The sequence below is a fragment of the Pangasianodon hypophthalmus genome, chromosome 20 (assembly GCF_027358585.1).
Source record: "Pangasianodon hypophthalmus isolate fPanHyp1 chromosome 20, fPanHyp1.pri, whole genome shotgun sequence".
NCBI lineage: Eukaryota > Metazoa > Chordata > Actinopteri > Siluriformes > Pangasiidae > Pangasianodon > Pangasianodon hypophthalmus.
This window is the reverse complement of record NC_069729.1, coordinates 9424500-9568678: the sequence shown is the minus strand read 5'-3', so window position 1 is coordinate 9568678 and position 144179 is coordinate 9424500. Positions and strand designations below refer to the sequence as shown.

Below are 144179 nucleotides of genomic sequence, written 5' to 3'. Positions count from 1 at the left end.
GTCTAGGCTGAAAACATATTTGTTTAGTCAAGCCTTTTGTGAATAGTTTTCTTATGTACAGGGGCAGGTCTGGAGGGTTTCACAGGCATAGAGTGTTGTGGTGAACTGGGATGTTTGGATGCTGTCGCCCCCCCACTCTCACACGTTCACTCAGGTTTGTCGACGGTGGACTGGCTGGCTGCCTTATGTCCCAGGGTGCCCTCATGTCTGTGTTAGCTTCTGGCTCTCCCTTTTAGTTATGCTGTCATAGCTAGTCTTGCCAGAGTCCCTGCTTGCACTCTGCATGCAAAGTACATCATGCTTAACCATTAGAGGACAAAAGCTCACCTAACAATCACTTCCTTTCTCTCCATCTCTCTCTCCCTCACTCTCTGTCGAGCTACACATGCTACTTCTGAGATGCCAGTGATGCCAGTGATCCTGACCCCTTCTCCTCCTCCTCGCTGCCTGACCCATCCTGATGCCCTACTTCTGGTTGGAGTTCTCATCGGTTGAGTTCACTCGCTGCTGCTGGGGGTGGCCCCATATGGATTGCCTGAAGAACTGTTTGGATTGCTGGGGATGGCGCCACCTGGGGGCTGTGGAGATGGCATGGGGATCACATATGGGGAGCTATACTGTAATGGCTTGGGACTGCGATTGCTGTAGTGGCTTTGGGGCTGCAGTTGCCACGAGCAGCTTCGTACTCAGGACTCCATCATTGGACGGTGGATAGATTTTAACCAGCCGGACTTCTTGCAAAAACTGATGAATTTATTGGTTGCACAATTGCACTATTTGTCCATATAGTACACAATAATAGAAGGGATTTATTTATAATCGCACAATCCGTTGCACCCAGATGAGGATGGGTTCCCTTTTGAGCCTGGTTCCTCTCAAGGTTTCTTCCTCATATCATCTCGGGGAGTTTTTCCTAGCCACCGTCGCCACTGGCTTGCTCATTAGGGATAAATTCACAGTGATAAATTCAAATATTTACAATATATTTTTGTGAATCCATTTATTTCTGTAAAGCTGCTTTGTGACAATGTCCATTGTTAAAAGTGCTATACAAATAAAATTGAATTGAATTGAATTGAAGATATCTGATCTCAAATGGTCAGGAGTTCAAGCATTTTATTGAAGAATTGAATGTAAGATCGGACGTAATATGTGTTCAAGAAACTTGGATGAAATGTTGTTTAGATTTTGTTCTACAAGGGTATACTATAGTACGTCACGATAGGGAAGAAGGGAATGGTGGAGGGTTTGCTACATTTATTAAAAGAGAAATATCATATAGAATACTGGGAAAAGGAAGAGATCAAGAATATATTGTTGTGGAGATTTGGGGTAGAGGACAGGAAATATTTATCATAAATTATTATAACCCATGCAAAAAATTTCTAGTTAGATAAGTCAAAAGAAGTACAGGGTCAAGACAGTCATAGAATAATATGGTGTGGGGACTTAAATGCACATAATACACTATGGGGAGGGAGATACATAAATGCAAATGGACAAGTGGTAGAGGAATTAATAGAGGAAAGGGGGCTGGTTTGTTTAAATAATGGGAGGGGAACAAGGATAGATGTTCATACGGGAGTGGAGTCTGTTTCGGATGTGATGCTAGTTTCTAACAATTTGGCTAGTAAGTGTAATTGGGAAGTATGGGGGGAATCTAGCAATGGGAGTGATCACTACCCAATAGTTACAACGTTGGATGTAGAGATAGACAGAACGATAACACAAGGAAAAGGAAGGTGGATATTTGAAAAAGCAAACTGGGATAATTTGAAGAAATTTGTGAGGAAAGAATGGTAGCAATTGAGTCAACTCAAGAAATTGACATCCTTAATGAAAAAGTCTGTGCCACAATACTTGAAGCAGTGTCCAAATCAATTGCGAAAAGTAAAGGAAAAATGACAAGGAGAGCCGTTCCATGGTGGACAGACAAGTATAGTAAACTTGTGACAGATAGAAATAAAGCTTTTAAACTTCTTAAGAGAAAACATAATTTTAACCATTTAATATCATACAAGAAAGCTCAAGCAGTGGTGAGGAGAACTATTAGGCAAGCTAAAAGAGAAAGCTGGCAAGGATTTTGTAATGAAATTGAAAGAACAACTCCAGTAGGTGATGTGTGGAGTATGATAAAGAGAATGGAAGGTAGTAAGAAAGAGTGGGAATATCGGTCAGAAGGAGAAATAGCTGTAACGGATAAGGACAAAGCAGAAATGTTGGTATAAACATTTGTACAGCTACATGGGTCAGGGAACTTAAGTGAGGAAGGAAGGAGGAGGAGAGAAATAACAAAGAGGAAAAATCAAGGAAAGTTGGAAAGGAGTGGGGGAAAGGAAGATCAGCCAATTAACTTCCCATTCACGATAAATGAATTGAAAAGACCAATTTGTAACTCAAATAAAACATGTTCGTCTCCAGGAAAGGATCAGATCGGTTTCTATAATGCTGAGACATCTTAAAGATGGGGCTGTGGGAAAATTTTTAGAATTATATAGTAGAGTGTGGGAGGAAGGAAGACTATGAAAAGGTTGGAAAGAAGCTATAAAAATTCCTATAAGAAAGCTGGGAAAAGACCCTTCAAAGCCCTCTAATTACAGACCAATAGCCCTCACATCGAATGTTTGTAAAATTATGGAAAGGATGATTACAGAAAGGTTGACATATTTACTGGAAAAGAAAGGAATAATATCTAAATACCAAAGTGGTTTTAGAAAAGGAAGAGGAACAATGGATCCTATTATATGTTTGGAAAATGAAATTAGAAAAGCACAGATAAATAAAGAATCAGTAATAGCAGTATTTTTCGATGTCGAGAAGGCGTATGATATGATGTGGAGAGAGGGACTTTTGATAAAACTAAAAATGATGAATATAGGTGGGAGAATATATAATTGGATGAAAGATTTTTTAGCGAACAGAAGTATCCAGGTAAGAATAAGGAATGAAGTGTCAAATATATACCAGACAGAAAATGGAACTCCACAAGGGAGTGTAATAAGTCCATTAATTTTTTCTATAATGATCAACGATGTTTTTAATCAAGTAAATCAAGGTATAGGGAGATCTCTTTTTGCAGATGACGGGGCTCTCTGGAAAAGGGGAAGGAATATTTTATATGTTAATAGGAAGATGCAAGAAGCAATTAGAAAGGTAGAAGAATGGGCATATGATTGGGGATTTAAATTCTCAGTGGAGAAAACTAAGACCGTAATTTTTTCTAGGAAGAGGGTTGCCCCAGAAGTGAGTTTGAAGATGTATGAGAGATCGTTGGAGAGGGTGAAGAGTTTTAAATTTTTAGGTGTTTATTTTGATATGAAACTTACATGGGCTGAACATATAAACAAAATGGTCGAGAACTGTCAGAAGGTGTTAAATGTCATGAGATGTCTAAGTGGAGTGGAATGGGGGGCAAGTTTTTCTTCAATAAAAACTATTTATGTAGCAATGATCTGGTCTGTATTTGATTATGGTAGTGTGGTATATGATTCAGCATCAAAAAACCTGTTGGAAAAACTCAATAAAATACAAGCTCAAGCTATGAGACAGTGTTGTGGAGCAGTAAAGACGACACCCATTCCAGCTTTACAAGTCTTGTTAGGAGAGATGCCACTAGAAATTAGAAGGAAACAATTAATGATCAACTACTGGGCTAACCTCCAGGGGCATAAAGAAGAACATCCTACGAAAATGGTCTTACAGAAGTGCTGGGAACAAAATAAAAGGTGTAGAATAGGTTTTGGGTGGAGGAGTAAAATATATGTAGAAGAAATGGAGGTAAATAGTATCAAGATAAGCCCAGCAGTTTTAATTCCGGAATATGAACCATGGGTTTATGTCACACCTCAAATAGATTTGTATATGTTGGAAGTCAAAAAAGCAAAAAGAGAAGTAGACCTGTCATCTGCATTTTCAGTATATGTTAGAAACCAATATACCCAGTATATACAAATATATACAGATGGATCAAAAGATCCAGAGCATCAGACAACTGGGGCTGCTTTTTTAGTTCCAGGCAGTGGAATCAAGGGAATAAAGCGAACTTCAAATCATTTGGCAGTCTATACTGCAGAAATGGTAGCAATTCTTTTGGCATTGCAGTGGGTAGAGGAACATAAACCTGAGAATATTTTAATTTGTTCTGACTCAGTATCAGTCTTAAAGAGTTTGAGATCTTTTAAATCTAGCCACCAAGATATTCTCTTTAGTATTTTACAAATACACTCAAGAATTGTTCAAAATAATATTTCAGTCAGTTTTATATGGGTTCCTGCACACATAGGAATAAAGGGAAATGAAGAAGTGGATAAATTAGCAAAACAAGCGTTACAGAGAGAAATCATAGAGATTCAAGTTCCGTTAAGTAAGTCAGAGATTAAGGTTTTAATTTGGAGTAAAGTGATTGAAGAATGGCAAGTAAAGTGGAATAATGGGGAAAAAGGTAGATTTCTTTACAGCTTAATTAATAAAGCAAGTCAAAAGATAAAATGTATAGGTAAATCAAGGAAAGAAGAGGTTATTTATAATAGAATAATGTTAGGTCATTCAAATTTGAATAGCACACTTTAAATTATAGGGAAACATCCAAATGGGTTATGCGAACAATGTCATGTTGAAGAAACAATACCTCATGTGATTCTTGAATGTATTAAGTATGAAGAAGAAAGGAACAATATGATAGAAGAAATAAAGAAAAATGGAATTCAAGAACTAAATTTTAAGGTTTTAATAAAATGGTCAAGTGAAATTAATAGTAAAGCTTTCTTTGATTTTATTAGGGAGACGGGGCTGATAAATAGAATATAAATCTCTGTCTATTTCACACTCCGGAGCAGAAGGTGGCGGTAAAGCACCTATTACGCTGGTTGCCAGCCGCCGTTAAAAACCAAGAAGAAGAAGAAGAAGAAGAAGAAGAGTCTTTGCTCAGTCTTTGCCTTGGTTTTGGCTTTGTGTAAGTCTCTGCCCTGCTCTTCTGCTTTTTTTTTTTGTCATGTTTGACTACCTTGCTAGTTTTTTTTATGGACTGTGACTGATAAAATCCTGCCTTGGATCTTTGCCCTGTTTTTTGTATTTTGTTGGAATTTTTGCCCTAGCTTTTGTGTTTTATTTTTGATGGCTTCTGAGCGTTGCATTGTTTGAGTTTTTTTGCTGGCCTGTTTTTTCCCATTTTTTTCCCTTTTGGATTTTTGCCTTTTGCTACTAGTCACCCTGCTGACAGTCCTTGTCATTTTTGTGCTTCCCCTATTAAACCATTCAACCTACTCCTATACCAGCCTCTGCGTTTGGGTTCTCTCATCTGTGTTTAGCTCCATCAGTAGAGCATTAGACCTGTACCCAGAGATCCTGGGTTCAAATCCCATTCTGGTCCTGATAGATGTTGCTTTGGCAAATAAGACCTGATTGTAAAGCTTGATTGTTTTTTGCATATGTTAAAACTTTCATTTAATAAATGCAAAATGCACATTCTATTATGGGAAAAAGATGTTATGGACAGGAATTAATAATAAATTGTGCATGTGAACCTCTGTATTATAGTGCATCTTAAATAAAACAAGAATATTATGTGGGCCAAGTCTTGCTGTTTTAGTTTTTGAGTTGATCAATCCCTGGTGTAGGACTGAGTATTGGTATGGCTTCCAGTGGAACTGGTTCTCCTGTATTTATTGATGATGTGACCACTGACAAAAGCAGCAGGATGAATTCTGAAGTGATGGACAATGAACTGAAGCATATTTCAAAAGTGTAGACCTTGGTGTGTGAGGGTGCAGAGGAAGCCTTGGCAGTCATATGGAATTTTAGTTGTGTTTATTCAGTTTATTTAGTTGTGTTAATAAACTTGTTTATTCAGTCCACACTTTTCAGTGCACTTTCAAAAACTCAACAAAAAAAGGACAAATCAACAGAAAAGGGCCCATCACAGCCTCACGGATTGCACTCCGTCAATTCACTCTCCCCGGCAAGTTTATGGGTGTGTGTGCGTGCGTGAAGAGGCGAATTTAATGATTTGGTGGCCCTATTCAACTGCACACATTTACCTCGATTATCCTTGAGCTTCCTTTCTCTGTTGTGATGCTTACTGCTGCACAGTGGTGTCCCCTGTTTGTGTCTGAAAAGAGAATGTTTAACAACATGTTACATTAAGAACACAATCTGGCTACCATAAACTACAATACATACAAATACACTACCTTTTTTCTGTCTCCCTCTTTCTTTAATGCACCTTTCCTCCATCAACTTGAACTTGAACAAACTACAAGGTACAAGGTATCTAAACTAACTAAAACTTGACCCTGCGATCCTTGACTTCAGCAAATCTTGTTATCAAAGACTCCATGTCTACTGGTTTTCTAATTTCACATTCAATGGAGAGAATTGCTAGGGCAGACAGCCTGTCTTGTGACATTGGTGACCTCAAGTACGTTTTCATACATTTCAGAGATGAAAAGCTTCTCTCACTCTATGCTACTGTCACAGGAACTGTGAGGAGGAGTCTGAAGCTGTACGCAAATTAAGATATACATCAAGGACATTCTCATTTTATATATAGTCCAGCATCTCAGATGGTGATGAGATGTTGGGGGAAAGCCCTGACTGTACCTTTCACCTCCATTTTCAGATCATCTGCATCCATATCATGCTCCAGTCTCTTGCAGCACTCATCGAGTTTACCTTCTTTCTCTCTGAAACGCATCATATCAAGAGAGTAGAGAAAGCCATGAAGATCAAAGAACTTTTCCATATTTGAAAATCTTTCCTGTAAGGTGACGAGAGCTATATCTATTAGGGGCAGAAAAAACTCCCTCTTGAAGTGCTCCTCTGCTGTTGACTAAGTTTGCTCTTTTCCCTCATAGAGAAACTGTCTAGCTGCTCTTTGCTGATGCACTTCTGGCAAGCCCATTTCCACATCAAGTTAATCTGCTTGCTCGCTGACATCCATTTTAGCAGAGGGAATGCCACTCTCACGATACTCTTGCAAGTAATCTGTCACTCCCTTGATTTCATTTCACAATGTCTCAGTTGAAACATTTGGCCTCTGCAGAATCTTACTAACTTTGTTAATCTGGAATAATACATCATACCACACTATGGTACTTATCATAAAAGGCCAAGTCTGCATCTCCTGATCGATGCTTCCAGCTGTTGAAGCAACAACTGCTTCTTTTTTTCTCTGTAGCGTACTCCTTTAAGGCAGTCAAAGCCTTAAGTTTCTCAGCCATTTGAGGCACACAGCTTTAACGCTGTCAACCCTACATTCCCATCTGGTTGACATGTGTTTACCACACTTGTGTGTTTACACACAAGAATGGCCCAGAGATGTATTGAGGAACTAAACAGGGTGTAAAGCCCAGAGAAACTGATGGATGTCACAGATGAATTGGCTGCATCACTGAAAACAAGGTTAAGTGTATAACTCCCACAAAGTACACACAATGCCTTATTGTTCAGTTCCAGTACTCTCTTCAGGACACCTTGCTTCTTACCAAGCATATTGCTACCATTATCATATGATTTACCATGGCGGTTGGAAATATCCAAACCTACAGTTTATAGGTGACCTAGAAGGGATTCAGACAATCTTTTTTCCTGTGGTGTCAAGCTCATTAAGAAAGCCAACAAAGTGCTCATGAATAGAGATGCCTTTTGATGTTTTACTATCAACAATTCTAAGCAATCCTGAGAGCTGCTCCTGGTGACTCACATCTGGTGTGCAATCTGTTATCACTGAGTAATATTTGGCTCTCTTTACAATCTCTGTGATAGCATCTGTTGTACACTTTGCCATCAGGCATATTGTTTCATTTTGAAGATTCTTGCTGAGGTAGATGTCACTTATTTATTCTGATTTAATTCTCCTCAGATGTTTGCTCATCATGAAGTGAGTCAAACTGGGCCATTAGTTCAACTTGCCGTAAGAAATTTCCATTTCCTGGTTCAAACAACTTGTCTAAGTAGCCACGGAAGGCCAGATTGCATTCTGACAAAAAGCTTATAATTTCAATAAGTCTTTTCAGAACCTCTTTCCAGTGGTTTGCAAGAGCTAGAAGGTTTTGGTTCACCTTCAGCTATATTTGTCCTAAGTCTCTCCAGCAGGTTGTGCCAGTGATCCATGTTTGTAATGTGTTCAGCAGACCTTTCATGTTTTAAGTGGGCTGATACATTTTTCCAGTTATTGTAGCCATTTCCACTTAATGCTGTTTTTTGCCATTGGTTGGATGTATTGAACGAATATGACCCTTACTTTGAGTCTGAAGGAGTGAACTGGTACTTGCAGTTCATGAACGAAATGAACGAACTGGTAATTTTCGTTCATGAACGAAATGAACGAACTAGGTGAACGTAAGGGAATCTGCTGTCTCACTGATGTCGGTTCGCCACCCTTTCAACAAGAAGAGAAAGAGGGCGGAACAGTGCATTTGAAAAGTGTGTAGCACTAAGACAAGCCTTATGTGTTGTGTTGTTCATAGCGTAATCCGCTATACATGAATGTGCAAAAATGACTGATGGATATTTTTTTAAATTACTGTAGCATTGAAAACTACTTCATACAAGATGTATCTTTTTCCTCATTCATGACCACTCTCTCAAAACTAGCCTGCACTGACTAAAATGTCTTTCTTGAAAATAAATTCACCAGACCTTCTCTTTGTGGATTGGATGTGCCAATTTTAATAAATCATAATAGTAAAACTGAACGGTTAATGGAATCAAAAGATTTGAGTCACTGGGATTAATCGAAATTACCACTGCTTTCGTGCTGTCCGCACTTGTAATGGAATACTCCATTACAGCACGAGGCAGGGGAGAGGGCTTGCATTGATGCTGCTGAAATAACAGCGATATGAATCATTTCAGTGTTTTAACATCGAAATGTATATATTCAGCATAGGTTATTTAGCATTAATAATTAAAAATAAATAATTTACATTTTTAGGGGGCCCTTGGCTTCTGGGGTCCCAAGGCAGTTACCTACCTTTGCCTAGTGCTAAGTCTGCCTCTGCGTGCGTATCTCGCAAGCTCTGCCTAGCTATATCACACACTCACTCACGGGTGCGCGCTCTCTTGTTACGGGGGTCACTGAAAGCACAAAGAGACACAAATAAGGAGAATGGCGGTAATAAGACACAGGTGAGAATCATCACGCATTACCTGTTGGTTCAACCTACCTCCTCTCCGTCTGCAGCTGACCCTCAACCATGCCCCCGCAGCCACAGAAAGCAACCAGAGACATTCCAAGAATTGGAATGTTCTGCAATCACCTGACCTGACTTGTCAATAGCCTGACCTGAATCCAACTGAGAATGCATTTACTGTAATTCCTACACTGTTCACCCGATTTGGATGTAAATAAAGCTGAATAAAGCCCTTAAAGCTGATAGGCACTGCTCATATACATTAGTTAATTTTAACTCCAATATAATAAATACAATAATAAAATAATAATAATAACCTTGTCAATGTCAGAATATTTATGGACCTGACTGTATATGTAGATGAACAGAGTGAAGCAGTTTATTAAGAAATTCTTTAGGCTGTTAGTGTTCCTGTTGCTGCCACTGTTGTAGAAAAGATGGGTAATGTGAGAAATCGACATGGTTAGAAGATGGTATACTCTCACCAAACACTTTATTAGGAATATTATGCTAATACTGGGTAGGATATATTAAATATTGGATATTAAAAAGAACATACTCAGGAGCCAGTAACTGATTAAAATTAACGTCTTCAAGGCTTGGCCAATAAAAGACCCTATATACTGTATGCACAAACCAATTTTGAAGAGGGGTGGGGGGTTGGAGGGGTATAGCACAATGAACATGCTTGTTAACACAACTTAAGTATCTTGTTCCCTTGTGTTACTAAGTCGTGGCCAAAACTCAACTATCTCGTTCCCACATTTTACTTTAGTAACTTATTAACTTACAGCCATACTTTAGGATCTCGTTCCCACATATTTTTAGATAGAATATGCTGGTCTAAACTCCCTTGTGTCCTTGAAAAATACATTTAAGATAAATTAAGAGAATTTTTGTCTAGCCATTACTTAATATGGAATATTATTTCCAGAATCTTTTTTGTCCACAATCTTTTTTTTTTTAATGCAATTACATCTATTCAATTAAGGAATCCAATTGCCAAATCCAATTAGTCCTAATCTATGATCATAATTTTTCGTTGGAATAACCTAGATAATTAATTTTGAAATCTATTCCAAAACAATAGCACACTAATACCAATAGTTTATTAGTTCCTCTGCTCTTTAATGCAAAAGAGTTTTTAAATAATTAAAAAATAACTGTGGTCTCACCATTAGACACTCAGAGTTTATTGTTCACACTGTCAGACACTGAAATGTGTATGCCAAGCAGAGCAGCGACTATGGAAAGCAAAAGCGTCATGCAGATTAAAATTGCTTTTTTTTTATAAAAATTAAGAAATAGCAATGCCAATTGTTTTGTTTTTGTTATACATTGAACATTTGGGTTTGAGATCAAAAGATGAATTTCAATATTTCAACTTTCATTTCCTCATATTTACATCTAGATGTGTTAACCAACTTAGAACATGCACTGTTAACCCAAAAGTTGTTTCTGCATGAAACCTCTGAGTAAATATCACTTAAAAAAATGAGTTTTATTGCATTACTTAAACGGTATGAGTATATGAGGCAATTACTAGGCATATTCATTTTTGTAAGTTTTAAAAACCTAAACTAATTTACCTAGGGCCGCACCACTGATTGTGATTGGCCAGTTCACTCAACATTAGCCTGGGCTTGATTGCTGAAGGATACTGATAAATTTGTGCTTTTTTCTTATTTTCATAGAGTAAATTTTGTGTTTTCTGCAATTCACATTTTCCTGGGACATATAGATTTTCTGTCTGGGTCTTATCTGCATTAACAAGGCGAAAAGACACCGTTCGCATTTTCTGTTTTGCCAAGTGCGGATTATGGTAACCAACAGTTAACTGCAGTTAAGAGGACGCCATTTTTGCTCACGGTCTGTTTTTCACATTCTGGAACCTGGTGAGTTGTCTTCTATGTTCAAGTAGTAGAAACGAATTATTTTAACACTGTAGAAACATTTCCAGGTAGAAAAAGTGAATGTGTAAATTTGAGGTTGACTCCAGTGCGTCGGAACAATGGAAAATAACAACATTGCGTTTTCATAGCATTTAGCTGCTATCAATTATATTGTTCCACTTAATATTTTGCGGCGGTAGCGGTAAAATTCTGATTTTTTTTATTGAACTTTTTTGGGCACTAAAGCTAATGTAATTTAGTCAGTAAAAATAACTGCTTTACTTCAGAAAAAAAAATCGATGCCCAGTTTTAACGTTAGTCTTATTACCCTACTATTTTTTGTTCAAAGACACCTTAAAATGCTTTGGAAATGCAAGTACTGTCCTGCTATCTGTGAGAAAAGAGGACAGCTTATTCCAGAACTGAGCCCTTTCCCCGCCTGCATGAGGAATGCCTGTGTACATTCAGATCTCTCAATGCATGCCATACTCATTTATCCTGCTTTCACGCCAGAACCATGGATCAACAGCAAACAAGACTCACAAATTAAGTTTCACTGTCATGTGAGTTTCTTGAGCCCTGCTCTGAAACTGAAAACTTTGCACATCTGTGGAATACACACTTAAAAGTAAACCACAAAGTTGATTGTCCATATAAAGACTGTAATTTTCAGAGCAGTGTATGCTCCACTTTCAATGCACACAAAAGTAAAACACACAGAGAGCATACTTGGAAGAATTTCAAGCCTGAAATCACTGACAGGATCACTAGTGACGCTTGTGATAAAGTAGCCCATGAAGGTCAGGGTGAACAAGAGCAGATGACAACATCTGACACAGCGGATTTAGAGGTCAGTGAAGAAGCCAGCAAAAATGACCTTCCTGATTTAAGAAAGCAGCTTGAACACAATCTAGCATCTCTGTTATTGAAAATGCAAACTATTCTGCATATCCCTGAGAGTGCTGTACAAGAAGTGATACAACATGTTTGCCAGATACATAGCATGTCCCAGCCACTACTGCACAGTAAAGTCAAGGTAATACTTCAGAAATATTCAAATGTGGATGAATTAGTTGTAAAAGAAATAATCTGCGCTATTTCACAAAGTAATGTGATAACATCATTGTGTAGCAAAGGTGGATCTCTGGGAACTGTTAAAAGGAGAGCAGCCTATGCGCAGAAAGAGTTTCCATTAGTAATGCCCATAGAATATGTTGTTGAAAAAGGTAAAAAACCTTTTGTATATGTCCCCATACAGCACATGCTCCAGAAACTGTTGAACAAAACTGACATTTTAGAAAAAGCAATGTCAGAAAAGGTGCATATTCCACATGAATACAGATCATATGCCAATGGCGAGCACTTTAAGGAAAATCGTCTTCTTTCTGGGGATGAGTTCACAATTGCACTCATACTTTATCCTGATGACTTTGAAATAGCCAATCCTTTGGGAACATCAAAACAGAACATAAAATGTGTGCAGTGTATTGGGTTATTGTTAATATACACTATATTACCAAAAGTATTCGGTCACCCATCCAAATGATCAGAATCAGGTGTCCTAATCACTTGGCCTGGCCACAGGTGTATAAAATCAAGCACTTAGGCATGCAGACTGTTTTTACAAACATTTGTGAAAGAATGGGCCGCTCTCAGGAGCTCAGTGAATTCCAGCGTGGAACTGTCATAGGATGCCACCTGTGCAACAAATCCAGTCGTGAAATTTCCTCGCTCCTAAATATTCCACAGTCAACTATCAGCTTTATCATAACAAAATGGAAGAGTTTGGGAACAACAGCAACTCAGCCATGAACTGGTAGGCCACATAAACTGACGGAGAGGGGTCAGCGGATGCTGAAGCGCATAGTGCAAAGAGGTCGTCGACTTTCTTCACAGTCAATTGCTACAGAGCTCCAAACTTCATGTGACCTTCAGATTAGCCCAAGTAAAGTACGCAGAGAGCTTCATGGAATGGGTTTCCATGGCCGAGCAGCTGCATCCAAGCCACACATCACCAAGTGCAATGCAAAGCGTCGGATGCAGTGGTGTAAAGCACGCCGCCACTGGACTCTAGAGCAGTGGAGACGCGTTCTCTGGAGTGATGAATCACGCTTTTCCATCTGGCAATCTGATGGACGAGTCTGGGTTTGGAGGTTGCCAGGAGAATGGTACATTTCGGACTGCATTGTGCCGAGTGTGAAATTTGGTGGAGGAGGAATTATGGTGTGGGGTTGTTTTTCAGGAGCTGGGCTTGGCCCCTTAGTTCCAGTGAAAGGAACTTTGAATGCTTCTGGATACCAAAACATTTTGGACAATTCCATACTCCCAACCTTGTGGGAACAGTTTGGAGCAGGCCCCTTCCTCTTCCAACATGACTGTGCACCAGTGCACAAAGCAAGGTCCATAAAGACATGGATGACAGAGTCTGGTGTGGATGAACTTGACTGGCCTGCACAGAGTCCTGACCTGAACCCGATAGAACACCTTTGGGATGAATTAGAGCGGAGACTGAGAGCCAGGCCTTCTCGACCAACATCAGTGTGTGACCTCACCAATGCGCTTTTGGAAGAATGGTCAAAAATTCCTATAAACACACTCCTCAACCTTGTGGACAGCCTTCCCAGGAGAGCTGAAGCTGTAATAGCTGCAAAAGGTGGACCGACATCATATTGAACCCTATGGGTTAGGAATGGGATGGCACTTAAGTTCATATGTGAGTCAAGGCAGGTGACAGAATACTTTTGGTAATATAGTGTACCTGTAAAATATAGGTCAACACTCAACTCTATCCAGCTTGCTCTACTCTGCAACATCTCCACAATGAAACAATATGGTTATGAGAAAGTGCTGCAGCCTCTTATTCATGATCTTATCTCTTTAGAACAACATGGTGTTTATGTAGAACAGCTAGGTGCAGGTGCAGGAACAGTGTTGTTTGTAGCTGCTGATAACCTTACTGCCCATTCACTTGCAGGATTCCATGAGAACTTCACAGTGGACAAATTTTGAGTCTGTATGGCATCCAGAAGTGACACCCAGCAACAAGAGGTACGTTCTGGTTTCTTTCAACTCAGAGACAAAACCGGTCATGACAGGTATGTGCAGTGAGGTGATAAAAGACCCACGCTTAAGTCAAAACTTTGGTGTCAAAGGGGCATGTCCTCTTACTGAAAATCTGAAACACTTTAATGTGGTCACCGGTTACCCTCCTGACATTTTACATGATGTCTTGGAAGGCATTGTCCCAGTTGAGTTGTCTCTGTGTCTGTCAGCCCAGATTGCAAAGAAGTATTTTACCCTAGATACACTAAATCAGGCCATCAGATCTTTTAATTACACATTTACTGACAAGACTGATCAGCCTCAGACAATTGGAAAAGGATTTTCTTCCAAAGGGACCATTGGTGGAAATGGGCATGAGAACTGGTCTGTCATGAGACTGCTTCCACTTTTCATTGGTCACTGTGTCCCTGAGGGAGACAACACTTGGGAAATTCTCATGCTTCTCAAAGATATTGTGGAGCTTGTTGTGGCACCTAAGCATACTGATGAGACACTGTATTTCCTGGACTGCAAGTTGGCAGAGCACAGAGAGCTGCTGCAGTCAACCTTTCCAAGTTTTCACTAACGACCAAAACATCACTATGTGGAACATTACCCTCACCTGATAAAGAAATTTGGTCCTTTGACTGATGTTTGGACTATGCACTTTGAGGGTAAGCATAAGTTTTCAATCAGAGACTCCCAAAATTTTAAAAATGTGGCCATGACACTTGCCACTAAACACCAGAAAGCACTCAGTTACTATTTAGACTGCAGCTCATTTTTTAGGCCAGAAGTTGAGATGACAAAAGTTACGATGGTTTTGGTCACATCTTTTCCCAGTGATGTTCAAAGAGTGCTCCCTCAAAACATAACCATGTCTGGGTCAGTACTTGTTACATCATCTGTCTGCATCAAAGGAATCAAGTATAGCACAGATATGATGCTCTGTATTGGTTCTTGTTCAGGTCTCCCTGATTTTGGTCAGATTACACACATTGTTGCAGCTAACCCAGAAATTATGTTTGTCTGCAAAAAAATGACAGCATGGTACCAAGACCACTTTCGGTCCTACCAGCTTTGCTATGCTGATGGCCCCTCTATGTGTGTGGTTAAGCGGTCGGATTTAAATGATGTCTTCCCACTTTCAGCATACAAAGTACAAGGGGAGCTTATGGAAACTCTCAAGCAATTTGTTATTTACTAAAACTGTCAATGTTTTTCCTCAGATGACTACAAAACAGAAACTGGCGATGAGAGTTATAGTTTGTGAAGGGGACATAAGGAAGATGACCATGACTGCTCAGCCAAATACAGGTGAGGATTTAATAGACTGGCTCAAGAGATCAATTGGAGCTGATTACAACTTCACTTTACAGTATGAGGACCCTGAATTGAATAATGCGCTGTGTAACCTGACAGACATTTCTGACCTCCCAGAGAAACCAACCATCCAAATTATTCCTGTCCTTGACCTCAGCCCAGTGACTCAATGTGAAATTGGCAGTGAGACAAGCAGCTAGGCAGACACAGAGATCTTGTCTATCTCATCCTTAGACAGACGCAGAGAGTGGCCTGATGTATTTGAAATTCCAAAGTTTTCTGTAGATGTGGAATACAGACTACGTCAAAGCAACCTGATGTATCTTCATGATGGAACTTACCTCAAAGTGACAAAGGAGCTGAAGCATGACATTCTTGAGAAACTGGCAGAGACAATCTATGGCTATAAAACATACCCAACAAATAAGGAGTTTGAAGTTGTTGCAAATGCCTTGGTAGCAGAACACCCCTGTCTTAAAGAAAGAGGCTCATCATCTTGCTGTGGGGGATGGAAGAACAGTCTGAAATTCAAAATGGGTAATTACAGAACTAAAATGCACCAGTTGGGTCGGCTTGATATCACAGTTAATGGTGGTAAACGTGGAAAAAACAATGCTGATGGTGAACCTGCACACAAAAACATAAAGAAGCCAAGGAAAGGTGAAATTAATTACCAGATTTCCCAGAGGGAATGGATGGAACTAGCCTTGAAGCTGTTCGAGAGGTCATGGTCAAAAAAATGATGAAGAAAAACCCAGATGATGCTCTTATTAAAAGAAACATGGACATCACATTTGCCCTTAGAAGAGACGAGGTTGTAAAGGATAAGCCTGACATTAGCCAGATGGTCCGACGTTGGCCAGCCCTTTTTACAGAAAGCCAGGTTTGTGGCACTTTCCACTGAAAATGTGTTTTTTCTTACTCGAATTATATACAGTACAGATCATTGTATAACATGTTCATAAAGGTTGATTTGTGTTGTTATAAGTAATTTTGTCTATACACCAAAATTTGGCTTGTTTTTTATTTTTCAGGTTTACTTGGAGTTTAACAGGGTTGTTGGAAGAAATCTTTGGTGTGCTTGATGCTTTATGTCCAAGCTTGATGGAAATCTTCAAAAAGAAGACAGGTTGGATAGGCCAGATGTTAACAGACCTACTACAACAGACAAAGGTGGGTTGATATTTCTAGTTTACGTTGTCATTTTTCTTATGATACTAATTGTCATTTGTTTGATGGTTGGTTCATTTATATTACAAGAACACATTCTCTCACCTGCCCTTGTGGTATCTCTCTATGCATTTTTAGTTTACTGTGTCTTTGAAATTTGTGCCTCAACACTAATACAGTGGAGACAAATGGACTTTAGCTTGTGGTACTCACAACTTTGAAAGATGGCATTTAACATTTCCTTTGTCATCTGTTTCCTACAGTACTACTCTGGATAATCTACACGCACAGGAAATATTTACTGTTGGAACATTGTATATTGTACTGTAGAAGTAGTTCCTGTGAAAACTGTATATACAGTGTGCCCTGTGGATTGTATAGTAACAGGGACACTGTTTGTGGTAGTATTACTGCTGTTAGCTTTTTAAATTAATTGTCAGTGCTTGAGCATTACAAACCTATCTATCTATCTATCTATCTATCTATCTATCTCAGCAAAGTAAAGAAAGAAAATATGTTAGTTTTTTCTACATTTAAGTGTATGCTATACCTCCCTGCAGAGCACTGAGCCAACAGCCACTAGTTGCCTTGTCCTGAGGGTACTTCCAGTCATTCTTGGAGATGATGCATCTATGTTCTTTAAGAGCAGCTCTGTGAGTAATTTTGCTTGATTTTTATTGTTAGAGTTATTACTGCCATTATTACAGTTTTTGCTGTATGTTTTGTATCATTTGGGATGGTGGGTGATAATTAGCATTTATGAACATGTTTCATTAAATTTAACTTGATTTTAAATTAATTTGTCTGATAATGTGCCTTTCCTGTTACCAAGATGTAATACATTATTGCAGTTTATACTGCATAAATTTAGTAAAACTTCTGTTTACACATTACAGAAAAAAATACAACCAGCATGAATTATAAAACTAAAATACATTTGGATAAAATTTGGCAACTACCAAAACTAAAATAAAACCATATCACTGCCTCATGGGAAAGCTGCTGAATGAAAAAAGTTATATATGTTTTAGTTTAGAGGGCTGAGCAAGCAGGATCTGGAAGACGAATGGGATATACAAAATCTAAATAATCACAGGTGGACAAAACAAAAGTCTAGCAATATAACTCATAGCACAAAATCTAAGAATATACATATAATCAGTACTGTGTTCAGTGTGAAGTTGCAGTACTGCATGGCTGATTGAACTGCACAATTTCTGAATATTAAGGGCTTACGACTAATTAAAGGCAAATCACAGTTGACCTGAATATCCTCTTTTTTCTTGTCTCTCACACTATATAGGATGGAGTCTCCTTGGAGTGGGTATCCTCTGCTTTGAGGACAATAGAGCCGCAAGTCCAGCATCACCACAACTGAACCCCTCAAGAGTGGGAATCATCCTAGAGGGCAGCCTTGTCATGGATGAACTCACCAGCTTGCGTCAGGCAATGTGCCTCTTGTTTGGCTTTAACTATGCACTCCACCTGGAGTACCCAAAGTGCATGAAAAACACTTTTACCTTCATTCAGCAAGTAATGATGAACTTAGGTCAAAGTGGGCTACCACCAAAACTTCAAAAGCTGAAGAATGAGCTTGCAGTGTGTAGCACTTTTACTGCATTGTTCATGTTCATGCCTGTTTTGTTATGTGGCACCATTAGATTGTACTGATTGGAGCAAATAATTTTGCAGTTGCTCCTTTTGTATACTGTATGTGTTCAGTATTGTTAAAATGTTTGTTTTACCAGACTTGAAGTTGTTATACAGAGAACACATTTTACAAAATTCCAGTTTTATAATCTTGGAAATATTTTCCTATAAACAAAATGGTTTCAGGTTGAATGTTGTAAGATGTTGGGTGGTTAAAGCCAGCTATCCTACAGTTTTTCGTAGTTCTATAAGTGCCTGGTTTTTTGTGTGGCACAACTAAACTGCACTGAGAGGAATAATTAATACTGCCTTTTTTCCTTTTGTATACACTTATATGCTGCTATCTGTCAGTATTGATAATTTTTTAAATATTATATATATATATATATATATATATATATATATATATATATATATATTTTACCAGACTTTTTTTGACAGAGCAAACATTTTAAAAACTATGTTTCCGTTTTTGTATTAGGAAGGAAGTAGTTTGTATTTCAATACACGTTCTACTTGCAACAACAAAGAAATGTAGTTGGGTATTTCAAAGAAATGGTCAGAGAAAATGTCAGTGTGGCAAAAAGTAAGAATTTAATGTAATAAGTGATGGCATAAAACCATTTTGGTCATTTTATGAAAACCAGTTCTTACTGTTTAAAGTAAGTACTGTTTTATTTTGGAAAAATGGTTTTACATGTGGTAGTTCACAAAGAGCGTCACTGTCAAAGATATTTGTTGCTTTGTTGCATGTTTTCAATAAAATTTAATAAAATGTACTGCATTATGTGGTCATCCAAAAAAGAAAAACAAACTGAATTATCATGAATTTGGAATTTTCCTATCCCAATTATTGCAGTACAAATATGGTTTTAAGTGTATTTGACTTAAAATATTAAGTTTTGGCCATTTTGCGTTTAAGTTGATTCTACTTAAACAAATTAATTTGTTCTACTGTCGATTACTTAAACCATTTGAGGCAATCACTCGCCTCAAATGGTTTAAGTACAATCAACTTATCCGGGTTTACAGTGTGGCACCTTTTGTTTGAACCCACCCATTTGTCAAGTTATCAAAAATATTGGAACATGTGACTGACAGGTGATGGCAGAAAAATTGTGAGAGCTATGAAGAAAAACCCAAAAACAACAGTGAGTGACAATATCAACCTCCACCGGGCAGCGGTAAAGGTATCACAATCCACCATTCGAAGAAGACTTCGAGAGCAGAAATATAAAGGCACAAGATACAAACCACTCATCAGCAGTAAGAATCAGAAAGCCAGATTGGAATTTGCAAATAAATAAAGAGATGAGCCACAAAAGTTCTGGAACCAAGATTAACCTCTAACATCATCAGGGGGAAAAGTGAAAGGCTTTCAACTGGCCGAGGCAATCACCAGAGCTTAACCCAATTGAGCATCCGTTTCACCTCCTGAAGAAGAGACTGAAGGGAGAAACTCCTCAAAACAAATAACAACTGAAAAATGCTGTGGTACAAGCTTGGAAAAGCATTACAAAAATGAACGCAACAGTTTGGGAAAAAAGGGAAATGCAACCAAATATTAAGTGTTATTTACTTTAATTTATATTAAGACTATCTGTTCCTATAATTTTGCTCACCTAGAAATTGGGTGATCTGCCACCAAAGGTGCTATGTTCTAAGTTGTTTAATGCATCTAGATATCAGGAAATGAAAGCTGAAATTCTCATATAACATCTTTTGATCTCAAACCCAAATGTCTTCAGTGTATAGCAAAAACAATTGGCCTTTCCAATACTTTTGGAGGGGACTATATGCATTCTAATTTTAATAACTGATAAATTAATTATTAATATTAATTTAACTTAAAGATATGTATTACTTAAAATTATACAGAGCATTAATGCATTATCTAGCATTGTAGGCATTATCTATTAAATATCAATAGAATATTAATTATTATTATCATCATTATCTAATGATAGAGTTTGCAACATACTGCAGAAGCTGTCTTATACTGTCTGTGTATGTGGTATAGAAAACTGGGTGGTAAAGAAACTTTAATAATTTGCACACACTTTTTTGTCCAGTGTGTCAAATATTGAACAATTATATTGCTCAACTATTTTAGAATTACATGGTAAAACTTTTCTTTAGACTATATGGTTACAAACTCGCCTACATACCCAGCAAACAGAGAACATCCCTCGAAACTTTCAGGGACGTCCCTATTTGGGCATTTTAATAACATTCACTATCAGACATTCCCAGGACATTATAAATGTTTGCAACAGGTACTATTTTAGTCCTGCAGGAACATTTGCAAACATACATTTAGAGGACTTTTACCAACGTCCCCACATGGTCCCATATGAAATGTTTATATTCTCTTTAGCAAACATTTGTGCAACGTCCCAGTATGGTCCTGTATGAAACATTAGTTATGTTCTCTTTAGCAAACTTTCAAGAACATCTGCATTTTGGTCCCCTACCTGACGGTCATTTATTGCTGGATGTGAACAACAGTCAGATGTTTATTTTCAGCACACTGTTACCGCACTGGTTTAGAGGATACCCTTGACTATGCTATTAGTCAGAAGGAAGCTCAACTATTGACCGTATCTGCTGATGCTGATGTGGCAGGAGAGGTGACTACTCTCCTTGCTAAGTTTTAGCCATTCGAAAGACGCATTGGAGGGTATAAAAACTGAAAGGGTATGTGGCTTCATATGCGTCATCGACGCGCTATTGTTGTTGTGCTGGAAATCGCTGGTGGACACGAGAGACATTTATTTTAGGGGGCTTGCATGTTCAGGCGACGGATTGCATTTTATCTCGCCCTAAAGAAGCTTGCTGTCGCAAAGGCTGAGTGTTACGCATGCCTGGGTGCTCCGGCTTCTGCGTTCTACATTCTACACCCGCATTCTACATAAGGGTTCTACACCAGTGTTTTGAGCGTTCTTTAGAAGTGTTCCGCATGGGAGTGCATCACCTTCCAGCTGACATGCTGCCTTAGTGCATGTTCTGCTACCTAACCAACCCGCGGATTGAGTATGATCAAATTTAACGTGCTCGATAAATAAATGTGAATTGGCACGTAGGCTTTAAAAAGCGAACTCATTCTGTTTGTGCAAAACCTTTAATAACCAGTAGCTGAGTCTTAACGTTCTTTTTAATGTGCTTTTATTTCCAGTAATAGTGTTGACTGTTCTACATTGTTTTCTTCTTTGTTATTATTGTTAAGATTATTGTTGTATTAATTACAGAAAGTGAATTGTTCTATTCCATTTGAGAACAAGAGCCTGTCCTTGTCTGTCTTTGTTAAGAGATGCAATCTTAGATGTTTGGGCGTGTAGTGTGAAATGAATGAATGAACATTGTAACTTTTCAATTTAAATAAAATATTTTTTTTTATATGGGAACCCACTGCTTCTGACCCTATGTGACAAGCGAACTTATTTTCTTGGGCGGTGCCCAAGTGGCGTAGTCGAAAATTTAAGGTTGTTTTTCATCTTTAACTACATTGATTCTAATAGGAGGTCGGTTTGGTAATATAACTACCTCATCTACACTTGAGGTTTTTCTTCCTTCCCCCCACTGGCGCCACACTGATTAGACATTTAATATGCGACACAACATGTGACACAACATTTAAAGCAGGGGTTTCCAGTCTTATCTGCAAAGGGCCATTGTGGTCGCAGGCTTTCATTACAGCCAAATTGGAGGCACACTTGATAGTTGATCGGAGACTAAGGTGAACTGATTAAACAAGTGAAATCAGGGGTGGCTCCTGCTTGGTTGGAATGAAAGAAGCCTGCAACCATACCAGTCCTTTGTGAATTGAATACCCATGACTTAGAGCATAAATCATGGATCAAATAACTAATGCATATTATAACAGCTTCTATACAATCATAATTTTATTTGTGGTAGAACGTGGAATAGTCATTATCGTTATTAACAGCCACACATACATAATAGGCCTCAACAATACCCATTGAACAATCCGTTAACTGTGTTGCAAACTCCTGCAAAAGCTCTCCATTTCTTCTGATTCATAGAAGAGGCCTAGCAAACATGCCCACATTGGTCCTGTTAGGGCCCGATATAGGCACCACATTGAGGATTTGAACATGGGCAGCCCATGATGGGCCAATGTGGGTTGCCCATGGTGCCCACATCAAGCCCTTACTGGTTCGATATAGGCAGCTCACACTGAACTGGTGATTTTCTCATTGGTGTGACATTGGCCTCATGACATTGGCCTGACGTGGACTGCCAATAAGTGGCTAATTTTGCATGAATGTGCAAAATGGGCCCTTACTGGTCCGATGTGGGTAAAATTAAATGGAGAGCATTATTCCAGGAAGACCATATTTGGCTGTCCATTTGGCTGACCATCATTAACATTTAGGTAGTTGGCTGACATTCTTCATTTGGCTATGTTATCACAAATAAACCTGAACACAATTTGAGATAACTAACAGAATTTAATATATTAATAAATCTATAAGTATATTTAATTAATAAATTAATAAAAAAATAATTTATTTTTAACCAAATATCAAATAATTTTGAGCTGTTGTAGACTGATAATACATAAACAGCTTTGTTATTTTTCTATTTGTTATTTAACATTTCTAAACATAATAAAGGTGGAATACCTTTACCATGAATCTATGAGTAACAAATATGTGCACCAATTAAGCCCAATTGCCCTTTAAGACCACTTTCAATTGTCAAATTTAAAAAAAAAAAAAAGAAAAGAAACCAATAACATGCACTATTGGTTGTTTTAGCCAGCTTTACTAGATTAATGTTTTTGTTGCATGCAAATTTCAGATTAGTCAGTATTGAATGAAGACCTACAATGTGCATGCAGTCCCTGGTGACCTTGAACAGTCACAACAATTGTTTTGCAGCTACTCAAAATGTAAATTTTCAGCTACAGTGGATATAAAATGTCTACACACCCCTGTTATACAATAGATTAAATATACAATATACAATAGATTTTTGTCATATGCAGAGGGTAATCAGTACTTGTCAGATATTTCTGCATCTCCTTTAATGTTGCCGTAGGTCTATTTGCAGCTTCCCTGGTAATTTTTTTGTCTTGACCTTTTTTTTAGGCAGGTAGTGTAACTTTCACAGAGAAAGTAGTATTATACTTTTTCTCTAATTATTATTAGAGAATTTAAGCCTAGTTTGTTAATTTCAAGCCCACTTCAATGTATTTAAATGAAATGCTCTTCCTTGTAGAACATTGATTGATTGCCTAAAGATAACCGATCACACCACTTTTAATTTTATTATTTTGCCTTATTGATAGTGGCAGTGTTATAGAAGAAAAAATCTGTATGCATTAATGGCTACATAAGATGAATGAATAAGCCTGCATGTCAACATCACCTAATGCGCACAATTCCTTTACTTGCAGTGAAAGAGATTACAACAAAACAGAGAAATTATAGCTGTCCAAAATGGTAGAAGCATGTTATCTTTATCATCGGGCATTTAAAAAAAATAAAATATAATTTCTGCCCTTGCAAAAAAAATAAAAATAAAAAAAGAAGAAAATATGTAGTGAACAAGAAGTCGTATAGGGTGAGAGTGAAGGTATAAGGCATCACAGGGAAAGGAGACCTGCTTAAGATTAGCAATAAAGTTGGAAATTTGTAAATTTCAGACTGTCTGCAGGTAGTCTGTAAAAAAAATTTGCAATTTGTTAAGATTTGCTTAGATAACTCAAATTAATAATTATAAATAAGGAAAATAAAAAACGTCCGTAACGCAGGACTGTAGTGGCCAAAAGGACTGATTTTCCTTCTTCCTCCTCACAAGATGAAATCTATTCCTGGTTGAGTTTCATACATGACCAAATCTCTTCCTTACTAATGTATTTACTGATGGAGTGATTGGGGTTCAACTGTCAGAATGATTGGATTGACTGGGATTTAGGGTTCTGATACTAGTTAGGGATCAATATAATAATATAAAATATATAAAATTTAATATGGGCTTGTTTGGAACACCTATAGGCTTAAATGGTGCATTGTGTACCATTTAAGACCATGACAGACTTGTCACATATTTCACAGTATTTTATAATTTACATTTTAAAATTTTGTGAATTAATAGAACTTTTTGTAAGATACTTTTACTTTTTTTTTATTTTTATTTTTTAACATTAACAGTAGATATCCCATAACAACTAAAAAGCTAAAAAACAGATTTTGGTGAGCTTAAGGGGTACACTTACCAAATAAACAAAAATAATTATTGATAAAATCAACTGATTGTCTTTAAATTTAGTAATAATTTGTATTGAACCAGACTAGACTAATAATATCTACATAGATAAATTATTTACATAAATAGAACATAAGTATTAGTATCAAATATTTGAGGGGAAAAACAATACATAAAAAAATCATATGGGCATCAACCTGTAGGGTTGTCTCATTGTTTCACTAAGCCTGTAAATAGACGGTAGTTACATGATTGGACTTTTAGGAGAGTGATGTCTCCATGTATATTGCCTGTTAAAATGCTAGGAACTGTACACGACTGTGCCTAGGTGTATGTTTTTTTTTTGTTGTTGTTGTTTTAAATTTTGAGAGGAGCGTGTTCAAATTAAAGAGGATCTCGTGCCACAGCTGTTACTGGCAAATCGGTATAGTAGATTAGCACAATGATATCTGTCCCTCTGGCTATGCGAACAGCATCACAGTGAATTTTATTACAGTCCACTTAATATTACGACAGTTTCAAACTACGAACATTATTATTGATATGTTCTACACATAATAACTGTACTAAAGTAGTCTTTAATAATTGCTCAGTAGGCAATCTGCCAGCAAGCTAACTATTTTTCACGTAATGCAGGGCGAGACGGATGCAAGTGCAGTTTAAAGCGTTTACTGAGAGGCAGGCAGGCAAATCCAAAAACAGCCGTGGGTCAGGCGATGTACAAACTGAGCAAACTAGTCAAAAAAACCCCGCAAGAAACAGGCAAGAAGTCCAAATAGATAAGATAAGATAAGATAAGATAAGATAAGACAAACAGCTTGTTAATGCTAGAGCGGCAAACACTAAAACAGTACTTTGCCAAGAACAAAGACGCACGGGGGCTTAAATATGCAAACTAATTAAAGGGAAAACAGAAACAGGTGAGAACGATGATGACACATAGCGGAGACAACCAATGACAAGACGTGGGTGGAGACAGGACATGAACCAAACCAAAATGTGTTTTGTTTTGGTTCAGGTCCTGTCTCCACCCACATTTCCTTTACATGAGTAACAGTTGTGTATATTAATGCTAAATAATTACATTACAACATCCCACAGTAACTGAAAAAAACAAACAAAACAAAAACAAATATCTACGTTCCACTTCTAGTGTGCTGTTGGTGAAGTCTTCGGTGGTGTTGAAAAGCCAATTTTTAGCTTAACGGTGACAATAAAAAATGCTGGTTGCGGAGCCAGACCTATAGAGTGCCGCAGGGATGACGTTTTGTTGTAGGCCAACACGGAAGAAAGTATCACCCTAGTTCCCTCGACAAAAAGCCAATAGGTTTTTTCTATTGGCTTTTGGATTATTTTAGATTATTGAACATTATTGAGCCTATGTTAAACACAGACCTTATTTCAGGCATTTAAAAACAACAAACAAACAAAAAAATAAACCATTGACTTTGGGACGATGGAACCGGAAGTGCTAAATGCTAACTAATTTCTGGGTTTTAGGGCTCATTCCTGCCGCACTCACCTCGCATCGCCTCCTAGGCTGTGATTTATTTGGTCTGACACTCCTGTCATTCACGTGTATTTTCTCCAATAATGTTGGAATTTTGTGTGGGAGGCTGCATATTCTGCCTCCGGTGAATCCTATGAGTAGAAAGTGCAGTTTGCCCACAGAAAACCCCCTTTCAGCCGGTGAGGGTAAAATAGGCATTGGCCCAATGCGGCATAGCCCCTCAGTGGTTCTGAATGGGATTTATGTGGGCTGCCCACAGAAAACCTGTTTTGTGCCAATGTGGGCAAATTGGTATTGGCCCAGTGCAGGCTAGTCCACAGTGGTCCTGCATGGGATTCATGCAGACATGCCAAAGTGTGGGCTGCCCACAGACAACCCCATTGGGCCATTTTGGGATTTGTACGAGTTACCCCATGCCCACACTGCCTACAACGTGCCCATAAAGGGCCAATGTGGCCCTTTTTGCTGGGAAACTTAGCAGCCCCCCAACACATGAGACTCACAGAAATATTGTGCATCATATTCAAGGATGATGGACAGACAAAGCCCAGAAAATTTTCAGTGTTAGTGGCAAGAAGTTAATATAAGATATTAACTTAAGTGTTCTTGCAGTAGACAGGGTAGATTATATACAAGTGCAATGAAATGTATTAGTCACCTTTACTCAAATTCAACAAACAAATATGAACAACTGCTAGCATATTCTGCATTTAAATATTATGTTTTTTGGTGAATATCCAAATCCAGGTCAAGCATTTCTAATTAATAATTATTGATGTAATGCAGCTGCAATATAGATGAAGTTCCTTGGGATAGGCTCCAGGCTCCCCCACAACCCTGTGTAGGATAAGCAAACATGAATGGATGGATGGACGCTGGTCACGTGATCGCATTCTTTTGCGGAGAGCCTGCAAGATCTGCACTTGTGAAGTCTGATAGCCCGATAGCTCCAGACTGCAATGACCAACATGCATTATAAGGTTACACGAACACGTTACAATGGATAAAATGAGCTCTTCAGTAGCTTTCAGACAACACCAAAGGCAGTGGAAATTGGTCATTTTGGCCAACTTTGGAGCTCTATTTCTGCTCACTTTGTTTCAGCCAATCATTTTCAAAGTCCCCAGGTCAGACACACTATTTATTTAATCAAAAGTTTTGAGAGGATTTTTAAGTTTATTTATTTATTTTTATATATGCATAATTTTTTCTTCATTCAAGTTTTGTTCAAAATATTCTAAGAATTGAATCGAAATGAAGCCAGCATCATGAATCAAATCAATTTATGACTGGAGTGTATTGTTACACCCCTACATGACTATGTTCCCATTCTGCCATCTTTTAAATGGAGAAAAAGACCTGCATTCTTTTATTTTCTTTTAAATAAATGTTCTAATGTAAAGGAAACATACATATGCACATATAAAAAATAAACAAAAAATGTTGCAAAGTAACTATCAACATGTAGGTCATTTTTTGCTCTTCTCAAAACCCTGATCCTGCACCAGTTGATTTGTGTGTGATTAATCATTTAATATAACCTTTAACAAATACATACATTCAGTTTATCACTTTACTCTAAATTGAGAAATAAACAATTAAAAATCACCTTAGCTTCTTAAGGTGGTTGCTACCAGTCAAATTACAGTATGCACAAATTTGTCTTTCAATATAATATATTTTATATATATTTTCAATATTAGTAAAGCCTGTATCCTGTCTTAGGCACAAGGAGTTTTTAATGCTGTAGACTACTGCATTCTGTTAGACAAGTATTCACTGAAGATCCGTGTTCAACCCCTCTTCTCCAGTCACAGTGCGTGCATGCTTTTTTCAGGGTCAATTATAGTTGCCTTTATATTACTGGTTTTGCATATTTTTTCAGTCGTGATGACATTAAAGTGTATTATTACCCTACTGGTGCTACAGCACCTAATATATTTGCACCAGTGCCAGAAAACACTAACATGAAGCAGTGTGAATATCTGGTCAGCAGTGGTTCTTTGGTGGTCTCTTTCTTTTGATCGACAGGGTAGATGGAGGATAACACACTGTCTACAGCATCATATGGGCTACAGACAATAATTCTATAAATAGAAATGTAACACAATCGGGTAAACGTGTAATCCCTAGTCATTAGTGCTTGAGCCCCAATTTTTCCATTCGTCATAAAAATGTACCAAAACTAAAAATTCAGAGAGTGTGTCATACCTGGTCTCTTCAAAATACATTACCACTTCAAAACTTATGTAGCATACTGAATACTTTTTTTTTTTTTACCAAGTTTTACCAGTTTTTGTAAGTAGTAAATTTTTTAACTGACTGAACACAACACTTCAAGAAACAAGCTTAATGATGATGAAGTATGAAGAATAATGGCACAAGGAACGTGCTCCAGTGATGATGGATGGAGCAGATCAACAGGAACTGGGAAAATAAATACTCAACTCACTAAAAAAAAAAAAAAAAAAAAAAAAAAAAAAGAACACATAATGAAATCATAATGGCTTATGACATCATGCAACACCCTATCACTATCCGAAATGCACCAAAATTTGTGCCACATTTCTGTAATTTGTGCCACATTTGTGCTGTTATTTTATCAAGTTAAGTGATATATTTTAACTCAATCACACAAGATTCCGTCTAATCACACTCAATCCTAATCACAGTGGAAATATCTGTATGCAACACCACACAACATTAACACCTAAAGTGTTCCAAAAGAGTAAGTAATTTAAGTAATTTGTGCTGTTTGTACCATTGTGCCTTTATTTCTATATTTCTTTATAATTTACATAATACATAATATGAATTACTGTTAATGACATGCTCAGACATGATCATCATTTTATATATATATATAAATGGCCCACATCACCAAATTTGGCATACATCATCTTCAGAGTAAGCCTCTCAAAAACTTTGTGCACTAACAGATAACTTGGTAGGCATCTTCAGAACCATGAGCTGAGCCTATGCAACAAATTTCATGATAGCGCGACCTACTGGTCAATAGTTACAATTACAGGCCAAAAATAATTACGTCTAACTGCCATTTTTGCTTCTCCTCCTCCTCCATATTTTGTCCAATCTTCACCAAATTTGGTTCACATTATCTTGACACCTGTCTAAACAATCAATGCTGCAGCAATGCCACCCTGCTGCCCATTTGTTTATCTAGACCTTTCCTCCTACAGTCAAGAGAATTCCACCACTGTCCGTGGTCAAAACAAACATCATGAGTGAAACTACAAATCACTCTTGAATCCGTTTGCCTAAAGTTATGGCTCTGCTTTCCCGTGATTGCTTAGGCAACAATTGTAGCGTGTCTCTGATTGTGTGGCTCACCGAGTCTGGGTGCTTGGCCCCTGAAAATGCTGCTTGCAGCTTTAATTCTTCTTCTTCTTCAGTTCAATTCAATTTTATTTGTATAGTGCTTTTAACAATGGACCATTGTCACAAAGCAGCTTTATAGAAATAAATGGATTCACAAAAATATATTGTAAATATTTTAATTTATCACTGTGAATTTATCCCTAATGAGCAAGCCAGTGGCGATGGTGGCAAGGAAAAACTCCCTGAGATGATATGAGGAAGAAACTTTGAGAGGAACCAGGCTCAAAAGGGAACCCATCCTCATCTGGGTGCAACGGATTGTGCGATTATAAATAAATCCCTTCTATTATTGTGTACTATATGGACAAATAGTGCAATTGTGCAACCAATAAATTCATCACAGTTTTTGCAAGAAGTCCGGCTGGTTAAAATCTATCCACTGTCCACTGATGGAGTCCTGAGTACGAAGCTGCTCGTGGCAACTGCAGCCCCAAAGCCACTACAGCAATCGCAGTCCCAAGCTATTACAGTATAGCTCCCCATATGTGATCCCCATGCCATCTCCACAGCCCCCAGGTGGCGCCATCCCCAGCAATCCAAACAGTTCTTCAGGCCATCCATATGGGGCCACCCCCAGCAGCAGCGAGTGAACTCAACCGATGAGAACTCCAACCAGAAGTAGGGCATCAGGATGGGTCAGGCAGCGAGGAGGAGCAGAAGGGGCCAGGATCACTGGCATCTCAGAAGTAGCATGTGTAGCTCGACAGAGAGTGAGGGAGAGAGAGAGATGGAGAGAAAGGAAGAGATTGTTAGGTGAGCTTTTGTCCTCTAATGGTTAAGCACGATGTACTTTGCATGCAGAGTGCAAGCAGGGACTCCGGCAAGACTAGCTATGACAGCATAACTAAAAGGGAGAGCCAGAAGCTAACACAGACATGAGGGCACCCTGGGACATAAGGCAGCCAGCCACTCCACCGTCGACAAACCTGAGTGAACGTGTGAGAGTGGGGGGGGCGGCGACAGCATCCAAACATCCCAGTTCACCACAACACTCTATGCCTGTGAAACCCTCCAGACCTGCCCCTGTACCTAAGAAAACTATTCACAAAAGGCTTGACTAAACAAATATGTTTTCAGCCTAGACTTAAACACTGAGACTGTGTCTGAGCCCCAAACACTAAGTGGAAGGCTGTTCCATAACTGTGGGGCTTTGTAAGAGAAAGCTCTACCCCCAGCTGTAGCCCGCATAATTCGAGGTACCAACAAATAGCCTGCACCTTTTGATCTGAGTAGGCGTGGCGGATCATAAAAGACCAAAAGTTCGCTCAGGTACTGTGGCGCGAGACCATTTAGTGCTTTATAGGTCAATAGTAGTATTTTATAATCAATACGAAATATGATTGGGAGCCAATGCAGTGTGGATAAGATAGGGGTGATGTGGTCATATCTTCTGGTTCTAGTAAGGACTCTTGCTGCTGCATTCTGGACTAACTGGACTAACTTGTTTATGCATCTACTGGAACATCCAGACAGTAAGACATTACAATAATCCAACCTAGAGGTAACAGAAGCATGAACTAATTTTTCTGCATAGTGTAGTGACAATATATTTCTTATTTTAGCAATATTTCTGAGATGAAAGAAAGCAATCCTAGTTATATTATCTACATGAGCTTCAAAAAAAAAGACTAGAGTCGATAATCACACCAAGGTCTTTTACTGCTGCACAGGATGAAACAGAAAGGTCATCCAGAGTTATTATGTAATCAGAAAGCTTACTTCTAGCTGCATGTGGTCCTAGTACAAGTACTTCTGTCTTGTCAGAATTAAGTAACAGAAAGTTAATAAGCATCCAGTTTCTAATGTCTTTTACACATTCCTCAACTTTATTAAGCTGGTGTCTGTCATCTGGCTTTGCTGAAACATACAACTGTGTGTCATCAGCGTAACAGTGGAAGCTAATACCATGATTACGGATAATTTTGCCCAGAGGTAGCATATATAGAGAAAAGAGCAGTGGGCCTAAAACAAAGCCTATGCGGGACACCAAACTTTACATTAGTATGAGAAGAGAAGTCACCCTTTAAGTTTAAAAACTGATAACGATCAGTCAAATAAGACCTGAGCCAGGAAAGGGCTGTTCCCTTAATGCCTACTACATTTTCTAGTCTGTCGAGGAGAATAGCATGATCAATGGTATCAAAAGCTGCACTAAGGTCAAGCAGCACCAGCAAGGAGACACAACCCTGATCAGAGGCCAGCAGTAAGTCATTTACAACTTTTACCAGTGCTGTCTCTGTGCTATGATGAGGCCTAAATCCTGACTGATACATTTCATGAATGTTATTCCTATGCAAGTATGAGCATAGCTGCTGTGCTACAACCTTTTCTAGGACCTTGGAAATAAATGGGAGGTTTGATATTGGTCTATAGTTAGACAGCTGACAGGGGTCAAGGTCAGGTTTTTTAATCAAGAGCTTGATAACTGCTAATTTAAAAGATTTAGCTACATAGTCAATGCTAAGGGAAGAACTGATTATCTTTAAAAGAGGTTTGATTGTTTCAGGAATTATCTGTTTGAGGAAACAAGTAGGTAAAGGATCTAGCATACAGGTTGATGATTTTGATGATGAAATTAGTTCAGTCTCTTCAAGGCTAGTAAAGCATTGTAGTTGTTTATCTAATATTATTATATTATCATCTACAGGATTTGTTATAGAACTATCCGGTTTTAAATTAATAGTCTGAATTTCTAGCCTGATATTTTCAATTTTACCATTGAAAAAATTCATGAAGTCATCACTGCTATATAATGATTGTGTGCGTGTTTCTATTGTGGTCTTATTCCTAGTTAATTTTGCTACAGTATTAAATAAGAATCTAGGATTATTTCTGTTATCTTCAATTAGGGTGGAGAGATACATTGATCTAGCAGCACTAAGAGCTTTCCTATAGCTCAAAAGGCTCTCCTTCCATGCTATTTGAAATACTACCAATTTAGTTTGACGCCATTTACGTTCTAATTTTCGAGTGGTCTGTTTTAAAGTTTGTGTGTGATCGCTATACCAGGGTGCTAGCTTTTTCTCCCTAATTATTTTTCTTTTAAGTGGATCTACCTTATCTAGCGAGTTGCAGAACGTTGATTCTAAACATTCAGTTGCCTGGTCAAGTTCTTTGGGATCAGACGGTGATCCAATCATGGTTGATAAATCTGGGAGATTACTGATAAAACTCTGTGCAGTTGTTGACGTGAACGTACATTTGACACGCTGATGTGGCAAGGTGCATATACTATGATTAATACACATTTTAAATGAGATGAGATAATGATCTGAGATAGCTTCAGACTGTGGACATGAGACTATATTTTCTATATTTAATCCGAATGTTAGTATTAAATCAAGAGTGTGACCACCACTATGGGTGGGTCCTATTACACTCTGATTAACCCCTACAGAATCTAGAATGGACACAACTGCTGTTCTCAGAGGGTCATCTGGATTATCAACAATTAATGCCTTGTCTAAAGAAACAACCAGGTTAGAGATGAAATCCGCAAACTCGCATAGGAATTCCGAATATGGCCCTGGGGGTCTGTAAATAATAATTACTGGAATCACCTGGGTAGACTTATTTTTAGTGGCTACGTATGTTATGTTAGAATAAAGAACTTCAATGTGTTGAATTTATGACTAGGTTTTTGTGTGACGCCTAGATTATCATTATAAATGACTGCGACGCCTCCTCCTCTGCCAGTTAGACGGGGCTGATGTATGTAACTGTACCCGGGAGGACTAGCTTCATTTAATGCTACAAACTCGTTTGGTTTAATCCACGTTTCTGTTAAACACAGTACATCAAACTCCTGATCAGTAATGGTTTCATTAACAATAAGCGCTTTAGACGTAAGAGATCTAATATTCAACAGTCCGAGCTTCAGATCAACGGTGCTAGCTATGCATTCAGTTCGGTTTAATTTTATGTTAATTAGGTTACTAAAACAAACTGTCTGAGTATGTCTATAATTTTGTTTAGCTCGGGGAACAGACACAGTCTCAATACAGTGGAACCTAAGTGACAACTCAGTGCAGCTAGCAGATGGTCGGTTTAGCCTGCTTGTCTGCTCCCTGGCCTCGGACCTGGATTGTCACCGATTAACTAGGCCTGTTCTTAGACTATGTGCTATGCTGCAAGAAATGAGAGCAGCACCTTCCCGAGTGGGATGGACACCGTCCTGCCCTAACAAGCCAGCCTTGCCCTCAAAGTTAGTCCAATTATCTATAAAGCCCACATTGTTTTTGGAGCACCACCTGGACCATCCAGCAGTTCAGCAACCATAACCTGCTGTAAGCTACATTGCCACGCTGCATAGGGATGGGGCCAGAGCATATTACAGCATCGGACATCGCCTTCGCTAATTTACACACCTCTACCATGTTACTCTTAGTAACCTCAGACTGACGAAGGCGTATATCATTAGCTCCTACATGAATAACTATCTTTGAGAACCTATGCTTGCCTAAGACCCTAAGATTACCTGCTATGTCCGGAGCCCTGGCTCCCAGTATACACCTAACTAAAGCTGCTGGTGCCCCTAAAGGCCTAGCTAATTTCACGTGCCGCAAGATAGTCACCTATAACCAGAGCTCTTTCAGGTTTCTCAGCAGGTGCATAACTGAGGAGAGTAAACCTGTTAGACAAGTGAAGCGGAGAGCAGTGGTGCTCCCGTGGGCAAGCCTTAGCGTTAGCTTTGGCTTTGCGATTATGCCGCCGAATCGTCACCCATTCGCTCCGCTGCGAGGGCTCTAATGCCGGAGTTGGGGGATTACTAACTCCGCCTAAAGCATCCAGACTTTCCCCTACAGAAACTACGCTGCTCTCACTCTCACTAACCCTCTCTAGAGTCTGGATGCGCACCTCTAATGCTGCAATCTTCTCCGTCAGAGAGCTAATTAACATGCATTTATCACAAATAAAGCTATTGCTAACGACGGAGGAAGAGTGACTAAACATCCTGCACTCAACACACTGACAAAGCTGAATGTTAGACATGTTGTTTAACGCACCTTAGTCGAAGATTGTTGATATTATTTTAGTCGGCGTGGATCCGGTGTGAATGGCCTCCACTCGTTGTCTTGACAAAATACAAAAACGCACTTCAAGAGAAAGAAAAATGAAAATATGGTAGAAGAGAACGTGAAAAATACAACAGATGAAAACGATAGCGCAAAATTATTGATTTAAAAAAAGAAAGAAACAGTATAGTTAAGACGCCGACGCAGGCAAGAAACTCCCGGCAAAACAATTCGAAAACAGGAAGTGACGTAAGCACTGTTGGCCAAACTCAATCCAACTTCTTCTACTTCTGCTCTTGAAGCCTATGGCAGCCCATAGAACCGTAGGAAATGTGGCACAGAGATAGAGAACAGTCTGTAATGTTACCATGTCAAATCTGGAGTCTATCACAAACCCTCTAGCGCCACCAACAGCTCAAAGTTGCACTCATGTTAATGCTAATAACTTTTGAACCGTAAGGGCTAGAAACAAAATTGATTGCCAAGTTGAAAGCATACCATGGTTTCAATTTCCGCCCAATTAGATTTCCCACTATTTTGAATTTTCTGAAAAACCTACTTTTTCGAACTTGTCCTAGACGGTTCATCGGATCTTCGCCAAATTTGACTCCAATTATCGTCAGACGATGCACCAAGCAAGCAAAAATCCTTCAGCAGCAGAAAACAACAGACCTATAGCCTTCATATCAACTTCATGCAAGTGATGCAAAAATAATGTCAGGAGTTTATATTAGGCCTTGGACAACAGAAACTGTACAGCTGCATCTGCATAACCCACCTGCATGGGCCTATCACAAACCCTCTAGCTATCTAGCTAATAACCCTTCCTTTAGAATAGGAAGGGTTACTACCATGTGATATTTTTATACCTGACAGCTTACGATTCTCATTTTTGTGATTCACAGCCTAGGTAGGCAGCACCACATGGACCACCACAATTACAGCAATGAGTTCACATGCATGCTCCACGCTGTTTACCGTTACGGTAGTGCCGATATGTTGCCGGAATACAGCACCCACAAGCCACTGTACGTCACATGCTCACTGCACGCATCATGTCACATGAGCACAAGCACCTGTATCACGTCGTTGTCTAGTTAGCATGAGTATTTACGTCACGCATTGTATAGCACTTCTTGTTGGTCTTTAATCGTTGTCACTGTAGGAATTTAGCTCATTTAGATTAAGCTGATGTATTCTCCACCAATATATGTAAGGAAATTAGCAGATCAGCTCAGAAGGGGAAATTTGTAAACTTAATCTTTTAATAGCTGATCAACTATTCGTCCAGCGTCCTTGCCTGTTCACTTCAGATCCTACATCACCTTTATGCATACCATGTTCATGTTGTTGTCTAGACTAGGTGTTTCTCGTTCATGTTTCCTAGTCTTTGTGTTTCACTATAGAAAATTAAAAACTCACACTGACCCTTAGACAAGGTTTATTTCCTTAACACCCAAACCAAAAAAGACACGTTATTTTTAGACAGTTGGCAGCCAATTGGCTTGCTTAATAAGATTATAAATTTTAGCTTCTATATTTGCTACTATGACAAGCAGTCAGGTTTTATGAGTAACAGACATTTTGAATACTATTCATTTAGTTTTAGATCTTGTTGATTATCCTCATCTATACTCAGACGGGAGCTTCATCCTTTTCTTGGACTTCCATAATGCCTTTGAAACTAACGAAGACCGGTTTATTTATTCTGCTCTCAAAAAAATTGGATTTGGTGACTGCTTTATTAAAACTATTAAAACTTTATACTCATTTTTACTCATAATTACATACTCATAATTTTTCGATCAAACTGCGAATTGGCACCTCACCTAGATTTAATCTCAGGCGAGGTATCAGACAGGGATGCCCTAATTCCCCATTTTATTTTTACTTTTTTCGCAACTGTTTGCAGGTTCTGTTAAACAGTGCACTTTAAGAGGAATTACAGTTGCAGGTAGTAGAATTATCATTAGTCAATTAGCAGAGGATACCACTCTTTTCAACAAAAAAAAAAGTTGCAGGTGAAATACCTTTGGCTATAAATATTATCCGTACATTCTCCAAAGCTTCGGGGCTTTACCCAAATGCAAATTAATGTCTCTTAAAAACTGTAATCTTCCGTCAATCTGTAATATTCCCATAAAAGAGGAAATTACATATTTAGGTATAGAAGTTGTAAAGAATGATGAAGAGAGGTGTAACTTGCACGTTAACTCCCAAAATAAATGTAATAAAAACACTACCGCAACACAGATATGTGATGCATTAAAACACTCAGTTCAATGAGGATAACTGCATTATGGGTATTCTAGTAACAAGCGTCACAAAGCATACTTCAAAACGTGCGGCCCCATTGGGACAGGTGTGCTATTACTTTTCTCAGTGTTCCTACGTGCCCTTTTCGCGCACGTGGTCAAAAACCGCACGTTTTCGGCCCATAGAGAATGAATGGGGAATAAAACACAGCTCGGGCGTTTTTCGGCTGACATGCTCGTCTCACATATCCTGTCGTACGTCTTAGACCAGATATATACACATCACGTTTTGGAATTTCTGCCGAAAATGTCCGGAAAATGGCGTAATCCGGCCCCATAGACAATAATGGGAAATTTAGGGAAATTCGTAGGGTTTTGCAATCCACGCTAATGTAAAATGAGTCTAGAGGAGCAAACAGGCAAACAGAGACACTGTTTAGATTTATTATCTCCATAGGAAATCTTCGGCACCTAGTTTAGGACTGAAATATGTGGTGTTATCTTAGTCCGCTGCTCTCCTATGACCAAGGACGGAAATAGGTACAGCCGAAAGTTAAATGCGTGTTTTCACTTTATGATTTAACTATCTGACTGCAGTAAATGTCATAAATTATCTGAGCCCAAAGAATAATCTTCTAGTTGTTGCTAAAAGTGTAATATCTCAGTGTCAGAGGCTTTTATGTAGCCTATTTATTAAACAATTATTCTGTTAGCTCTAGACTTTTTCCTATTTACTTGTCAGAGGTTTTCTTTAAACTTGCAAGTATTAGGCTCTTCACTTAGCTTATCAGAGGTTTTCAAACAAACTTACTAAAGCTTTAGGAAGCTATTTCTAATAACCATATAAATCATACAAGTCATGCACTTTTAATGTGCCGCACTTTCTTGCAGAGTATTTGGAGATACAGTAATGAGTTTATTGTACAAAACACAAACGCACAATATACAGAATGTAGAAACAAAGAGAAATTACAGAGTCAATGGACAAAGTCACAGGCATAGAATGTTTGATGGAAAAGCATCTCACTCTTAAAAGAAACGGTTCTATTTAGAACCAGAAATGGTCCTATCACCCGCTTCATACATGGAACCCCAAAATGATTCTACATAGAACCATTTTAATGGGTTCATTAAAAAGAACCCCAAATCGTTCTTTGAATCCAAGTTAGATGGTGCTTTTTAGAACCATTTAAGGGTTCTTTATTATTAAGAGTTATGTATCACTGAATAAGAAAATATAACCAATCCAGAAAATTCTAAAAGTTTAAGTTCATTCAATTTATTATACAAAAATATTAGTGTTATGTTTAAAATTGCACCTCTGTTTACTCTGTATTAGACAGCAAAACTTTAAATTATTTTACATTTCAAATGTTTAATTACATTTAACCATTTAGATTTAATTTCACTTGAGCATTTTCACTTTTTAATAAACATACAGTACATAAACAAGCTTATGTATGTATGTATGTATACAGTACTTTACTTTTACATGTATCTCTGAAATGAGGAAAAACAAATCACAATGCAGATAAAAACAATACATGAACAATTAAAACATCTATTAAATATCACTACAATTTACACAAGCTGACTGTACATTTTTAGTACAGGTATTGGTGTTCTTGTGTCATGGCGACATCTAAGTTTAAGCATATATTTTTGAATAAAAGTCACTGTGCGCTTAATGGCAACCGGGTATTGCACACTGAAAAGAAAATAGACTGCAAACATGCATTCCACAGCCTGTGTCATGTTATGTTGTCCATTATAATGCTGACACTTTCAGCCTTGAGAGGATCAGGAGAGCCGTTGAACACTATGGTTGGTGTAGGACCTTTGTGTTCCTGTAAAACAAACATTTTACCTTTTGAGTGCTTTTCACCAATTAACAGAAGTCATCAAACAGACTTAAAATTACCCCATAATTTACTCACCAACAAGCCAACCTAGATGTGTACGACTTCCTTTCTTCAGCTGAACACAATCTGAGTTATATTTAATAATGTCCTGGCTCTCTTTGTAATGTGTTTGAATATCATCATTACTGATGACTCAAGAACATTCAAAATGCTGCCATGTCAGCTCCACTTTGATTTGAATCTCATTGGTTCTTTCGTTCTTGTGACTGAATCGTGACACAACAGATATGACAACTAGGCACGTGACACGCAAGAACCAACAAGACTCAATTATTGATGTGGAGCTGATGTGCCGCCCCATTGGATGTTATTCTCTTATCTCATAGTCTAATTATAGCAACCTATCTTGGTAAATATTAATCTTTTTTTAATCTAATGTATGATTTTGCTTTAGAAGACAAGTATTAACACCTGGAGTTGTATAGATTTCTTTTATGATCGATGCACTTTTTGGAGTTTCAAAAATTGGGGTGCTATTCAATGACATTACAAAACTTGTGACCAACAAAGAGAGCGAGTAAATTATAGGGTAAATTTCATTGAAGATTTTTGTTAATAATTTGGCGTAAGGGTGAGTAAACTGAGTAATATTTTTATATTTACATGAACATTTTCTTTAATTCAAGTCAAGTGCCTCAGATGTTAATGAAACTACAGAAGACTCTATACTTACACTATCTACACAGTAGAGGAAGCTGGCGTTTTCTTTAAATAGTGCTGGCAATAAAATGAGTGCAGCATTCCTAACAAGGCCTACAAACAGATACAAATTATTGTACATTAGGTACAGAAATCAATTAAAGGGATAGTTTACCCAAAAATGAAAATTCTGTCATCATTCACTCACTCTCTTGTCATTTCAAACCTATATGGCTTTCTTTCTTCAGCAAAAAAAGATATTTTGAAGAATGTTGGTAACTGAACAAAACTGGTACCCATTCACTTCTATTGTATGGGCACAAAACCAGTGCAGGTCAATGGGCACCGCCGTTGTTCGGTTACCATCCTTCTTCAAAAAATATCTTCTTTTATGTTCTGAAGAAGAAAGTCATACATTTGAAATGACAAGAGGTGACTAAATGATGACAATTTTCATTTTGGGGTAAACTATTCCTTTAATACTAACATTATTTTAATACATGATTTCACTCATACAATTTATAGGTGCTACAACCTTTACATTGGCAATGCAGACAATACAACTTTACACTGGGCATGGAACATATAGGTTTGATGGGGAAAAATATATGGTGTAGTTACCTTCTGTGGTTACCTCTTCTGGTCCAATGAGATTTATTTGGTTTTTTTTTTACTTCCTCCTTTGCACTCCTGATGATGTTTGGGGCCATTTCATTTAGAGATGTTTCCATGTTCTTCACCAAGTCTGTTCCAAACCTCATTGTCATTTCATGCAGCATCTTAAATACAAAACATTTGTTTACTTCAGGTGCATATATCCAAATTACACACTTTCAGTCAGCCAAACAAGTTCCTTAAAGTCAGCATGGACTGGAAGTTGCAACTGACTGCCATATAGTGATGTATTTTAGAGACAGGATGTTCAATAAGAAAAATAGTGGGTGTGGTAAAGTAATCAAAATGGCTCCAGGCGTTAAATCCCATATGATTAAAATAACATGAACTTGATTAGAAATACAGTGTAGACATCTGGATCATATTTTCTATTGAATTTGCAATTCATTTGTTGTGAAATTTCATTAAAACTGTGTTAAATTAAACATTTCTGAGTGACCTCAATTTTTAACAGCAGTATATATCTAAAAATAAATTAATAAAATTAGAATAAGAATAAAACAAAAGAACTTTATATCAAATAAAATACTTCGTATTTGGCAGACGCTTTTATCCAAAGGGACTTACATTGTGTTCAATCTATACATTTATCAGTATGTGTTCCCTTGGATACCCTTTTGCATTGCTAACTCTGCATTGCTCTACCAAATGAGCTATAGGAATTCACAGAAATATAATATACACTGATTTTTCTTATATGCCTGGCACAAACTGTAACAGTGTTTACTCACAAGCTGTGGCACTCCAAGAAAAGGAAACTGCTCCATTACTTCAGCTGCAGGTCTCTCCATAATCTGTACTCTTTGGAAAAGTTGTCAGCTGAAATAGTGGCAAGAGCACATTTCAAATTGATGTTGTGACCATTTACACTGACCTGCAGTCCTTCAGTGTACAACAGTTTCATATTCATCAGTGTACAGATGCAATCTTACAATATTAGGATCTCCATAAAAGGGGCTCTCATGAAAGAATTCATCTGTGTAACTGCTTAAAAAATCTGTACCTGGGGCTTGTTCACAGGTTCTTTGATATGATTCAAATATGTCCTGTTTCTCCAACTGAGTCTTCAGAACATCTATGATAGGTGAAATATGTCCTCCTTCCCCTGGCTATTGGTTTCAAGAATGTGCTTAACTGGCTCCACTAAATGTAGATGTTCTTTGCAATATTTGAAAAGTTGATAGTCTGACTGAATATAGGCAAACACACTTTCTATAAGTGTCTGATTATTTAGCAAGTTATCCAAGCCTTCCTGGTCCTCTAGTCTAAACCCAGATTTGGTCAAGTGGAATTTTATGATTTCAAAATAATTTTGTTGGAAAAATTTCAAGATGAACTCCAAACTGGAAACAATGGTATCCTGAGTTGCTTTAAAGAACATTTGAAGTAAATCTTCTAAAAACATCCCTTGGTCTTACAGGTAACACTAAAATCTGCTTGGTGGTTATGTTGCACTTGCAGGTGAGTTAGATACTTTTTGAGTTGAAACTTCACATCACAAAATGAACATTTATACATTTTCATGTGTATCTCTGAAACTTTCTTTTGCATCAATAAGGTTTATATTTTGAAGCCAGTGGCACGTGTCATCTACTGACCATTTATCAACCATGGTTATCTGGGGGAAAAAGACAACAGAGCATTAAGAACACTTCACAAACCAGCTATGCATTAAACACACCTAAACACATTTTTGGCTTTAGAACATTTGAATGCTAAATTTAACCAGGTGCTATTATCACTTTAATTAAGCGCCTGCATCACAGCAAACACAGACTCAGTGCAGATACGAACACTACACTGTAACTGCGCACAGTTTTAATGAAGACCAGCCGGAAGTTCTCAACTGTGGCCAGCAGTGTCCACTTTCCTGCAGATTTTAGCTACAACTCTGATAAAACACACCTGAACAAGCTAATCAAGATCTTCTGGATTATTGAAAAGTAAGTCTGTTCAGGCTTGGAGCTAAAAACTGCACGAAAGTGGACCTCGCGGGCCAAAGTTAAGAACTTCTACACCTGTTACCATAGGCCTGGGGAAAATACTCACCGCAAATTGAGTAAGCTGCGACAAACATTCCCATATCATACCCCTCCTCCTTCCACCCGGTTCGCTTTTATTTGAATCGGCGCCTATCGTTTAATTACCGTTAACGAACAGCGAGCGCGCGCTTCATTAAAATTCAAATTCACGCTTCTGTCTCGAAGCTCGTCTCCTTATAACACAACTGTCTTATTGTTATTGACAATTCAGTTAACACTGACAAAGAAATAAAGGGAGACTGTAACTTAATTCATTTAAAAACCGGAGCAAAATCAGTTTAACTGGGCCGTCAGTGCTACCCAGCAGTATTTTTAACTGAGGTAAATATTATCCATTTCGCTTCTAGAATCACTATTTAACACAAGGGCTACTCTAACAAATAGAAATATTAACTGATGATATTTCAGTAATATGATTTCAAAAATGTAAAAACTTAACTTACCTGAGAGAACGGGCAGAAATGGCGGACTCCTCAGTTTGAAAAATTAACTGTCACTGACTCGAGGACCATCTTCTCCAATCCACCAATAGGAATTCAAGGATGATGCAACACATATACGCCACGTCGCCACCAGAGGGCATCTTTACGATTATTTGTTTTTAATTTAAATATAATTTGTTTTTAAACCATCACAATATAGTATGGTACAAAATAAAGACAACACCTGGTTAGTTTATTTATTTCACAAAATTATTCGTCAAAAGGCAAACTATAATGTATTAGGAAATATAAGTTTCATTCTAATGTACAAACTTGCATAAAAAAAAAAAGCTCAAATACATTGACTAGATATTAATATTTGTTGACTCTTGTTTTTGACTACAGCAGTCATTGTCCTTGGTCTTGACTCAAAAAGCTTTGTGAATGTGTTGTGTAGGCCTATAATTAATTTACACTTCAGTCATAAAACATGAATTATAGAACCATTTTAATAAAAAATGTTCTTTGCTCCCCAAGGGTTCTACATAGAACCAGTGGCGGTTCTAGAGTACACTAACTAGGGGGGCCAGGCAGGGGCCACTTGTGCTTTTAGGGGGCACACTAACATTTATTTTCAGGATTATTTTTCAGTCACTTTTCACTGTCATATATCACTCTGTTTTATAAGCAAATAAGCTAATAAAATAAGTTCAACTCAAATGATGTTTCATGTTCATTTATTTGACAATGAATTTTGTAGTCAAAAACAATTATAACAATTAAGCATCTATGCACATCTAGGCACTTTTCCACAACATCCCAAAATTAACATAAGCAGTCATCTGAACCTGAGAACATGAGAATTTTGTACCAATCTGGTTTGAAGCTCCTCCTCCTGTCCCCCATCAGTGTCTTTGGATATGACGATAGAAGTGGCTGAGCAGGTGCAAAATCTCTACTCTTGGAAATATCTGTGTACGATAAAAAAGTCACAGTGACTAAATATTTAGGTTGAATAATATATTTATATAAATGTTTATGTAAAAGATCTGTCTGTCTAAACATGTCTATCGACAACTGACAAGTGACTTAAGCTGTATGTCAAACTTGAAGGTTCACATGACGTGCTTGTAGAAGCAAAGGGCTCCTCTCGCTCACACTCTGCCTCCAAGTCATACTCAGCCTCATCTCTACTCTCCTCTTGCTCAAGATGTTCACTGCTCTCACTCTCCAGATTGCTGTCTGTCTGCTCTCTCCAAGTCTGCTGACTCTCTCCACAACTAAATCACCTTGCTGATGGGTTCTCTGTTCTTCTGGACTTTCTACATTCTCTAAGCTTTTGTGTATTTCTGACTCTTTTTCACAAGCATCTTCTCTCTCCAGCCTTGACTGACTATTATCTTTATTTTTCTTACTAGAAAAGGACATTATGTCCTTAGAGTTTTTTTCTCTTCATTTTAACTACAAAGAAAAAATATGAAAATGTATAAATGAAAGGAGTTCACTTAAATATACCATAAGTAATTAATATATAGTATAGAATAAATTGTATTGATTACTTTTAATGTACTAATTTGGTCCCCTCCTAGAACCGCCCCTGCATATAACCATTTTCTTTTAAAAGGTTCTGTTGGACAAGTATAGAACCCCAAGGTTCTATATAGAACCTCAAGGAATCCTTTTTTTAATAGAGTGTGGATGCGTGATGGTAAAGCATCTCACTGATGGTAAAGCCCCCCTGATGAGTTATCCAGTATGATAATGCCTCTTTGAGCCTCTCTGAAGTGAACAATGACCAGAGTCCTAAATGTATGTATGTATGTATTCTATGGCAGGTTGGACCCCCAGCTGGGTAGCTCACCCTACTGAACTGTATGTTAATTAGGTTCCTGAGAATCTAAACTAATCTAAGGGGCCGTTTACACGACAACGTTTTCAGCCAAAAACCGGAAACTTTTTATGCGTTTTGCCTGTTCGTTTACACGATAACGGCGTTTTGGGCGTTATCGTCTCCATGTAAACACCCAATACGGGAATCTTTGAAAACGGTGACGTCATGCGCGTGCGTAGTACGTGTTAGGTATGTAGACATGCGCAGTACAAACATACACGACAATGGCGGAGTACGTGGTAGTGTTGTTGCTGCTCGCATTCACTAAATTCCAGGGGTTTCATTACCACGACGTAAAATGTGCGTTTCTGGAGGTGTTGGGAAAACAACCCCTTTCCAAAAAAATAAATAAATAAGAGGTCACCGATCATGCGCAGAACACTGTTTTTTTGCGCGGGCATTTCCAATCCCAGGATCAGCTCAGATGGATAATGATTTTTTTTAGCCACAAGTTTGCTAGCTAACTGTACTGAATATTTATATTTATTAGCTAGCTAACTGTACTGAATATTTATATTTTCCTTCTCAAACAGCGAGTATAGTCAATGATACGGATTTAACAAACGAATATGTCTGTATGTTGACTGCTCAAAAGCAAATACTTGTATATACAGTATAACTCATTTAGAATAAGAAGTGTGATCTGGACAGGTATCTGAAGTTACTGTATATAATATAAAAGGTATTTGACACGAAACACCTGTGATCAGGACAGGTATCTGAAGTTACTGTATATAATATAAAAGGTATTTGAATGAAACCCCTGTGATCAGGTCAGGTATCTGAAGTTACTGTATATAATATAAAAAGTATTTGACACGAAACCCCTGTGATCAGGACGGGTATCTGAAGCTACTGTATATAATATAAAAGGTATTTGACATGAAACCTCTGCGATCAGGACAGGTATCTGAAGTTACTGTATACAATATAAAAGGTATTTGACACAAAACACCTGCGATCAGGACAGGTATCTGAAGTTATAACAGTATGAATGTAATCTGACACAAAACCCCTGCGATCAGGACAAGTATCTGAAGTTACTGTGTATATAAAAGGTATTTGACACGAAATCAGAAGAGGTATTTGAAGTAAATGGCTTTTCCCAAACTGTGCATGATCGGTGACCTATGCAGATTCTCAAATAGGCCACGCTTGCCTGATGACACAGTTTCGATTCCGCTGTCCTGAAACCCCTGGAAAAAAGTGAATCCCTGTTGCTGCTCAAGAGTTTGCTAACTCTTCTTCAGCAAAGTGTGGATTTACTTCACCAATATTACAACCAACTAACAAGGTGACAGTGCCAACTACTGTCGTTTTTGGCCTTTATCGCGGATATGTGTAAACGCGAATCGTTTTGAAAACGTTGTCATGTATACGTGAAACTTTTTGAAAACGCAAGAGAAAAACTTTTCCGTTACCGTTAGCCTAAGATTCCGTGGGAAGAGTCTGTGGGAACAAAAGCAAAAGGTTTCCCATGTAGACCAGGTGGTCTCGGTATCTACGTGTGTACGTGTGTGTGAACAAAACACACGTTGCAACATATAGTGTAAATGTTGTCACCACATTGTTCACCATGAAATATGGATTATGGATATTGAATATGGATTAGTTTAGTTTTTATACCAAACATGCCCTGAGGAAAATTTTAATTAAACACAGTTTAGATGACCAGGTTTAGTTTACACGGTCTCTCTGACCCACATTCCTGATCATTTTAATCTTAATCAAATTTCTGCCACAATTTATAAATCTACTACAAATCCCTCCTCCGGGATGTCTGAATGCAGAGCCATTTAAAGGCCCGAGAATGTGTGGCAGTCACCTTAGGTCGAAGAGCAGTGATGTCCACAGGTGATGGTGATCATAGGGCTGACCAGGACATGACTCCTGAAGATTCAATTCCACCAGTTGTCTTTAGCTGTGTGGAGGTACTGGTCAGGAATCTTGCTGTCTGGTTTGCACTCTATTACAGCTGAAGTCAGTTGCCTGGTGTGGGCTCCTGTGTCCTCCCAGCAGGCCATGTCTCTCCTTCCAGCAGAAAGATACATAAGTGTCCAGTTGGAGAAATGAAGCTTTTCTAAACTCTGAATCAGTTGAACCAATTGCTTCGCAAAACGAGTCACTGTTTCGAAGCACTTGAAACACCACACACTGGCACCACCTGCTGGTGAAAACATTGTAAAAGCAATGAGAACTCAGTCCAAACATAATGACACCTTTTACAAAACAATTGCAAATGTTTCCATGAAAGTGTGATTTTAAATATAATTTACAAATAAATAAATACCATTAAATATTAGTGCTTGTATTGAGTGTTTTTAATTATAGGCTTGGTTAATCAGGCCATTTAGACACAATGAACTATCACTCTCCCTTTTTAATTATACACACATGGGTTTGTCATTAAAGCTGTCTATAAAAACTAGCAGTCAAAGTGAAAGTGTTATCAGTCAGGAGAAGATGATGTTGGAATGGTGGGTTAATCTTTTTATTTAGTTCTATTTTTTTGTCCAAATATGATTTGTGTCAATATGATCTGAATCTCAACAAGATTTTTACACATTTTGTTTTAAACCATATAACACTGCATTCAGCGATGCGGTCCTTGACTGTGGCATGATTGAAGGATGAAAGGGCATGGAGGCACCACAAGTTGGTTTCAAACTGTCCACTGTTCAAGGGTGTTATGTTGGTGTTCTGAGAGGTTAAAGCAGCACCAACTGCCTCATGTTCTTCATATAGTCTTTGAAGCATGAAAAATGTGTTGTTCCACCTTGTGTCCACCTCAGGAATCAGCTTCATCTTTGGCTTGCCCATCTGCTGCTGGACAGACAGTTTCTCTGTGGCACTGGTGCTTGATCTGAAGAAAGTAACTACTTTTCTGCACTGATCTCTAATGGCATTGAGCTCGGCTGTTTGTGAGAGGGCTTTTTTCACCACTAGATTTAAGGTGTGAGCAAAGCATGGAATGTGTCTCATCTGAAGGAGGTTTGCACACAGAGTCATGTTTGAGGCATGGTCTATAATGAGGCATGTACAGTCAGGTCCATAAATATTGGGACATCGACACAATTCTAACTTTTTTGGCTCTATACACCACTACAATGGATTTCAAATGAAACGAACAAGATGTGCTTCAACTGTAGACTGTCAGCTTTAATTTGAGGGTATTTACATCCAAATCAGGTGAACGATGTAGGAATTACAACAGTTTGCATATGTGCCTCCCACTTGTTAAGGGACCAAAAGTAATGGGACAGTTGGCTTCTCAGCTGTTCCATGGCCAGGTGTGTGTTATTCCCTCATTATCCCAATTACAATGAGCAGATAAAAGGTCCAGAGTTTATTTCAAGTGTGCTATTTGCATTTGGAATCTGTTGCTGTCAACTCTCAAGATGAGATCCAAAGAGCTGTCACTATCAGTGAAGCAAGCCATCATTAGGCTGAAAAAACAAAACAAACCCATCAGAGAGATAGCAAAAACATTAGGCGAGGCCAAAACAACTGTTTGAAACATTCTTAAAAAGAAGGAACGCACCGGTGAGCTCAGCAACACCAAAAGACCCGGAAGACCACGGAAAACAACTGTGGTGGATGACCGAAGAATTCTTTCTCTGGTGAAGAAAACACCCTTCACAACAGTTGGCCAGATCAAGAACACTCTCCAGGAGGTAGGTGTATGTGTGTCAAAGTCAACAATCAAGAGAAGACTTCACCAGAGTGAATACAGAGGGTTCACCACAAGATGTAAACCATTGGTGAGCCTCAAAAACAGGAAGGCCAGATTAGAGTTTGCCAAACAACATCTAAAAAAGCCTTCACAGTTCTGGAACAACATCCTATGGACAGATGAGACCAAGATCAACTTGTACCAGAGTGATGGGAAGAGAAGAGTATGGAGAAGGAACGGAACTGCTCATGATATGGCTGCCAATGGAACTGGTTCTCTTGTATTTATTGATGATGTGACTGCTGACAAAAGCAGCAGGATGAATTCTGAAGTGTTTTGGGCAATATTATCTGCTCATATTCAGCCAAATGCTTCAGAACTCATTGGACGGCGCTTCACAGTGCAGATGGACAATGACCCAAAGCATACTGCAAATGGCCAAGTCAATCACCTGACCTGAATCCGATTGAGCATGCATTTCACTTGCTGAAGACAAAACTGAAGGGAAAATGCCCCAAGAACAAGCAGGAACTGAAGACAGTTGCAGTAGAGGCCTGGCAGAGCATCACCAGGGATGAAACCCAGCGTCTGGTGATGTCTATGCGTTCCAGACTTCGGGCTATAATTGACTGCAAAGGATTTGCAGCCAAGTATTAAAAAGTGAAAGTTTGATTTATGATTATTATTCTGTCCCATTACTTTTGGTCCCTTAACAAGTGGGAGGCACATATGCAAACTGTTGTAATTCCTATACCGTTCACCTGATTTGGATGTAAATACCCTCAAATTAAAGCTGACAGTCTGCAGTTAAAGCACATCTTGTTCGTTTCATTTGAAATCCATTGTGGTGGTGTATAGAGCCAAAAATGTACTGTGCAAAGGTCTTAGGCACCCTATTTTTTTTTAGTACAAACTTTGTTATAGATTTTTATTTTACGACTTCTATATTATCGAGTCAGTACAAAATTATTAATTAATTTCCAGCACAAAATTAAATGTTACAGAAAACTGTTTGTAAAGAAAGCAGCATATTAACTATTTACTGCTCTTTGTAGTATAACAATGCAAGTATTTGCACTCTATCTGTTCAACTCTACAAATATTCACCCCCTATCTATCTAATCAGCTCAAGTATTGACACCCTATCTATCTGTCTAGCTCATCAACTATACAAGTATTTACACACACACACACACACACACACACACACACACAGCGGGCAGCCTTTTTTGCTGCGGCGCCCGGGGAGCAGTTGGGGGTTCGGTGCCTTGCTCAAGGGTCTCACCTCGTGGTACTGAGTCATTCAATCCCTGCCGGAATTTTGACTCGAGTCATTCAATCCCTGCCGATTGAGACTCAAACCCACAACCTTCAGGTTCACCTTCGGGTTGCAAGTCCGACTCTCTATCCATTAGGCCACGACTGCCCCATCTATACACCTATCTAATTAATCCTACAAGTATTATCTATCTATCTATCTATCTATCTATCTATCTATCTGTCTGTCTGTCTGTCTGTCTAATCAATGTTATGATTATTGGCCCTTAGACCTAGTCCTCTATACTTCTGTTTTCAGTATGTCGTCCAAAATGGTGCGTCCGTTCCCTGCAACATTTGAGGTTTTGGTTAATAAATAAAATATTCCATGTAAGCCTATATGTCGTGGACATACCATCTCCCTTCTATTACAGCAAACATCAGCTATTTGTCTTACTTTGTCAAAAGCATATATATAATCATATGATGTTGAGTAACTATCAAGGATGCACAGTGGGCAAGAGATAAAAAAAGTAGCTTACAAAGTCATGGCCAGTCATGTAGGAATAACTAAAAACTGCTAGTGTAGACATTGTTGCTGGAGATAAGTGACTCACAGTCACTTTGAGGAAAATACATTTGACTAAAAACCTCGGTAACAAAAATATGTCTCTTTTTTTGTAGGATAGCCAAAATGTTACAGGGATGTTCTTATAGGATGATCGTGCTGCGTCCAGTCGCTACAAAGAAAGAGTCAGATTCATCCATTTTGCATTCTTGCAGGATAACATTTTGATGAATATGCTTTTTTTGATGATTATCCAGTGATCATCCATAGGTTGGCCTATAATCAGAGGGTCTCATTAAAAAAAAATTATCTGCTTTTGTGCAGTGTTTATTGTTTTAGGCTCCAACACAAGAAGGCTCTGTGCACCAAGAACTGTAAACCTGCAGCAAAATAGAAATAGCAGAGCCAAAAGCATTCACATGAAATGGCAGGTGCCAAAAGTCCATACTTCATGTCTGTTTTAAAAATAGTGTTTCTATCCTATCACATATTTTGTGTTTATCCTTATGCTGCAAATAATACAGCAATAGCCTAGGTAGGCATATGGTCAAATAAAGGCAATGTTTAAGGGACGTTCCTTGAGCATCCTTAAATAGTCACCTGGAAGTTGGTTTTAATGACTGCCCTCAAACAGTCCCCCAGAGGTCCACAGATGTACAGTGAACGTCACTGTAATGTTTTGGTAACCCTAGAAAAAACATCCATAGGATGTTTGCAGTGTTGGTTCAGGGGACGTTCCCATGATATATCTTTGTTAGCTGGGTAATCTTATAGTTTAGAGATTTAATTAGAACAATATGGTTAATAGTTTATATATTCCATCAGCAGAGTATAGTAGAGAAGATCCCACTATGTGACTCCAGTAAATTTGAACCCATTTTACATTTTTTTTTGTTTGTTTTGAGAAAACGTTGCTTTCATGGCTATAACATATAAATTAATAACTGATATTCGGGTGGCTCTAGTTATGAAATATTCCATAGTTCATAAATCAGCAGAATATAGTACAGAAGAACCCAGATTGTGACTCTAGTAAATTTGAGCCCATTCTATGGTCAACTTTTGGAGAAAATTCACCTTAAACTATGCAAAGCAAGGTCAGCTTTCCAGCAGCTGAGGAAAATCTGGGATGCCACAAACCTGACCACTAACATCAATATCAGGATCTTCAACACTATTGTAAAGCCTGTGCTACTCTACGGAGCCAAAACATGGAGAACCACCATTGTAACCATGAAAAGAATCCAAACCTTCATCAATACCTGCCTCAGAAGGATTCGTTGGATCCGCTGGCCAGACACCATCAGCAATCAAAACCTGTGTCAGCGAATGGGACAGCAAACGGTAGAGGTGGAGGTTCTCCAAAGGCACTGGAGGTGGATTGACCACACCCTCAGCAAATCTACATCCAGCATAGTAAGGCAAACCCTCACCTGGAACCCACAGGGTAAAAGGAAAGGAGGCCAACCAAAGAACACCTGGCGTCGTGACCTGGAGGCAGACATCAAGAGAATGGGACTCACCTGGGGACAATTAGAACGACTGGCCCAGGCTCTAAATGCCTGGAGAGATCTCGTTAGTGGCCTATGCCCCGATAGGGGCCACAGCTGATGAATGAAAATGATGAATATGGCTATATTAAGTACTTCCATAACTTCAGTAACTGCTTCAGGTAGCTTCAATAACTGATTCAGGTGGCTCTAGTTATGAAATATTTCATAGTTTATAGATTTTATTCCATAGTATATAGAGTATAGTATATATATAGAGTATAGAGTTATCCAATTTTTATTATTAGTGATTTCACTTGTGCAACACTATTGTTATTGTGCAACACTATTGTGTCGTGGCACACCACTTTGTGCCAAACTTTGTGAGAGAACTGTCAATCAGTTGAAAAAGAACATTTCTCAATCCAAGATTGCAAGGAATTGAGGTCTTTCACCATCTAATATTGTGAAAAGATTCAGGGAATCCTGAGAAATCTCAGTCCTTGTAGGGCAAGGCCGGAAACCACTGATGAATGAGAAGCTGTCATGCTATTGTGAGTAATATAGCAAAATGGGCTTGGGAGTACTTCAGGAAACCGCTTTCACTGAATCAAGAAATGCAACCCGAAACTCTATTATGCAAGGAGAAAGCCATACATCAATTCTATGCAGAAATGCTGCTGAGTTCTCTGGGCCTGAGCTTATCTCAGATGGACCAAAAGACACTGGAAACATGCTGTCATCAGATGAGTCCATGTTTCAGCTTGTTTTCAGGAAAAATGGATGTCAAGTTCTCTGTGCCAAAGACAAAATGGTCCATCCAGACTGTTATCAGAGAAAGGTGCAAAAGCCAACATCAGTGCATCAGTTGCCCGCATCAGTTGCCCGAGGTGCATCAGAGCCCGCAGCAAGGTTTTCAAGGTTTGCATGGGTGACTTGCGTGTGTGAAGGTACCATTAAAGGTTCCGATGACACAGTGTTTTGTTGAGTGCATTGAAAAGCGCAGACAGAATGAACACGAGTCTGGAGCTCAGATGGAGAGGGCTCTGGTCCTCCACCCTTGGCAGGGATTCCCCTCTGGGATTTCCCATTGGAGCAGTCACGCAACGAGACACTGAGACACACCTATGACCAAGTGAGAGTAATTGATGGTCAGCAAATTCAGCCTATTGTTACACTAACCCAACCATAGGTTTCAATTATTAAAGATAGGTTATATCAAGTGATGCAGGACACTCAAACTAAGAAAAAGACGACAGTTGTTAGTACCAAAGAGTCATAAGGAACTTCTGTTCCAGGCGGCTCATCATAATCCCATGGCTGGCCATTTGGGGCAGGATAAAATACTAAACCATCTCATGGCCCATTTTATTGGCCAGGCATTCACAGCAATGTTGTGAATGTCAGCTGGTGAATCCACTGGTCATGCCAAATGCACCATTACACCCATTTCCATTGATTGAGGCAGGGCCAGCCCATGGCATAGGCAACACAGGCGGTTGCCTAGGGTGCAAAATGACAGAGGAGCATCGCACGAGAGTTTTTTTGTTTGTTTTTTTTTGTTCATGTTTCATCCATTTTCTGTACCACTTATCCTACACAGGGAACCTTTGCGGGGGACACCCTGGATGGGGTGCCAACCCATCGCAGGGCACAATTGCATACACACTACGGACAATTTAGAGATTCCAATCAGCCTATAATGCATGTCTTTCGACTGGGGGAGGAAACCTGGAGGAAACCCCTAAAGCACAGGGAGAACATCAAACGCCATGCACCCGGGGCAGAGGTGGGAATCTAACCCCGAATTCTGGAGGTGCGAGTTGACAACATGTCATCTTGGACTAAATTATACATTGCCTGCATCATGACATGATTATGACACATCACCATAACACATTAGTTGTGCATGCCGGTGCCATTACCATACATATTAGTTTTGTTGCTAGCACTACACGATTATATGTGGATATATCAGGTGCATAAGGCAGGAAGCAGCACAAAGAAGAGGAGCAGAAAAAGACAATATAGAGGTAAGAATCAACCGCCGATGCTTATTTACTATTTTGAAATATCTTATTTAGAACCTCTTAACTGGCACGGACACTGTGGACCATTTTTTGTTTGTTTTATTTATGTGTAGTGCAAGTTAAGTGTAGTGAATTTTCTTTAGAATAAACTTAAGCTTGTATAATGTTTTAGTTTCAGTTATATTCAGTGGTCGAATTGTAAAGAAATTTCAAGGGGGATGGTGTGGTCAAATATTTCTATGGTGTAAAAGGGGGGGGTCCTGTCGCTAACCTTACACAACGATTACAAAATTTGTCTAATCATTAAAAACATTTTTATTTACCAAAAATAAGCTTTATAAAATGAACTTTAAGCCATCAAAACAAAACACATTTGAAAAAAAAAATGGCAGTCAAAACAATCTTGAATTAAACATATACTACATCACAATATTTTCCACAGTGGTTCATAGCCATGACTTTGTCACTCAGAATTTCTGGTTCATGCCTTGCAATTGTCAGCTAAGCAGTGGCTTTTCTGAATCCAAGACCTCACATAATGTCTTGGAGAAAACTTCTCTAGTGGTGGGCCAACACACCTAATAAAGTGTAGCGCTGAAAGGCTTTGAAGTGCTAGACTTGACCTTGCTGTGTTATTTAAAATGTTCATCTGGCTAAAGCCACGCTCACACTCTGCTGTGGAAATAACCAGTGGGCTTACCGTCTTCAAGAGGGGTTTCAGCTCTTTGGGAGGTATGCGTTTACCAGTGGTCTTAACATTGTCAATGTATTCCCTCATGCCACTCTGCATTTCCCTACCACTGTGGACTTGGAAAAGAGAGCAGAGTTCCTGTACTTCATTTTCAGCATAATCACACATTTCACATCACACTCTTTTGGCCAGCTAGAGGGATCCAGTCCTTCGATGTTGTTTAGAAAAATCTCATACTGTTCTTTGCTCTGATAACCAGATAGAAAATCCATTCTCTTCTCCAGACATTTAGATAAAGCATCAAATTACAGCTGCTGATTGATGTCTCTGTCATTCCTCGTATGATGTGTCAGTGACACTAATTTAAAGAGCTTTAGATCTACTGCTCTCTGTGCCTCCTGTACCCATAAACCAGGTATCTCAGCCATGGATTTTAACACATGGACCTGCTGAGTGAGACATGCGTCCGCCTGGGAAGAGTCATGTTTCTGTCCTGAAGTAACACTGACAATTCTGATAGCTCCTCTATGGCATCATACATGACAGCAAGATTGTGCACAAAGGTGATGCTACAGAGACAATTTGCTAAACCAACAAACATGCATTTCTCTGTGGAGCTTCGTTTTGGATCAGTCAAGGCATCTGAAAAGTGCTTGTGAAGTGCTGTGTACCACACAGCCTTGATGGTTCTATAACTAGAGGCTATCCATCTAGTGCCAAGAATCCTCCCTATATTCTGACACTGCAATGCAAGTTCTTGACAGAATGAAATTAGTTCATGACAGTTTTTAGCAGAAGCATGATAAAGACTGTAGACCTTATCAAAAAAAATGACTGGAACTGTTTCATCCCAGCAACCTCTTCTACAGCACACAGTCCAAGGCGGTGGTTCATACAGTGCCAAATAAGCACATTGGGAACCAGTTGACCAATTTTTGCTGCAACACCTGATTTACTTCCAAGCATGACAGAGGCACCATCTGAAGCCATCAAACAAAACGTTCTTTCAGAACAGCTTCTGTGAAACCATGGTGCACGAGGTTTTCCATAAGTGTTTGATAAATTCCCTCTGCATTGGTAGCTGCCACTAAATCTAAAAAGAATGTTAGTCGATCTTCATCTCCATCTAAGCTTGCTATAATATAGATGATCAACACAGATTTCTTTCTCATAGTTGTGGATTCATCGATCAGAATGGAAAATTTTGTTCTGCTCTCAAGACCCTTGCCGCCACTGTCTTTCTCATTTCACAAGCTATGTGCTGACTAATTTTTGCACAAGACTTTTCAGAGTGTAAAGTCCTTCCCATGTCTACTCCATTTAGGACATGCAGGTCAATATCAGTCGGCAGATCAGTGAAAGGTCTTCCTGATTTGACAATTTTGTAAACCATGCGGAAAACTCTGTCAGTGGTAAGGAAATGATCCCTCGTCATCTCAGTGGCCAATGTTTCTAAGGTTTTGTCTTGCACTTTTTGTAAAATTTTCTCTGCTGAGCTGTGATAATCTGATGTTCTGTGTATTTTTTTTTTACGCAGAGACTGCTGCTGTGCGTTTTTAGTTGACCCTGAAGGCATCACTTTTACTTTGGTCCATTCTTCAGCAACATGCATGCGTCCAGAACCTGCCTCTGGCCTAGATGCCTTTATCTTCTGAAAATGGAACAGCCAAGACTTTTGTTTTGCCAAATAAACAATGGATACAATTTTTTTCTGTCTCTCAACATTTGTGCTCTCCAGCATTCTGGGAATATCAACGTTACTCTCTCCCTGCTCACTCTTGTCTTCACAGCCTGAAGACTGGCATCTTCAGAGCTGTCTAAACCTGCATCCAAACATAAACATCTTTCCTCTCACTCAATTCTACAAGAGCAACAAAATTGCAAATACATTTTAATTTGTTTACTGTAGCTTACAGTAGTGTTGGGTAGATTCTTGCTGAAATGTAATCTGGTACTGATAACACAATAAACAATAGCAACTGTAACCTGGCTGTAACAATCTTTTAGATTGCACTTTTTAGGTAATAGTTTTGGATCACTTATTTTAGTGAAAATCATTATTTATGTATTATATCTGTATTAACTAATCTGATTAAACAAATTTTAGACTTTAAATGTAACATAATTACAAGTACTTTATTTTAGTAATGTGATTTTGTAATCCAGATTACATGTAGTACATTACCACCTAACACTGTTTTACAGCTGTCAAATTTAGGTGTCTGAAGTTCTGAACATCAGATTTAAGAATGATCACACATTCTTCCCCTACTCTTGCTTGCTGTGTATGACAGTAGTATGGTATGACTGAGCACCAGACTCTCTCTCTCTCTCTATCTCACCCCCCCTCTCAGAATTGTTATGTCTCAGTCGCTCACAGTCACACGTACAGTTCACATCCTTTCTATTCTAAATAACTGGATAGAAACAGCCATTAACTGCAGCTTGAGTGCTGGTGTTGAGTTATTCGCAGCAGCTTGAGTGGTTTCTGTGCACATTGCTTAAGCAGTTGTGTAAGAAAATAGCTCAACACTTTAGGGACTAAAACCTGACTTTTTTGTTTAAATAAACACACGTACATTTACCTAACATATGCATGTGTGCGTTACCACCTCAGTGATTGCATTCATTTTCAATAAATCAATGCAACCTTGACAACAATCCTTTACTGAATCAATGTACTTTATATTTGTTATTCTTTCTAATGTTACATCAGGGGAATGTCCTGAAACACTAGTCACAGCTATATCTTACCATCTGTTCTCTTCTTTTTAAAGAATGTCTAAAGATGTCCTTGCACTGTTCTCTTGGCCATTTTTGAAGAGTGAGAAACTGACAAAAACTTGCGTGACCTTGTGCGCAGCTCATTGGAATATTGATTTCTGATTGGCCAATCGCCATTATTTATAGTTGGTAAATGATCATACATAGAGAATTTTTTTTACATTTGTTTTACATAATACACAATACTATTAATCTAAAGGGGATGGTAAGGGGGGAACGGGGGATTTACAGAGGGGATGCTTTTTGTCATTTTTTTCAACAAGGGGGATGCAGAATGGAATGCTTGAATCCCTCAGCTCGAGCACTGGTTATATTGCTGCTTGCTTTCACTTCACCAAAAACTCCTACGTGTCTTCTTTTAAAAGAGACTATGATTAGGCATATAGTCTAAAGCATTCATGAATTGAAATCATTTAATTAATTAAGTTAGGTATTAGGTATGTCATTTTCCAGTCTATGCTCAAAAATGGGGATGACAGGTAAGAGGCTAATTAGATTAATCATGTAATTTTTTTTAAACAATCAGAAGTGGTGGTTTCAAACAGATTTGGTACTCAGATTTGTTGTTTGTTATTTATTATCACCAGTTATTTACTTCATATTTATGTTAATGTTTATTATTATTTATTTTATATAATAGTAAATTTGAGTTCATTTGAAAAATAAGTGTTTTCAGTCTTTTCATGGTGGTAGTGATGGTGGTCTCACCTAGGGTGCCAACAGAGCCTGGGAAGGCCCTGGCAGTGATTGCAGCCTGGCTAAGACCGAAAACAAAAAAGGGCATGAGGTAGTTCCTGGGGTGGGCTGGCTATTACTGGAGGTTCATACACAATTTTTTGGAAGTAACCAGCCCACTGACTTACCTCCTTGAAAAGGCAGCACCAGATCTGTTCCAGTAGACATAGCAGTGCGAGCAGGCTTTCTGCCAGGTAAAAGCAGTTTCGTGTGGGGTCCCTTTGTTGCATTCTCCTGACTTTTCTCTCCCTTTTGTTCTGCAGACTGACGTAGCAGACAGAGGGCTGTGGGCTGTTTTGTCCCAGGTGGTGGAGGGGGAGGATCACGTCATGCTGTACTTCAGCCGGGAAGCTGTCAGTAAGGAAGACCAAGTACAGCACAATCGAGAAGATGGGTCCCGCCATAGAGTGGGCAGTCCTAACCCTCCAGTATTACCTACTGGGGTGCACTTTTACCCTCTGTTCCGATCACACCCTGCTCCAATGGCTCCATCGCATGAAGGATGCCATCACGCGGATCACTTGTTGGTATCTTGCACTCAATGGCTCCTTGACCTGCGTAGGGCATCGGGGGTATGTGGCAGTGGGGGCGTTGTTGAGATTCAGCTGTAAACGGAGAGGAGGTGGGTCCAACCAGCAAGTAACGTGGGATGAGTCTCACCTCTTATTACAGCCAGTCTACTTATTTGTGTCTCTTTGTGCTTTCAGTGACTCCCGTAACCGGCGAGAGAGACAGAAAGCGTGATATAGCTGACACCCATACACCCATACACACACTGCGGAGAGTGAACTTGACCTGATGGAGCAATAGTCTGTTTTCTGTTGTTGTCCTGTTTTGTTCAGTTTTTTGAAAGTGTGCTGTAAGGTCTGGACTGAATAAACATGAGCCCAGAGCTCAGCTAAAATTCCGCCAGCCTCCCGAGACTTCCTCCACCCCTCACACACCGGGGTACTATGAAGTGCTTTAAGGTAGATGGGTGCTGGTCCATTTTGGCTTTGTAGGCAAGCATCAGTGTTTTAAATCTGATGCAGGCATCTACAGGAAGCCAGTAGAGGGAGTGTAGCAATGGGGTGGTGTGTGAGAACTTGGGAAGGTTGAAAACAAGTCATGCAGCTGCATTTTGTATCAGTTGCAGAGGTAGAATGGCATGCTTAGTCAGATCTGCCAAGAGGAGTTGCAGTAGTCCAGTCTTGAAATGACAAGAGACTGAACAAGCACCTGAGTGCCTCTGTGGATAGAAATGGACAAATCCTTCTGATGTTGTAAAGGAGAAATCAGCATGAGGATGTCAGTTTAATTCTGTTAGAGGAGAAGGACAGTTGATTGTCCATGGTTGCATGCAGTGACAAATGGTGAGATCTGAGAGTTGTCCAGGGAGATCACAAGATCCTGACATGGAGATCCTGACATGCATCTCCTGGGATGAACAGCAGTTTGGTTTTGCTGGAATTACATTTCAGTGGAGGCATTCATCCATGTCGGATTTGGGGGTTATTGAAACCTCACATAGTCAATGGTGTAGTACTGTGGTTATTGTGCCAAAGTCTGATAGATCCCTTCAGATATGCATAGACTTCCATAAAGGTAATGCCCAGTCAACGTTTGATGAATATCCTATGCCACAAATTGATGCATTGGTGGAAAAGTTACGAAAAGCCCATTTGCCTGTGTAATGAGCCAGTTTTTTAATCAGTAAACCCTGTTTTCTCAAAGACTATCTTGAGGCAAGTAGATGTTTCTGCAGTGGGGTTAGGCACTGTATTAGCCCAGGAAATAGAGACTGAGGAGAGGCCAGTGTTGTATCTGAGTATGAAATTGCTACCCAGGGAAACATGCTACTCTACAGTACAAAAAGAAGCTCTAGCCATTATGTGGGCCTGGAAGAGAATACCTGTTGGAGACAGATCATCTTGCTCTAATGTAATATCACAGGTAAATTCCTATCCAGATTGTCTTGCTCTAACATGGATACAGATAATAAAACATCACAATAGTAGAATTACAAGGTAGTATTTAGCCCTACAACCTTTTGCTTTTAAAATGCGACACAAGCCACATACTTGTAATGTCATAGCTAACTATCTATCCAGATGTTAGGCGAGAAGGGCAGTAATGTGAGAAGGGGGGTAATGTGACAGACTGAGTCTGGCACCACAGTTAATACTAGAGTTGCCACCTTCAGTGAGGAAAAATAAGGGACACCCACCTCCTCACTAGAATTTTTTATGCCTCCTAGGTGGTGGAAGCATTATGTTTTGGGGTCTGTGCGTCCATCCAAGATTCTTATTTGCACAATACCTCAAGAATGAGTGGTTTAATGTTTGTAGGATTTATATGGAATTATCATTGTATCCAGAATATGAAATGATTAGATTTTGGAATTGATTCAAACAAGGTCAAATGTCTTAAATTGTTTTTCCTCCTTAAATAGCTTCCCCTGTTGGAAATATATTTTAAGGGTATTTCAGGCAAACAAATTAGTATTAAGAAGCAATTGACTTGGTGGTGGAGGCATCCTTGTAATCACCGTTGGTGTTGAGTTCTACCTATGACTGTATAAGGACAACATGGTGCTGTTCACTCCCAATATGCATTTTTGAAGTCTTTTTTTTTTTATCAAAATGGGAGATGCCATCATGCAAAAATTGGAGTCAGAATTAGCTGCCATTTGCTAGCTGACATCATCCATCATTTTAATCACTCAAAATTTTCACTCAGCACAATCTATTTTTGAGGAAAACATCATTGTTTTCAATGATTTTCATATATCTCTAACACCTGCAGTAAGTTACACATCTCAATGAAAAAATGCTCTTTTATGCTTGGCTTGTTCTGTCAGTGCAGTTTGTTTAAAATGGAGTGACTGACTAACCTTCCGAAGGTATTTTAAGTGTTAGTTAAGGTCATACAGTCAATACTAAATTATCATTAAATTGAGCTAGTGTTACTGCCTTGGTTTATGCCATCTCTTGGATCACTCATGTTGGTTTGATAGTTATAATATCAGTACAATAAGATGTCTTAGATATACCAGAAAAAACTGAAAGAACTACCTGTTGAGAGTCTGTTATAACAGATTACAGCAACAAAGTATTCATGAGACTCGGCATCCATGTACAAAACCACCATTCACCTCATTGACCACACCCTTTATTTATCATCAAATATCTTCTATATTATACATTTATCATAGAGAAAAATATTGGGGGAGATATCAAGGTCAACTGAACTTGTAAAAATGACAGAGCATGAGTAGAAGACAATTGGACGCATCACTACACCATTTTGCAGACACCAGTGAGAATGGTTATGGGACTTTATATGTGCTTACCCATGTGTGCTTTGCAAACATCTCATTCCAGATTTAGTCCCCCCTTTGCTGTTATAATAACGTCCACTCTTCTGGCAAGGTTTTCCTCTAGATTTTGGAATGTGGCTGAGGGGATGTGCCCATTCAGCCACAAGAGCGTTAATGAGGTCAGGCACTGATGTCGGGCGAGGAGGCCTAGGGCACAGTCAGTGTTCCAGTTAATCCCAAAGGTGTTCAGTGGGGTTGGGGTCAAGGCTCTGTGCAGGCCACTTGTGTTCTTCCACACCAACCTTGTCAAACCATGTCTTCATGGACCTCTGTTGGTGCACAGGGGCATTGTCATGCTGGAATATGCTTGGGCTAGGCCCCTTAGTTGCAGTGAAGAGAAATCCTATAAATTTGTGTGCTTCCAACTTTGTGGCAACAGTTTGGGGAAGGCCCACATATGGGTGTGATGGTCAAGTGTTTGGGTGACCCCAACAACCTGGAAGTACTGACCCTGAATCATCTATTGCTCATGAAGACTCTAAGCCATTTTTGCCACCCGGCATTTTTATGAATATCTCTATACACGGAGCCACTGGAGACAAATTCAGTATATGGAAAACTTGTTGTAGCGAAGGTGGACACTAGAATACTTACCTCTTATGCAGGAGCATTAGCTTGAGAAAAACTCATCAAGATGCTTAAAGTTTATAGAAAGATTTATGGCTCTAGTTTACTTTAAGTTTGGTAATTGATGTACTCTGTCTGTCTAGACAGTTAGGGGCCGGATGTGTAAGAGCCATAATCATTAGATGACTTGAATGAATGGGCAAGATTCAGTTGGATTTAGTTAATGTGATTTTGTATAATTGTTTTGTGTTGTACATACAGTTATTTCACTGTTGTAGCCACCCTACACTGTGATGTGTTTGGTATAGTCCAATTCATTACTGACATCATTGTAGGAAGAGGCAGTGCAAGAGAAATGAGTGGGGAAAAAAGACTTTCAGCCTCACATATGGGTGGGCATATTAAAAGTAATTTTCTAATTGACCTGCATATGTGTAGCTATAATACTAAAACAAATCATGGCATTTCTTTAGTGCAAGATCACTATCTTAATATTGAAATTGCCTTTCGTGACAAATAGCTTAAGCTTGTAGTGATACACCAATTAATGTGATAAGCTGTTTGAATACTAATCATTGTTATTGCTCACCTCATGTGCTTCATTTGCCCCTAATTAAGCAGCTTCTGGTCATCATCGCCCTCTTGCGATAGTTCATGTGAGACCATGTGACCCTAGGCGAAAGTAGGAAGTACGGTCTTACGTTTGCCATAAAAGGAGCCAGTACAAGAGAAGCATTTTGTCTTTTATTTTTCCTTGCTTCCTTAAGTGATTGCTATGGATACAGGTTACCCCCCTTGCATGCTATCACACGTTTACATGCTTTTTTACTTTCGTATTGTTTGTGGTTACACAAACTAACGTCGCATATGTATAATACACGCTGGGTGTCCACATACACGCTATTTAGTGAAGGTAAGAACCCCCTTTGTCTGTGTAAATCTCAGTGGTGTTCCCGCCGAGCGTTACAAGCTTACTGGCTATCACTAGCTAGATAACCCAAGACTATATGTGGATGCAACAGCGCTTGCTGCTTATGAATGGGCTTCATTTCTATAGTGTTTTCTTATGGACAATCTTGAAAAAGATCCACTGACTTTTGGAACAAATTGCCAAAAAAAAATGTTCAGCTGTATAATGTAATAATGTCACTAATGCAGCCAGTTTTGACTTCACAATAGTTGTTACATGTTGGTGATTTTGACCTGCACTTGAAGCTACTTAAATGTTGTTCTTCTTTTGGGTGCTCCTGTTAAGGGCCACCAGAGCAGATCATTGCATCTGCATGTTTGATTGTGGCACAGGTTTTACACCAGATGCCCTTCCTCACACAGCCCTCCCATTTTATCCAGGCTTGGGACCAGCACTGAGAGTACCCTCCCCATAGCTAGGGTGGTTCCCTGCCTGGGAATCAAACCCAGGCTACAGCAGTGAAAGCACAGGATCCTTAGCTGCTAGACCACCAAGGACACCATCCTCTTGGTGAGCAAGCCATTCAGTGATCTCAGTGACAGGAGAGGCTAGGCTGCCATGATTTCTCTTGAATTTCTGAGATTTGAATTTCTCTATCTCTCTCTCTCACACACAATGTACTGACATTTCTTTGTATTTATGATTTAAGTGCATCTCTCTCACACACTCTCTCTTACACACACACACACACACACACACAAAATGCACCACATCGCACTAACCTCTGTGCAGCTCTTTGACCCTCCCTCTTTTTTTAGTAGTCAATTACCAGGTAAGAGTAGCTAAGCTATAAAACCAAAGGTCCCCTGAAAGACCCATCTACATATGGGCGTAGTTGGAAGTTATCCTCTGAATTTAATATGTTTATTTTATAAATATCAATTACACCTTTTCTGTTTCCTTACATGAACTAACTGCTTTCCGTTTTCTGTAGATGGGGACCAGATGTTCCTCTCCATTAATTGCTGCTGATGTTTCTCTATGTGGTCAACCAAACCACCCTTTCAGAAGATTTCAGATTAATTAGATGTCGCATTCTCCACAGCTCTACAGTTTCTCCAGTATAAGAAAAGAGTATCTGCTGGAGCTTTTGCCAGGGAGTGTGGAATTAAAGGCATCATAGTTGCAGTTGATGACTGTCACATGAAAATCAAGTCCAATCATCATAGGGTTGCTTCTACAAAGTAATGAATAAAGGGTCTGGATACTTTATCAAAATTAGAGATTTCAGTTTTTGATTTTTAATAAATTAACTTGTTTTTGCTTTGTCATTATGGATTATTGTGTGTAGATTAATGACAAAAAATTAAATTATTCCATTTAAAATGGAATCTATAATACAACAAATTGTGCAAAAAGTGAATGTTGACAACTGACCATCATACCTATGAGCTTGTTGGACATCCCATTCCAAAACCATGGAAAGTAATATGGAGTCACCCCCCTCCCCTCCCTTCCTGTGGCTATAACAGTCTCCACTCTTCTGGAAAGGCTTTCTTCACGGTTGTGGAGTGTGTCTGTGGGAATTTGTGTCCATTCAGTCAAAAGAGCATTTGTGAAGTCACACACTGATGTTGGACAAGAAGGCCTGGCTGAAAATTGATGTTCCAATTCATCCTAATGGTGTACAAGAGCTCTGAGGTCAGAGCTCTGTACAGGCCACTGGAGTTCTCTACACCAAACATGTCAAACCATGTCTTTAGGGGCACAGTCATGCTGGAAAAGGATAGGACAATCCCCAAACTGTTGCCACAAAGTGGGAGCAATTATATTTCTCTAAAATGTCTTTGTATGGTGTAGTATTAACATTATCCTTCACTGGAACTAAGGGGCATAGCCCAAACCCTGAAAAACAGCCCCAGACCATTATCCATTCTCCACCAAACTTTACTGTTGGCACTATGCATTCCAGTAGGTAGTGTTCTTCTGGCACCTGCCAAACCTAGATTCTTCCATTAGCCTGCCAGATAGTGAAGTGTGATTCAACACTCCAGAGAACATGTTTCCATGGCACCAGGGTCCAGTGGGGGGTACACTATGCGAGTTGATGCTTGGCAATGTCCAAATATTTATGGAGCTGTCTGTAGCTAGCTAACACATAAGCAACCTCTATTGCTTGCTGCTTAGCTAGCATACTGACTATAAAATGTGAACTGTATATACCCACCAAAAATTTAGTGGTAAAAACACTTTAAAGTGTAAATTTAAAAAAGTTATATTTTTAAAAGCATGCAGCCAAATTTGTTCTATGTTCCTCTTCTATTGACATAAAAGATTTAACTTCCATGGTAGAGAGTGCATGGCTGCGGTCTTATCTGAAGTGATCATGACTATGCTGTACTCACCCATCAAAGTGAGAACACTGAAGGTTCCCTCTGTTGAAATTTGGAACACACTTGAATGTCATTCTGTAAAGCTGAAAAGGTCTGTTTATTGTTGCACAATCACTGACATCTTTGTATCAACATTGTTTCATACTTTAGTTCAGCAGTAATTTAGTAATCCAGTAAAGACTTATGTAACCCGCCGCACCAAGTACTGCAGACACGATGGGTTCTGAATATGGACCAGTTTTTCAGAAGTTCAGGTTCGCCTACGGAGAATAAGGAGCTCAACAACAACAATGAATCACTCAGACACGGTAAGATATTCAACTCAGTGTTATTTGTCAAAAGCAAATGTTTGAGCAATTGAAACGCACCAAATCAGAGGAATGAGGAAAAAAAATAATAATAAATAAATAAATAAAATACAATGGGTAACTTTCTCAAACAAAGAAAAGGAAAAAAACTATTTCAGTGCAAGTTGTTTTGACAATAACTCTCTCTTTTTTTTTCTTTATAGATCTCAAGGACTTCAAATGAAAACTCAAAAAAAAAAAACTCAAATGGGAAAACAAATACACTTGACCAAATTAGAAGGAAAACACAATCAGGAAGAAACCCAGATAAACCTAAATAAATTCAATTATGAATTCAAAGAGTTCTAAGAATTCAATTTTCAAGAGTCTTGTAATTCAGTACTTGAGGTTCATTCACAACCTTGTGAATGTGGCTGAATTCAGTTAACGACAATGAAATTGTTCGTCACTCAGTCTCTCCTATTAGATCGTTCCTAAAGAGAACAGTGAAACACTCTGTGCTGCTAGTTCACTTTTCCTACCATCCAGTTCGGCAACAGCAATGTAAATGTCATTCAGTAGCACTTGTTGAGAACTCCGTGCGGCTCGCCAGTCCTCACTCCCTCCGCGAACACGGGGGTTTGGACGAAATCCGGGAATCCAGATACTCCATTCCGTGAAGCACCGATCTCCATACAGCGTCAACTTAGAGCTTGAAGCACACGCTTGACAGGGCCACGATGAAACTGAATCAGAAGTAGAAAAAGGGACAACAACAAAAAAAAAAAACCTGACCAAGACCACAGATGAACTTGACCGTTTTAATTCCTTGTAGCTCCAAAGAACTCAGTTTCCACTTGGTCTTTCACTCATAAGTCATGAAATTAATTTCCAATCGAAAATGTCTTTTGCTTCTGTGTGAAACACTTTTAATTATTGGATAACACGCCACATGTGTTAAACGAGGCGTCCTCTCGGCAATCGCGTGCTACCAAACCGATTTAAGTCTCTTTTTACATCAACTTTGCTTCTAGTCTCAATATAACATCTCTGGGCGAACATCACTAGGTTTTTAATCAAATATTTCTACCCGATTAATCAAATTCTTACATTTTAATCGGAAAGACCTGAAACGGCTCTGCTCACTTCTGTTCCGCCGAAGCAAGAGAGAGAGCACGCGCTAACCACGTGCGAATTCCAGAAAGGAAAAAAAATGTGCTATACAACACTCTCACTTGTGATTGGTCAATTCTTCAATATACAAAATGCTCTTACTGGCAGCTTCAGAACTCATGAAAATAACTACTCCCAGCTCAGTTGAGTGTTGGTAACCTGGGTTACACTTACATTTACATTTATGGCATTTGGCAGATGCCTTTATCCAGAGTGACTTACAGTAGTGCTTTGAAGTCTATCAAAAATACATTGTGATACTGGCTCACTAGGTCTCAAACTAGGAATACCATCAGTCCAAAACTCTGTTGGGGAGGTTTTTTTTTTCTTTGTTTTTGTTTTTTGTTTAAGTGCTAACTTAGTAGTGTAAGTGCTAAGTACTTTATGAAGAGGTAAGTCTTTAGACGGCGTTTGAAGACTGCCAGTGACTCAGCTGTTCGGACATCTAGAGGAAGTTCATTCCACCACCTTGGTGCCAGAACAGAGAAAAGTCTTGATGCATGCCTTCCTTATACCCTGAGAGATGGTGGGACCAGTTGAGCAGTGCTAGAGGATCGGAGGGAGCGTGGTGCTGCCTGAGGTGAGATAAGTGGGTGCTGGTCCGTCTTTGGCTTTGTAGGCGAGCATCGGTGTTTTAAATCTGACACGGGCAGCTACAGGAAGCCAGTGGAGGGAGCGCAGCAATGGGGTGGTGTGGGAAAATTTAGGAAGGTTGAAAAACAATCGTGCAGCTGCATTCTGGATCAGTTGCAGAGGACGAAGGCCGCTCAGAGGCAGACCTGCCAGGAGTGAGTTGCAGTAGTCCAGTCTTGAAATGACAAAGGAACGGCACAAGCACCTGTGTGGCCTGTGTGGAAAGAAATGGACGAATTCTTCGGATGTTGTAAAGGAGAAATCGACATGAGCGTGTCAGATTAGCAATGTGAGAGGAGAAGGACAGTTGATTGTTGACTTTGAGCTGTTAGGCCACTGTTGGGACAAATTATTTATTAATTATCTTTTTATGACCATTTTTGACAAAAACAAAGGAATATCATACTTCAAGATGCAAAAGTTAAGTCAACATTTTGTTAGGCAATAGTAATGAAAATGTTCACAGAGTGGTGCAGTAAACATTCACAAATGCCCTTTGCATTTGCATTCATAGTATTTTAACAAAGACATGAACTTTAATCTCTCTCTCTCTCTCTCTCTCTCTCTCTGTGGACAATCAGACACTGTTGGCTGTGTTCCCCTTATTAGAAAGGAGAAAGGAATGAGATTGCTCCTGAGCCTTTGAGAATGACCAAATATAGGCATTTCATGGGTGCAGAGGGTGAGTCAGAGACAACTGAATATAAACTGCCCTGCTGCTTTTCAACTCCAATTCCAGATTTCAAGAAGGGATTCACTGCTGGATAAATGGCTTTAAAACAAGACATACCTTTGACACCACCTCTACTATTGGTGAGGGGGATCTGATATCACAGCTGTATGTAAATGTTCTGTCTTAAACAGAAGGGACATTTAATTTCACCTGTAACATTTAGTTATCTAAGATTTAGTGAGAAAACTTTTTGCCCATATTTGCAGGTTTAAATTATTGCTATATACCAAAATAAGGAAAGTATTTAAATAGTTTTCCAAAGTTTCAACACAATCACTAGAGCAGTGTATTTCTTTTGGCCAGAGAAGAATAAAAGTAAGGCAAAGCAGCATTAGTATTGAAGAGTCATTTGTATTAAGATGCTTATTTGTTTTGAAATACTTCAAAAAAAAAAAAAAAAATCAGAGAATGCAGATGTGCTTATCTAACATCCAATAGCATGTTCAGTGTGACACCATCTTTGTTTAGTTTCAGCTGTGCCTCGTCATTTCATTGTCACAATAGCATTTATGGTACCGCCAGAGTGAATGACAGCACCTTCGTGCTCATTCGCTTGTGTTTGTGATGTGTAATTTGTGACTTGTTGTTAACTTCTTGGTGTATGACCCTAAGCTTTCTACTGTGTATTATCATTTTTGGTAAATATCCTTGTGTATTGTCCAAGTCACCAGGTGAAGGGCTTGGCTGCCATTTTTGCTGGGTGTGGGTGTTTGTGTTTTTTGCTAGGAAGGAAGGGAAGCATTTGTCATTTGTTTATTTTCTTTATTTGTGTCGGTAAGACAGATTTTCTTCCTTTAGTCATTCTGGATGTTTGTTATTTTGGCCTTGGCTGATGCAAATGCATTTTACCATGACTGTGTATATATTTTTGAAAATATATCTCCAAATCTGTGAAAGTTTTTGCCAGTGTGTTCTTTATTCATCCACATTTTTCCATCACACTTTTCTGTTATTGTTTCAACCGTAAACTGGGACATAACATAAGTAAAAAAATTTTATGGCCATTTTAACCAAACAAGTTTTTGTCTACTAGACAACAACATCACAATTATGCTGTGTGTCAATAAAAGAAGATTTTAAACAATGCATTCCGTAAAAGAGACATTGATGTGCCAACATTTACTATAAAATAAAAAGAACATTTTCACCTGCCCAGCTGATATCATAAGCGTGAGAGAAGTGGCACTCAAACATGTGGCAGTGCACAATACTAATTTTGGAGAGGATCAGCACCTGAATGAAATTCAATGTAGAATAAGATAATTTATCAGTAAATGGAATACTTATGTCATAAGTAATATTTGTAGTTACATAAAATCATATACTTCTTTTTATGAAATAAAAAATATCCTGAGAAATGTATTTCTTAAACATTAATTGAGCATAAGCAGTATTATACAATATTATATTGATGTGTAATAATGAACACTGTGCAATACAGTAAAGCTTGAAAACTATTTTGAAAAAAATATTTTGGACAAAATCATTTAACATTCCATATTGTCTAAATGTAAGCTACAACTAAGCAAAAAATATTTGGTTATGAGGGTTTTCATTATCTTGTAATTTCTAATAATTTAGAAGCCGACTGACTGATTTTAATTTCATTATAATCAGTTTTCCTGCCTGCAGAATTTTCCATATACATATACACATATATCCTTTATCACAAACATTCATCAATTTACCATATGAAATACTTATTTTAGTGCAAATATCAATACAGGCTGGAAATCTTAACCTCATTAACCACCACGTCTGTACCAGGCTTCCATTCCTTTCCATACTTCATGATAGAATCCTGGGCTGAAGCTGTATTCTACAGAATTATACCATATTCATCCTTGCCTGTCTTATAGGCCACAGTAGACTCCATGTAGAAGATGCCAAGGCCTGATCTTCACAAGGTGAGTTGTCTGCCACCTGTTCTTCATTTTGTGTTTAACTTTTCCCTGTCTGATTATTGCAGTAGTTTTGGTAATGCAACCTATGTGAAAAGGAAAAAAAAAGATGTTCAGTTAAGGTGCTTTATGGATTCCATGTATAAAATGCTGCTGTCCTACAAAGCGATTGATGAATGAATGTATTACCAATATTTTTTAATTAAGTATCTTTCAAGCAAAAATATTTTAACACATATTTATTCACATGCTGACATTGTTTTTTTTCTAACTCCATCAGTTTAAAATGGTTTAAAATGATGAGAAACTATTTCTTGCCTTTTTTAACTGTTTAATATTGGCACCCCTTATAGATGCTAGAAGTTGATCCCTTGAATTTAGACCTCCACCTCGACCTCCAGTCCTGTCCTCAAGCTTTCTCTGTGACATAGGGGTCAGAGAGTTCTTCAGAAATTCGCCATCTAGAATTGGAGGTGGTGGCGGTGGTATTCCCACAGGTGGTGGAGGTGGAGGACCACCAGGTCCTTTAAAGGCCTTTGGAGTCAACTTAGGGGATGGTACAGGAGATGGAGTTGGAGATGGCTTTGGTGAGTTTCTTGGAGAACCTTTGTTGAAGCCAGGTTGTGGGACCTTCAGTGAGTCTTTCTTGTCTCCATTTCCCTGGGCTGTGGCCTGTTTCTGCTCCTGCAACCTCTTCTGCCTCTGCCGATCCATGTTACGACTGAGGATGTTGGTCATGGTCATGCGTGGACCAGCCAACTCAAAGTGGTAGCCCAGTTTGAGTAGAGTTGTATTTTCCTTCAAAATCTTTGTCATCTCCATTTCTGTCTTGCCTCCACAGATATGTCGCTGATTATGGAAGCGAAGCTCAGTTAGGGAGGTGTTGTACTGGAGGGCTTTGACCAGTGCCATGATGCCCTTGCTGGTGAGAAGATTAGAATCCATGTTGATGCTAGTGATGATTTTGTTGCTGCATAACATGCTTGCAATAGCATAGGCCACATGGTCATCTGCGCGGCAGTTAGCAAGGGCAAATGTCTTGACATGTGTGTTGTTATTTAGTGCTTCAGCAAACTGAATGAGGGTTTTGACATTGATAACTTCTGAATTGTTGACATTGACCTCGGTCATCCTGGGGTCATTGCTGTGTAGTCTCTCTAGATCTTCGGCATACATGCTAGCAGACTCTTCTTCCTGTTCTTCTTTAGTCATGGTTTTTGAGTTATTTTCTGCCACACAATTTCCAACCTTTTGTTCTATATTGGATTCAGGTGTTTCATTTTGGATCTCATTTTGCACTTTTGGTTTCTTTTTTCCAATATCAACAGAACTCATTTTTAATTCTTCTTTTACTTGATTAATATCCTTATCCCTCTTCTCATTCTCACTGTCTTTATCTATACTATCAATATTTTTCCTTACATCCTTCAGAATAATTTCTTTTTCCTTGCCATTGCTAACTAGCTTAACTAACTCTACTTGTTCTTCTATCTTCTCTTTGTCATCTGCCCTGCTGCTTTCCTCTTTTTTGTTTCCTACAACCAAATTTTGGTTTTCCTCTGACTTGAAAACAAGGCCTCTTGTCTTAATGTCCTGTCTTTTCCTGATTTCAGCTCTCATTTCCCGTTCCTTTTTTTCTTCCTTCTCCTGTTTCCCCTGCAACCTAGAAATCATCTCCCTTGTCTTGCTGTCTCCTGATTCTCTCTTCCAGTTTTCATCTCTTTTCTCCTTCTCTTTACAATCCTCTTTTTTTTCTTGAAGCTTGGATATCAACTCCTTTGTCTTGCTGCTGCCTTCTTTTGTGTCCCGTTTATCTTTGAGTTTGTAATCATCAATCTGTTCTTTCTCCTTGACCTCACATTTCTTTTCACTTTCCTCATTCCTCTTGAATCGCCTTGCCCTAGCATCTTTAGCATCTTTAGCATCGTCTGTGGCTCGTGCATTCCTGTCCTCCATATTTTTCTCTTGTTTAACAGGAGCACTGCAGATGGAAGTCTGGCATCCTCCTTCCCTGCTGTCATTACTGGAATTATTTGTCTCCTGACTCAGGCCCATTTTTCTGAGATATTCCTGTTTCCGACTTTCCTTTCTGGGCTCACCCTAGCAAGAAAAAATAGCCAGGCAATCTTATGGATTCATGCATAACCAGTTAGTGAATATTCATGGGAAAATGTATTAGGCCCAGAGTAAATAACAGTAGGGCAGAGCTGGCACAATAACATTTTATTTAACATTTAAATTACAGACCTCATACTTCCTATATAAGATCATACTCTTGTTTACTTCTTTTATCACATGGCAGTTTTTCTATACCACCAGCGATATAGGTGTACATTTTCACTGAACCCAAAAGGAGTCCCGTGTTACAACTGTACCCACAAAGCGGCATAATTATAACATCGCAGGGTCAATTGTAATGCATGCATTCATGCATTGATGGTGCAGAACTCATAAAGACGTTATCCTTTTTATTTTTGTTATTCTTTGTTTCTCAATTTTTTTTGTTATAGTAACCATTATTACTATGCATCGACTGCAATTCATTCTTAAGCGGGCAAAAATTAGCATGTGCATCTATGTGCATCAGTGCTGCTATCTGTCACTACTCTTAACAGTCTCAGACACTCTGAAGCAAGATGTTGTTAATATCTGTAGATGTTGTTGCAACAGTGTTAGAATTATATGGCATTCCGCATCCATGGTTTCTCACAAACATGCAAACAGAAGCACTATGCACAATTGGGATGAACATCGTTGTTGTTGTAGTTGTTGTTTACTTTTATATGACATTTACCACTATACCACTTTATTCTCTGCTGCTCTTTTGGCTGTGCATACTCAGTTATCCTCTGCTGCTGTTTTGACTGTACATACTTATTCTCTGCTGCTCTTTAAGTAAATATTGCACCCAGCCACATTCCAACATTGAATTCTATTTGTGCTATTTGTACTTTTGAAATATTGTCTAGTCCCTTCTCTTAAAGAAAGTTTGTATGTTCTTTTCTGTTGTATCTGTGCCTTAGCGAGTTTACACAGCCTCACCACAAGCATTTAAATGTACTCCGGCATACTGTGCATATGACAAATAAAATGACTGACTTTGACTTGTTCTTGGTTTATACAGTATGCTGTACACTGAGCATCAGATCCTTAAAATTTTATAGTGGAAACATAAATCTAGTAAGCAGACCATGGCTCGATTTGTAATCTACAGTCTGTTTGCTGTGCAAAGCCTGCAGCCATGTCAGATGTAACCTTAAAAGGCAGTGTGTTAAGTAGCAATGAAACAAAGTATCCCATCAAGCCTAGCTTCAGAACCACCACAGATCAGAGTTTTGCAGCACACCATGCAATTAGTGCTGCTTATTCTTTCCCCCACATAATTTATTCTCCTCCCATTGCAGATAAAAAAATAAATGTAGGCTATCAGAAGGGAACAAAAATAATCATAATGCACAAATGATCAAGTTAACTATTATTGCAATTAAAACACTATTCATCATTAGTGTAGATAGATAGATGTACTCTATCTATCTATCTATCTATCTATCTATCTTTTAATAGCTAAAAGTACGTGAGGACTAGATGATAAAAGAGCCGGTTGAAGACTAAAACTGAAGCGTTTTCATACCTCGGTGGAGAGGTTCCTTTGCAAACCCGCCTTTAACTCGCCGTGATTAGTCAAGCTGGAATCTCTTTTATTAGGAATGGTTTGTTTTAAATCGGTTTGGTCTACTATGATAATCTCACTCGGGTCTGGGTCGGGCACTGTCGACACCTCCTTCTGTAGCTCTTCCATCTCTTCAGGCGACAGGTTTGACAGCAAGTTGTCGAGATCCGGATCCTCGCTTACCTGGCGCCCGGTTCGAGTGAGTCCCCTCACTTTTCTCCTAGACATGATCACGAAGTTTGAAAGACGCAGAATAGATACAGTAAGGTTATTTGGCACGTCCCCGTATAGCTGTAGCTGTTTGTCGCTCCTTGTATATTTCCATAAATCAGACCAAACGTTTAAGAAAAAGCTGCTGAGTGAAGTGGACTCTGTTTCGGCACTGTGATGCGCTATCACCACTGCTGTGTGCTGCTTGGAAATTCCACGAAATCCATTCCGAAACCATGCCCATATTTAGTCGCCAGTACACACTCCTTTAAAGGCAACGGGGAGTTTTGTGGTTTACTAAAACTCCAAGGCATCCTAGATACAAACATTCTCCTTCCTATTTGTGATGAAGTGCGACAGCATTTCTTATGCTATGATGAAGTAAGCGAACTATTAAAAACCACAAGAATTATTGTCACATATAAGCAATCAGTGATATTTTGAGCTTAAACCTATGGGGACGCTGTAGCCTAGAAATTTATTGTAACACAATTTTAAACATAAAAGTGTTTCTTAATTAGTATAACAAACGATTTTCGGCACTCACACTATTAATAGGCCTGCTACCCTGCAGAAAATAACAGGACTAAGTCTCTTCACGTTTAGAAGGTCTTGTATACACTCCTCCATGCAGAGGACATTGAGTTCCTCTTATTTCTTCTGCATGTGGAGTGCCCTCTTCAAGACTTCAGACTACAAGCTTCTAGAGACAGTGATTTGCAAAAACATTTTTGTGTTCCTGCAGCCATTTCTGTGCTGTATGTATGTCTTGGATCATTATCTTGTTGAAAGATCCATCTAGTCTTAACTTACTGGCAGGGGAAACCAGGGTCTCATTTATCAAAGCGTCTGTAAGACCGCACAAGAAAATTGCTATTTATCACTCGTGTGAAAGAAGTTAAGATGTATCATTATTCGACTGTAGTTGGTTGGGAAATGTCAGACCTGTTTCCACTTTCTAATTGAAACATGCCCATGGCTAAAACCTCTAGAATATACAGGGTGTCCCAAAAGACTCCATACCCAGGGGAAATTAATACTTTTTAGCAAATGTAACTTTATTTACAAAACATCCTCTACATGATTGCAATTTCTTTCTAAACACACACAGAGTTGTCTCTCTCGACTTTGGCTCCCAGTTTGGCAACAGTGTCATTAGAATGATTTCCAATACAATCTTCTTTTGTCAAAGGCATTCTTAAAGGCTATCTGAAAAAAATATAATATAAACTAAGTATGAGACATTTTGGAAGACATTTTGCTAAAAGTGTTAATTTCCCCTATGTGTGGAGATTTCTGGGACACCCTGTAGATCAAATAATCGCACTGGGCAAATGAAATCGATTGATGATCCACTCCCAGCCTAGCATATTGAGTGGTGCCTAAAACATGTTTCTCCCTCCACAAAGCTGCATAAGCTTAATTTTCAAACAAAGTATCAACCCAATCTGTGTGTAGATTTCGGGACAAGTATAGGTACATTTTCCTAACAGTCTTAAGGGAATACTAAATTGTCGCTATAATTGTCTATAATTTCATAATGTACAAACTGCCAGTTTAATCAGCATCAAAAAGGGTTGCAACAATCTTACACATTACTCAGGCTCCCCTCCACTTATTTTGCAGGGGTAGAGAATAAGCCGTCAAATCAGCCATCATGGAAAATTTCGTGCATAATGCCAAGCTGTGCATTTGTCATTGTTTCAAGTGTGAAATGGTCATGACATCACACTACAAAAATTTTGTCTGTTAGAACTGTTCGTTTGTAGTGTACAAGTGTAGTATAGCTAGTGCACTGCAAAAACTCAGAAATTGAGAAAACTTTAAAAAAATTACTGCAACCAGCTTCAGGGCTTTTTTGATTTTCCTCAACTTTTAGGGCAATTAGTTGTACAAACCTAACAATTAAAGTTGAAGTGTATGTACATTGAACATTGTGTTAAGTTAAAAAAAAAAAGAAAAAGACTCATAAAAAATAATTCTTTCTACATGTCTACCCATGTACAAGGTTTCATTTTTAAGTTTATCTGACTAGAAATGTAATGTTTTCCTGGTGCAGAAATGAAAATGTCCAGAACATGATATTCTTTGTTAGGCAGACCTTTTCCATTTAAGAATGTGCATCAAACTAACTTGAGTTTATGCTATTATTTATTGAATACACTCAATAAAATCAACACATTGAACCTCAATAAATCTTCAATAAGCAGAACCAAATAGTCACAACCATTAATGATGAAAGGCAAACCCACACATTTGCCGTGGCATGGATTATACATTTTACAAACAAATTCACTCTCTTCAATCTTAAATCAATTATAATAAAACAAGATTGGATAAAACCATGGGAAATAATTTGTCAGACTTTGTGCATGGCAAAATAGGTGTAGTTTGAGTTCAAACAAATCTATAGATCCAGTTCTAAAATAATAAAAAATGAACTTTGAACAGTTTGAGTCTAAAGTATACCACACAATACAAAGCAATCACAATTGGATTAATCAGTGGGATAGCAGCAACAATTACTCTGTTGGACTCTGAAATTCAATTCAATTCAATTCAATTTTATTTGTATAGCGCTTTTAACAATGGACATTGTCACAAAGCAGCTTTACAGAAATAAATGGATTCACAAAAATATATTGTAAATATTTGAATTTGTCACTGTGAATTTATCCCTAATGAGCAAGCCAGTGGCGACGATGGCAAGGAAAAACTCCCCGAGATGATATGAAGAAGGAAAAATGAGAGGAACCAAAGAACATCCTCATCTGGGTGCAAGGGATAGTGCGATTATAAATAAATCCCTTCTATTATTGTGTACTATATGGACAAATAGTGCAATTGTGCAACCAATAAATTCATCACAGTTTTTGCTAGAAGTCCGGCTGGTTAAAATCTATCCACTGTCCACTGATGGAGTCCTGAGTACGAAGTGCATAAATAATTTCTGGATCTCCTCAGAGGTGTACTTTAGCTCTTTGGGGTACTCAATATTAAGTGCATATATGATACCAAAGTGTAAAGCAAATGCATTTGGCAGGTCAATAACGTTATCAAACACAATTTTCTCTTCCACCACCACCACTATGCCTCTTGTGTCTGCTTTGGAGTTTCTTGATACCACATCTTCTTCAACAATAATGAGAATACTCAGCAGGTTTCCTCCTGGACTGTGTCCTACAGAGACAAAAACCTGGGGTCAAAAGCAATAAAGCAATAAATAAAAAATATGATTTTTTGTCAATCGTGGTCATGGTGTACCCCAACAATGCACACTGTCACCCTTAATTAGCACATCTGATTAAAACTCTATATAATTAGTAAAGACTCTGTAAAACCATTTTGTTACACCAGGCAAGAGAAAAATCCAAAACGTACAGTTTTGGGGGACTCCAGGACCAGCATAGGGAAATATTGTCCTAAATAAAACATTAAACTTTTACAGACTCCATAATGAAGTCTGTGAAACTGGGAACTGGTAATAAATACTTCAACTGTGACAATACTTGACAATTCTTTAACTGCATTATGTATTCTTTCAGATTAGATACCAAGGTTGGTGGTAATACCTCTAGTGCCTTTTTTTAATCTTTCCATTCCTACCTGTCATACTGTATACCTGTACCAACATACTGTTATTGGTTGCATATGTTCACTCATTATTCAAATCTTTAATATATGTAAACTTTTGTTTTAAGGTGACCCCTTTTGTTTGTAGGCTATGCACTCTCAATAGCACATTCTGAATGCCCTTCAAATGCCATTTGTCTGCCTTTTCTCTCAGGAAAAAGGGAAGTGCTGAAGATTTCCGGTGTGTCAGGATATCAGTGGTCTAAAACAAAAAAAATGAAGCAGGAAAAACCATGGATAAAGTAAATGGCTATTACTACTACTAACATTTATAATATGCAGTTATGTTTGTTAAAACCTCAAAATTTGTGATCATGAAGAAAACTAATGTCATTACCCATTCAGCAAGTCTGTCTACAATTATTTGAATATCTTCTCCAAAGGCTCCACTTCTTTCTCTATAGAGCTTGATCAATCGTGGCACAAGGGAGTCCAAGGAACCAAGAATGGTCTGCCTGAGATCAACTCGCATAACTTTATAGAATTCTGTATATATCTGCAAAAATATAAATAATAATTTTAAAAATAAGTTAAAAAACCAATACCCTTAATTTAACTTTTTCTTGAAAACAATCTATTCATTTGCCTGTTCTGGCATGAAGAGTTCGGCCATCTATCCATGACCTCAGCAACAAGCAGTTCTTGCTCCACTATCTCTTTCCTCCAGAGTGAAAATGTGACTTCCATCTTTGAGCTGATAAATGCCATATTATGATTCCGCCTCTTTATTTGTTCTTACAAAGCTTTCTGCTCTGTTTCAATAGTCTCATTGGTCTGACCAGCTGAATTATCCTGGTAGAAAATTCACCTCTGATCTTCGGGCTCTCTTGATAGGGCAATTGCTTGTCTCTCCTTCTCTCTTTTGATTGCTCCCCACTTATGTGCAGCCTGCTGATCTTAACTTTGATCAATAATTAACCTGTATTTTATACTAATAGTCCATCCATCATACCCCGTTCCTGAGCCTGGGTCTTTAAGGAATGGGTATTTTTGTATAAGAACCGCTGCCACAGACTCTATTTCCCTGCTGTTTGGATATGCCTTAAAAAAAGATGTCCATTCTCATCTCTCTGGGGACAGTGAGAAGTGTCTTGCTCTTATCATAAACATCATTCCCTTTGGCAAGTCTTAACGCTACATCATAAGAAAATTTTGGAATAGGGAATGGGGAAGGTCATTGTTCTGTGTTCTCTTGTTGCTTCAGCACAATTGAGGAGGAACTGGGGGATTATGCAGGTGAAACATCAGCCATGTCCAGGGAGGATATGGAGGATAACTCTTCTTCAAGGCTGATCCAAAGAATTTTTTACACAGCCTTTTTAGGGGAAAGTTCTGTGATGTCACTTAAATTGCAGAGTTCATTCTAGCATTATGGGTCCTCAAATTGACACTGAAATTCATCTTGAAGCTTAAGGTTTTCTTTGAGAATATGTTTTAGCTGGTCCAGGGATTCAAGATTTTTGGAAATCTGCACCCTTCTAATATTAACAGGGGCCAGTATAAATCACAGCAACATTTTCTAAGAATTTAGAGAAAGAAAAAAGAAAGAGGTTGAGGACAACACAATTCTCAATTCACAATTTTCACAACTGACTATGTCATGAAAATATTGAAATTGTGTATATGTGTATTGAAAATATTGAAATTGTGAATATGTGTAACTGCTGATTATATTACATTTTGAAGAGTGTTCAAGTGATCTGACTCAAGCATGTAATAGAATGCAAATGTACAGTAAGTAATACCAGGCATGTAGAATTGTTCAGTGAAGCAGAAACCTCTCCAAAGCAACCAGCATTTTTCATCCAACATTGTATGGAGTCAAAGGGTAGTAATCATTCAGTTCACGAGGCTCAAGCACTGTAAAAGCTGTTGTTTCAACAACCCTATAACACCTGGTGTTCAGTATACCAAGAGGACAGCTTCTGGCATAAGAAACACACTTTGCCGCATAATTATGTGGAACATCTGACAAACCACTGTACTCCCCAGATAATAAAACCATGCCCTCCTTGTAGTGCGTCCATTGACATTGTACACTTGAAGCTAGAGATACAGTCTCTCTATGTGGATATGTTGTAATTCATTTTTAACTGCTGCAACCAAAGTACTGGTTTTCACAACTCTGAGTTTCTGAATCTGTGAAGGTGGTGAAAAAAGCCTTAGCCCATCTAAATAGTAGGCCATTGTGAGCTGGTGTTTTGTGGCCAAGGTAAGAAGAATGCTCTTGAAATTATGTACATTGTGCACAACATTTTTAAAAAAGCTGTGCTTGGCCTCAGATCACATGGTCCAAAGGTCTATCAACAGTCCAACGCAACAGATTAAATGGGAATAGTGCTCAATGTCTGGGTTTAAGTGTAAAGTCAGGAAGCAACAACTCCTGGTGATCCATTACTTTTATGTCTAAAAAACCTAGAGATGCTTCAGACAACTTTGGTAATACAACCAACTCAACAATAGTCACGTTTACATGGACACTTTTTGTTTCAATCGGAATGAAATCAATCAGATTGATTAATCCGATCGCAGTGTTTACAAGAACGCTGAATAAAGTAAACAGGTTGATATGTGCGTTTACATGACAGAATCGGATTTGATCTTCTGACATGCGCACAGTACACGAATACACGTTTCCCGCCATTCCAACACGCAGATACTTGCAGCCACTCTCTTGCCATTGCTTATTTTTTCGTTTTAAAAAGCGGACTTAATATTTGCCTATTTCAGCTGCTAATTAGAAGATGACGAGCGCGTGATGTTTTGTGCGGTACTGCATGTATTTATCAAGCAATTAAAATGCCCCTTCCCGAGCCCAGAGCAAGGCGTCTGTGGATGAGGGTCCGAAGCAAGGACCGGTGGGTCTTGCACCACTTCACAGATGAGGAGGGGAAGGAGAATTTTAGGATGACACGACAGTCATTTATGACACTATGCTCAATGGTGGAGGGGTACATGGCACCTGGTGAGGCTACGGTCAGAGCCCCAATACCGCTGACAGCCATGCATCATACGTCATTAGGTGATTTGTATGTCATTGCACATGCGCAGAACTATCTGGTTTCATTTTCAACCCGATGAAGTGTTTATATGTCCTCTCCATCGGATTAGAAAAGGTTTAAACCACCCCTTACGATCCGAATGAAATTTTAATCGGTTTTGGCCAATTCATTCCGATTGACGTGTTTACATGTGACTTTTTAGATCTGATTGTGCTTCTAGTCCAATTACGATCGGATTATTAGTGTCCATGTAAACGTAGCTAATGTCTCTTAAATCCATCAAAATCAGCCAAGGAGCCTTATATTCGGGCGCACAGTCTCCAATTATAAATGGCAACAGACATAGCAATGCCCAATTTTCCTGCCCATTGCCACCTATGCTTCCCTACCTAAAGCTGGCTTTGTCATTTCTCTTTGGCTTGTTCAATCTACCAAAGTCCTTATAAGGAAAAGCCTTGATTTGGCTGTTAAGGACATTAAGAGTGAAGTACCTTTTTGATATGAATTCCTTCAAACAGACAATTCAACTGGAACAATTCCCTCAAAGAAATCATGTAGGTTCATTTACAATGAAGCTCATTTACAATGTGATTGTGCTGTTCAATAGTTCTCAATTCAAAATGACTGCAATCTTTAGTTTGTATGTCCTGTTTGCTAGCAAAGCAAAACTGACAAAGGTTTTCTACACAAAAGCTTTCTTAAAAGCCAGCTAGTCAATGCACTGCAAGATTGTCAGCACATACACAAAACACTGTTCCTTTCAAATGGTCATCAATGGTCATTCTTTAATGTGTATACCATCCTGTTCAAGAGTCGAAAACAGCCAGCTGAATTGTGAAAATACTTAAGCGGAACTGGGCAGGCAAGTTAAGTATTACCCAATACACAGCAGTAATTTTGTGAATCTTCCTAGAAGTTCTCAACGGATTGCTAATTTCAAAGTCATCAACATTAACACCAAAGAAATGCTGTTTTGATTTGCTAAAAGTCTATTTATTTTAAAGTACTCTCCATCATGAAAAAGACCTGTATTGCCCAGCAGAAGTTTCCTCATCAAAGTTCCAATTGTTGGAACACATTTTAACTGTTCAACAAAACCTCAACACTTTGAGATACTGAGACATATATAAAGTGTACTTTTGTGCTATATCAACTGAATTAATGACAGTAAAATGGTCTTTAAAGTATGCATTTCTTCTCTAGTCAGTTGAAATACTGCCCCTCCCTGAGGTGCTTGTAAGCAGTGGATTTAAAGTGAAAACTGCATCTGATATCTCATTAGTAACTGAATCATCAGTTTGCATGCATACAAATGCAACAGTTTGCATGCATACAAACGAGGCCAGTTTACGTTCAAGTGTTTGATAATTGATTGATTCTAACCCAGAGTCTGTTGCTTCCTTATGACAAATTACAGAACTGCTTTTCCCTTCAACAGGGTATGTGTCTATTTCAAAGGAATGGCTGTCATCAAGTATTGACTGGACAGTGTCTTCTGGTTCTGTATTTTGATTAACAACTGTTGCTCTTAAGTCTTTAATAGAAAATCTGTGATGCTTTCGACTTCTGTGACAGATAAATGATGAAATCGGATTTGTTTTGAAATCACAGTCAGCAAAAGGGCATCTCACAGTTTCATGATTTCTTAAATGGCCCCAAATATGGTTACATAGATGTTTTACAAATGTCCTTGAAGTCACACAACAAAACATAAAGTGACTGTCATGTGAAAATGTACATTTGTATGATCTGGTAAGGTGAGATTTTAATGCACCAATGGTTTTGATGGAGCAAATCCAATCTGTGGAGAGGCAAGGTAATTGGCTGCTCCTCACTTGGTAGTGTTGCAGTCTATAATGCTTCAAAAAGACCTCTGGAATAGGATGTGAAAATTTGTAGAACTTGCACTGCATCACCTGCAGTAACAAAATTAAATATATACATACTTGTAAGACATGTGCAAGGCAACAGCAGATATATTGAAAGTATCTTTAACAATGTATAAAAAATGTGTAAGATTCCCAGTGGTATAAACCTCATGTGATTCTGTTGAACCTTTTTGAGGACTACCACCACAGGCTACAAAAATGCAAAATTAAAAGTTTAGAAAGCTAATAATAAATATTAATTTGTTGAATGGATTGCGAAAATCAATTATTAATCATTAAAGCTGTTAATATAGTTTTAAACAATATACTTTCTTTCTTGTAAGATTACTATTTTGCTGAACAGTTCCTACAGATGGAGGTAGCTTGACATTTAGCAAGCTGGATACAAATATTACTTAAGTGGATAATGGCCTTTGTATTACCAAGCTTGTAGTTCACAGATTCAATGTTGGACAAAACACAATTACAGCTCATCTCAGCATACTGTGAGCTCCACCTCATGATATTGTAAACTTGATATTGTAGGTTCTCTCTGCTTTAGATTTCAAGTTGATCATACTACATCGTCTAAAATTCAATTTATGGAGTAATCTCAACTTTTTCTACATTAGATAGTTAAGACAACTTTAAAAAATGGAAGTTGGAGTTGTTACAGTGTGATAGGTTAAATTACAGTCATGGGAAAAAGAAAGTACACCCTCCTTCAATTCTATCAATTCTATTTTATCAGGGCCTTGTTACACTGGAAAGGCTGTGATGGGTGCAAGTGCAGTGGAGACAGTTTAATGACAATCAGCAAAAGGTTCCAAAACATAAGGCAAATTCAAAGTCAAAGACAGGCAGAGGGTCAGGCAATCAGCAAACAGGATATTGTAGCAAAAACCAGAATACAAAAAACAGGAAACAAACAGAATCAAAAACCAGAATTGCAATGTACAAAAAAAAAAAGGCTTGGAAAAGTCAGAGTACGCACAGCTGATCGTTTACTTTGCAAAGTCAGTGTGAATGAATGTCTCTTTTTAAAGTGTCTGTGTGTGTGTGTGTGTGTGTGTGTGTGTGTGTGTATGTGTGTGATTTGAACGCCCGAGACTCTGAACGGGCCAGTGGTGTGTTGAGCTGGGGATTGTAGTCTGTGGCAGCCATGTTTGTAGGCCGCAGTGTGTTCTGGGAATTGGAGTTCAAGGATGGCATTGACCTTTGTGGTCCTCACCAACTTCTATAAACAAACCAAAACCTCTGATGAGACCAAGAAAAACACAATATATTTCAATATGTAGTAATTTTTTTCCAAAAAGCAAACAACATTCAGAAACCAGGTGGGAAAAAAGAACACCCTATAATTCGGGAAAAAAGAACACCCTATAATTCAGTACGATAAGATAAGATAAGATTTATTGATTCACTTATTCACTTATCACAGCAGCTCACAGAATTCACTTATCACAGCAGCTCACAGACAGTTAAAGTGCAGGAAGAAAGAAAAGGAAGGAAGAAAGAAAAGTTAAAACTATAACTATTTATACACCTTAGGAATAATAAAAGAAATAAAATTATATAAAATTTACAAAATATTGCACATTTGAACATCACAGTAATGTGGTGTTTTAAGAAATAAAATTATATAAAATTATAAAATATTGCACATCTGAACATCAAAAGTAACATGTAGAACCACCTTTAGCAACAATAACTTGAAGTAAACTTTTTATGTAGGAGTTTATCAGTTTTGGAGAAACTCTTCTTCACAACATTGCTTCAGCTCATTGATGTATGAGGGCATTAGTTTATGCATAGCTCTCTTAAGATCCAGCCACAGCATCTCAATGGGATTGAGGTCTGGAGTTTTACTTGGCCATTCCAACACCTTGTTTTTTTTATCTTCTTTAGCCATTCAGATGTCAATTTGCGAGTGTATTATTATTATTATTATTATTATTATTATTTGGCCCAGCTTAAACCGTTCACATTTGTCTCAAGAATGCTGGTATAAAGTGAAATGTGTGTGTGTATGTATATATATATATATATATATATATATATATATATATATATATATATACAGTATATATATATATATATATATATATATATATATATAGTTTGTGACCTAGCAAGCCAGTATCAGAATGTATTTTGATATACATATACAGGCAAAATTTTCCAACTCTTCCTTGCAAAAACATTCTAGATCCGTCAACATTCCAGATCTGGCTAGTTAAACCACTCCTTTGTTGATTTGAATGTATGCTTTGGGTCACTGTCATACTGAAAGATATCATCTTCAGCTTACTAGCAGACAACTGAATGTTTTGCACTAAAATCAGCTGTTATTTGTGGCTATTTATTATTCCCTACACCTTGATAAAATCTGCAGTACTGGCTGAAGAAAAGCAGCCCTTCCACCACCATCCTTCTCAAAAGGTATATATTTTGTTGGTGAGTGTGTTTCTTTTTTTTGCACCAAAATACCTTTTGAAATTGTGGAATTATTATACTTTTTGGAATTGGTCAGACCATAATACATTTTGCAACATGCTTTGGGGCGATTTAGTTGGGATTGGATGTTTTTTGTTCCATCTAGCCACCCTACCCCATAGCCCAGACACAGAATGAAGAATACTAGAGATTACTGTCACATGCAGTGAGTAGTGAGATAAACACATGCAGTAGATCAGTCAGATAAACTTGTCAGATATTCCTGCAGCTCCTTTAATGTTGCTGTTGGTCTCTTGGCAGCCTGCCAGGTAGGTTTTTTCTTTTGTCCTTTTGTAAATTCTGGAGGGACTTCATGTTCTTGGTTATGTCTCTGTGCTGCTCCATTTTCTCCACTTGTTGATGATGCCCTTCACGGTGTTCCATGGTACATCTAATGTTTTGGAAAATTTTTTGTACCCCTCTCCAGATCAATTCCTTTCGATAATGAGACCCTGTACAGGCTTTGTCAGCTCTTTGCAGACGATGGATTCAGCAGTCAGATGAAACCAAGAAGATGTCCTTGGTTTCCTACAGAAACAGCTGGTCTTTATTTAGGGTTAATCAGAATAATTTCATTGATGACAACTGTATGATAATTACCTTTGAACATGAGATTGAATGTGATTGCTGCATTCTAAACATAGTCACATCCCCAATTATAAAAAGGGGATTTTTTTATTTTTATTTTTCTTATTTTTCCCTAAAATGTTTCTGATTGTTTTTCACTCAATTTTTATAAGTTGTAATTACACAGTGAGGGTGGGAAAAGTTCTGACATGTTTTATCTTGGTTTAATTTTTTTCATCACAAAAAATTGCCATTTTAACAGGAGTGTGTAGACTTTTTATAGCCACTGTATAATATGTGTATATACGATATACATATAGACACACATACACTCACTTTAATAGGAACACCTGCTCTTTTATGCAGTTATCCAATCAGCCAATCATATAGCGGCAGCGTAATGCATAAAATCATGCAGATACAGGTCATGTGCTTCAGTTAATTTTCACATCAAACATCAGAATAGGGGAAAATTGTGATCTCAGTGACTTTAACCAAGGCATGGTTGTTGGTGCCAGATGTTTTTTTTTTGTTTGTTTGTTTTTTTGAGTATTTCAGATCCTGCTGATCTCCTTGGATTTTTCACACACAACAGTCTCTAGAGTTTACACAGAATTGTGCAAAAAACAAAAAAATTGAGTGAGTGACAGTTCTGTGAGTGGAAACATATTATTGTTGATAACAGAGGTCAGAGGAAAATGGCCAGATTGGTTTGAGCTGCCAGGAAGGATACAGTAACTCACATAATCAATGTTTACAACCATGGTGAGCAGAAAAGTATCTCAGCATGCACAAAACACTGATCTTGGATGAAGGATTTATAACTTTAAACTATTCTGCAGAGCTAGATTTTGCTTTAAATTAAGACTTTTATTAGTTGAATATACAGCAAATGAACAAAGAAAATAAATGATGTAGTATTTTAGAGTAGCAGGATATTTTGTTAATCCTGCCATGTCACAATTATTCAACACCTATATAATATTGCTGATTTTAAAACCTACTGCTAGTCTGTAAAGTTGGGTTACAATATTATTAACCCATTGAGAACTCAATAATGATGCTAAATTTGCTTCAGCTGTGATGTGTTTATATAAACACTACCCAGTGATGGGTTCAAGGTGTGTTGCAACCATAGTGAAGACTAAGGAGCTATCACAAAAGCTCTGAGAGGAGATAATTTAATTGCACCAAAAGGGCAATGAGTATAATAAGATTTCCAAGACCTTGAACATTCCTAGAGACACCATTGGGAGCATGGTAGAGAGGTTTTTGGCAAAGCAGCAAACCTGCCTGGCTGTGGGAGACTGCCCAAAATTTCATCAAGAGAATGCATCAATTGCAACCATAGGAAGATCACTTAACAAGCTCTACCTCCTGCTGCAGCCTTCACTATTCAAAGTACCAACAAATAGCCTGCACCTTTTGACCTTGTGGAACACCAAACTTTTCCTTAGTATGCATAGAGAAATCACCATTTATGCCAGTTTGATAATAATCAGTCAAATAAGATCTGAGCCAGGAGAGGGCTGTTCCCTTAATGCCTACAACATTTTCTTGTCTATCGATGAGAATAGCATGATCAATGGTATCAAAAGCTGCACTAAGGTCAAGCAGCACAAGCAAGGAGACACAACCCTGATTAGAGGCCAGTAGTAGGTCATTTACCACTTTAACCAGTGCTGTCTCTGTGCTATGATGAGGCCTAAATCCTGAATGATACATTTCATGAATGTCATTCCTATGTAGGTATGAGCATAACTGTTGTGCTACAACCTTTTCTAGGACCTTGGGGATAAAGGAGAGGTTTGATATTGGCCTAGTTAGACAGCTGATAGGGGTCCAGGTCAGGTTTTTTAATCAGGGGTTTGATAACTGCTAGTTTAAAAGATTTAGGTACATAGCCAGTGCTAAGGGAAGAATTGATTATCTTTAGAAGAGGTTTGATTGTTTCTGGAATAATATGTTTGAAGAAACATATAGGTAAGGGATCTGGTATACAGGTTGGTGATTTTGATGAGGAAATTAGTGAAATTAGTTTGGTCTCTCTAAGAGGAGTAAAACATTCTTATCCTTGATCTGATATCATTATACTAGTATCTACAGGGTTAGTTATAAAACTGTCTGGTTTTAAATTAATAGTCTGAATTTTGTCTGAATAGTCTGATATTTTACCACTTTTACCACCAATTTTACCACTGAAAAAATTAATTAACTCATCACTGCTATATAATGATTGTTTGCATGTTTCTATTGTGGTCTTATTCCTAGTCAATTTTGCTACAGTATTAAATAAGAATCTAGGATTACTTTTGTTATCTTCAATTAGGGTGGAGAGCTACATTGAACTAGCAGTGCTAAGGGCTTTTCTATAGCTCAAAAGGCTCTCTTTCCATGCTATTTGAAATACTACCAATTTAGTTTTATGCCATTTACGTTCTAGTTTTCGAGTGGTCTGTTTTAAGGTGCGTGTGATATCGTTATACCAAGGTGCTATTTTTCTCTCTCTAATTATTATTAATTATAAATTAATTATAAATTAATAATTGTTATTGGAACTACCTTATCTAGCATTTAGCTTAGTAGTTTTTCTGCTGCAGAAACTGGCAATCTTGATTGTGTGACAGGCATCATGGATTCACAGAAATACCAAGCCATTTTGAGGAGCAATGTTATGCCTTCTGTAGTGAACCTGAACCTTGGTGATAATTGGATTCTCCAGCAAGACAATGATCCCAAGCACACTTTGAGCTACACATGCTACTTCTGAGATGCCAGTGATCCTGACCCCTTCTGCTCCTCCTCACTGCCTGACCGATCCTGATGCCCTACTTCTGGTTGGAGTTCTCATCGGTTGAGATCGCTCGCTGCTGCTGGGGGTGGCCCCATATGGATTGCCTGAAGAACTGTTTGGATTGCTGGGGATGGCGCCACCTGGGGGCTGTGGAGATGGCTTGGGGATCACATATGGGGAGCTGTACTGTAATGGCTTGGGACTGCGATTGCTGTAGTGGCTTTGGGGCTGCAGTTGCCACGAGCAGCTTTGTACTCAGGACTCCATCAGTGGACAGTGAATAGATTTTAACCAGCCGGACTTCTTGCAAAAACTGTGATGAATTTATTGGTTGCACAATTGCACTATTTGTCCATATAGTACACAATAATAGAAGGGATTTATTTATAATCGCACTATCCGTTGCACCCAGATGAGGATGGGTTCCCTTTTGAGCCTGGTTCCTCTCAAGGTTTCTTCCTCATATCATCTCGGGGAGTTTTTCCTTGCCACCGTCGCCACTGGCTTGCTCATTAGGGATAAATTCGCAGTGATAAATTCAAATATTTACAATATATTTTTGTGAATCCATTTATTTCTGTAAAGCTGCTTTGTGACAATGTCCATTGTTAAAAGCGCTATACAAATAAAATTGAATTGAATTGAACTTTCAAGTCAACCAAAGCTTGGTTAAGGTATCAGTCCTGGAATGTTCTGGAGTGTCCTTCTCAGTCTCCAGATTTAAATCCCATTGAAAATCTTTAGTGGATTTAAAGAAAGCAGTTGCAGCAGGTAAGCCATCAAACTTCAATGAGCTGGAAGCTTTTATACAAGAAGAATGGGCAAAGATTCCATGAGAGCGGTGTCAAAAGCTTGTCAGGACTTACCAAAATCACTTATTAGAGGTTATCAAGGCAAAAAGATGCTCCGCCAAGTACTGAGGTTGGGGGTTGAATAATAGAGAACATCGACATTTGTCAAGGGAACTAGATGTTTTTCATTTAAACTCAAAATTATGTCAAGTTATCAAAATTGCTTGAATATATCAATAAATATACTTTATTTGTTTACTGAGACTTGTATGTTTTCGTTATTGTATATTATTGTCAATTCTATGCACATCTCCATAATACTTTTTAAGGTGAGGAGAGTTGAATATTTGACAGCAACTGTAAACGTATATATGTATTGGTGTGTATGTGTATATATAAGTGTCATTGTGTTATATATAAAAAACACAATGACTGTGTTTTATGTGTATATATATGTGTGTGTGTGAGACTGATCAGCCATAACATTAAAACCACTGACAGGTGACGTGAATAATATCGATTATCTCAATGGTACCTGTCAATCAGCAAGTGAACAGTAAGTTCTCAAAGCTGATGTGTTGGAAGCAGGAAAAATGGGCAAGCGTAAGGATCTGGGTAACTTTGACAATGGCCAAATTGTGATGGCTAGACGACTGGGTCAGAGCATCTCTCACAATGGCAGGTCTTGCGGGGTGTGCAGTGGTTATTATGGTATGCGGTGGTTATTACCTACCAAAAGTGCATACTTTGCATCGCACTGCATACTACTTTTTATAGTTTTGTGAGCGCTTGCAAAATATTAGTAAATTTAATCTAGTAAAGTAAAATATACAATTTGGGTTTTAGCCACATATTTACATAAATTCATTTTGTACAGAACTTAAAGCATTTAAGTAATTCTAATAATTTGCCATTTGTTTTTGTCATATTTACTGAACCACTGACTCATATTTTTCTGTGAATCAGATAAAGTGTGTAATTCTGAAGCTATGATTTTTTGGGCTTTCTTTGCCTCCCTTCTCATCCTATTCACTGCAAGGGATCAGTATGCTCATGTGTCTTCTTTCTGGGAAACTTCAATTGTTCCAATTTTTTTATTATGGCCATAATGGGTTTATTGATAGTTTCATTGCTTACATATTTTTATATCTATCACAGACTTGTGCAGATGAATGCCATCTATTTGGAAATTTCTTTGTCTTTTCCCATGCTGATACAGGACAAAGGGACATTGTGCAGCAGCATATTTATACTCGAGGAAAACAGAAATAAAAAATAAAGGTTCAAAACATTAAAAAGAATGTAAAGTAGGTTCTGAAGTTAGTTTGATGTTAAGATGTAAATGATTCGCTTTCGTAAAATATATTAATTCTTTGCTTACATGAAATCTTGCTAGAAATATGCCTGTGCAGTTTGTATCATTATTATATTGCAGGCTATACAAAATAATAGAGAATAATAGAATAATGATAAAAGGGAGAAGTAAAAGACCAAATATTTTATTGTAAAAATTCAGTTATGCAATACTTACATGTCAGTATTTCATGAGAACTCTCATCAGAATTTATAACCTCAGTAAAGTTGTGCATCATTCCAGGAGTGAAATGGTTATTCTTCTGTCATTACTGTCATTACATATTTGTGTCCTTCAAAATGTACACTATCAAATGTTCACAAAAATTTGAAGCTTCTGTGGTGATGTTATTGACTAGTCCTTTTAACAAAAATCACCTCATTATGTTTTAATTCATTAATTCTGTAAGAACTAATGAATTGCACAAATGTCCTGATTTGTTATTATTAACTTCTTTTCGCCAGACTGCTGTGAGGTTGTTTATGTTGCAGAGGAGATGCCAGTGTCAGTGCACTCTGAGACAACCTGCACTACCCTATTCTAATCAGTTTTTGTCAGATTCATCTATAATCAATATATTGTACAGTTAGCAACAATTTAATTAATGGACCACTGGTTAGTTTGAAACCATGTTGACAGAGGCTTTAAAGTAAAAGAAACTTAAACAATGCACAATGACAATGCACAATGTTTTTACCCACACTGTACCACAGATGTTTAATTCAAGGGGTACTGCAAATGAGTTCATGTTGGTTTAGCATAACAAGTTTTAGAAATATTTTCACAAAAATTCCTGATTCTTGCTACCAACTTCTTTTCAGTCCATAACAAACAATTCACCACCAATTTGCCTTTTTTTGTCTCATTTAGTGTAATAAACATTTAAAAAAAAGTAAAGCCTGTTTAATCTTAGTATTTATCAAAATTACAGTTAAAGTAAACTGAAAGAACAGATATACTACTGTCAAAGTCTGAAGAGAACACCATTAAAACCAAAAGCTATTAGGACTACTTTTATGTATTGTAGACTATACACCAGTAAGTATGTTTAATATAGTAATACATTTACCCTGTTAAGTTAAATTTGAACTCCAAGAGCAAAATGGGCATATTAGGTTCCTTGTCATGAACTGTAGGTGCAGGAAAAGGCTGCATGTAATTTACACCTCATTATTATTAAATTATAAACTAACAATTATTAAGTAAAACACAAAGCTGGAAACCAAAACCAGTAACCTTGTCTGTTAATTCTTTTGCTAACTCCTAGACATTTTTTGAATGGTAATGTACCAACGTTATTATAACTAGACAATTAAGTTAACTGAGGATAGGTGAATCCTAAATAAGTTGAGTGTTTTAGGGGGAAACCTGTTTCGCCAGTCAGTAACATGAAACATCTCTACACTTCACACTACCAATAACAGGCAAAACCAGGCCATTCATGCTTCACTCCAGAGATTATTTAAAAATAAATATAATAAATATGACTTTATAAAGTGTTGCAGATTATTCTGAGGATTCCTCAAGAGCAGGGCCCCATGCCACAAACTCATTTTATGCTCCACTTCCTGGAGGATCTCTCAGTGGCCTGGGTTCTGGGTGCTATGAAGCAGAATATGGTGGAGGCGCTGAAATATACGAACACAAAAGATGAGTTAGGCAAAGTTTGTTCATACTTACACAACACCAATTAAATGCACAGGTTTCTTAAATGAATAAAGAATAAAGATGACGGATTCTGCCAACTTTGTAGGCCACTATGAAAACAAATTAATTAAACATATTGGAAAAATATGCAAAATACAATAACAAATAGCAATTTCCAATTTGCAACTTCTACAGTTCCTCAGCTACATGACTCAAGTTCATTGGTTTCATCCAGATGCCCTGTGGACTGTGATGGCAAGCATTCTATTTAATTATGTCTTTCACAAATCAGTAACTACTGATTACAACTGACAAAAGCTACCTAATAATATTTTATTAGATTTTGTCTTGGGTTTGCTACATTACAGAAAGATCAGAAAAGTTTACTGGACATGATATCAGAATCTTCTATGAATCCGGGACACAATGCTTGTGTGAGTAATATGGGTTTCTTTAAGCAGAATTTTATTATGATGCCCATAGGATTATCTTTCAATAATGATGCAAAACATTCAAAGTTAATATTTTTGAAATTAATTATATGGAGCAGTGGCTGTATAAATAAAAACATATTACTTTTGTGAATTTTGGGCCAGTTTGTATCTAGCTGTGGTTTTATTTTGGAGCTCAGTAAGGCAGTATTTAGGTCAGGGTACTGGGGCAAAAACAATGTATAGTGTGCCTCCTATTCTTATGTTTATTTACATCTATTTAGAATACATTATCTGTTCATTCTAAATGATGTATTCATATTCAGTTTTCACTTTTTGTCTCTTACCTTCTTGACTGGGCCCTGGACTGGCAGGAAGACATGGGGGGTATGGCACCTGAGGGAAGCTGGGACACTGCTGAGGCATACCAGGATACTGAGGTGCCACTGCATATCCAGAGTACTCAAAATTTCCAATAGGTTTACCATAAGCATCGTACATAGGCCCCACAGGGTAGCTGGCCATAGGAATCTGCTGGGCTGAAATTAAAGTGCATGTTCATGTAACTGATACTCTCATTTTCAACAGACCAAGAATGTGGCTCTGTTAATGTGGATGCAATTATATAAACCATCATTTTTAACATTATCACAACTTTCTAAGAATTAGCTGAGGATGCTGAAAAAGTAACTGAAACAGACAACATACACTGATCAGCCATAACATTAAAACTGACAGGGGACGTGAATAACATTTGTCTCATTACAGTGGAACTTGTCAAGGGGTGGGATATATTAGGCAGCAAGTGAACAGTCAGTTCTTGAAGTTGATGTGTTGGAAGCAGGAAAAATGGGCAAGCATAAGGATCTCAGCCACTTTGACAAGGGCCAACTTGTGATGGCTAGATGACAGTCAGAGCATCTCGAAAACAGCAGGTCCTGTTGGGGTGTTCCTTAGTATGCAGTGGTTAGTACCTACCAAAAGTGGTCCAAAGAAGGACAACCAGTGAACCAGCGATGGGTTCATGGGCGCCCAAGGCACACTGATGTGCGTGGGGAGCGAGGGCTAGCCCATCTGGTCCGATCCCACAGAAAAGCTACTGTAGAACAAATTGCTGAAAAAGCTAATGCTGGCTATGAGAGAAAGGTGTCAGAACACATAATGCATTGCAGCTTGCTGTGTATGGGGCTGCGTAGCCATAGACAGGGCAGAGTGCCCATGCTGACCCGTGTCCACTGCCGAAAGCTTGTACAATTGGCACATGAGCCTCAGAACCATGGAGCAGTGAAAGAAGGTGGCCTGGTCTGACGAATAACGTTCTCTTTTACATCATGTGGATAGCCAAGTGCATATGCGTCGCTTACCTGAGGAAGACATGCCACCATGATGCACTATGTGAAGAAGGCAAGCCGGCTCAGGCAGTGTGATGCTCTAGGCAATGTTCTGCTGGGAAACTTTGGGTCCTGGCGTTCATGCGGATGTTACTTTGACATATACCACCTACCTAAACAATGTTGCAGACCAAGTACACCCCTTCGTGACAATGGTATTCTCTAATGGCAGTGGCCTCTTTCAGCAGGATAATGCACCCTGCCACACTGTAAAAATTGTTCAGGAATGGTCTGAGGAACATGACAAAGAATTCAAGGTGTTAACTTTGTCATTGGATCTCAATCCAATCGAGCATCTGTGGCATATGCTGGATAAACAAGTCCGATCCAGTGAGGGCCCACTTCGCAACTTACAGGACCTAAAAAATCTGCTGCTAATGTCTTGGTGCCAGATACCACAGCACACCTTCAGAAGTCTTGTGACAGCACAAGGGGGACCTACAAAATATTAGGCAGGTGGTTTTAATGTTATGGCTGATTGGTGTACAATATGCGTAAAGACTATGTATAGGGTGCTTTCACACGTTCTTTCACCAACTGTGTGTGGTGCTCCAAATATCCTCTGCACTGGAAAGAATGTAACTTTTGGTATAAGGAGTATGTAGTTAAATGTACTTACAATCATAAGATGTCCTGCCATGTTGCCTGTGCCGCTGATACAGGTAGCAGCATGAGCACATAAAGCAACAGACCATGGTGGCAATGGCGGCCACAAAGAGTAGGATGGACGAAGCAATACCTGCTATAGTGGAGGGACTAAGGAACAGAACACTGATCAGACAGTTATAGTACACTTTCACTTATTAGGGAGAATATAAAAAGAATTCCTGCATAACTCACTCACACTGCATGAAATCACCATAACAGTTCATCTCTATAACTTACTTGTATGCAATTAAGCCTTTATGTGTGAGTGGGACATTAAATGCACTTGCTGCTGCTTGGTCAAGAGGAGAGCAGAGGGCTGGGGGAAGAGTCTGCCAAGCAATCTACTCCAAAGTACAGTGCCAATATAACCACAAAATGTGATAAATATAAGTTAAATCAGAAACAAATAAATTTGGGATTACAGTACAAAAAAGTACTTTGTGAACCAAGGTTTCTCTTTTTGTCATAAAAAGTTACTGTCCTATAAAATGATTTATGTATGTTAACTCTGGCTTGGGAAATACTATTAGTGAGGTTGTACACACACATATACATACACACTGTACCTAAGATGAAAGAGCATGCAGCGTTTCTGTCCACTTTCTGTGATCATCTTGATCCTATCAAGACAGCAGTAACGATGGTGGCAGTTTCCACAGCAGAAGGTGATGAGTGGGCAGTCGAAGCCATTGTGCCAGGTCCCATTTTTGTCCACATACCACAGGCAGTCCTCATTGGCATTGGCTGAACAAAGCAAAATACTGTAGCTATTTAAGAGCAAAAATGCAAAAGTCTGAAAAAACTGCCAACACATACATATACATCTTTATAGACTAGTCTGTGTAATGCTGATTTCTCTAGGTAATTTTTATTTGCACAGGGTGATTTCTTGATTGCTCATAGCCTGAAATCCAAAACCAAACCCTAACCCTATAAATCTTAACTAAATATTCTTTTAACACAGACATTATAGACGTAATGATATTATAAGACGCTCCTCGTGGCTAATTTTTATATTTCTTACAATATTTTAATATCACCTATAAGTTTATAAAGCAGTTATTTATCTGTTATCTCCAGTTTTGCTACCATCCTCTTCTCTGTGATTGTTTCCAATGAGCTAGTGTCAGTCATGTGATGGAGTTGGCTCCTGAAACACAAGACAAAGTCCTCCACCAATCCTCTGTACTCTGTTTCATCTACACTGTGAATGCACCCCACAATGGAGGAGTCATCAGAAAATCTCTGCAGGTGACATGTGCTGGTGTTGTACTGGAACCCCGATGTGTATAGATTGAAAAGGCGATACGGCCATTCCCTGAAGGGCTCCAGTGTTGCTTACCAATGTTTCAGACACATCGTTTCCGAGCCTCACAAACCGTTGGCCTGTTGGCCAGCTTACTATACATACATCCATGTTAATTGCCCTATGTTTGTTCCCCAGTCAAACAGTCAGGATGGTATTAAAATCACTGGAGAAGTTGACGAACCTCACTGTTGCTCCATGTTTGTCCAGGTGTGTATGGCTCTGTGTAGCATGTAAATCAGAGCATGATACACACCTAAATGTTGGTTTACATCCATTTTATCTAGCCTAAGAAATTCACAGTCACCATTATGGTTATTGTTTACATCCCACTGGCAGCTGACACAGAAGTGGCATGTGATGTCATACACTCGGCTACTGCTAGACTCCAAACTCGGCATCTGAACTCTTTCATTGTTACTTCCGGGGAATTTAATCATGCGTCACTCTCTACTACATTATCACAGTTCCACCAGTTTGTCAAATGTGTTACCAGAGAGAACAGAACACTGGATCTCCTGTATGCAAGTGTGAAGGGTGCATACACTTCATCTGCTCTGCTCCCAGTGGGAAGGTCTGACCGCAACCTGGCTATACTGACACCCACATACCAACCAGTTGTCCCTAGGCAGTCTGTGACAAAGAAGAGCATAAGAAGATGGTCACAAGAGGCAGAGAAGGCTATGCAGATCTGGTTTGAGACCACAAACTGGGAAGTGTTATGTGAACCAGGACTGCATAGTGGACTACATTTCTGCACAGACACTTCAGTTCCAGTCAGGAGGGTGCGATGTTTTCCTAATGACAAATGACAAACCCTGGATCACCAAGGAACTGAAGGAGCTACTGAATAAAAAGAAGCAGGCTTTCAGGCAGAAGGACAAGGAACAGATGAGGAGGGTGCACAAAGGTGAACAAATAAGCCTACAGAAATAAGCTGGAGTGCAGGCTACAGCAAAACAACACAAAGGAAATGTGGGCTGGCATGAAGCAAATCACTGGTTTCAAAGCAAAACAACAACCTGTGGGGGCAGTCTGGAAAGAAATAACAAGATGACTTTGTTCTTTAATAGGTTCAGCACGATGCCCCCCATCTTCTCCACCCTCTCACCACCACTCTTCCTCCACTCCCCCAAGATCAAACATCTTTTCCCACCTTGTCATCTAAACCAATTCTCCCCTGCTCATCTCACAACCGTTTATCCCACTCATCCCACAGCCTTCTTCACCGCTCACACCTCTACCTTACCCAATTACCTCCCTTCAACCAACAGCTATTCTCAAGGGAATCACAACTACCAACCGCCAGCTATCTGTCACTACTGGCCAGGTGAAGAGACAGCTGGAGAAGCTGAAACTTGGGAAAGCTGCAGAGCCTGATGGAGTCCCAGGGTACTGAAGGTTTGCGCCAACCAGCTGTGTGGGTTCCTCCAACACCTCTTCAACCTGAGCCTTCAACAGGAGAAGGCGCCAGAACTGTGGAAAACATCCTGCCTGTTCCGAAGAAGACAACTCCCTCCTCCCTGAACAATTATAGATCAGTAGCCCTCACATCACTAGTGCTGTTCCATCACAGACCTCAGGTCAGCTCTTTTCTGGACCCCCTGCAGTTCCAACCAAGACATGGACAATGCAGTTATATAGGTACTACAAAAGGCTGTGGGATTATTTTCTATTTTTTCCATGATTGTGTTAACAGATACATAATATATTCATCTAAGAGCAATTCAATTTAATGTGATTTCTGTAAGTGTCTTTGTTCACTCATGATCACTCATGATGTAGACGTTTCTGTTCCTTGGATCATGATGTTTTGTCCTGGCTCATGTTTTTTGGGCATTATTTATATGGTCTAGAACATGTCCTCTTGCTCATGCACATCAGTATAAAAGCCGGCTGTGTCCAACTTTTGTTTAGACTATAGAACACACTGGCTGTCTCCATGCATTCAATAAGCCACCTCTTTTATTATAACCTGGCTCTTGATCTCCTGATTCTTTAGTCATCTTACTTATGATGAAACTGCAGTATTTTTATGGTCATCCAGAAAGATTTACAATGATTTTGATGACCAAGATGGGACAGTGATGTTCTCCGCCCTTGCACTGTGACAACCCAGATGACAGACATCATCATTACCTATCTGACCTGATCCGGTGATCCTGTTCCTGTGGTCATGAAAACATATGCCAGTATGGGTGAGTGAGTCATCCTGTCAAAGAACGTGCTAGATGACAATCAATTTGATGATAAGAGTTCAATTGACAGTCGAAGTTTCTCGGTACCAAATATGTTAGCACTGTTTTATACAGTATGGCAATGAGTAATCAGGTAGTATATTTTTTTTTATAAAATTTTTTTTATAAAAAGCTTAACTGCCGATAAAATATACAGTCTTCAGATTTGTTATCCTATGATGATGATTCAGATGACCCTGGCATAAATCCTGCAGCCATTGGGTATCCCCAATGGTGAGTAAAGATGTAAAGTCGAAAAAGGATGAGGAGACAAAAGTAACTATAAAATATCAGCCACTGAGCAAGTCCTGAGGCCTGAGCAAGTAGATTGCATAGCAAAAGATTTTAAACATCTCAGAGAAATGAGCATGGGTCCATTCCTGACTCCGATGACATGTAAAATTCAGTTGTACAACTTGCAACTTATTTTCATATGCTCTCAGATATTTCTGCCTACCGAATTGGCGAAGTTGAATACTTATGATAACTGTGAAGATAAGCATTCACTTACTTTGGCTAGAGCGATACAGAAATGTACTGATGGCCTTCAAGAAATTGGTGGCTGTTTTGTAGACAGTGCTGCGTGCTGGCACAAAGTTGTTGATTGTCAACAGGGCAGAAATGAGTCATCAATGGAATACACCCAGCATTATGCTCAGGTGTTTATGCTATATGGAGGACATCATATGAGTTCCGTCTGTGATGTTCTTTGAAGACGTGTTTCCGTTAGCCAATGGGCTGTTGGTTTAAAAGCTGACTCATGCAAGGTGTTGCTGATTTTGAAGCCTGACTTGCTGAAAGTCTCACAGCATATGAGAGAGATTCGAATCTGAAAGTGCATGGGTCTGCTTTGTTGCAAACAACTGCTAATGTGGTAAACACTCAATCCATTCAGTGGGATTAGTGCTGGTACTGTCACAAGCAGGGGCATTGGGAGCATGTATGCCGTAAGAAGAAGGCTGACTCAAGAAAGCTGAGAGGGAAATGTGCTCCGACTTACAGGGTTTCCCAGCCTTGACATCTTGCCAGAGGTGGCAGGGCAAATAATTCAGCTGGTACAACACACCTTCCAACACTCAGATGGTTTACCTCCACCTCCCCCTCCTCCTGCTGCACATTCTTTTTAGATATGTCTGCTGTGAGAGCCTATTCGCAGCCAATTATGCATGAGCAGGATACCAGATTGTATGTGATAATCAGTGTGAATGATCATGAATGCAGTTTTCTGTCTGACACTAATGCACAAGTATCAATAATTCCAATAGAGATGGCTAGAATGTTTGGTCTTTGTCTAATTAGAACTAGAATTTCATTTCCAGTGTGACTGGGGAAAATTCTAACACTTACAGAACTGAACATAATTGTTTGTGTTTTGGTCCTGAGTGTTATCTCTCTTATGGCAAGATGGATTAACAGCCTTCATATTTTAGGCATCAGTGTTATTTCACATGTCAAGGTAAACGGGATGTGTTGGTGGTGGTTGATAAGTTTTCACATTGGGATGAAGCCCATCCAACCAAAATGGGGACAACCATGCACATGGCAAAATCACTAATTAAGGATTTTTTCCCTCGCTGGGGGATTACTGAATGCCTTCATTCAGACCGCCTAACTCACTTTTCTGCCCAAGTCATGCAGGAAGTTATTAGAATGTTAAATGTTCAATGGAAGCTTCACTGCCCATATACCATAGACCTCAGACTTCTCGACATGTTGAGCGTCAAAATCAGACTTTGAAGCAGCGATTGTCAAAGTTACCCCAGAATGGGATGTCGTGGGTGGGTCAACCGATGGCCCTACCGGGGACAAGCGATCTAAGACAAGCAGATGGACATCTTACCTCTAATGCGCTAATGAAGTATTGTGAAGAGCTCTCTGAAGTTGTTAACTCTGTGCAACAGCATGTCCAGGAGACATGGACCTCACCTCCAAAGGAGGGACATGCTATTGTGCCAGGACAGTGGGTAATGATCAAAAAAATCACACTGCTGGTCCGTTGGAGGAGAAATGGAAAGGCACTTTCCAAGTTCTCCTAGTAACTGATTCAGCAGGGTGGTGTCAGGGACATAAGACTTGGATACATGCCTCACACTGTCAAATGGTACTACCACCTAAACAGGGACAGTCTGGGTCGCTCTGAGAGGAGAGCTTTGAGAGGATCTGATGGAGTTTAGGGCACAGGGGTTAACCTTGAATTGGAGATTCCCTTTCCCCAACATGCGATTAGAGCACCGTACTCCTCTCAGTGGAGTACCAATTTAGGCAGGGAAAGACAGTAACCATTTACATTGGTAATTTACACAGTTAAACAGTTAAACCTAAAACATCTGTTTAGTCCACATATGTGCCTACTTTAAAAAAATTTTGGATAGATTAAAAAAAAACTTTTTGAAGTTTTGGAAAAGGGAAAAGAAAAACCTAGTTTGCTCCTGTGTCTAGTACAAGGTACTGCTGTCTTTTGTGTGTGTGAGTTTTTTGCAGGAAAACCAAGTGAGGCATATTTGGAGTTGGTGCAGGTGCTATGAGAGAATCAAGAGTCTACTACTGGATCCATCGGGTTTCCACTTGCTACTAATTGGCCCCACAACACGCCTCAACACTGTCTGCCGCCTGTGTGTACTGTGCTGAAGCAAGATCTATCCGTCCTTGCCATCATCACAACATGATTACAAGATAGTCACAGTCACTGGTTTCACATTATATAACAACACATATGCGGCCTCTGGGTTATTTGATTAGATGTATCAAGAAGCCTAGTTCTCCTACAGTGTGGGGAGCTATCACATGCGCAGTCAGTGCTATAACCACTCATTCATTGCCTGAGGTCAAAATCCTATAACTAGGGACATATCAGTTAAGTTCTCAAATTATGGTTAGGTTTTTCTAAGGAAACTTCAGCAAGACATGGGCTATTTTTGGTTACTATTCAGGTACTGGGTTTACAGGTTCTGATAATCTCAGTAAGGGGCGGGAAATTCTCAAAATATATGATTGGGAGATTGAGATTTGGGAAACTTCCACTCAGATTTATTCTTTTTGATGATATTAAGGTGTCATCGCTCAACCAGTTCTGCATCAGCTGATACAGGAAACACTTTCCAGGCTTTGTTTATGTTAACCCAGAACCCAGGCTTTGAGGTCTGCATTCCTCAACCAATGAGTGTGTCCATGACCCATGTAGCTTTGCTACAACCAGCAGTTAATTCAGTTAATGTCACAAAGTTACATGAGCAGTTACAACTCAATGTTGCTCTCCAGGTTTATCATCCTGTAATCAGACATACCTCCCTCCTCACAGTGTTACTGATATTATCACTTTGTCTTGACTTCCATGGTTTGTAGAAAATCACTCATGCAGATCACCCATTTAACACCATCCAACCTCTCCTGCTGAGAGAGAAGATGAGAAGAATGCAGGTGGACACATCCATGATCTCATAGGTCACTGACTACCTGTCAGACACACCCCAGTTTATGTGGCTGGGACCCTGCCTGTCTGAGCGGCTGCTGAGCAGCACTGGAGAATCACATGGAAGCATGCTCTCCCCCTACCTCTTCACCCTGAACACCACAGACTTTCAGTACAGGTTGGATCTCCGACACCTTCAGAAATTTTCTGATGACTGTGGTGCTCAGGTGGGATGGACAGGAAGGAGAGTACCTTGACCAGGTCAACAAATTCACAGAGTGTTGCAGGAAGAACCATCTGCTCCTCAATGTGGCTAAGACCATGAGGATGGTGGTGGACTGCAAGAGAAAGAGGACCACAACCAACCCCATTATTATCATGGGTCAGGATGTTGAGCTGGTTGACACCTACAGATACCTTGGTGTCCATCTCGACAACAAGCTGAACTGGAAGGTCAACTCAGAGGCTGTGTACAGAAAGGGATCAGCAGACTCTACTTTCTGAGGATGCTCAGGTCCTTTACTGTTTGCAGCAAGATGTTAGAGATCTTCTACCAGTCTGGGATAGCCAGTCCAGTCTTCTTAACAGCAGTATGCTGCATTTTTTGCTGGAGATGCAAAAAAATCAACAAACTGATCAAGAAGGCTGGCTCGGTCTTGGGCTGCTCTCTGGACAGTTTGGAGGTGGTGGTGGAAAAGAGGACACTCAATAAACTCACAGCTATTCTGGATAATAAACAGCATCGCTTCTCTACTGGTTAAACAGCAGGGCTCCTTTAGTAGAACGCTCATTCAGCTGCGGTGTAGAAAGGAGCAGTACAGGAGGTCATTTGTACCAACAGCTCATCACTATGCTGGGCCACTATTTTGCAGTGAGCCAGGCTTAGGATAAGCTCATTGGACAGTTGAACTTACCACCATCCACTATTCATATCTACATGCACTGCCACTTTACTTCTATTCATTTTTCTTTCCTTTTTTCATATTCAATCTATACAATACTGTACTATATATACCCTGTTCATTTTATCACTGTTTACAATGTTTACTCTGCACTGCCACTTTAATTCCACTCAAGTCTGCTGTTTATATCTACAATGTTTACACCCCACTTCACTACCATATTGCACTATTACACTGTATTACACTGTATTCTTTGTGTGTATATATATATATATATATATATATATATACACACATATGCATATATATGTGTGTGTGCATATGTATATATATATATATATATATATATATATATATATATATATATATATATATATATATATACATATGCACACACACATATATATGCATATGTGTATATATATATATTCATTCTTATTTCTTTTCATCTATCTATCTATCTATCTATCTATCTGTACCCACTAGGCAAATTTTAAGGGGTCCTTAAACCATTTGTGGTCATCACATTTTCCACACCGAAGTTGATGTACTCCTTAATACAGTCCCTCAATGTCATCCCCTTTCAGCTAACAAAGCATATCCCAGTCAGTCTCCTCAAGTCCATCCTGCAGAGCCTCTTCAGCCTCCTTTGTCCATTTTGTCACTGCTAACATGTTAACAAGAATTAACATGTCTGTATGTGGCGATGAGATGCACCAAACTGTGATCAGATCTGCAAAGGGGTGGCAGAGTAGCCACCCTTGTATGCCTTCTTGACATAACATGGCGCTATACAAATAAAATTGAATTTAATTTTACTGTGAAAAAAGAACATTAAATATACAAAAGATAAAATTTAAAAAAAACTACCGTAGCTGGCAGCTGCTCAAGGTGGTGAGGTTTGTTCTTATAGCATATTTACCAAAAATTGAAAAACTTGTAGGGGAACATGTTCTGCTTGGTGCTTCCCACACTCGCTATTGCTGTGGATGGCCCTGCATGGATGGCCCTGGACTAAATTGATCATTAAATGTTTGAAATTTTCTATTTGCCTTACTGTACTATTTTCTTAAAAACAGTAAGAAAATACCAGTAGTGGTAATTCAGTCACTGTTTCCTTTCTGCCAGTACTTACCAGTTTGACCAGCTCTGTCTATGTTTTGGGAGCTCATAGCTGGTCAGCCCAAGCTGGATTTTTCAGCAGGGACTTTAAGCATTGGAGGCATTTTGTTTAACATGAAGCAGTAAAGTAAAACTATTAAGAAACAAGCCTTCCAGACAACTCTGGAAAGTTCGTGCAGTCAGCAATGTTTCTGTAGCGTGGTCATACATCTTTGAGTTGAGATCACGATTTTGGAGTAGGAATGAACACAGACACCCACATATAATGAACATCAGGCATAAGAGAAACTGCATGATTGAAGCTACAGTCCCCTCCAAAAGAATTGGAACAGCAAGGCCAATTCTATTGTTTTTGCTATACACTGAAGACATTTGGCTTTATGATCAAAAGATGAATATGAGACTATATATTAGAATTTCAGCTTTCATTTCCTGAGCTTTACATGTAGATGTGTTAAGCAACTTAGAACATTGCACCATTGGTGGTAGACCACCCGATTTTTATGTGATTTTTTTTTTAACTCACCCATTTTTCAAGTGATCAAAAATATTGGAACACATGACTGACAGGGGCAGTGGTGGCTCAAAGGATAAGGCTCTGGGTTACTGATCAGAAGATGGGGTTCAAGCCCCAGCACCACCAAGCTTGGGTCCTTGACCAAGGCCCTTAACCCTCTCTGCTCCAGGTGTGCTGTATCATGGCTGACCCCAGCTTCCTAACAAACTAAGATATGCGAAGAAAAGAATTTCACTGTGCTATAATGTGTATGGGACAAAATAAAAAAACCTTCTTTTTTGTTGTTCAGGTGTGCTGTTAGATTGTTTGTTTAAATAATTAATCTCTGAATACCTACTCTTGATTTGAGCCCTGGGTTTCGCCTGTGACGATACTGTTGTATACATAGTACAACAATTTGGAATGTCCTGAAAAAGAAAGAAACTGCTGCTGTACTAACAATCAGACATCAAACAGGCTGGCCAAGGTAAAACAACAGTGGTTGATGACAGAAACATTGTGAGAGCTGTCAGTGACATCGCCAAAAACCTACATGGCAGAGTGAAGTTATCACAATCCACAGTTTGAAGCAGACTTTGAGAGCAGAAATATAGAGGCCAAAAGATGCAAACCACTCAGCAGTAAGAATCAGAAGGCCAGACTGGAATTCACAAAGAAATACACAGATGAGCCACAAAAGTTCTGGAACCAAGATTAACCTCTACCAAAGTGATGGAAATGATCCAGAACATACAAACTCATCAGTCAAATATGGTAGAGGTAGTGTCATGGCTTGGGCTTGCAAGGCTGCATGGGCTCACTAATCTTTATTGATGATGTAAGTCATGATGGTAGCAGCAGAACAAATTCAGAAGTCTACATAAACATTCTTTCTGCCAATTTACAGAGAAATGCATCTAATCTAATTGGGAGGAACTTCATCATGCAGCAAGACAATGACCCAAAACACACTGCCAACACAAAAAGGGGGGGAAAAAGATGTTTTTAGGGCTTGATGCAGTTATTGCAAGCAAGCGATATGTAACCAAATATTAAGTGTTATTTACTTTAATACTATCTGTTACAATATTTTTGCTAACCTAAAAATTCGGTGGTCTGAAATTCTGCTCTATCGTCTCATATTCATCTTTTGATCGCAAATCCAAATATTTTCAGTGTACAGCAAAAAAAAAAAAAGAAAAAGAAAAAAAGAATTGGCCTTGCAATGCAAATCGAACTAGTACAGGATGAGTGATTAAAAAATTGCTTGTTCCCTGGAAATGATAAACTATACAATCAAAATAAGAATAGCTACAAAACACATTTTTTGACATTTGTTTATGTATTTGTGTCCACAATCCCTTGTGCAAAAATCTCTAAAAACACCAGTTTTGAGTTAATGGGCAACGTGAACTTCACCTTCCGTTGCAGCAGCTCTAAGTTATGTGACAACCAACCCCATTCTCCCCTAAAAAAAAGATCCGTATGTATAAACAGTCTATATCCCAGTTTACCGCGTATCACAGAAACACTGCCGTATCGGTAATGTTTTAAGCATGCTCGGGTGTAATCGAAGCTAATATTGGCTATTGCCATCACGTTGCACATATGTGCCATTCCCATCGGGGCCTGTGGAGAAACACCGCCTTACCCTGCCAAGCAGATAAAACCATATAGAGTAGCGGGACCAGCACAGCTGATAGCGGCATCTCAGTTCCAGTTAATCACTCCGGTCAGGTAAGATGTATAAGGGAAGAGTTACATTTGCTTCGGCTGAAATAATTATTTAAATATTAATGGCCCGGCAGCCGGAGTATGTTGCGCAAGCAAGCACTTCCTCTGTGCTCCAGTTTATGTGAAGCTCAGTGCCAGTTCAACACATCCTCAATTAAAGGCGCACGATCGTTTACCAGCAACATGCAGCAATACGCTTGCGTCAGTCGTACCGTAGTACAGTACATTTAAAAAGAAAACGTGTGTCAATAACAAGGAGCACGAACAATAACGGTGCCACCAAGCCAACTCTTCCGAGGATATTAGGTTTCATGGGATATTTTCTAAACCACCACTTCCTACAGGGCAGGATTCAGGGGAGTACCAGGATGGAATACGTCCTGTGCCCCTCTAACTCTCGCGTCCTTTTTTATTAATCAACTTTCATTTAATATAGTACGTTAGCCTGTAGACGGGGCCGTTTCTGAACCTTAGTTGTACAGTTACAACTTACTCAAGGGGCCCCCTTGAAACAATGAAAAGAATTAATAAATTAATTACTCAAATTAATACAATTCATTATCTTGAATCAGGAAAAACACTTTAATAAACAATAAAATATTGTAAAACAAATTTATTAAGATGTTGGTCTGATTAACATTCTATAATGAATTTCTTACAGCAATAACAACAGACAGGGTATAGAACATTTTCAATTTTCAAATTTAATAACCAATATTTTCTCAAATTCAGTATGAAAAGATTGAATAAGTAATAAATGAATAAAATCTAATAAAGTAATATTAGTTGAATTAGTCTATATTCAAGATATTTTTACTTGATATCATTTTTTGCCATGTACATAAGGAATATAAGGATGTAAATTATATTAAACAAACAAACAAATAAATATTTACACTGAAGATGCCCCAAAAGATTTCCTTAGAGCGCCTGAAAAATGACAACTACACCATTAGGCTACTTAGCATGGTGAAAGGTGAATTTCTTCATTGGTTGTGACTTTCTAAGTTGCTTTAGTTCTGAAAAGTGACTGATGAATCGACCACCTGAGCAGTGGTTTGTAATAAGAATTAAACAGTTTGGTCAGTGGGTCCCTGGCCTTATGCAGTTATTGCAAGCAAGTGATATGGAAATATTAAATGTTATTTACTTTAATTTACTTTAAGACTATTTCTTCCTATATATTTGCTCACCTAAAAATTGGGTGGTCTGCCACCAAAGGTGCTATGTTCTAAGTTTAACACTTCTAGATGTAAGTATCAGCAAGTGAAAGCTGAAATTCTGATCTATCGTCTCATATTCATCTTTGCTCCTTTAGACTCGTTTTACATCAGTATGTATTGTGAAACCCAACGGGAAATTCCATGCGACTTGCACATGGGATCAATTCCCAAATGGGATTTCCTGATTCTCTGGACCAAGCCAAACACTTGGACATGTCATTCATGTCTGTGTCACTGAGGTTGTGGTAGTTAGGGGGTGTCCAAAATTTACCATTATTGTCTATGGGGCCAGAATAATGCCATTTACTGGACATTTCTGGCGAAAATTACAAAACGTGGCATGGCCGTGCTGTGACACCCACGTTTTATTCCCCATTCATTCTCTATGGGCTGAAAACATGCGTTTTTTGCCACATGAGCGAAAAGTGCACATGGGAATGCTGAGGAAAGTAATAGCACACCTGTCCCAGTGGGGTTGCACATTTTGAGGTATGTTTTGTGATGCTGATGCAAATGGTGTGGGACTAGTTACGAACCGAAAAAGTGTCCATAAGACGAAGAAGAAGAAGAAGAAGAAGAAGAAGAAGACGTATGGGCAATTATAATAGTGATGCTTGCTTTGCATATGAAGGAACACTAATAATAATTAAAGCTGCAAGCAGCATTTTTGGGGGCCAAGCAACCAGACTCTGTGAGGTATTTATCTGTGAGGTATCTATCTGTGAGGTATCAAAGGTATTTATGTTTTTTCTCATCAGTCTGGGCCTTTTTTCCCCACTTACACTGATCAGTCATAACATGAAAACCACCTGCCTAATATTATGTAGCTCAGACCCATCAAGGTATGGACTCCACAAGTCCTCTGAAGGAGTGGGGTGGTATCTGGCACCAAGACAAGTCCTGTAAGTTGCAAAGTGGGGCCTCAATGAATTGGACTCGTTTGTCCAGCACATCCCACAAATGCTCGATCGGATTGAGATATGGAGAATTTGGAGGCCAAGACAACACCTTGAACTCTTTGTCATGTTTCTCAAACCATTCCTGAACAATTTTTTCAGTGTGGCAAGAAGCATTATCCTGCTGAAAGAGGCCACTGCCATTAGGGAATACCGAAGGGGTGTAGTTGGTCTGCAACAATGTTTAGGTAGGTGGTATGTGTCAAAGTAACTTCCACATGCATGCCAAGACTCAAGGCTTCCCAGCAGAACATTGCCCAGTGCATCACACTGACTTTGCCAGCTTGCCTTCTTCCTATAGTGGTACCATCTTTTCCCCAGGTAAGTGATGCACATGCACCCGGCCAGCCACGTGATTTTAAAGAAAACGTGATTTGTCAGACCAGGCCACCTTCTTTCACTGCTCCAATTGTTCAGTTCTGATGCTCAAGTGTCCATTGTAGGCACTTTTGGCAGTGGACAGGGGTCAGCATGGGCAGTCTGAACGGTGGGCAGTTACGCAGCTCCATACACAGCAAGCTGCAATGCACTTGTGTTCCGACACCTTGTGTTCCGACACCTTTCTATCATGGCTAGCATTAACTTTTTCAGGAATTAGTGATACAGTAGCTCTTCTGCGGGATCAGACCAGATGGGCTAGCCTTCATTCCCCACACGCATCAATGAGCCTTGGGCGCCCATGACCCTGTCACCGGTTTACCAGTTGTCCTTCCTTGGACTACTTTTGGTAGGTACTAATCACTGCATACTGTGAACACCCCAGAAGAGCTGACGTTTTGGAGATGCTCTGACCCAGTCTTCTAGCCATCACAATTTGGCCCTTGTCAAAGTCGCTCAGATCATTATGCTTGCCCATTCATATATCCCACCCCTTGACAGGTGCCGTTGTAACGAGATAATCAATATTATCAATATTATATTAATAGTATATTATTCAATATACTTCACCTGTCAGTGGATTTATTGTTATGGCTGATCAGTGTATATCTGTCTTACATTGTGTTTGTTTTTTTATTGAAAATTGCTCAATAAAAAGCTATTTGATATTAAACCCTGTCAGTCATGTGTTGTCTGTATAATAGCATATTGAACAGCTAAAATGGCAGTAGAAAGTTGTTTAGATAGGTCTCAAGATGATGTGAGCCAAATTTGGTGAAGATTGGACAAAACTTGGAGGAGGAAAAATGGCAGTTAGGTGGAAGCATTTTCAGCATGTTATTGTAACTTTTGAGCAGTAAGTGATGCTGTCATGAATTTTTTTTTCCATAGCCTCAGGCCATGGTCCTGAAGCTGCCTACCAAGATTTGTGTCAGTGTGCAAGGCTGTTCCTGAGATACAGCCTGACATCGTTTGGTGGCTTCACCGTCAGATTTGTTGGCACATTACAGGCAAACCATTTGGAATGTCAACATTCTTTTAATAAATTTTGCCCAGGTTGGTTTGCCAAATTTGGTGTTGATTGGACATAATTTGTAGGAGGAGTTGTGAAAAAACTATTTTTTGACAAAATCCAAAATGGTCGACAGGAAGTACACTTGAATTTCAGGTGTTGATGCGCATTCACTTCAGCATACCCTAGGGAATTATAGGGAAAAAAAACTGTGAATTTCGGATTCTTGCAAGTCTCTTTAAACAATATAAGAAAAAAAATAAAAGTTGTTACATTTCTTGACCACAAGGTGGGACATTCATGAAACATCTTGAGTATATTCAGGACATGGTCCTGAAGATACTTATCAAGTTTCGTGCATAGATGCATTGCTGAGATACACCCTCACATTCTGTTTTTTGCATTTGGCTGCACGTTACAGGAGAAAGATCTGAATATCAAAATTCTTATCCTTTGAGAACTTTTGTTCAGACAGGTCTCAAGATGATGGTGAGCCAAATTTGGTGAAGATTGGACAAAATTTGGAGGAGGAGTAGCAAAAATGGCAGTTAGATGTAAGCATTTGCTATTGTTACTTTTGACCATTAGGTGGCGGTGGCATGGAATTTGTTGCTTAGCCTCAGGTCCTGAAGATGCCTACCAAGTTCTGTGTGAGTGCGCAAAGTCTTTGCTGAGATACAGTCTCACGTCTTGTTTGGTGGCTTCGCTGTCAGATTTGTTGGCCCATTATGGACAAATCATTTGGAATATTCAAAATTCGTTTGATATGTTTTGTGAGGCTTACTCTGAAGATGATGTTTGCAAAATTTGGTGATGATTGGACAACAATTGTAGGAGAAGTAGCGAAAAAACAGTTTCTGACAGAATCCTAGATGGCGGAAAATCTACTTGGCGGAAATTGACATCATAGGATGTGTTGACCTTGACTCGACCCAAGGAATCCAGGGATGTCTGGCTTTTAAATTTTGAACACACATTTCAGAAGTTACGACCATAAATGTACTTCCAAATTAGGCCAAAAGTTGACCCAATGGTGGCGCTAGAGCGTTTGGGGCAAATTTGGTCAGAATGTTCCTTAAACTCTCCCCATTCAGTGTGCCAAATTTCACAACTTTTTACCAGATTCTATGGGCTGCCATAGACACCCTAGCCAGAAGAAGAAGAAGAAGCAGAAAAAGAATAATAATAAGAAAAGGTAGAATAACAATAGGGTGCAAGCAGCCGACAGCCTCTTTCAGGAAAACATTTAACGCTCCTTGCACTACTGACAGCGCGGTGATGAAAGAACAGCACCGTTTCAGCACCCCTTTTGTTTTGGACAGCCGGAGTGCGCATGGCTGTGGGTCAGAGTGACGAAATGCCGCATGGCTGGTAGCCAATGAGTAGTGGGGCTCCAATTCTCCCTCCAGGAGAAGACAGGGAGCTATAAGAGGAGCCAGCTGCCACTCTCTCGGTAAGGTAGGTGAGGTTAACAACCTTTCTAACGTGTGTTTCTTTATCTTTGTCAGAAGATGACATGAGCAGAGAGGAAGAGCCTCTGCCTGTGCACCCTGATCTCCACGCCGCCTGAGAGCATTCACAGTGCCGCTGCTGCCGCCAGTTCGCCGCGCCAAGCCCCAAGACAACACTACCGGCATGGAGCTTCACCAGACCCACACTCCCTCACCTTCAGCACGTTCCCCACATCTTCCGTCTCCTGGTATTTGTGTTCATCCCTCCACGGTCTTGCAGTGTCACAGTCATATGATTTTACATATCAAGTTTTAGTGCAATAAGCAGTAGTGTTGCCAATATATTGCATAAAACACTATGCAGTGCTTTTGTCAACTTTGTTGACATGATATATGGAAAAAGTTTTTTTGCCAGCATCTTTGCCAGAAGCCAACGTGAGTGGATCTATGTGAATGATCTATGTGAAATTTGATGATCTATGTGAAATTTGGTGAAGATTGGATAAATGGTCTAGGAGGACTCAGAAAAGTAGGTTTTTGACATGACTCAAAATGGCACACAGACAAAATGGCCCACTGTGGAAAAATGTGCATCACTGGTTTCTGTAGGACCTAAGGAATAGAAAGAGGTAAGATTCATGGCCATTGAATGAAATTCAGAAAAGCTATAAGGATACACAATTGTCCTCATGGACAATGATGGACATAGACATAGATGCTGCATGACAATTTTTACATCAGTCAGACCAACAGTTCAGTTTGGTCTATCAACTCAAAATCCAAAACTTATTGCTGGCATTGAGTGAAGATGATCCGAGTCAAATTTGATGAAAATCGGACGTGCATTAAAACTTTTTGGGTACCTTCAGGGCATGTGCTGATACCACATATCGATTTTTCATCTAAACCCAAACTGGGAAGTGGTAGTTCGGTGGTTAAGATGTTGGACTTCTGATCGGAAGGTTGCGAGTTCGAATCCCAGCACCACCAAGCTGCCACTGCTGGGTCCTTGAGCAAGGCCCTTAACCCTCAACTGCTCAGTTGTATAAATGAGATAATTGTAAGTCACTCTGGATAAGAGTATCTGCTAAATGCTATAAATGTAAAAATGGCAGACATAGGAAAATTTCATATCAATCAACTCAGTATGCCCAACAGAATCTAAAGAGAGCAGTTTCATGATTTTTACAACAAACCATGCAGACATTATAAGCAAAATTATGCTTTTTAGTATCTTGTGAGCAATAGGTGGTGCTGTTCCAAAACTGTGCAGGTACCCTCATGTCATGATGACTATGACATATTCTAAGTTTGGTCTGAATACACTAAAGCATTGTGGAGATATTGCCTCACATTCATTTCAACGTGCTCGCCATCGAATTTGCCCATTATTCGAGAAAGTTTTGACTAATTAACTTGAATTCCATAAGATTTGTTGGTCTGAAGATGACGTGATTTGATTTTAGTGAAAATCGGACAAACGGTATATTGGGAGTTCGAAAAAAGTATGTTTTTCAAAAAATTCAAAATGGCAGAAAAACTCATCAGCAGAAATTGAAACCATGGTATGTGATCAACTCAGCACGAGCCAAGGAATCAGAAGAAAAAAGAATTTTGTTTCAAGCCCTTACGGTTCAAAGGTTATTACCATAAATGAGTGAAATTTTTTGACCTGTTTGTGGGTTGAGATGCCGACTCCAAATTTGCTTTGGTAACATCAAACTGTCCTCTATCTGTGTGCCAAATTTCATAACATTCCTATGTATGGTTCTATGGGCTGCCATAGACTCAAGTGTGGAAGACGACAAAGCAGAATTATAATAAGAAGAACAATAAAAATTACAATAGGTGCCTATACATTTGTGGTGCTTGGCCACTAATAAGAACACTAACAAAAACAATAGGTGGCTACACACCCGTGGTGCTTGGCCCTTAATAATACGAATACTAACAATTACAACAGGTGTCTACACAACTTTGGTGCTTGTCCCCTAATAATAATAAAAATCCCTACAATAACAATAGGGTTTCAGGGCATTGCACTTGAACTCCTAAATATAGCTGCAAGCAGCAATTATCGGGGTTCAAGCACTTTAGGGCCTTTAAGGACATGCGTAAAAAGATATTATTTAGTATCGTGCAAGCCTATAAGCACCTTAATCAGAGAAAAAGCAAGATATTTTTAATAAATATATGGTAATTTACCATAAAGACTTTTACCAAAAATTTCGATAAATTTCATGCAGGGTTGAGTTTTCCTTTAGGAGTTATTGACTTTTGGGTACACTAAGTTATACTCAATTTTGTAATTTTATCTAAATAAAAAAAAGTTCAACATATTTTTTTAGTATAATTCAATAATTTTAGATTAATTATTGACCTAGAGAGTCCAGAGAATTTTACTACCCTGGTTTTGTTTGTGATTGAGTAAAAAAAAAAAAAAACCTAGGACTAGTTCACAAAAGCAGTTGTTTTTTTTTAAATAATCTCAAATATTTAATGAACAATTTGATTGACACCAGTGGTTCATGAGACACGTTTTTCAGAGATCTAACAAATGATATGAATACCATGTGCACATAATATACAATAATTTACATACGTACAACATAATAACATCTCCCGGTGGCCAATTTTTTAAAAATTTTGCACAGGGTGTCAAACAGGTCCACCAAGTTTTGTTCTGGCCTTCATTAACCTTGTCTAATAGCTGCTGAACATCGATTGGCCGATGGCAGCCATGTTTTTCAAGATTCACAACTGTCCTCACAGACACTGATGGCACCTTGGATTTCAAGTCGATTGAACCAGTGGTTACATATTTAGCACATTTTTTTCATGTTTTGTCCTGTTACAGCACTACCATGTTGCCAAGCTCCACCATTTTGTGCATGGGAGCTCAGATTAATCCCATACATAAGTGTGCCAAGTTTGGTGAAAAAATCTCATTCTGTTCAAGATTTATAGACATTTCAGTAAAAGGGCCCATGCCCACATTTTGATGTGCCGTCGTGAGGTTAGATGAAAAGTTCAACATATTTTTTTTGATAATTATTGATTGAATTAATCCAAACAATTGTCCTACACTGGTTATATTTTGGCTGAGTGAAGTACCTAGGACTAGTTCACAAAACTATGTTTTTTAATTAATCACAAATATTTATTGAATAATTTGACTGACTCCAATGGTTCTTGAGGCAAAGTCATTCAGAATGAGGAGCTCCATCAAACATTATGAATTACTTGTGTTTGTGTGAAACACTGCGGTATATAAAACCATTTATGTGCATGAAAAACTTGATAGTGCTCCCAGTGGCCAATTAGTTTCAAATTTCTCACAGACCTCTGGGGCCAAGAGTCAAGCAAGTCCACCAAGTTTTGTTCCGATCAGCCTTTAGTAACCTTGTCTAATAGCTGCTGAAAATTAATTGGCCAATAGCGGACATGTTGTTCGATGTACATGAATGTCCTCATATATATTGATTGGACCAAGACACTGCATGCAAAAATTTAAGTCAGTTGGACCAACTGTTCTGTAGTTAGAGCCAATTTCATATTTTTCCCTGTTATAGCACCACCAACTGGTCACAGTCAGTAATTTTTTACATGTACCCTCCAATTGGGCCCATGCACAAGTGTGTCAATTTTGGTGAAAGCATCTCATTCCGTTCAACAGTTACAGCCATTTAAGTAAAAGTGGCTACGCCTACTTTAGACATTTTGATGTGCCGTTGCGAGGTTAAATATTCAATAAAGTTCAATAATACAATAATAAAGATAATACAACTTCAGAGTATCTTTCTGCACTGGTTTGGTTCCAAGTGAACACATGGCCTAGGACTAGGTGGCAAAGGTATGTTTTGCAAAAAATCCATTGCAGTGGAAAAGTTTTCATTGTGGAAATTAAATCGGAGATATATGATTTGTTCATCTTAACCCAAGGAATCCAAGGATATAAGACACTTGAATCTGTGACAAATGGCTCAAAAGTTATGGCCATTTTTGTACATTTTTTGTTTTGATCACTGTAGCGCCACGGTGTGGTCGATCGGGGCGAGACTTTGCTCCGTTGTAGACGATGGAGTATTACCAACCCTCAAAGTTTCATGTCTCTAGGCCTTATGGTTTGGTCTGCATGATCAGTTTAGGGCAGAATAATAATAATAATAATATAGCTGCAAGCAGCGATGACGGGCCCAAGCACTACAGTGTTGTCACCACCCAGTGGGTGTATGAAAACAATGCATAGTGAAGTGAGTGCTGTAGAGTAACTTGTTTTGTGCTGATTTGTTAGGTTAAGCCCAGGTCTAAGGCTTTACAACATCTTCCATGTCCAGATATACAGCTCATATTTGGTGATATAATGCATGAAAAAGATAAGAGATCTATGTTGTAGTCCTTATTAGCCATTAATTAATTGGAGTGAAGTAATGTGTAGTGGGCACATGCATTTAAGGGGGTGTAACATAGCCCCCATAATCAAATATACAACACCAGTTTGATCTAAACCAGACAATGCACTTAGAAGATTTGAGACTTTTCCTGTTTCCTTTTTTTGGTCATTAATTTAATCCCTCGCCATGGCCACACTGTTCGAGATATCAAAAATCCATTTGCAATTTAGCATCTTCAATCTCTTAGCATAATGTTGGCCACATTTGGTAAGAATCGCGTGAATCCCTTTGGAGGAGTATTTAAAAATTCAGAGCCTGCAATTTTCAAAAAAATCCACATTAAATCCAAAATGATCTACTTCCTGTTGGGTGGAGCTAATGATTGTCATTTTGAAAGTTGTCCGGCTTGATGAGAACAATATATGTACTGAGTTTGGTGACTGTAGGTGAAACTGTCGCCACCACTTTAGTCAAAAGGGGGCGCTACAGAGCTCCATGCCCATGTCGTAGCTTTTGCTTACGCCTAATGGCCGACAACTCGGCACAGCTAACGTGTGTGTCGACTTTAGTGAAATTGAACCCATGCTAAGAGCCTCGAAACACCCAAATATATAAAGAAAAGCGTATTAAATCTGGCTGCCTTATGTCCCAGGGTGCCTTCATATCTGTGTTAGCTTCTGGCTCTCCCTTTTAGTTATGCTGTCATAGCTAGTCTTGCCGGAGTCCCTGCTTGCACTCTGCATGCAAAGTACATCGTGCTTAACCATTAGGGGACAAAAGCTCACCTAACAATCTTTTCCTTTCTCTCCATCTCTCTCTCTCCCTCTCTCTCTGTCGAGCTACACACGCTACTCCTGAGATGCCAGTGATGCCAGTGATCCTGACCCCTTCTGCTCCTCCTCGCTGCCTGACCCATCCTGATGCCCTACTTCTGGTTGGAGTTCTCATCAGTTGAGTTCGCTCGCTGCTGCTGGGGGTGGCCCCATATGGACTGCCTGAAGAACTGTTTTAATTGCTGGGGATGGTGCCACCTGGGGGCTGTGGAGATGGCTTGGGGATCACATATGGGGAGCTGTACTGTAATGGCTTGGGACTGCGATTGCTGTAGTGGCTTTGGGGCTGCAGTTGCCACGAGCAGCTTCGTACTCAGGACTCCATCAGTGGACAGTGGATAGATTTTCAACCAGCCGGACTTCTTACAAAAACTGTGATGAATTTATTGGTTGCACAATTGCACTATTTGTCCATATAGTACACAATAGAAGGGATTTATTTATAATCGCACTATCCGTTGCACCCAGATGAGGATGGGTTCCCTTTTTGAGCCTGGTTCCTCTCAAGGTTTCTTCCTCATATCATCTCGGGGAGTTTTTCCTTGCCACCGTCGCCACTGGCTTGCTCATTAGGGATAAATTCACGGTGATAAATTCAAATATTTACAATATATTTTTGTGGATCCATTTATATCTGTAAAGCTGCTTTGTGACAATGTCCATTGTTAAAAGCGCTATACAAATAAAATTGAATTGAATTGAATTGAATTAAAGTTTGATGCTTTACCACGGCAACGCTATATAAGAAATCAAGAATCCTTTCGCAATTTTACATCGGTCGGTGGCTCTATTACCGTGACTCACAATAGTCACATCCATGTGCTCAGCCCCCAGTACCAAACATACAGTTCAAGTTTGATATAAATCACTCAGTGCATGCAGAAGATATAAGACATTTCCTGTTTCCCTTTTTTTGCCATAAATTTATTGCCTCGCCGTGGTAAAGTCATTTGAGATATCAAAAATACGTTCAAAATTTAGCATCCTCAATGTCTTAGCATAAGGTTGACCAAGTTTGGTGACAATCACATGAATCCCCTAGGAGGGGTATTTAAAAGTTCACCGCATGCACTTTTCACAAAATCCAAAATGGCCGACTTCCTGTTGGGCAGAGCTAATGATTTTCAGTGCAAAAGTTGTTTGGCTCGATTAGAACAATGAGTGTATTGAATTTCGTTCACACGTACAAGTATGTATGATATATGCACCAAGATTATGTACCATGTAAAAGGGGGCGCTGCATAGCCCCCCGCCATCCCCATGCCAGGCCACACCCTTTGCTGGGGCCGAATGGCCAATGACTCTGACGTGTGTGCCAAATTTCATGAGTTTCTGAGCATGGTAAGGGCCCCAAAAGCCCCCAAAACCTTGAAAAAAAATAATAAAAAAAGAATAAACCTTGGGAAAGCAAGGTTCAATGTGCATGTTCAATGCTTGGGCCCCAAATAATAATAATAATAATGATGTTGTTGTTCCTCTTTCGGCTTCTCCCTTTAGGGGTAATTTACCATAGAAATACAGCATTTTTATTAACATTTATAACTGTTATAGTGCTACCTATTGCCTGATCTCTATACAATTTTGCATGCTTCTTTAGAATCATAAGATGCATGTGCTTACCTAATTTCATGAAGTTCTGAGGCTTTGTTTAGGAATTATAGGCTTTTGGGTTCACATCTTCATACCCATATTTTTAAATGACCCTGTTATAGCCATCCTAAGACTTCAACATTTTTTTCTTAATTTTTGATGTAAGGGAGTCCAGAAAATTGTACTACAGTCCAGAGCATTGTACTTGTTGAGGTTTAGTCAAAAATGTAGGACTAGTTTGCAAAAGTAGTTTTTTTTTAATTTTTAAAAAATATTTAATGATTTGATGGACACCAGTGGTTCTTGAGGCAAAGCTGTTAAGTATTAGGAGGTCTAATATATGAATGACGTGTCCATGTGAGAAACATTGCATAATCACAGTCAATTATACATATGTAAAACGTGATAGCGCCTCCCGGTGGCCGATTTAAAATACAGCATCTTAACACACAATTCAAAATGGCTGACATAGTAAGACTGGGTACCATTTGATACTAATACCACCATTCGATAATAATAATAATAATAATAATAATAACAACAGTAAAGGACAATTATAATTGTGATACTTGCATTGCATACTAATACCACCATTTGATAAAAATGTTTGTAACCCCTAGAGTTTTACACTGTTCTATACTTAAGTTCAATGCAATACCAAATTTTCCCTATAGGGGCCGCTGTATGATCTCGTTAACTGAGACGTAGAGATTAGGAGAAGAAGACTCTTCGCAGCTGGTGCACATGAGTATGTTCATGGGTTTCGAAAGGAATTCATATTGATGTCGATTGAGAAGTTATTTCTACGAACTCTGGTGAGTTTCTGTGTTAACTGAAATGTTAAGTTGATGTGTTTTAATTGATTAGTGATCGAAGAAAAATTTTTTTATATATGTTATAGTGTACAAGGAAAAAAACAGTCAGAGTTAAAAGATGTTTATTGAATATGTCTTTTTGTATTTCAATACACTTTTTGCAAACGGAGATCAGGGAAATGAATAGATTTTATTCTTGTTAAATTTATTTTATGATGTTTTTGTTCTTGTTAAATTTATTTTATAAAAATGACGCTTCTGCAGTGTAAGCACATTCAAAATGGCTGCATTCCTTCTCTGGCCGTGTTCCAAAACCCCCATGTGAAGCCGACTTTGATACGTGGTGCATCCATGTTGACCTGTTGCTACACGATTCAAGCAACTTGGTTCCACTGCCCCTCTACAGGATTAGGTGAAACTTCTTGATTCTGCTTATGGGCTGGTGGAGGATGGCGATGAGATCTTTGCCAGGTTCCTAAATACTCACCAGGACACGGGTGAGAAAGCTTCTGACTACTTACCGAGACTGCAGACCATCCTTAGCACTGCTGTCAGGCGGAACGGAGTAGAGCAGTCCTCCACAAATCGCCACTTATTGAAACAGTTCCAGCGGGGGTGCTGGGATCATTCCCTGATACTTACCCTTCAGCTTGAGTCTAAAACAAAGACACCACCTGACTTTGCTGAGCTGCTGTTACTGCTCAGAACTGAAGAGGACAGAAGCGCTGCAAAAGTTGATAGGATGCAGTGACACATAGGCGGTTTGTGAGGCAGTGGTTTCCCAGACTCCAGAATACCCCCAGAATGATGGCAATACTCGCCGAGATGTTATAGTGCAAGGTGATGATTTATTTACAGTGCTCAAGAGGTGATCCAGTACGGGGGGGGAAAAAAACCCCAAAGCTATATACAAAGTTACAAACAAATAAACAAATAAACAAACAAACACTTTAGCTCTATATACAATAGTTTAACCTCTAACAAATATTGCTCACGGCACCACAGTTGCACGCTCACTCAAAAACAAAACAACAACCAACCTACTAAACAACCCACACCCACAGTGGTTTGGGGCTCTCTTTTAAACCCTAAGCCCTGCCCCTCTTTGGATTAAACCAACTAGCAAGGAAGGTGCAGGGTAGATAGGCACATATTTTACAATAATGGAAGCATATCATACATTTAAGATATCATCTACTACATTATATATATCTTTACACTATGAAATAAAGCATTATACACCATAATAGCAGATAGACATAACGTAAATATAAAAACATTTCGCGATTTCCCCATGGGACACACAGTAGACTAGCCTATTTCCGGTTGCTTCGCGCCAAATCTGGCAGTATATAGCCAGGCCACCGGGTGGCGCCCAGGTTTGGCCGGCCTATGGGGGAAACGCTGCACGAAGAACCCACTGCACAGACAATACCAAGCACAAACCACCGGTGTGTATTTAAAACATGAAACAAAGAAAAATTAAGCAAAACACCGTAAACCATTAACTCAAATGTATGTATGTGTGTTTGTGTTGTCATGCGCAGCGTGAATTAATGTCAGGGGATGAAACGGAGTGGATATGTTTGTGTGTATGAAAGTCCAGTATGCTAATAGCGTGCGTGTGCACCCACATCGCCTCGGCAGGGATTTACGGAGGAAGAATGAGGTACGTTGAGGTGTGTGTGTGTGTGTGTTTGTGTGTGTGTGTCAACAGGGCCAGGTCACTTCCTCACACGGTTCAAAGCATAAGGTTACGAGTCACACACAGTTTGCTACTAATGTCTCTGCTTATGGCGACCCTGGTGTGTTGCAAGCTTGCCTGTTGGAGACTGAGGCATTGAGAAAGCAAGTGGCCAATCTGCAAATGCAGTTAAAGTCCTCCAAGTCTAAAAAGAGAGAAGTATGTGAGCCTGAGTTAGTGGAAAGTCCAAAAGTCATGCCAGCTAAAGCAGAGATAAATGTGCAGCAAGTAACGAGTAATCTTCCAAAGCCATGGTTCTGCTTTAGATGTGGAGAAGATGGCCATGTAGCCAGACTATGCGAAGGCTCCATTAACAAAGCCCTAGTAGATAAGAAGTACAAAGAGCTTAAAGCCAAAGAGGATGATTGGACAAGGAGAAACGGAATGCCGTTAAACCGGGTCGGGTTTCAGTAATGGGAGATACTGGGGCCCTTTGCAGGAAGAAGCCTCACAATGGATTGAATGAAGAAAGAATCAAGCCCATTCCAGTGATTCAGCCAATGACAGTGAGTTAAATCCTAGCATTATAGGTCCCAGATGCACTGCTAAAATTGTCATTGAAGGGAAGCCCTGTGTATCTCTTCTCGATTCAGGGTCACAGGTGACAACTGTGTCCAAGTCATTCTATGATACTCACTTGTCATCCCATCCAGTCCTCTCTCTGGATGATCTCATTGAAGTCAAAGGAGCTGGAGGGCAGACTGTGCACTATTTGGGTTACACTGAAGTGAGTATGCATTTCCCTGAAGATATCACTGGAAAAGCTGAAACTATCACCACGCTAGCACTCGTCATTCCTGACTACAAATTCAATCTTGAAATCCCAGTACTTATTGGCACTAACAACCTAGATACCTTGTTCAAGTCCTGTGTCACAAGCAGTAATGGCCATGCTGTTCTCAACGAACGATGTCTGTACTCACCTCTAGCCCAGAACCTGTTGCGCAGATACACCATTGAGCAACAAAATGGCAGAGTGGGCCAAGTCAAATTGAAAGGAAAACAGAACATCAGAATACCCGCTGGTCAAAAGATGGTCCTGGATGGATATGTTAGAGGTGTGTCTACAGCCGGAAATTCTCCCCTTGTGGTAGAGCCATGCGCTCACTCCAGTCTCCCTCGTGGTTTGCTTCTTTGCAGTTGTGTCCTCACAAGTCCCAGAAGAACATCAAAGTTCCTGTCCTTCTTCAGAATGAAACAGCTTATGAAATCATCCTTCCAAGAAAATGTTGCTTAGCTGAGCTTTATGTTCCATCTGCTTTGTCTTTGCTGAAGGATACTTCTGTTGAGGAGAAAGAGCAAACATTTCTACCTGCCTCCACTGTAGTTAGCTGCAATGCCATGTGTTCTACCAACCATGATAACAAGATCACTTTCGATTTCACTGACTCACCTCTCTCTGAAGAATGGAGAAACAGAATTGCAGAAAAGCTCAATTCCATTTCTGAGGTTTTTGCTATGAATGATCTTGATTACGGACACACCATGGCAGTTAAGCACAGAATTCGCCTCTTTGACCCAACCCCTTTTAAGCAAAGAGTAAGGCCCATCCATCTGTCTGATTATGAGACTGTTAGACTTCACCTTCAGGAACTCAAGGGCGCAAACATCATCCGGGAGTCCGAAAGTCCATTTGCTTCACCCATAGTTGTTGTTGTGAAGAAAAATGGTTCAATTCGGCTCTGCGTTGACTATAGAAAGTTGAATACTCTGACAATAAAGGACGCCTATGCACTGCCAAACATTGAAGAGACATTCTCCGCCTTAACAGGATCTAAATGGTTTTCTGTTATGGACTTGAAACCGGGGTATTATCAAGTTGAGGTTGAAGAGGAGGACAAATTTAAGACAGTGTTTGTGACACCCATGGGATTCTGGGAGTTTAACAGGATGCCAGAGGGGGTGACGAACGCACCAAGCACCTTTCAGCGTGTTATGGAGAAATGTGTGGGCAGCCTGCATCTGAAAGAAGTCCTTGTATTTCTTGATGATTTAATCATTTTTTCAAGCAGTCTAGAGGAACATGAGGAAAGCCTCATGAAGGTCTTGAACAAATTAAAAGAGTTTGGTCTAAAGCTGTCCCCAGACAAATGTCGGTTCTTCATGAAGTCCGTGAAGTACCTTGGACACATTGTTTCCCAAAAACGGTGTGGAGACTGACCCCGATAAAATCTCAGCACTTACCACCTGGCCGAAACCCACTAACATCAGTGAGATAAAATCCTTTCTAGGATTCACTGGATATTATTGGAGGTTTGTCAGGGACTACTACTTAAATGCACTGACAGCTGGTTACTGTTCACCCCAAAAGAAAAAGGAGTCCAAACCTCTCTCCAATGCTGACTTTAAGAAGCCTTTTGGCAGAAGATGGACACCTGAGTGTTATGTTTCCTTTCAGACTTTGATTGAAAAGCTCACCACTGTCCCAGTGTTGGGGTTTGCAAACCCGAGGTTGCCGTATATCCTCCATACAGATGCCAGCCTGCATGGCCTGGGTGCTGCCTTATACCAAGAGCAAGATGGCCATCTCAGGGTTATCGCATTTGCCAGCAGAGGGTTATCCAATTGTGAGAGACGTTACCCCACCCACAAGCTGGAATTTTTAGCCTTGAAGTGGGCAATAACAGACAAATTCTATGACTATCTGTATGGGGCAGAGTTCGTCGTAATGACAGACAATAATCCGCTGACATATATATTGACATTGGCCAAGCTCGACGCTGCTGGACACCGTTGGCTTGCTTCCTTATCCAATTTCAATTTCAGCCTTCAGTACCGAGCTGGAAAGAAAAATCAAGATGCTGATGGTCTGTCCCGGCAACCACACTCTCAGCCCGACATCGATTTCAATTAATTTCTCAGTTCATGAAAGAAAGAAACAGAACTTCATTCACTAATGAGGCAGTGAAAGCCATTTGCCAGAAACATCATTTGTATGAGCTTGTTGAGGCAGCAGAAGAGGAAAAATCTTTACCTGCTGCTTTGGAATGTTTGGCCATGAATGCTGAGGCCATTTCGGCAGAGTTCTTGCAGGCAGATTTACTCCCTGGGTCAAGCACTCTCCCCAGAATGTCACCACAAGAGTGGATTGCCGAACAGTCAGGGGACCCCACAATAAGTAGAGTGACTGAACTCTTGCATACCGGTAAACGACTCTCTTATCATGTCAGACGTCATGAAACCTGAGAAGTTCAGCTGATTGAGTGATGGATCAATTCATATTCATTGACTGAGTACTACACAGAAAGCGTATGAACAGAGAGAATTTGTCCTATCAACTTGTTCTTCCTCTGAAGTTCCAGGAAATTGCACTGGAAGCCCTGCATGACTCAGGTCAGTAGGGAGGAGAACGGACCTTAGATCTGGTCTGCACACGCTTTTACTAGCCGAGGATGTTCTTAGATGTTGAACGCAAAGTCAATACTTGCGAGAGGTGCATCAGGAGGAAGGCCAAGGCCGAAAGAGCATTCCCCTTAGTTAATATAGAAACCAGCAGGCCACTAGAACTAGTCTGTATGGACTATCTCTCTCTAGAACCTGATGGCCATGGTACGAAGAACATCCTAGTTATCACAGACCATTTTACTAAATATGCAGTGGCAGTCCCTACGGCTGATCAGAGAGCAAAAACAGTTGCCAAAACTCTGTGGAATCACTTCTTTGTGCATTACGGCATTCCAGAACATTTGCACAGCGACCAAGGTCGTGACTTTGAGTCTGCGGTGATTAAGGATCTTTGTCTCATTAGGGATAAAGAAGACTCCAACAACTCCTTATCATCTGTGCTGGAATCCCGTAGAACGATTTAACCGCACATTTCTTCAAATGCTTGGTACTCTCGAAGAAGAAGACAAAGTGAGATGGCGTGACCATGTTCAACCGCTGGTACATGCCTATAACCAAGAATGATACACCTGGTTTCTCTCCTTATCAGTTAGTGTTTGGGAGACAGCCAAGCCTTCCCATAGATGTGGCTTTTGGTATCAAACCAGAAGGGGGGAAGAAAGTCACTCACACAGAGTATGTCAAAAAGCTGCAAGAGAGTTTACCAGAGAGTTACCGGATTGCTGTTGAACACAGTGAGAAGATGGCTCTTCGTAACAAACAAAGGTACAATTTGAGGGTGAGAGAGTCCACCTTGCATGTTGGGGACTGTATCCTTGTCAAAAATGTGGGAATAAGAGGTAAACATAAGATCGCTGATCGGTGGAGCAACACAATTTTTCAAGTGGTCAAACAGATAAATGAATCTCCTGTTTATGTAGTGAACCCTCTTACGACGAACGGTCCAGAAAAAATACTTCATCGAGATTTACTTTTGCCTTGTGGATTCTTCACTTCCACCAATCCCACGGATGAAAGTGACAGAGAAGAGAGGAAGGAGAAGATCTCTTGTCCTAGGGAGACATTGTTAGCGAATGAATTCCATTACCTAGATGAAGTCGTCCAAGAACCAGTCCAGGACCATGATGCAGAGGTGGATTATTATTTCCCTCAAACTACACGACACACATCATATTCTACCATAACCATTATTCGAGAAGTGCCTTACAACAAAGCCATGAATGAGGATACACTTGGGACTACATTGAATCCTAATGCAAGGCCGTTTGAACCTTCAGGAAGTAGGGAAGATGTGCAATTACCTGGAGAAACCCTGGAGAGAAATCTCTTACCTGGAGAAAATCTGACAGAGGATGACTTACCTGGGAAGTCCCTGGAAAAGATGATGAAACCTGTCAAGGAACTGAATTCTGAGTCCACTGAAGGAATTGATGATGAGTCCAATCAGGAGTTGATTGTTAATGATGCTGAACCTGTTGAGCAAAAAGAGAATGAAGCAAGAGAATGAAGCAAGAGAAGACAAATGCAACAACAGTGAAACTGTGAGTGTGGAGCATGATTTAGAAAATAAAGACATACAGTCAGGTCCATAAATATTGGGACATCGACACAATTCTAACATTTTTGGCTCTATACACCACCACAATGGATTTCAAATGAAACGAACAAGATGTGCTTTAACTGCAGACTGTCAGCTTTAATTTGAGGGTATTTACATCCAAATCAGGTGAACAGTGTAGGAATTACAACAGTTTGCATATGTGCCTCCCACTTGTTAAGGGACCAAAAGTAATGGGACAATTGGCTTCTCAGGTGTGTGTTATTCCCTCATTATCCCAATTACAATGAGCAGATAAAAGGTCCAGAGTTTATTTCAAGTGTGCTATTTGCATTTGGAATCTGTTGCTGTCAACTCTCAAGATGAGATCCAAAGAGCTGTCACTATCAGTGAAGCAAGCCGTCATTAGGCTGAAAAAACAAAACAAACCCATCAGAGAGATAGCAAAAACATTAGGCGTGGCCAAAACAACTGTTTGGAACATTCTTAAAAAGAAGGAACGCACCGGTGAGCTCAGCAACACCAAAAGACCCGGAAGACCATGGAAAACAACTGTGGTGGATGACCGAAGAATTCTTTCCCTGGTGAAGAAAACACCTTTCACAACAGTTGGCCAGATCAAGAACACACTCCAGGAGGCAGGTGTATGTGTTGCAAAGTCAACAATCAAGAGAAGACTTCACCAGAGTGAATACAGAGGGTTCACCACAAGATGTAAACTATTGGTGAGCCTCAAAAACAGGAAGGCCAGATTAGAGTTTGCCAAACGACATCTAAAAAAGCCTTCACAGTTCTGGAACAACATCCTATGGACAGATGAGATCAAGATCAACTTGTACCAGAGTGATGGGAAGAAAAGAGTATGGAGAAGGAATGGAACTGCTCATGATCCTAAGCATACCACCTCATCAGTGAAGCATGGTGGTAGTAGTGTCATGGCGTGGGCATGTATGGCTGTCAATGGAACTGGTTCTCTTGTATTTATTGATGATGTGACTGCTGACAAAAGCAGCAGGATGAATTCTGAAGTGTTTCGGGCAATATTATCTGCTCATATTCAGCCAAATGCTTCAGAACTCATTGGACGGCGCTTCACAGTGCAGATGGACAATGACCCAAAGCATACTGCAAAAGCAACCAAAGAGTTTTTGAAGGGAAAGAAGTGGACTGTTATGCAATGGCCAAGTCAATCACCTGAGCTGAATCCGATTGAGCATGCATTTCACTTGCTGAAGACAAAACTGAAGGGAAAATGCCCCAAGAACAAGCAGGAACTGAAGACAGTTGCAGTAGAGGCCTGGCAGAGCATCACCAGGGATGAAACCCAGCGTCTGGTGATGTCTGTGCGTTCCAGACTTCGGGCTGTAATTGACTGCAAAGGATTTGCAACCAAGTATTAAAAAGTGAAAGTTTGATTTATGATTATTATTCTGTCCCATTACTTTTGGTCCCTTAACAAGTGGGAGGCACATATGCAAACTGTTGTAATTCCTACACCGTTCACCTGATCTAGATGTAAATACTCTCAAATTAAAGCTGACAGTCTGCAGTTAAAGCACATCTTGTTCGTTTCATTTGAAATCCATTGTGGTGGTGTATAGAGCCAAAAATGTCCCAATATTTATGGACCTGACTGTACCTGCTCAAGAGATGCCAGAGCTCAGACGTTCTACACGACATAGGGAACAACCTGATAGACTGAACTATAAGTCATTAGGAAATCCTTTGGCATTAGTCATGCATTCCCTATTAGAAGGTCTAAACCAAGCTTTCACACGAGCCCTTGAAATTGATGCTTTCCCTCAAGTTAGAGTACTAGCGCCTGATACATCTGCACTTTTATAAATGCACTACATGCAGAGACGCATGCAGGTTCAGGAGGGGAGGATGAAACCCTCTTGAGTTTTACACTGTTCTATACTTAAGTTCAATGCAGTACCATAGTTTCCCTGTAAGGGTCGCTGTATGATCTCGTTAACTGAGACGTAGAGATTAGGAGAAGAAGACTCTTCGCAGCTGGTGCGCATGAGTACGTTCATGGGTTTCAAAAGAAATTCATATTGATGTCGATTGAGAAGTTATTTCTACAAACTCTGGTGAGTTTCTGTGTTAACTGAAATGTTAAGTTGATGTGTTTTAATTGATTAGTGATCAAAGAAAAATTTTTTATATTTTATAGTGTACAAGGAAAAAAAAACAGTCAGAGTTAAAAGATGTTTATTGAATATATCTTTTTGCATTTCAGTACACTTTTTGCAAACGAAGATCAGGGAAACGAATAGATTTTACTCTTGTTAAATTTATTTTATGATGTTCCCTGTATACATATGGAAGGAAAAAATGATTTATATTTATACATGTTGCCTGATTCCATCCTGTGACATGATCAACTGTGAGCTTATGTGAGCTATGGCGAGCCAGACCCTGTGATTCTGTGAAGGGCTTACTGCTGACATTCAAATCGGACCAGTCTGCATTGTGGGATTCTTTTCAATTACAGCTAAGCTGTTACTTTACACACACTACCCAGGTAGTAGGATAAAACAAGGCCTTATACATACATTCATTTTACACTACACACACACACCGACTTGTGAAGGAACCAGGAGGACTTTTTGGACACTTATTTTTTTATTTTCTTTTTTCTTTTCCCTCTCTCTTTGCTTTCTGGGACCTGTTATGCACAACCTGGACTAAATATTGAATTTTCCCACTCAAGTAGTGTTGTGTTGGGACAATACAGCAAAATTTTAACTTCATACCATTTGGCCCAAATTTAATTTTTTATCCTCCCAAGAGTCGAACCTATATCTATTCAGAGAAATATAACAGTGTTATACTGACAACTTCTGCCGTGTTACATGTTCATAAATCCCAAAATGTTTTTGACAGTTCTGAGGCAGAAACTGTCCGGAGCGGGGAGAAGATGTGAAGATGGGACAAAAATTCTAGTACTAGTTACCAAAAGCAGGTTTTGCATATTAGCAAAAAATCAAAGTGGTGGAGCTAAGTTGTCCAAATTGCAAACTGGTTCAGAATTTTGGCAGAAAAATAAGAATAAAGATAACCACAAATGGCGATCTGCGGGGTTAAAGCAGTCTTAGCAAACATCAGCCCCCAGTGGCCAGTTCTTGCCAATGTAAATAAAACAATAAAGAGACCATACGTGAACATACTTATGAGGTTTTGTGACAACAGCTCAATGCTAGTTGTGTGAAATGCCTGCATAAGCAACCAGATCATCATTAACAATACACCTACAAATTAGGATAAAGATGCAGAATACCAAGTTTCAGCTGATTTGAACTGAGAACTGAGCTCTGTCCAACTTCCTTATCCAAGGAATCAGTAGAAAAAAAAATTTTGTCTGTAGGCATCATGATTCTCAATATTGGCCTAAAACGTAAAATGGCGCGCTATGCTGCACTACAGTGCCACCATTAGGCCAATAAGGCTACCTTTCCTGACCAGACCAATGTAAATGAAGTTGGATAACTTATTGGAGTTGGATAACTTTAAAGAAAATGCAGAGGGATTGCACAGCCAACGCAACTCCCTGGTGTCGTTAAGGGGTTGATAAGGCATTGTCGTGTGGTGCCTGTGGTATTGCATGTGGTTCCTAGCTTGTTCTAAGGTGGGTGTAAGAGTACTTCAGCTTGATTAGACATACAGTATGTGAGAAAATTGCACTTGAACTTAACCACACCCCACCTTTAGCATACAGCCTCAGAATCGAGCCCTGATTATGCCTTTCAAGTTTTGTGCATATACATCAAATATATCGTGTTATAGCTGTTTGAATAAATTAAGTCCCACCTTTAAATGATTGATTGGTAGATAGTGGCCATGCGCTTTCAAACATCCACAGGTTTTTAATAATTGATGGACAGTGATTGCTGTGGTGGGGCTGCGGTTGCCACGAGCAGCTTTGTACTCAGGACTCCATCAGTGGACAGTGGATAGGTTTAACAAACCGGACTTCATGTAAAAACTGTGATGAATTTACTGGTTTCATAATTGCACTATTTGTCCATATAGTACACAGTTACAGAACGGATAGTGCAATTATAAATAAATCCGTTCTGTAACTGTGTACTATATGGACAAATAGTGCAATGAGTCTGGCTTCATCATATAGTCTTAGGGAGTTTTTCCTTGCCTCCATCACCTCTGGCTTGCTCATTAGGGATAAATTCACATATATACATTTATTTTGGTTTAATTTAATTTGAATCGATTTATTTCTGTAAAGCTGCTTTGTGACAATGTCCATTGTTAAAAGTCCTATACAAATATTGAATTGAATTGACAGACTCTGAATAATTTGACACCACAGTTTGGAAGACCTTGTGAAAATCTTACAAATAGTTTGCAAAAGATGGGTTGGCATATTAGTAAAATTATAAAAAATTTGAGTGGGCAGGGCAAAATGCTCCAAAAAGCACATTTTTGTTGCATAAGCATCAGAATCAAGAGAAATAAAAAATATTCCCGATCCACTTTATTTTACAAGATATGCTTGTTTAAAAAATAATAAATTAATAGTGCTGTAGTGAAAGGGCTTCCGTCTAGCCACCCCACCCCATAGCCCAGACATGTGAAGAATATGAGAGATTCACATGCAGAGAGTAATCAGTACTTGTCAGATATTCCTGCAGCTCCTTTAATGTTGCTGTAGGTCTCTTGGCAGCCTCCCTGTTAAGTTTTTGTCTTGTCCTTTCATTAAATTTGGAGGGACGTCCTGTTCATGGTGATGTCACTATGGTGCTCCATTTTCTCCACTTGCTGATGATGGGCTTCAGTGTTCCATGGTATATCTAATGTTTTAGAAATTTTTTTGTACCTCTCTCCTGATCGATATCTTTCAACAGTGGGACCTTGTACAGGCTTGGTAAGCTCTATGCAGACCATGGCTTCAGAAGTCAGAAACCAAGAACCAAAAATCCTAAAGAAACAGCTGGTCTTTATTTGGGGTTAATCAGAATAATTTCATTGATGACATCTGTATGATAATTAATTTTGTACATGAGATTGAATGTGATTGGTTCATTCTGAACACAGCCTCATCCCCAATTATAAAATGGTGTGCACACTTATGCAACAAGGTTATTGTAAGTTTTTTAGTTTTCCCATTTTTCCCTAAAATGTTTGATTGTTTTTCACTTAATTTTTTATGTTGTAATTTCACACTAAGGGTGGAAAAAGATCTGACATGATTTATCTTGGTTTCATTTTTTTACATCACAAAAATCTGCTATTTTAACAGGGATGTGTAGACTTTTTGTATCTGTTGTACAGTTCAAGTTTCATAACAATTGCTCATTTTTAACACTATCAAATGCCTTCTAAAATCTGATTGGCCGATGGTGGCTATGCTTTTCTAAGCAACCAGGTCGTCATTAGCAATACACCTATAAATTAGGATAAAGATACAACGGTTCTTGAGAAACAGTTTTCTGAACTTAGCTCCGCCCCTATTTATGACCACACCAAAAAACTGGGCAGACCCCCTCAGGACTTTGTCCTGAAGTGTGCTGTCAATTTTTCTTCAAGTGCATACAAAGGATCACTGACAGGGAGCGGCCATATTGTTTATAAATCTAAACATGTTGACGAGTATGGAGGTAAAAAACTCTACTGAGCCATTTGATACCAACATTGTGAACATGGGACAAAAATTCTAGGACTTCCACAACACACTAAACTAGAAAGTGAAGTTTGAGAGCAAACTTCACGTTGTTAAAAAGGTAAAATTGTTTGTTCTTGATGAAGAAAGGGTTAATTTAATAAAAGAAAAAAGTTTTAAAAATAAACAGAAAATACGCAGTATATACTGAAGGTCTTCTTAGTGATTATGGGTATGTTTGTGAATAAATTTTTATGGGTAGATGGACAAATGAAAAAGGGAAATAACATTAAATTGCATTAAAATGATACATCTGTAGTTCTGTACAGGAGTGTATGAGTGTGAATAATGAAAATGTAGGAATAATTTGCAGGCATAGTGGGATTTCTACATGTGAGTGAATAGACAGGATTACTTTTGAAGATAAATGCCTATCTCTGCTAAACTGCAAACCTGCACAACTACACCGTGTATGTGAGATTGGCCCTCTCTGACATTCCGGAATGATTAACTAATAAACAATCCTTTTGTGTACTTTTAATGGATGCCTATTACAAAATTCTAAAATGCAGACTGAGTTTTCACACTCTAATCAAACACTCAGAACTTAGGAAATATTTAACAAATCAGAACAACAGGAGTTAGCACAACAGTTTAAAGCTTGAATGGCATTTCTAGGTGAAAGTATAAGGATTTTAGACAAAAATGATTTGGTGAAACACTGAATTCAAATAATTTATTCTCAAAGCTAGAGTGGCGATGACCACCCACTCTAGCTTTCCCCTCATATAAATGAATGGGGGAAGAAAAAGGATGGATAGAAAGAGAAGAAATCTGTCTGCAATCTGGCTTGATGGGTCCTAACGTACCCAGGTTTGAGCATGTGAATTTTGGTAGTTGTAGCTTGAGAATGGAATGTATTAGAGCAGTTTAAAAAATTATCCCTTTTAAGTAAATGGGTAAAAAAGGAATGAAATAAGAGGGATAAAAGATGAGTCGAAGGGCAGATCCCTTAGAAAAGCACAAACTGTGGATATAAGTAGGATAATGTGTGAAAGTTTTTAGGTTAAAATCCGTAGGAGGAGATAAAGTTTTGGAATTTGCCACAATTAGCAGTCAGGTTGGTATTTATAGGTTGTGGGCATTTATTTTGTTTGGACAATTTAGCATTCAGTGGTATATTTATTTTGGGGGTTTTAATGTATTTAGCAGTCTAGTATAGTATTTATGGGGGTAGGGGCATTTAGGAGTCATTGGGGCAATTATCTTCGGAGCAATGTTTTTGGGGCAATTAAAGGTCGGGGGATATTTATTTTTTGGGGTTGGGGCAAAAAGCAGTCAGGTGGTATTTAAAGTTTGGGGTAATTAAAGATCATGGGAATATTATTTTGGGGTTTTGGGGCAACAGGCAGGGTGATACTTATTTCTGGATTTGGGGAAATTACAGTTTACAAAAGTACTTATATTTGGGTTTTGGGGAATTTTTTTTATTTTTATATATATAAAATATTTACCTGTGTGACAATTAGAGCTCATGTGCCAGGTAACTTGTGATGATTCTCACCAGTGTCGTATTACCACCAGTCGATTATTTGGGTTTTTTTGTGCTTTCAGTGACTCCTGAAACCTGAGAGAGTGAATGGCATAGCTGGGGGAGCTTGAAAGACACACACATGCGTGCACACACATGAGGAGGACTCAGACACCACCATGGAAGCCTCCACACTTGGCGAGACTGTCAAGTCCCTCACCAGCCTCCACCAAACCCAACACCAAGCTTTTCTCGATCTGCACCATGAGTAGCAGCTGTGCTTTGAAGCCATTGCTCAAGAGCAGGCCGAGAGCGGTCCTGCAGCACTTCGGCCAGACACCAGAGGAGTACTGCCAATGCTTCCAGTCACTGCAGCTCACTGAGGTCGGCTCACTCTGCCTATGTGCTGCACCCAAAGGACTCCTGTCACCGGTGGCTGATGGCAGAGGAGCGGAACACGGAACAGATAATCGAGCTGGTGGTACTGGAGCAATTCATGGCTTGGCTCCAGACAGGAACTGTGGAGTGGGTCCAGTGCCACCAACCCATGTCCCTGGACAAAGCCTCTCAGCTAGAGGAGGAGCACTTGGTGGTGGTCCCTTGCTTTTCTCGCTCTCTCTCCCCCTACCTTCTTTTCCTTGTTCCAGCTCCCTGGAAGTGAGGTGCCGGTTCACCTAGGTGCCAGTTCAGCCCAGACCCAGGTTCCCCATCACTTTTCCTCTCCTTCCACTCTAATGTCTCCCCATGCCCTGTGTCTCTCTCCACAGGGGGAACATCCCATGGCCACCATAGCTGGGACAGTCCAGGCAGGTTTGGAGTTGGGAACGCTGATCCAGAATCCTGAAGCACCTCAGGCCTCCCCCTATTGAGCAGGGACATACTGCATACTGGCAAGTATAGCCAGGTACCTTTCACCAAGTTAAAGTAATCGATATCAAATAATCCAGCTAGAACTTGCGAACCACGAGAACAACGAGTTCGCACCAGCATTTACAAACAGGTGGCCTGGTCGTGCAGTTGAACCCGTTATTTGGAGTACAAGAGGTCCCACAAGCATCCACAGTGTTGTCCCCATTTGAATTATTGTACAGGCACAGGCCCTGCTGAGTCTTGAATGAAATGAAATTCAATATATTTTGGACCTGAGAGCAAAACTTCACACCTTAAGTTAACTAACACAGAAGAATTTGCCTCAGGCCCAAGAATGGCAGGCCCGACTATCATGGGGTACTGGGCTACAGGAATTTGTACCAGGAGATAAGGTACTCATTTAACCACACACATCGAGCTCTAAATTACATGTGAAGTGGCAAGGGCCCTTTGAGGTCACAGGGCGAGTTGGGGAAGTTGACTATGAGGTCAGGCAAACGGATAGAGTCAATGCACTGCAGATATATGACCTCAGTCTCCTCAAACTATGGAGAGAGGTAGTTCCTGTGGCTCTGGCAACAACAGTGTCAGGTTCTGTGTGGACTTTAGAAAAGTCAAAGCGGTGCAGCATACCTGATGCCTCGCAGTGATGTCCTGCTTGATTGGTTAGGCATGGCTCACTTTTATTCAACACTGGACTTAACCTAGGGGTATTGGCAGATTCCCTTGACTCCAATATCCCAAGAAAAATCTTTTCCACTCCATTTGGGTTACACCAATTTCTCACCATTCCGTTTGGGTAGTTTGGATCTCCAGTGACATTTCAACATCTCATGGACAGAATACTCCCCCCACACAATGCATATGCCACTGCTTATTTAGATGACAATCATTTATTGTAATGATTGGCAGCAGCATTTACAACATCTGAGTGCTGTCCTGAGATCTTGAGATGGGTGGAACCCGAAGAAGCGTGCATGTGGGTGGATGGAATTATGGTATCTGGGCTTCCCAAAGAAGTGTGCAGGTGGGTGGATGGAATTATGGTATCTGGGCTTCCACTTGGGCCATGGGCAGGTGTGTTTCCAAATTGATAAGACAGCAGTGATTGCAGCCTGGCTGAGACCGAAGACAAAAAGGGGGTGAGGTAGTTCCTGGGGTGGGCTGGCTATTATTGGAGGTTCATACACAATTTTTTGGATGTAACCAGACTACTTTAGAGCCCCTGTGACATTTCAAAATCTCATGGACAGAATACTCCACACGCACAATGCATATGCCGCTGATTATTTAGATGACATTATCATTTACAGTAATGACTGGCAGCGGCAACATCTGAGAGCTGTCCTGAGATCTTTGAGATGGGCAGAACTCACAGCAAACCCAAGGAAGTGTGGAATTGGACGGGTGGAAGTATGGTATCTGGGCTTTCACTTGGCCCATGGGCAGGTGCATCCCCACCATAGACCAAAAATGGGTAAGGCCGTTCCTGGTGCCTGCTTGCTATTACTGTAGGTTTGTACCTAAGTTCACCAGCCTGCTGACTGATCTCACTAAGAAGGGAGTGCCAGGTGCAGTCCAGTGGATGGAGCCGTGTGAGCAGGCATTTTGCCTGGTAAAAGTGGTTTTGTATGGGGGCCTGCTGGTGTCAGCTGCAGGCCGGATGTCTCCCCTGCTTGAGTGTATTTTCAAATTCAAATCAAATTCAAATTTTATTGGTCACACACAACCATACACAGTACAACATGCAGTGAAATACTTTTTATGACTGTCTGGTGACGAACAGAATTTACAAAAAACAATTTACTAGCATTGAAAAGTAAAATCTAAAAATATAAAGGATATAAAAGATATATGGATGGGGAAAAAGTATGAACTACTTGAGGAATAAAGTGCAGATATGTGCAGTATGTGCAATACAATGCTGTGCTGTGCTACATTGAGCTGAGGTACAACCCCTGGCAAAAATTATGGAATCACCACACTTAGAGGATGTTCACCCAGCTTTTTTACTTTATAGCAAACAAACAAATCACAGATATGACACAAAAAAGGTTTTGTTCAATAGCTTAACGTTCTGGTTTGTGAAATATACTTAAAAAAATTTCATGGACATTTTTTTTTATTAATGGCATGTCTTTTTCCAAATCAAGTAGAGGAAAAAATTATGGAATCATCAACAAAAAAAACACAATTAATACTTTGTTGCTCCTCCTCTGGCTTTTATTCTTTGAGGCATAGACCTCACTAATGAAAAACAATATTCCCCATCAATCTGGTTCCAACTTTCTCGAATAGCAGTTGACAGATCAGCTTTGCAGGGTGGAGCCTTAAGATGGACCAGTTTTTTTACTTTCCACCATAAATTTTCAATTGGATTGAGATCCGGACTGTTTGCTGGCCATGTCATTGAGATGATATGCCTTTCCTGAAAAAAAGCTTTAAAACTGTTTGCTCTGTGGCAAGATGCATTGTCATCCTGAAAAATTATTTCATCATCACCAAACCTATTTTCTATGGATGGAATGAGAAAATGTCCAAAATTTCACTGTACAACTGTGCATTGACTGCTGAGGTAATGACTGCCATCTCCCCTGGTCCTTTACCTGACATGCAACCCAATATCATAAATGAGTTGGGAAATTTGATTGATTCAGGCAGTCATCTTTATATGTTTTGTTAGAACGGCACCAGGCAAAAGTTCCAGCAATGATTCATGATTCATCACTGAATTTCACTTTCATCCAATCATCCACACTCCATGATTGCTTCTCCTTAGCCCACTGTAACCTTGTTTTCTTCTGTTTTGGTGTTAGTGCTGGTTTTCTTTTGGCTTTTCTATATGTAAATCTCATTTCATTCAGCCGGTTTCTTACAGTTCTGTCACAAACATTGACTCCTGTTTCCGCCCATTTGTTTTTCATTTGTTTTGTTGTGCATTTTCTATTTTCAAGGCATAGTGCTTTGAGTTTTCTATCCTGATGCTTTGACATCTTCCTTAGTCTGCCTGTATATCTACCTTTCATAACCTTCCCATTAAGTTTATACTTGCAACAAATTTTAGACACAGCTGACTGGGAGCAACCAACCTCTTTGGCCACACTCCATGTTGAAATTCCTTGTTGAAGGAGTTTTATAATTCTTTCCATTGTTTCAACTGACAACTCTCTCGTTGGAGCCATGTTTTCTTTCAATTAGCCAAGTCCAACAGCCCATTAAAGTGTGTAAGCACTCCCTTTTAACTGCTGACTTGTCCCAGTATTTGTTTTAGAAATGGAAATTAAAAATTGATTCCATATTTTTTTCCTCAACATTGAGTGATTCCATAATTTTTTTCCTCTACTTGATTTGGAAAAAGACATGCCATTAATAAAAAAAATGTCCTTGAATTTTTTAATGTATATTTCACAAAGCCAGAATGGTAAGCTATTGAACAAAACCTTTTTTGTGTCATATCTGTGATTTGTTTGTTTGCTATCAAGTAAAAAAGCTGGGTGAACATCCTCTAAGTGTGGTGATTCCAGAATTTTTGCTGGGGGTTGTAGTTGCAGTGAAGTGGCTAACATATAATAAATATTTACACTGCAAAAACTCCTCATCTAGTCAAGACTTACCATCTTATTTCTAGCCAAAAAATCTTTATTGATCTTATTTTAAGAATAAAATACTATGCAAGAGCAGATTGTGTAAGATTATTATAATTGTTTTAAGATTATTTATATTTTTTTTCTTACTTAGTTAGCAAAGCTTAAAGTTAGTTATTTTACCTGCAAATTAAGCTTATTTACCATCACAGGCATCATTTGAGGCCAGCCTTGTATCTTTTAAGACTTTGTTTTAGCTGTAATAACTGGTTTTAAGGTTGCCCAGTAAAAAATGCTCAATAATCACACTTAGGACTTGTTCATTAGTATTATTTATTCCAAATGCTTGTTGTTGAATAAATAATTGTTGACAATATGTATGCGTGATCTTAATTTTAATTGTCTCATTTTAAGTCAGAATATATAATGATGACAATTCTTAAATTAAGAGGAATTATCTTGTTTAGTAGCTCTGGTTTTAAGATATTTTCACACAACTTAAGATAAGCAAACTGTTTAAAAATTAATTAAAAAGCTAGTTTTAAGTTAATTAGACTAAATACACTGCTTGGTATAAGTGTTTTAATGCATATTTTAAGACATTTTGTTCTTTTCTAAAGCCTAGATATGTTTTCTTATTTCAAGAAATCTTACCAAGTGTAATTATCTTACTTCATTGGCAGATAATTTGACTTGTTTCTAGTCTGTATCTTCTTAAATCATGCATTTGTTTCTTATATTTAGAGGAGGCTGTTCTCCTGGCACCAGTTCTCGAGGCTTTTAATCTCCTCCAAGTAGGCCTTCTCATCATTATCAGAGATCAGGCCCACCACAACAGTGTCATCAGCAAACTTAACAATGGTGGTACAGTTGGAAGTGGCCACACAGTCATAAGTGTACAATGAGTACCGCATGGGGCTCAGGACACAACCATGGGGGGCTCCAGTGCTGTCTGCCAGGTCTGCCTGTCAGGAAGTTGGTGATCCACTGACACAGGGACAGGCTAAGCCCAAGGTCCTCCAGCTTGGTGGTGAGTTTGGAGGGGAGTATAGTGTTAAATGCTGAGCTGTAGTGAACAATTTCCCTTCCTGGTGTCCAGATGGCTCCTTATTTATATCAAATTAAATATTAGAAATAATAATAAAAAGTAAATGAATTCAGATAACAATAAAGTGTAAAAATTTGCTTTGCTATACACAATCTTAACAATAAAATGTAAATGAAGCTGAATAACAATATAAAATTTTAAAAATGTAAAAGTAAGTGTTTTTTTTTTAATATATATATATATATAAAATATATATAAAATATATATATATATATTTTATATATATATATATATATAAAATATAGAGTGACACAATTTTCATAATTTTGCCTCTTTCCACCACCACAGTGGATTTGAAATGAAGCAATCAAGATGTGATTGAAGTGTAAACTTTCAACTTTATTTCAAAATAACAAAAATATTAGGGATAGGGTTATACAAGATTAATGGACATTGTCACAAAGCACAAAGTGTTATGGCAGGGGCATGTATGGCTGCCAGTGGTACTGAGTCACTTGTGTTTATTGATGATATGACTGCTGATAGAAGTAGCAGGATGAATACTGAAGTGTAAAGAGCTATACTTACTGCTCAGATTCAGTCAAATGGTGCAAAACTGATAGGAAGGCGCTTCACAGTACAAATGGCTAATGACCCAAAACATACTGCGAAAGCAACCCAAGGGCTTCTTAAGGTAAAGAAATTAAACATTCTTAAGTGTCAGATGACCCCAACCCACCTGAGCATGCTTTTCACTTACTGAAGACAAAACTGAAGGCAAAAAGACCCACAAACAACCATTAAAGGCCTGGCAAAGCACCTCAAGGGAGGAAACTCAGCATTTGGTGATGTCCATTGGTCCCAGACTTCAGGCAGACATTGACTGCAAAGGATTAATAATAATAATAATAATACCTTTTATTTATAGGCGCCTTTCAAGACACTCAAGGACACCGTACAATATAAAACAAAACAATAAAATACAAGACATAGAAAAGACCAACATTATAACAACACATCAAACAAGCAAATCATTAAAAGCTATTCTAAACAAATACATTTTTATCTGAGCTTTAAAATGGGAAATTGAATCCAGTTGGCGAATGTGCAAAGGTAAAGAATTCCATAGCTTCGGCGCTGCATAACTAAAAGCCCTACCACCAAAGGAACTCAGCTTGAAATTTGGAACAGACAATAAGTCTGCAGAAGATGATCTCAAAGAGCGCAAAGGAGTATACAAATGAAGAAGATCTGAAAGATAATGAGGTGCCAAATTATGAAGAGCTTTATATGTTAGAAGTAAAATTTTATAATGTATACAGTAACGAACAGGAAGCCAATGCAACTGGAAAAGAATTGGTGATATGATCAAAAGTACATGAACGGGTAACCATCCTAGCTGCTGAATTCTGGATTAACTGTAATCAATAAAGTTGTTTTTCAGGAATACCAAATAAAAGAGAATTACAGTAATCAATCCGAGATGTAACCAATGCATGAATAAGCACTTCAGTACTATGTTGAGAAAGTGAAGAACGAAGTCTAACAATGTTACGTAAATGAAAAAATGTAGTGCGTGAAATACTACTAATATGAGAACCAAATGAAAGCAAACCATCCAGTATGACCCCAAGACTTTTCACCTGGGTGGAAAAATTGACTGGGCAATTATCAATAAACAAGGTAAAGGACTGAGTTTTCGATAAAACAGACCTAGAATCCACAAGGAGGGCTTCAGTTTTATTGGTATTTAACTTTAAAAAAATTATTAGTCATCCATATATTAACGTCCTGCAAACATTTAGTGAGGTCAAGAGGTGGTTGAGAAACATTAGGTTGTGTAGAAATAAGAAACACTTGTGTGTCATCAGCATAAAAATGGAAATTAATACCATTCTGAATGTGTATTCTTAATCTTCACAAACTGTTTTCTGTCACTTAAATAAGATGAAAACCAGAGAAGCGCATTATCGGCTACTTCAATGCAAGCCAGTCGTTCCAATAGTACCGAATGACTCAAAGGCAGCACTAATATCGAAAAGAATAAGAATAGACAAAAGACCAGAATCAGCAGCCAGGAGAAGACCATTTGTAACCTTAACAAGTGCTGTTTCTGTACTATGTTTGGGTTGAAAACCTGACTGAAAATGCTCGTAAATGTCATTACTTTGCAGATGTGATTCAAGTTGAGCTGCTACTGTTCTTTCAAGTATTTTTGAAATAAAAGGGAGATTAGAAATAGGCCTGTAATTATTTAAATCATAAGGATCAACACCAGTCTTTTTAAGAATTGGAGTGATAGAAGCCATTTTTAGTAATGGAGGAACAGTAGCAGTTGATAATGAAGAACACACTATAGATGTAATAATAGGAGAGACAGTATAGATAGAAGACTTCACTAAAACAGTAGGTAAGGGATCAAGTGAACAGGTAGAAGTCTTAGACTTCATGATCAGCTTAGTAATATAATCAAGTGAAGGCAGCTCAAAATTAGAGAAAGTACTTGCAGACCAGCAAATATTATTATGTCCATTTTGATAGTCACTAGACATTAAAACAGAGTTAAGTAATTCTTGATGTATACTGTCAATCTTAGAGTTTAAAAAGTTAGAATAAGAAACACATTGAGTGGGAGAAAGTGAAACAGTATCATGAGGTTTCAACAGTTTGTTAACAGTACTGAACAAAGTCCTTGTATTAGACTGTCCATTAGTAATGATATTTGCATAAAATGATGATTTTGCTCTTTCCAGTGCAGCCTTGTAGGAAACCAAATGCTCAGAATACATCTGTTTATGAACTTCAAGACCAGTTTTTTTGCATAGTCTCTCCAATCGACGACCTAAGGCCTTTTGGTGGCGAAGTTCAGGAGTATACCGAGGAGAAGAGTTAACAAAAGATACAACGCGAGTTCTCAAAGGAGCCACAGTGTCAAGTATGAGAGACAGACTGTTGTTATAAAAGTGTACCAAATCAGATGTAGAAGTAAAAAAAAAAACAGCACTGGTTTACAGAGTGATCAATCATTCCATCCAAAACATTAAGGTCAATATTTTTGATATTATGAAATGAGACAGAGCGTTGAGGTTTTACTCTTGCCAAAAGAAGAGAAATATTAAAGAATATAGGCTTGTGATCCAAAATAGAAAATTCAGTTGAAGTAAAATTATAAGGCATAACACCAGAACAGCATACAAGATCTAAAATACACTATATTACCAAAAGTATTCGGTCACCTGCCTTGACTCACATATGAACTTAAGTGCCATCCCATTCCTAACCCATAGGGTTCAATATGATGTCGGTCCACCTTTTGCAGCTATTACAGCTTCAACTCTTCTGGGAAGGCTGTCCACAAGGTTGAGGAGTGTGTTTATAGGAATTTTTGACCATTCTTCCAAAAGCGCATTGGTGAGGTCACACACTGATGTTGGTCGAGAAGGCCTGGCTCTCAGTCTCCGCTGTAATTCATCCCAAAGGTGTTCTGTCGGGTTCAGGTCAGGACTCTGTGCAGGCCAGTCAAGTTCATCCACACCAGACTCTGTCATCCATGTCTTTATGGACCTTGCTTTGTGCACTGGTGCACAGTCATGTTGGAAGAGGAAGGGGCCTGCTCCAAACTGTTCCCACAAGGTTGGGAGCATGGAATTGTCCAAAATGTTTTGGTATCCTGAAGCATTCAAAGTTCCTTTCACTGGAACTAAGGGGCCAAGCCCAACTCCTGAAAAACAACCCCACACCATAATTCCTCCTCCACCAAATTTCACACTCGGCACAATGCAGTCCGAAATGTACCGTTCTCCTGGCAACCTCCAAACCCAGACTCGTCCATCAGATTGCCAGATGGAAAAGCGTGATTCCTCACTCCAGAGAACGGGTCTCCACTGCTCTAGAGTCCAGTGGCGGCGTGCTTTACACCACTGCATCCGACGCTTTGCATTGCACTTGGTGATGTGTGGCTTGGATGCAGCTGCTCGGCCATGGAAACCCATTCCATGAAGCTCTCTGCGTACTGTACTTGGGCTAATCTGAAGGTCACATGAAGTTTGGAGCTCTGTAGCAATTGACTGTGAAGAAAGTCGACGACCTCTTTGCACTATGCGCTTCAGCATCCGCTGACCCCTCTCCGTCAGTTTACGTGGCCTACCACTTCGTGGCTGAGTTGCTGTTGTTCCCAAACTCTTCCATTTTGTTATGATAAAGCTGACAGTTGACTGTGGAATATTTAGGAGCGAGGAAATTTCATGACTGGATTTGTTGCACAGGTGGCATCCTATGACAGTTCCACGCTGGAATTCACTGAGCTGCTGAGAGCGGCCCATTCTTTCACAAATGTTTGTAAAAACAGTCTGCATGCCTAAGTGCTTGATTTTATACACCTGTGGCCAGGCCAAGTGATTAGGACACCTGATTCTGATCATTTGGATGGGTGACCGAATACTTTTGGTAATATAGTGTATGTCCCTTATTATGTGTTGGAAAATTAACAAACTGCACAAGGTCGGCACTATCCAGAACCAATTTAAAATCATTATATTGAGTGCTAGCAGTATTGTCAAAATGAATATTAAAATCTCCCATCAGCATGATATTCGGAGATAGGGTACACAGATATGTTAAAATGGTAGAAAATTCACTAAGAAAAGTATTCATAGCAGATGCCTTTGGTGGTCTATAAATCATGACAAGAATAGTATGTATTGAACCTTTAAGTTGTTCCACCAGAATTTCAAAAGTTGATGGCTCTGATATAGAAATTGGATAGACTTTATATATGTCACGATAAATAAGTGCAAGGCCACCCCCCTTACTAGAGCAATGTGGTTTACATACATATTCATATCCTGGTGGTACTGTTTGATTTAAATGAAAATAGTCATTAGGCTTCTTCCAAGTCTCAGTCACACACATGAAATCAATATTTTGGTCCCCATTAAGGTCACGAATGAGAGACGTCTTATTGTTGAGTGACCGAACACTAAAAAGTGCAAAACGGAGTGCAGAAGGCATGTAATCTGACCTGGGCAACGAAGTAAGCACTTCATGATCAACAGACCTCCCAGCATTTTTAGGCAGTCTTGGGTTAGTAGACCGAAAGGACCGAATTTGTCCACTGCAATCAGGATTAACAGAAGTGGTGCGGATATTACGACAAGACCCACGATGAATGTATTTCGGTCGGCGTATGAGATCCGGATGATTGAGCAGCGACAGTGGATGTCTAAGTCTGTACAGGTCTGCCGCCGAGTACATCAGTCAAGGAGCCGCACTGATCACAGCAGAACAGAAAATGATCCATAGCAGCAGCTTAAGCAACAGATGATGAAATCTTGTAGTACTAGGACCGGCAAACCTACGGAGTCCGGGAAGTCACCAGTGAGGTAGGGCTACAAACACAAATCCTCCGCTGCAAAGTCAGGATATCAAACAGCAGCCGCAGAATTCAAAAGTCTGAGGTTAAAATGAGTTCAATAGTACAACAGAGGCTAGATAAATTTCCCAACATAAAATGTCCAGATATAAAAGAGTAAAACAATAAACCAGTGAGTAGCGGCAACCAAAACGCGCCAGCGTTCACTCAACTGGAAACCGGAAACTTTAAAATCTTTAGGAATATCCGAGACGGATTTGCATCCAAGTGTTAAAATAATCCAGATACTAATGATTATGTTAGTTTCTCCAAATACTTTTGAGCCTGTGAAAATGGTGGGACTGCAAAAAATGGCCTAAACAGTTCATGCAATATTTTTGTTAAACCCCTTGAATTAAAGCTGAAAGTCTACACTTCCTGAATCTTGATTGCTTCATGTCAGATCTATTGTGGTGGTGTACAGAGGTAAAATTCATCATGTGCAGCAGTAAAAGACCTTGGTGTGATTACTGACTCCAGTCTTTCATTTGAAGCTTATGTATATAATATTACTAGGATAGCTTGCTTTCTTCTCAGAAACTTTGCTAAGATAAGAAATATAATGTCACAACACAATGCAGAAAAATTAGTTTGTGCCTTTGTTACCTCTAGGTTGGATTATTGTAATGCCTTGCTGTCTAGATGTTCCTGTAGATGCATAAACAAACTCCGGTTAGTCCAAAATAGAGCAACGAGTCCTTACTAGAACCAAAAGATATGACCACATCACCCCTATCTTATCCACACTGCACTGGCTCCCAATCAAATTTCATATTGATTATAAAATACTACTATTGACCTATAAAGCACTGAATGGTCTCATACTACAGTACCTGAGCAAACTTTTGGTCTTTTATGATCTGCCACAGCTACTTCGATCAAAAGGTGCAGGCTATTTGTTGGTACCTCGAATAGTGAAGGCTACAGCAGGGGGTATAGCTTTCTCGCCCTCATGTCTGTGTTACCTTCTGTCTCTCCCCTTTAGTTATGAAAAGTTAACAAATTGAAATTACAGGCTGATCCAACTTGCATGAATTTCATCATGGCAACTCATAATGTAAGCTAGTAGTGTGTATGGCCCCCACGTGCCTGTATGCACTTCCGACAATCTCTGGGCATGCTCCTGATGAGATGGCGGATGGTGTCCTGGGGATCTCCTTCCAGACCTGGATCAGGGCATCAGTGAGCTCCTGGACAGTCTGTGGTGCTACTTCGCGGCTTCGGATGGTCCGATACATAATGTCCCCGAGGTACTCAATTGGATTCAGGTCTGGGGAACGTGAGGGCCAGTCAATGGCATCAATGCCTTCATCATCCAGAAACTGCCTACACAATCTGGCCACATGAGGCCGGGCACTGTCATGCACCAGGAGGAACCCAGGGCCCACTGCACCAGTGGAATGGTCTTACAATAGCTCTGAGGATTTGGTCTTACAATAGCTCTGAGGATTTCATCCCAGTACCTAACTGCACTAAGGGTACTGTTGGCTAGTACGTGGAGGTCTGTGCGACCCTCCAACAATATTCATCCCCAGACCATCACTGACCCACTGCCAAACCGGTCATGCTGGATGATGCAGCATAACGTTCCTCACGGCATCTCCAGACTCGTTCACGTCTGTCACATATGCTCAGGGTGAACCTGTTCTCATCCGTGAAGAGAATGGGGCGCCAATGGCGGACCATCCAATTCTGGTGTTCTCTGGCG

At 39.1% G+C, this 144179-nt stretch overlaps 2 protein-coding genes and 3 long non-coding RNA genes across 8 annotated transcripts; 2 read left to right on the top strand and 3 right to left on the bottom strand.

Annotated features, from left to right (window-relative positions):
* The first annotated feature begins 4717 nt into the window (after nucleotides 1-4717).
* On the top strand, nucleotides 4718-16265 carry LOC128317097 (uncharacterized). Its single transcript, XR_008300588.1, has 3 exons — nucleotides 4718-4951; nucleotides 13998-14071; nucleotides 15295-16265. It is a non-coding gene; the product is annotated as an uncharacterized LOC128317097 (long non-coding RNA).
* A 21251-nt stretch (nucleotides 16266-37516) lies between these two features.
* Nucleotides 37517-46297, bottom strand: LOC113539661 (uncharacterized). 4 transcript variants are annotated; one of them, XR_004580259.2, is made up of 7 exons: nucleotides 46038-46297; nucleotides 42343-43292; nucleotides 40861-41475; nucleotides 40589-40676; nucleotides 39804-39961; nucleotides 39217-39296; nucleotides 37517-38468 (listed from the first exon to the last, which is right to left on the bottom strand). It is a non-coding gene; the product is annotated as an uncharacterized LOC113539661 (long non-coding RNA). The 4 variants fall into 4 exon arrangements; XR_003403949.3 differs by having other exon boundaries at nucleotides 41456-41475; nucleotides 46038-46296; XR_008300586.1 differs by lacking the exon at nucleotides 40861-41475.
* LOC113539662 (uncharacterized) lies at nucleotides 41767-58347 on the top strand. Its single transcript, XR_003403950.3, has 3 exons — nucleotides 41767-41916; nucleotides 57704-58062; nucleotides 58148-58347. It is a non-coding gene; the product is annotated as an uncharacterized LOC113539662 (long non-coding RNA).
* A 10040-nt stretch (nucleotides 58348-68387) lies between these two features.
* On the bottom strand, nucleotides 68388-73492 carry lmod1b (leiomodin 1b (smooth muscle)). The gene is made up of 3 exons (XM_026935607.3): nucleotides 73027-73492; nucleotides 69714-71495; nucleotides 68388-69481 (listed from the first exon to the last, which is right to left on the bottom strand). Exons 1-3 carry the CDS (start codon nucleotides 73291-73293, stop codon nucleotides 69455-69457), a joined length of 2076 nt encoding a protein of 691 aa, XP_026791408.1. The 5' UTR covers nucleotides 73294-73492; the 3' UTR covers nucleotides 68388-69454.
* A 16417-nt stretch (nucleotides 73493-89909) lies between these two features.
* Nucleotides 89910-105391, bottom strand: shisa4 (shisa family member 4). The gene is made up of 5 exons (XM_026935611.3): nucleotides 105021-105391; nucleotides 94464-94641; nucleotides 93869-94005; nucleotides 92206-92397; nucleotides 89910-91408 (listed from the first exon to the last, which is right to left on the bottom strand). Exons 1-5 carry the CDS (start codon nucleotides 105076-105078, stop codon nucleotides 91383-91385), a joined length of 591 nt encoding a protein of 196 aa, XP_026791412.1. The 5' UTR covers nucleotides 105079-105391; the 3' UTR covers nucleotides 89910-91382.
* Nucleotides 105392-144179: the final 38788 nt, after the last annotated feature.

Bases quoted from the DNA above. Each gene is read 5' to 3' on its own strand.
- lmod1b (XM_026935607.3), bottom strand. From the start codon at position 73,293: ATGTCTAGGAGAAAAGTGAGGGGACTCACTCGAACCGGGCGCCAGGTA. The intron at 71,496-73,026 runs GTATGAAAACGC...TTTTCTTGCTAG, and splicing joins AAAGGAACCTCTCCACCGAG to GGTGAGCCCAGAAAGGAAAG. The intron at 69,482-69,713 runs GCAAGAAATAGT...CTTTTCACATAG, and splicing joins ATATTAAACAGTTAAAAAAG to GTTGCATTACCAAAACTACT.
- shisa4 (XM_026935611.3), bottom strand. From the start codon at position 105,078: ATGCCGCTATCAGCTGTGCTGGTCCCGCTACTCTATATGGTTTTATCT. The intron at 94,642-105,020 runs GTAAGGCGGTGT...TGCTTTGTTCAG, and splicing joins GGTTTTATCTGCTTGGCAGG to CCAATGCCAATGAGGACTGC. The intron at 92,398-93,868 runs GTAAGTACATTT...CTTTAATTTCAG, and splicing joins TGGCAGGACATCTTATGATT to CCCAGCAGATTCCTATGGCC.